A 123,939-nucleotide genomic window follows, 5' to 3' on the forward strand; every position below is an offset into this window, starting at 1 on the left:
GAAAGCCAGCTAGGGGGGGGGGGGGGGGGGGGGGGGGGGGGGGGGGTGAAAGAAGATATGGAAGCCAAAAAAAACCTTGTTGTCCCGAAACGATTTACATTTCAGAAAATTTTCCCACACAAGCAGAAGCCTTTGGCAGCGTTTTGGAGCAGTGTAATAAACAGGCAAGGGGTTTAGCTGAATATACTATCTAAAGTGATGGTATTGCATTACTTAAACAATATTGTTTGAAAGAAAGTTTCTTAATGTCAATATAAAGGATGTGAGTAATATTTCCACCATGATGACATGTGCTTGTGCTGTAAATGAGAGGAGGCGCGTGTGGAGAGGTTAAAGTTGACGCTTCCGGCCGGTGTCTCTCTTCAGCTCTCCGCTTCCCGCAGATAGTCCTTCACTCCGCACAGCCATGGCCAACGTCGCCGATACCAAACTATACGACATTCTCGGGGTCTCCCCCTCGGCCTCCGAAAACGAACTGAAAAAGGTACGGGTTTATTTGTCTTGACTTTAATTTCGGTGCTAGTTCGCGCTGTTTCGGAGTGCGGAGTTGTGTGTGTAAATCAGGAAGAGGGAGAGGAGGATTAGCACTGAGCTAAAGCTCGTCGTGAGTTTGGCCTAGTGTCTATAGTTACCAGTTCGTCAGACTAAACCGACGAGATGGAGTGTTGTTGTGGGGTTTAATCAAGCCCACCCGCTGTCTCTCTATCTATCCGTTTACGTATGTATATGTTTGACTTTTGTCGTGGACTTAAACATTAAACACAGTCAGTGTATATCGTCATGTAGCGGCTTTAAACACAGTTAGCATCAGATCACCGTGTGGCCGGTGTGCAGGCCTTGACTCTGGGTTTTTCCCCTTTAACGTTACATGTGTCATAATGCCAACGAGGTCACATGTACAACTGCTTTATTACAAACCAAATGAGAACTGACACGTATAATTGTCCTGTGGTTATTTTATATTCGTTGTTTATCGCAATTAACGTTAGTCATGCTATGTTTTGACGCAGAGGGATTTCTGCTCCGAGTAGATAAAGAGTAACGTTAGATAAAAACGCCAAACCGACTGTAATGATCTGTTACATGACGAGCGTCAGTAGTTACAGCTCACTAGTTTGTTGTTTTGGATTATGATAATTTGCGCTGTTGAAGGCTGATCGGCTTCATTTAAACGTGACGCACAAACCGAAACTCCGTAGTCGTCGTTCTTGAATCATATGCTAAAATCTCGAGAGATATTTGCTAGGACGTTCAGGCAGGTGTAACTCGTTTTACTTTTCATTCATGTTCCTTTTGCAAAGATATTTGTTTAAATACGGGATGTTGCTTCATTTATGCTTCCTGAAGTGAAACTAACCTTCTGAAACGTTTAATGTATTTCAGGCTTATCGCAAATTAGCAAAGGAATATCACCCTGACAAAAATCCAAATGCTGGAGACAAGGTAAGAATAGTTATATGATATTTTATCATATAACTACCATATAACACTTTTACCCAAAAATAGTGCACATTCATATAAAACGACATGTAGAAAGCTAAAACGCTGTTAAATGAGTTTGTTGTGGAGGGATTGATCATTTTGTACATACATTTGAGGTCAATTGAGAAATGCTGAAATATCATCTTTGTTTATCTTTCAAACACAAATTAAGTTGTCTAGTGAGTGTCTTCTGAAGAAACATTTTGGCTTTAGATGACGAACTGATTGAAATTTTATTAGATTGAAACACTAAGCAGATTGACACGTGAGGGCAAACCTCATTGAACTGCTTGGATATGGATTTCTTTTACAATGTTATGAAGTTTTTGGAGCATCAAGTTTTGGTGGAGTGGACTTTCAACGAAAGGCCAGATATCTTGCATTAAAATGTCTTGTTTCAAAGATGAACAAAAGTCTTGTGGGTTTGGATGGATGAGTAAACTTTTGGGTGAACTATCCATTTAAAGCAGTAATCCACTTAATGCCTTTATTCAAAGGTTTTATCTTTTTTCTTTTCAGTTTAAAGAGATTAGCTTTGCGTATGAAGTACTAACTACCCCAGAGAAGAAGGAATTGTACGACCGTTATGGGGAACAGGGTCTGCGAGAAGGTGGCTGTGGAGGAAGTGGGATGGATGACATCTTTTCCCATATTTTCGGCGGCGGTCTCTTTGGCTTCATGGGTGGACAGGGTCGGAGCAGGAACGGAGGGCGGCGGAGAGGGGAAGATATGGTCCACCCCCTGAAGTAAGTGAAATCACAGGACTTCCACTTTTTAGCGATCCATGTATAAATCCTGCTGTCCTTAAACAGTCACATTGACCTCGTCCATTTCCTCCTCACTGTTGCACATGGCATCTTAAGATGCTTTAAATATGTCATTAAGTTTTTTTGGCGGGTTTCCAATCTCAGTTTTTAAGCTGCTCTTGTAATGTTCTGGAAGAGTTTCTCACCCTTTCCTCCCCCCCATAGGGTGTCTCTTGAAGACTTGTACAATGGAAAAACAACCAAATTACAACTGAGCAAGAATGTTCTGTGTAGCACTTGTAATGGGTGAGTACGTTTTCATTTTATGGGTGTTTTCATGACAATTAGGGAGAAAGATTTGTAATGAGCGTCTCAGTTTTTTTTTTTTTTTATCCCACCACACCCAATCAGTTCAATAAGCTCCTGCATTTTATGAGTCTCATGAGTTACTGGATTTTTAGATCAGTCTGAGCTGTACAGATGACAAAGGCTTTTAAAGAATTTGAAACCTTCCCATAGCTCAGCGTTACTCAAAGTGTGGGGCGCGCCCCACTGGTGGGGAATAGACATGACAGGTGGGGCGCGACAAACTGGGGGAAATGTGGTAATTTTTGAGCCCATCTTTATTACCCTTTTGAGCGGTCCCACATGTGGGATTTTTATTTCGGTGCACATGAGATGTGCTGCGCTGGTGGAAACAACATGAGACCATGACACCGCGACTGTCAAGACGGCTCGCATAGTGTTTAGAGTGGCGCGGGGCTGGCGCTATGCAACGCATCGCCACAAATGAGTAAAGCAAGCCAACACGCAAACGGCCGCAAGTGAAACTGAAAATAGGCTACGTCTTAGATGCTCAAAAACACAATCATCTTAATTAAAACGATTGAGACTAAATGCTCTTACCAGTGCTCAGGTCGCTCTCTCATATTGCGGTCTTTGATCTTGAAAGGAGCTGATATTACGCAGCTCATATCTGTTGCTTTCGTTGACGTGAACTCCGTTAAATGTGCATATAGCTCAGACCGGGAATTGAAGATCGGATTTATAATAATTTTGTTGATGGGTGTAAGGATAGGACAAACAGCATGTTTTTTGTTTGTTTTTTTTAGCCTTTTTTAGGCTAAACGTTTAAATTAACATTGTGATGCTTGAAATGTTTTATATCTATGGATTTTATTATAAGCAAGAGACAAGTCCAGTGTTGATTTGAGAGGCTAAATTAATCAAACATGTGGTTAACTCACTGTTGGCTGCTGGACGCTTGGTCGTTACAAAAAAAAAATAATAATAATTAACTAACAATTAAATGCTTCAAACATTTTTCTAAATTAACTTAATAAAGAAACTAAACGAAATGTAACTACTTTGACATTAAAAACAAAACCGAACTATTTTAATGGCTGCAACAATGTGTAGGCCTAATAGGGAGGATAAAAAATAGAAGAGAAATTAAAACACGGGCTTCAGTCGGACTCGGGCTGAATTTTGATAAGCTGTCGGACACAGGCCGGGCTAGGGCCTCAGTGCTTGATAATAAAAGCACTCGCTCAGTGCTTGATAATAATAATAATAAAAAAACCTACTTTAGCTTTTATTCTAAAGCAAAATGTAGCCTATTTACGATTATCACTAAAGCTTTGAAGCAATCCGTGTTGTAAAAAGCGCTAAATAAAGGTGACTTGACATATCATGCATTGTTTTCAACCACATAATGTTTATTTTAGGTTTCAAACATTTAAATACACATAAGTAGGCCTACTAGTAAAACAATACATTTAGAGTTTGTAAAATAGGCCTACACACTGGTGTCACTAGAAGCAGCAATAACAATCCATTCAAAAATAATTTGCCAACGTTTTATTCATATCAGATACACGTATAGGTAACTAAAAAGTTTACTATATTCTTCTCCCAGTTCACCGGTCACTTACTTGCATGTATTTCGGGAGAAACTGATAAATTCACGCGAATCCGACTGACAGGACTCTCTGAACTGCGATGCAAACAAACATAGGTGCCCATCTCACGTTATAGATCAAAATCAAGATAATTTATGAAGGTTTTTAAATGGCAAAACACACTCACTTGCACATATTTGAGAATTCGATTATTAGATTTGATGACATGGTAAGCAAGTTTGTCAAGTTCGTCTGATAAATCGGCATGTGTGTGTGTATACACACACACACACACACACACAGAAACGCATATAGATTTCCCTTACATTAGTTATTCATGATCCCTCAGCCTCTCTAAAATGTGATAATGCAGTTTAAAAATAAACTTGTTTTATGGTCAAAACAGAACAGAGGAACATAAAAATATATTAAAGTTCTGATAAATAAAATGTATTAACTATAAAACACCAACACTCATAATGTGGTTGAGCGGTGTTTCATCCATTTTTATAATTTTGTCAAATATTAATTTACCGGCCATCATAAATGCTGATACTGATAGTTTGGAAAAACTTTGTTGGGGCGATTGGGGACAGGTGGGGCTCGGAACCCTTCACTACCTCCAGAGTGGGGAATGGCAGAAAAAGTTTGAGAAACACTGCCTTAGCTTAAGTCATGTGTTGAAGTCTTTGTGAAACTGAGGCTGTTTTTTGTCATCTCAGTCAAGGCGGGAAGTCTGGTGCGGTCCAGAAGTGTACAGCCTGCAGGGGGCGTGGTATGCGCATTATGATCAGACAGCTGGCTCCTGGTATGGTGCAACAGATGCAGTCAGTATGCACTGACTGTAATGGTGAAGGTAAGGGAGTCTGAATCTAAACTGACCATTGGTATTACTGAGTTGTGATTGTCCGCCAGCGTGTTCATGAAGACAGAAGGTTTACTAATGGTTTCTTCATGATACAGGTGAGGTGATCAGTGAGAAAGACCGCTGCAAAAAGTGTGAGGGGAAGAAGGTGATTAAAGAAGTGAAGATTCTGGAGGTGCATGTGGATAAAGGTATGAAGCACGGACAGAAGATCACCTTCGGCGGTGAGGCTGACCAGGCACCTGGATTAGAACCTGGAGACATTGTCCTGGTCCTGCAGGAAAAGGAGCATGAGGTATTTCAATGATCTTTCATAAATTTCAGAAACTATTGTTTTTATCTTTTTTTATTTGAGGACAGTGCTAATTCATGTACAGTCAGAAACGGAGTTAGCAGGCTCCTTTTCATCTGCCAGATTTTCAGGTGGCCACCCAAGATTAAAATGTAATTAGTTATCACAAATAACAATCAAAATTGCCCACAGATAATAAAGTGTAATGTAAATAAAACCACACAATTGAAACGCATCCATGATTATGAAAAAAAAAAAAAGAAAATGTAAAAAAACATTTAAATGTCCATCAAGAGCAATAAAATACCACATCAACAGACTGACAATGCGCTGACAGAAACACTCAGCTTTAAAAAAAAAAAAAAAAAAAAAAAAAAATTTAAATTTTCACATTCTGTTTTCAGTTTCAACAAATACACTAATAATTACAAGCATAGATAAATGCAATATTTCAAAATTAATTAAGTACTATAACTGTAGTATTCAGGTACAGAAATGTAGTAATTAGGCCTAAGTGAAAAATAACACTTGTGTTCACAATTTAGCGAGTGTCCGTCCGTGTCCATCAGCCACCACCGAAGACCATTTTTGACCCAGGAAAAATCCTGGTTCTGAGTAAATGATTAAACTGATTCATGGGTTCAGTGTTGGACAGATCAGTCCTTTTAAAGTGATTCGGTTCAAAGGAGTCATTAGGTCGTGAATCGGACATTAGCAGACGCGCTGTGTGGGAATCCCATCTGTTAGAACAAAGATTTGTCAACACACAGAAAACACTTCATGACTGGATAGGATTTGTTTCCCGTTTATTGAAAAAATGGTTTGTCAGCTGGTCAGAGAAGAGTCAACGTTTTTTTTTTTTTTTATTTTTTTAGCGTAATTCACACCCAGCGGTAAAAAATTGTCAGAATGTGCCACGTGCAATATGGATTTGGTCTTCCGACCTTTTGATTTGGATTAATATGTGAAATAAGAGAGAGCTAAGACAGTGCTTATTTTGAAGACCGAGAGAGTGCGTGCGGGGAGGAGCTCTCCTTGTTCTCTTTGTCACTCACATAACAAGTGCAGCAGTCATCTGTTCTACATCACTCATAAATCACAATAACTCATCAAATAAGGCTTTGGCGGGACAATGAATTGTTTTGGCGGCCGCCAAAAAAGTTTCAATGTAGGAAAAACCCTGTGATCGCTTCGGATGTTTTAAAGGGTAACTAAACCCTAAACCAACTTTTTTTAGTTAATGATCTGTAATACTGGGGCTTTATTAATGCTGTTCATTGATTCGAGTAAATGTTTTGACATTTGAGTATAAAGTGTTTTAATTCTATAAAATATGGTGTAAAACCGCCAAAGTGCTGCCCTCTTAAGGTTGAACGGTGGCTACTGCAGTTGAATTTTCCTATTGGACGTTGTGGTACATCGTGACGTAGGATGGTACCTCCAACGGCTCACTATCCGCGCCCCTAGCACGAGCTCACCACGCCCTCAGAAATGTTTCCCCCAATCACATGATGAGAACGGCTTTACTCCAGTATGAACTGTCATATTACATGAAGTAGAAACATTATGAATGAAACTCACTTGACACTTGCTTTAACAATTGAAGAAAATACGGTTAAATAAAGAAGTTGTCAGTACACGTCAGGCTTTTCTTGCGATTTTATTGCCGCCCGTCATGTGTACAGATAATTTTCATGCATGAGACGCGCTTTCAAACCCTGACACGCAAGTGGTTGCCGCGGACGCAGATAGATTAGGTCAGTTCTCTTGCGCGGCTGCTTCACTAGCATCGTCGGCATCGGGAGTTAACGCAGTTTGAGCAGCGGCTCGCATTGATAAGGCTCCGGGTTTATGTCTACAGACAATCCACCCTCCTCCACTTCAGGTGAAGGTAGGAGAAATGACCGCTCTGTTGCAAAGCTGGCGTCACTCCAGTCATTCTCCATCTTTGCGACTCGCGAGTCTGACAGCTGTCAATCAACCCGTCACTGCGGGTCTCAGGTGCACGCCCTCCGCTCAGCCCCGCCCTCGGTTCGTCCCCTCTGTGTCCGCCGGGCTCTGCCCACTTTTCCAGCATTTTTTGAAAATTGCCAGTGGGTGGAGTTAAGCTCTGAGCAGGGGTTTAGTTACCCTTTAAAGGACCACTGAAGTGCTTTAACATGCTGCATTATTCAATGTGTTGATGTAATTCACTGAAACAAGAAGGCAGGGCAGGACATAACAAACCGCTCCTCCCCTCTTTTAAAATGGCCAATAGCGTTACATTTATATCACAGCTTGGCCGTTGAGCTCTTTAAAGCCACAGTTCTTCCATGTCACTTTAAAATGTAGCATTATGTATAGAATTCAAATGGGTCCGACACATTTTCTGGTTAGTGCCGACTCGCACATGATCCGCTCTGTGCTATTGTGTCTCCTTCATTCCATTCCAAACCCACATTACCACTGCCAGAACGGTAGATGGCAGGTTTGATGAAGCTGAATCAAGCTATTAAGAAGACTGCGCGTGCTTCCGTTCTGCCTTTTGATCAGCTTAAAAGATGGACAAACCAAAAACACCACCTTCCACCCCTTCAACTTCAAGTGATCGTGCCGTGGCTGTGAGAGAGCGCGAGAGCGAGAGAGAGCCCTGCGCACGCGCGCATTCACTGTCTTTAAAACAACACGAGCGTCTTGCGCTCAAATTGCTCTCTATTTGTTTACATAGTTAATGTGCACTGTGAAGTAACATATACAATGAACAGCTGTATTTTTATTAACTAAGATTAACAAAAATTAATAAATGCAGTAAAAAATGTATTGATCATGGTTAGTTCATGTTAGTTATTAGTCTAATACATTAACTAATGTAATGTTAACAAATCAAACCATATTATAAAGTGTTACAAACAAATAATTTACTCAGAACACCTCTTAAAATGAGAATATAAGTGTGCTTACCCCATTTTATTTTTAGTAAGAGTGGTTGGTAAGATTTAATCTTAATGAACTATAGTATTTTCAGGTTATTTATATGGCAATGTGTAGAAAAATTACCTACCAACATTGTGATTGTCCTTTAGGTTAATCATTTGAAATAATAAAAACAATAGGATGTTCAAACTTTTGACTACTTTCTTTAATAACTACATAACACAATACTTGTACTTTTACTTTCAGTACTTGAGTAGTACATTTTAAAATAAACTACTTGCAATACTTAAGTACAAAAAATGTTGAATACTTTAGTACTTCTACTTAAGTGTGGTGCTTAAAGAGCACTAACTTCTACTCAAGTCACTTTTTTGATAAGGAACTTGTACTTTTACTCAAGTCTGTGTCTCTAGTACTTTATACATCTCTGGTTTTTAGAGCTAAAACTTTTACATTCGATTTTAATGAAAACGCATCGCAGAGAACGATCTACTCGGTAACCATGTGTTAAATTACCCCTAGGTTCATTTTTCACCTGAGTTTTCCTTTAATAAATGTATTTTGTTGGACAACAGGTTTATGAACACTTCTAATGAATTTGGGGTATTCCAATGTAAAACACACCCAAACCATCTCCATATAAGGGCTTTCCACACAACCTTTCCTTTTACAGCCTTTCGTCGTTCTCTGCAGATGCGCCCTCGCCAGATTCTCGAACAACGCTATTCTCAACCAGTTCAAACACATTTTATACAGACCTCTGATCAGCCTGCTATACATGCGTGTATATCTGTGGCTTTATTCAGAGACACTTCGCAGCTGAAACTATAACTCTGCTTTACTTGCTCTGCGTTTAATGCGACAGTGAGTGAGAGAAGGACGAGTCAGAGAGAATGCGCAACTGATGTTATTGTCTGTGCCGCTGGCAAAAAAAACGGACTGGCTTGGGATCGTAAAAATGTGAGACTGACTGGCCAGTCACCGGTCCAGGCCAAGCATGCAGGTCGATCGGTGCATCACTAGGCTGAACAGAAAAAATGGAATTCTACTGCTCGCCTGCGTATATGCAATCGGCATAATGGTAGTACAAAGGTTTTTAGCAGCCAGAGCCAACTTTTCCAGAGAGCTGGCTTTGGCAAGCTAATTTGAACTCCAAACAAACTTTGTTTTGGCCTGGTTTTGTTCTAAATATCACCAATTCATTCTTCAATTTTGCTTGAAGTATATCAGGGTCTTAAATGCACAAGGGGAATGAACAAGTATATGAGCAATATTCATATTAGGAATGCACAAAATGTGTCTTACTTCTGAGAGCTGTTTTCAAAACGGCTGAAAAAAAGTTGCTTGGGTTGTTTAGAGCTCAAGTAGCCCTAAGGCTCATTAAGTTTAATTATCAGCAAGTCACCACAAACGCATTCTCTAGCGCTGCAGTTCAGCCATACAAATGATCTGGCTTTAGTGCTGCCGGCCTCTTAACTGCTGAATTGCTGAAGGGACGTCAAGCAGATTGCAGTGACAGTGTGTCATGAACATGCTGCTTTACAGCTTCTTATCCACCCTCACATGCCTCAAGTGTGTACAAGGTCTGCTGTGATGGAAGAACCATGTCTGACTTTTGACTAATATGGGATATCACAAGTTTGTTTTTGTTTTTTTACTGACTGAACATATCAGATGGCTAAATCTTTTAAACCTCTTTCAACAGACATACAGAAGAGAGGGTAACGACTTGCACATGACCCATAAGATCGGCCTTGTTGAAGCACTTTGTGGGTTCCATTTCACATTGAAGCACTTAGATGGTAGACAGATTGTTGTGAAATACCCAGCTGGCAAAGTCATTGAGCCAGGTGAGTCCTCTCGAAATGAGTTTTGTAGCATCTGATTTTGAAGTGATTTTAATATTTTGTCTGAAAACTGTACTGTCCTTTTGCAGGTTCAGTCAGAGTTGTTAGAGGAGAGGGTATGCCACAGTACCGTAACCCCTTCGAGAAGGGTGACCTGTTCATCAAGTTTGACGTGCAGTTCCCAGACAACAATTGGCTGAGCCCAGAGAAGCTGACGGTAAGACACAACCTGCATCAAAAACTATATTTTACTGGTCAAAGTTGGGTCAGAAGGATTTTTTTTTTTTTTTTGGAAGGAAATTGAGCAAGGATTATTTAAATAAAAGACAAAATAAGCAGCATGAATGTTTTCAACATTGATAAATGTTTTTTGAGCAGCAAATCACATTAGAAGGATCAAGACTGAAAATGTAGCTTTACACACGATGGGAATAAATAAAATTTTACAATGGAAACCCAAACTCTCAGCATTTGCAGAGATGGAGATTGAGACGTGCTCCGCTCAAATGTATACCCTGTGGGTTTCATATACATATTTAATTGTGAATTCACAATAGCACTATGCGATAGTAAGGTTTTAATACATCATGCGGCTTTAAACAGTCTAATATTGCGGTTCATGGATTCTTGTCAGTGTAAATTACAATTCTTGTAATGTTACACGGGTAAATTTGCAGTCAAGGATCTTTTCAATGGAGTACTCCAATTTAATCGAGGAATTGTGACAGCCCTACAATAAAGGCAGCCTTCAAAAACATGAATCTTACTGAACCCTAACTTTTGAAAATGAGTGCGTTTAAATACAGTTTTCTTACCCCTGATATGTTTCTCCTGTTTTTACAGGAGTTAGAGGACTTGCTGCCTACACGGGCCGACGCGCCAGTCATCTCTGGAGACGCAGAGGAGGTGGACCTGCAGGAGTTCGACATGAGCCAGAGCTCCTCTGGTGGTCACCGCCGTGAAGCGTACAACGACAGCTCCGATGAAGAAGGAGGACATCACGGGCCTGGCGTGCAGTGTGCCCATCAGTAAACCCGACTACAGCAAATAACTTGTTCGGCTCCAACAGTGAGGATTAAAAAAAAAATGTTCTAGTTGCACAATAAACAGGTGTTTATAATCTGATTCGGGGCTGCCTTAAATGACGAGAATTACGTACAGCCATTCCTGACCACCTGATTCCCTTGTAGTAAACGCACAGATGATCCCGCATCTAGTAACCCTTTCTTGCCCCCTCCTCCTCTCCCTGCGGCCCTCTAGAGGCAACCCCACTTCAGAGAGAAAAGGGTAATTGATTCGTACTCCGTGTGTAACTTGCATTTTTTTTGTCATAGTATTCACAAGTTTAAATCAAACCATAAAATGCAGTTTTGGCCCTGGACTTGAGACTTTTGATGGAGAGCCGTGACCTGATGGGAGAGGAGTTGAGAGATCCTAAAACAAACAAAAAAGAAATAGAAATGCCATCATGGGACTTTATCACCAATCCATATTTTTTTTTAGGTTTGTTTGTATCTGTGCGCAATTTTTACCACTTTGTTTTATTTGTAGATTTTTTTTTTTTTTTTTTTTCCTTTCTTTGATATTTTAAGAATTGGAACAAGAGACTATAACATGTATAAAATAAGCGATTGTCATTTAAGCTTTGTATCAGCTGCTGTCAAAATTGAGTGTGTTTTATGTTTTGAAATAGTTGAAATAAAATCAGTTGCCTATTGTCAGCTATCCAGGTGCATGTTGAACATTTTGCTCCTTCACTGATTGAAACGTCTGTCAAGAGAAAGAGACATCATACACAAATGAGTGGAGGAGACGGCACCTTTAGGCTTATCTTCTGTGAAAAAGTTTGAGTTGTTGAATAAAATGTCTTTCAATATCTCCTCAAAATAATCAAAGTCTTTGCTTTATTTGGTGCTTAAATCATTTCCTGGTGTTTGCAGTTACTTTTGACTCGAACTTTAAACTTAACATAGCATTCATGAATTACGTACTCGTGCTACGAAAGACCTGTAGTCTGCAGAAGATGATACACGCCTATTTCTACATCATTGCCTCTTTAGCCCCGCCCACCGACGTGCGCATTATGTTGTAGTAAATACGAGCAACAAAACTATGGAGATGCCTGAGGATTACTAGACGTAGCAACTCATAATGTAGTAATTACATTATTGTTGTAATAAAATGTTCAGAATGTAATTTCCTCAACGTAATCTTATTTACATAAACTCACCAAAACATGTAATATTCATTATTGTAATAGGTTTTAAAACAAAACAAAAAAATATGAATATCCCTTTACAGTCTGATACTGCTACTATTACTACTAGTAGTAGTAGTGTAAAGGTGTAAAAGTTATTTATCTTTTTTTGTTCTTTTGTTTCAAAACCCAACAATTTTGTGTGTTGTACTGAATTTTTCAACACACACATTCCTTGGATATGCAGTTCACGTGGACTCTCCATAGGTGTAATAATTTATACTGTAAAAATCATACTAACAATATAAGTAGGTACACCTCAGGAAACATAATATAAAAATCCACATCATGGGACCTTTAAGACATTTGGTTTACAAGGACATAGAAAGTCTCCTCATAATCCACATACCTACACACACACACACCTCATTGGTATATTGATACGGTTTGTTTTTTTGTTTCGTTTAACAGTAAGTATACTATATGTATACTAGAAGTAGAAATAGTAATAAGAATAGTAGCAGTATCAGTAATATGGTTAGTTATGTAGGCAGGTTAAGACTTGGATTTATATTTATAAAAATGGTAATACTACAATTTTTATGTTTTAAAAGCTATTACGATAATGAAAATATGACACGTTTTGGTGAGTTGATAATGTAATCGTTTTCTGTAAAAAATATAACATTATGAGCTCAAGATTTAATATTTTGAACAAATTATTGCATTATGAACATTTTATTACAATAATAATGTACCGGTAATACTTATTACATTATGAGTTGCTACAGACGTTTTGAAGTGCCAAGTTGTGGGAAAAGTCTTTGCATTGCCTGCCTTGTGATCCTAAGAAAGCTGCTGTTCTTTCCTTTGCTTCGGCATTTATGGGGCTAATGCGTTTAAAGCTGCTTTTGTTATCGTTTTGATCAAAACCATTCGCTGTAATCCTGAATATAATCTTTTCGTTTGTCTAATTAAAAACATGACACTGCAAATGACATTGTATACGTTTTTCTCTTATTAAAAGGGATGAACTATGAATAAACGAACGTGTGTTACAACCAATGGTACTTTCATTCGGCATGTCATCCACCATGTCACGTATAACTGTGCAGTACTTAAAACTTTATTGGCCACAAATTAAAATTATTTAAAAACGCATAAATGTTTCACATCGTTGGCAAATGTTTCAAGTATGTGACGAGATAACGTCGGAAGTTTTCCAAACAATTCCTCACGTGTAATTTTAATATGCAAAACACCCAATTATACAGTTCACAGATTAAAAATGCACAATAAAATATCCAGTGTTTACCAATATTATCAGCACTTCATTATTGGCGTTCATTTGTTCTAACATGATTATGAAAGGCGTTTAAGATGGCAAAGGTGTCTTAAAGGTGTCTCTTACACTGAAATGTGTTGTGTTCATGTGCTTACTGTTGACTGGGCCGCGTGCAAAATAATAAAGTAGAGTACGAGACGACAAGTAACCACTAAAGGTCAATTGTTACTTAGGTGGATTATATCTGAAAGTGACAGTGAAAGCAGAGAAGTTTAGGAAACACCTGTGACCTAGAACTACAGAAAAGATCTCGATTGGCCAGGAATGTCACGTGCTGTGGTTTTCAAACTTCCTGCGGGCTGCAAAGAACACCAGAGGGCAGTAAATCCCAACGTTACACCGTTAACCCTTGTGCATTCTAATGGAAAAAGATTTTTGTGGAATTTGACCATTTCACACCCATTTCCTTCATTAAATCTGTTTTGCACTAGGTAGGCCTACACAAAATAGTTTCACCCTGGACCTTTTGGACAAAAATGTCCCATTTGAAACTCATTAACTGCAATTTTCAATCCCAGTGCCATTTAACTATAGCCTAATTTAACTATAAAATGACGTGATCTTTGTTAATAGGCTTTCATTCTGTTGGCAAGGCTTCACAATTTAAATATTCACCATTTTTAATCAGATGGTGCCATTTTTTCAGATTTGGCCTATAAAGCAAATACTCACATTATTTCTGTTTTCTGCTTATGCATATTATAGAGCCAATTGGATAAATTATGCAGCTATAATTGTGTGGGTGTGTTGGTATGGATGTCCGAGTGTGGTGTGTGTGCTCGCGAGCGAAATATGAAAGAGAAAACTCAACTGCAAATCACAAATCCAACAACCACTGCGTGAAGCTTTGCTGGGATCTAATGTGAAAATTTGGCACTGTGCCTAAACAAAATCTTACTGAAAGCTCTTTGTTTTTATTTATACATGTATGTATATACCTCAAATTTGGAACACAACTTGTTTAGATTTATGGCTTTGATTTTCTAGCAGTTTTCATAAAGTTAAACTTTTATGACTTTTTCCTTCAACACTAATCTGCCATGGGTCTTCTTTAAAATGAGACCGTCTGTGCTCCCCATATTACATTTGAGGGGTTTTTTTTCTTTACATGAACATATTCTTTTTTTTTATTATTATTGATGCACAAGGGTTAATAATGGAGTCATCGTTAAAAGCCGGTCTTTCTGCAGCCATCCCCATCTAAATTGACACGGGAAACTTTAAGTGGTTGTAGGCCTACCTTTTGTTTTTTATGTTCTGACAACTGAAAGCAGTGCTTAAATGAGACAAATAGACTAAAGTGAATAACAGTCTGCATAACTTTAATATTCAATTGAAAATACTATATACACTGTTAACGTTGGGCCAATTTCCAAAAATCTGTAAACAAAAAATACATGAAGAAACAAACAAGCTTTTTTTTTAGAAAATTCAATATTACAAGCTATTAATGCATGTATGTAAACTCATTTCATTAAAAGTTCACAGGCATGAGTAAAAGGCACCTCATATGAAGTGATAAGTTCAAAGAAATGCAAGAGTGCATTAACAATATCCATTCACCATTAATGGTTTTGATATGAAAGATGAGATGTCAGAGAGGGAGAATTTCACCTGATAGTCAAGTTTGGCAGAAGCCTCACTGTTTCAAAGCATGTGATTGGCTGTTCGCTACTGATGTCACGATTTCATGTGCACATGCCATGTTAGTTATTCATGAACTCATCATCTTCAGGCTTTGATTATGATCAGCATCATGGTACAGAATTTTGTTTAGTAGTTTAAAATAACTTGCAACGCAAAAATCAAGAGGAAATAAAATAAAGAATTACAAGCCAGCACTTTCTCCACACATGCTTCCTTCAGTCCATGATTTCAACGGTCACAATCTTCCACAGAAGCTTAACTTGTGACCAGGCTTGTAATTTTCTAAAATAAAATGTTTATGTACATTGCATGGCAATGAGTGCAACTAAAGATGAGGACAACAAAAACATCAAAAGAGTCCCTCCTTGTAAAATTTCCAGAACCATAACACGAATGTGTTAGTCACGTCACATCACAACCCACACCACATCTTCCCCCTTACCAAAGCGAAATGGCTAAATTTGCATCAGGCAAAATAGTTGAGTAGTTCATATAAGGTGCTACAAAAGATTTTCAACTGTGCATGTCAATCTTGTCAAACCTCACATTTCAGTTGTTAATAAATAATATTTGTAACTGAATCTCATGTATGATAGAGGGTGTCTATTAGCCACACACCCTGCTGCAGAATGAATGGTTTAAAAGCACATTTTAAATGGGAAAAAGAAACAATGTTGCTGTATCCCATTTTCTCTAATGGGTTGTAAAAAAATCAACATTCAAACAGTGTTACATGTCTGACTAAACCACAAATAGTTCCCCAAAACTCATCCAGAAACCATTTCCTGAAATTATTAGTACTGGTAAACGAGGCTGTATTTCTACAAACTTCATTAAATCATGTTTAAAATTAGAATGAAAAAAAAAACATTAGCAAGATACTCAGCACTACCTCTACAGTTAAACGAGTAGTTAGCGTGTTAAGTAGTGCTGGAGCGAGCCAGCATATGTTTTCCAAATCAGGACACATCTCATCTCTGTAGTTACTCCAGAGCAGTATACTCTTTCAGGAAACTGATGTGGAAATCTTGCACTTTGCCAAGAAGTACCTTTAGCTTCTCTGTGGATGGCAAGATTGTCATCCTGAAACAAAGACAAGCAGGGAAAACAGTGTTACTGGTATATAAACTATTACAACACAGGTGCCTGCAACTGGAAACAATATCACATTAAAGGGGTGGTAAACCACGATTTCACTATTCTAACTTTAGCTAACGTGTAATGTTGCTGCTTGAGCATAAACAACATCTGCAAAGTTACAACGTTCAAAGTTTAAAGCAAAGGGAGATATTTGCTTTTAAAGAAATCAGTTTCTAAGGACTACAGCAAACGGCCACTAGGGACTACTACACATTCACCCAGGTTTTGCTGACATCACCAGGCCCAATATTTACATAAACCCCTCCTCCGAGAATATGAAATAAGGGGGGCGAGGCAATTTTGTATCGCCGCGGGGAAGCGTTAGTAGGCTGTGTTTTTGCCGCAATGCCGAAGAAACGCTGTTATTTTCATCCGGATTGCAGGTCTGGGGTACTTGCTCTGTTCAGCCTTCCTTGGGAAGGGGGTGCGTTGCAGAGCGTTTAACATACAGCATGTTATATGCACGTGTGTTTAAGTCAGCGGGGAATCAGGCGCGCGCAGGGCTCCCTGCATCCACCGTCTTCGCGATTTCAATGCCAGATTTGCACAACGTCAGCTGCGTGAAAAAAACACTGCCGGTGCGTGGATGCACGACGCGCGCGCTGCACATTTCACGGAGGACAACACAAACTTCCACAAACTTTAATACAGGATATGCACAACGGCTTGTCCTGAAAGCTGGATTTACAAACAGAAGCTGTTTACGGGCCACAACCTGTAAGTCTGATTTATTTTTCATCGATGTGTTTTCCTGTAATAGGTTAATTGTGCGTTGTAGCAAGGAAGTAAACAGATGACAACGCTGTTCTGCAAACCAGTCTGTCAAATGCTCATTCATACTTAACGTTATCCGACGAACACCTACCGTTACAAACACTAACGTTAAAATCTCAACAGCGAACCTGGCATTAGTGTAAATGATTCTTTGATTAGAGCTTTTATGTATTATTTATCTACAGGCATGCTAAACATGGTTCTGTGTGTGATTTGGCTAACTTACTAGTTAAAGCCAGTGCTTAGTGTTCGTTTTGGGTTAGTTCTTGCGACAGATATTTGGCTATAATCGTTCTAAAAAATACAAAAGTTAAAGTGCCATTCAGTAGCGATCATTATAGATCCGCAGCCTTTACTCTTGAGGACTGAACAGGTTCTGCTCGATCATCTTCACTCAAATGTTCTGGGTCTGATTCGGGCGGTAAGGGGCGTGACGTTTCCGACGTGCACTGCGGTTAGCGAATCACAACACACTGGGCCAGCTAACCAATCTGAGCCCACTGCGTATTTTTGAGGGACTGGCTTCATACAACCCGGAAAGCATCAGACCGTTTTACAAGGAGGGACAGAGCAGTGTAGAATAAAGGTCAAATATATGAAAAATAAGGCAATTTTTTTTAAAACGAAGCATGAACACATGTTACAGTGCACCTCACAAACACAATCAAGCCTTCAAAAGAATGTGTTTTACCACCCCTTTAAAGCTGCAAGCAGCAAAGAAAGGGCCCTCGCAACCGTGCCGCCACCACCCGGTGGATTTAGGAAAAGAGGACGCTGGGAAATAAGCATTTAGGTATATAAAAATATGAGGTCTATGTCAGTCATTTGTATTTGCCACACTTCCTGCTACCAGGTGGTGGCGCTATGACTAACTAAATTTTGGCGTGTAGATGTCTCCAGGCCAGGGCACTTTAATGCAGATTGGACATTGCATGCTTGAGTTACAACAACTTCCTGTTTCATGGTGATAATAGCATGCTTTAGCGTGTTGCTGGCATGTTTTAGAATGGTTCTATCATGTTTAGTACTCAATTGCATATTTTAGCATGTTGCTAGTAGTGCACCAGTGTTAAACACGTCACTTCCTGTTGTCAGTGGGTGGTGCTATTACTATAACTGAATATTGTCATGTAGATGTGTTCAGGGCAGGACTCTTCTCAAACAGGGGAACTTTGGGGCAGATCGTATTCATTGTATGCCTGAGTTACAACAACTTCCTGTTTCGTGGCATTAATCAAATATATTAGCACTTAGCCGAGTGTTGCATGATTTAACATGCTTCTAGCATGTTTTGTACTTCATGGCATATTTCAATGTTTTTCAGAGAGTGAATTACAGTGTAAAGCATGCCATTTACTGTTGCCAGCAGGTGGCGCTATGACTAACTAATATTGACATGTAGATGTCTTCAGGCCTGGGGCCGTATTCACAAAACATCTTAAAGCTAAAAGTTATGGAGGACAAAATTACTCGAAATGAGAATGAATTCAATAAAACAATTAAATGTACCAGTTTATTCTGCAATAATTAGATTAAATAAAATAAATAAATGTGAATGAAAACAACACTTACTGTTTGATAGATTTCACAATATCATCTTCATGTTGTGTTTAAAAAGCGATATTTTCATAATTAAATGTGCTTTCTCAAAAAGCCGTTTTTCATAATTAATATGCTGCATTTACGAAGGACGCCTATTTGAAGAATCATGCATTTCCAAAGCACGATTTTCCCAAAGATTTTTTTCATAATAATAGAGGACATTTCACTCCACCCACTGCCTGTTGATTGGCATTTTTGTAATGTGCTCTATTATTACGAAAAAAAATCTTTGAGAAAATCGTGCTTTGGAAAATTTTAAATATCTCACTTCCTGTTGGGCTTTCAGATTGAGCTCCATCTGACTTTTTGTAGGTATTGGGCGGTTACATTTGTGAACCGAATTTCATACTTGTACGTGAAACAGCGCGAGCTGCGTTTAATAAAAATTGTAGGTAGCACTATCGAGCCATTTTGTCACACCTAATTCTGAAATTGGTTGCTTTCAGTTATACTGTAATGTAACGTCGTTAATGTTTCAAAGAGACATTAGTATCAGTGACACTGGCCTTCATTCATAAAAACATGCCATTACAACACATTTAAAATATGCTGTCTTTAAATTGTTTCTTCATTAATTTGGAGAGTAACTGAAATTATTACAATATCAAAATATTAAAAACTCCAATGTTTAATTGCAAATAATCATGATTAATTACAGAATTTTTTTTTTGATTAATTTGTTTTTTTATTTTTTATTATCAATTCACAGCACTAATATTTTGTTGTGACTTGAAGTACTTAGAGTGCAGTGTTATGTTGCATCATGCAGTATTTGTCCTGAAAAGTAAATGTGATGTTTGTTACCTCAATAAATGTAAGGTCATTCCTATTTTATGTTCTATTATATTAACATTAAAAACAAACTCTTTTTACGACTAAAATAACAGTTAAGGGTAAAAAGAACTGAATTCCCAAAAATTAAAACAGAAAAAACTGAATTTGGGAAAAAATAAAACGGATTTCATAGGGCCCTATATAAAAACGGGGGGTGTTATGTCATGATTGACAGCTTCTCTGAGTGAAGTTGTCACTGAGGCACACAGACAGACTTTGTTCGGGATTTTTGGGAGGAGATTGGAGCTTTAGTTTTAATTTCTACATTTCATAACTGTTTATTTAACACCAACATTATAACTTGTTTTGCATCTGTGAGTGTGGGCGGGCTTTTGATAATCGCGCCTCTACTTCCTACTCTCTACTGTGCAACTCCGGTCCCGAGATCACTACTGCACAGACTCTGTCCAAAATCTGCGCAAGATGTCAGTGCCGTGTGCGGGCCTCTGAAAGCTTCAACTCTCGTCAGCGGAAGTCAATGAAGTCGCATCGTCCATATTTTTTTACGGTCTATGAATGATACCTATGTATGGAAGTGCATCGCAGCAAATTTTTAAACGCATGTTTTTTTAATTTATTTGTTTCTAGAAACAAATGTTTCAATATATTAAATTAGATGCTTTAACAGTGCAACGTTTTTGAAAACCATGAACTCTACTTATGTTCTTCTGTTTGCAGTCATGTCACTGCTCAGGAGAGTTGCTAGTGTAAGGTTTGAAACTGTGTGCGTCTGCGTGCCATGAGCCAATCTGAATGAGCTAGACTGAATACTCGCATGACAGGTGAAAATGTGCCTATGACAAAAGATGGCAAATTTCACATGGTGTACTTCCAGGGGGGGTCACGTAAAGAATCAGATAAAAAGTTTGAATCTGTTCGAATAACCTGAGCAAGTTTACCTGAAATGATACGTTCCATCTTTCTGTCCAAAGCCACTGCCAGGAACAACACAGATCCCCTTCTCCTCCAGCAACCTCAGGCAGTACAGCATGTCAGGCTGCATTCCTAGAGCCTGCCGAGCCAAATCAGTCAGATTTTACACATACACTCCCTCAGTAACAGCTAATTCCTTTCATTTCAGACATTTTTCTGAAGTAATTAAAGTTGAGTTACAGAACACAGGTTACTTCTGAGTAGAAGAGTAGCTTCTCGAGTGGAATCAGCAGACACCTAGGACCACGATTCCCAAAGCAATAAAACTCCACCAGAAAGCTCAAGTTCTGCTGAAGTAGGAGCACTTGCCTTGGCTTCCTCCACTGCCTTAGGAGGGATAAAGATGCGAGGAAAGGCATACATGGCCCCCTGGACGGGATTACACTTGATTCCTGGAACTGCATTCAGGATCTGCTCAGTTAGCTTAGCTTTTTCTGCTAAAGCACCCAGCACTGACGATTTCTCCTGTAAGAGATCAGACAAACATGAAAATCACACCCAGTCAACAGAAATGCTTTACGACTGTTTGCATGATAACCGGTTACTGATAATGAAGTTGCAGTCAGTGTCAGCACACAATGTGCTTTACTTCACCAGACCACACGACCGACCTGGTGGAACTGTTTGAACGAGGGCTCGTCTGGTTGTGGAGGGTTGACGATGACATCCATTGCAGCCTGGCCAGCCAGAGGGGGGCACAGTCGAACTGATAAAAGCTTCACCAGCTGGGTCTTGACCTCTGAATCCATGTTGATCACCTCCATATATCCACCCCTGAAGCCACACCTGTGGAAGGACATGGACATGAGTTCTCTGAATTGAAGGACGAGGAAACATCCAAAACATAAATATTTATAGTTATGTCAGAAAAATCACAAGTCATTTAATTCCAGTCAGGCCACATTCAACTTTTAACTCTCAGTTAGAAGAGTGAGTTAACAAATATTACATTTAATGTAATAATGCATTGAACTGCCTTTAAAACTCTACCAGTTCAAGCGGTCCTTACAAATACCAATAACTTGACACTGAAGGTGGTAGATATTTCTACATCGCATCTATTTAAAATAGTAAATTACAAAGCCAGACGATGTCTAAATATATGTTTCAGGAAACTGTGCTTATGTCATGTGAAAGTGTGTGAAGGGTCAGTGAAAGCTGATCATAAGGAGGCCATCTCGAATTAAGGCACATGCTGACCCCTGCAGAGGTTAAAGGATAGGGACACTCACTCTCCCGTGTAGCCTTTGGAAGTGGAATGGAAGGAGGCAAGCTCCACACTGTTGAAATACTCAGGACCCATCTCATATAGCACCTTCTTGAAGGAGTGGAACTGACAGTCAGGAGCGTACACATTTTCCTGATACACCTACCAGCAACAGAACAAGCAAACACGGAGAACACAACGGTCATGTGGCGAAGTCAAACATGTTAAAACAGGATTTAGGTAACTGAGGCACACATACTTTCAAATAGTTTCACACTTAAACGTTTGAAGTCGGTATGAGATTTTTTTTACGGTTTATGAAAGATGTCTCTTATAGTAACTAAGACCGCTTTAATTTGATCAAAAAGACAATGTAATACATTTAAAAATGTAATTTATTCCTGTGATGTAGCAAAATGTAAGTCTTTAGTGTCACATGATCCTCCGGAAATATTATGATGAAACATTTCTTATGATTTCAACATTTTGTGGAAACCATGATATTTTTTTTCTTTGATGAATAAAAAGAAAAGCATTTATTTAAAATAGAATGTTTTTGTAACATTATAAAATGTCTTTACTGTCATTTATGATCAATTTAATGCATCCTTTTTTTATCTTACTGACCCCAAAATTTTAAACAGTAGCAAGTTTAAAGATAATCCACTTCTATCTTAACTAAAAGACTTTCTAATTCAAATAGTGAAAGCAAAAGAGCACAGACTGCAATTACCTCATCTGACATAACAAAGAGATTCTCCTCATAAGCAAAGTGCAAGACTTCTTCAATGCATTTTTTACTCTGGACCTGACCTGTAAAGGGTAAAGCAAAGTACATCATTTGCATCAACATCAAACCTAGCATGACGCATCTTGAAGTAGCATATTTTAATACAGAGTCTCATCAGATTTTGTCTAATTACGTGCTCTGAACCTGAAGTGTGTGACGAGGTGCTAAAGCGGTGTGTGAAATCAGTAAATAGTTCTTTTTTTTTTACATTTACCATTTCCAAAACAGTGAATGGCACAGTGTATAGGGAATGTTTCAGATAAGGTAAATATGCTTTTCATTGGAGCGAAACACCTGGTTTTGCATCAGCATGACATTAAATACACCATACAGTACACCATCACACCAAAGACAGAATAGCACAAGCTGGAGAAAATCACAAATGTATCCGACCCATTTGAATTCTACACAGAATACTCTATATTCCACATGCAAGTTTCTTCTAATTACTGCTTAAATTGGTTTATCTTCATCACACAAAGTAATCAGCTTCAGAAGACATAATATTGCCTGAAATCATATGCATGTAATATTAGATCTCATAAGCATCATCCCCAATCACGAGGGATCATGACTGGAAAAAGGACATGCTCTTCTTTCCAGGGCACATGCTATTGGATCCAAACAACCACAGGGGCATTAGGTTTCCTAGCACACAAGAATAGCTTCTACAATTTACCTACCCGTAGGATTGCCAGGGTTAATGATGCAAATGACGCGGGGCTGGCAGTGCTGTTTGGCAGCCTGATAGGCTCTGTAAAGTTCATTGATGTCTAGGGACCAGCAGTTGTCCTCATCCAAGTAGTAGTTGACCTGTACTGCATCCATCTCGGAGATTGCAGCGGAGTAAAGTGGGTACTGAGGGATTGGGATCATTACACCGGTCCGAGAAGAGTCTTTCCCAGACACCAGTAACCGCAGAATAGTCTTAAAAACAAAGTTTGGGTTTGTTGGTAACACATGCCAAGCAAGCAGTCTAGGTCAAGTCTCTGATTTATTGTAAATGTACAATTACCATAATGCCATCACTAGCTCCAGTGGTGAGGTAAATGTTTTCCCAGTTTGAAGGAAATCCATCTCTGTGCTCTATGTATGCGGCAATGTCTTTGCGGATGTACTCTACACCCTGGCTTGCACTATATGCCCCTGTGACAGAAATGCATGCGTTAGCACTGTAGCACTTACTACTGCAAAACAACACTGAATAGAACAGAATGTTGCAATACTGGTCAATTGTTGCCCAGCTTCCTGAGAACTGCGATAACAAGATATCATGGATGCTTTCCCATCGCTACAGAGCCATGTTGAAAACAGTTTTATATTTTATCTAAAAAATTAATAATAACAAAAAAAAGCATTTGATTCAATGTCACGGTCTTAACCAGTTTCAACAACACGTTCTCAGAGGGGACAAATGCACACACCAAGACTGTATCCCCCGCAGCCCTGCAGGATACGCCGTGCTCTCCATTTCGCATCCTCTGGGAAACTGGGGCTGTCCATCAGCTCAGGGAACGTGCAAAGAGCCACCACCTGCACAAAAGAACAAATACAGATAAAACACTGTTATTTGTCTGTAGTCAGTGAGTTCCATGATGTTATATTGGCACTTAAAGGTGCAGTGTGTAGTATTTATGAGGATCTATTGACAGAAATGCAATATAAAATACATAACTATGTTTTGTATAAAGACCTTACATAATTTACCGTTATGTTTTTATTACCTTAGGATGAGCCACTTCTATCTCTATACACCACGTGTCCCCATACAGTTAAATCGCCATTTTGCTGCGTCATGTTTCTACAGTAGCCCTAAACGGACAAACTTCTCTACAAAGCGTTAGTCGCTCTCTCTGCTCTCTCCGAAGGCGACATTTTCGTCCTGTGTCGGCCCCCGTAGCTTCTACATGTACTTCGAAAGGGAGGGGTGAGCGGTGGGTGACTGCAATTCACAACCTCACCACTAGATGCCGCTAAAATTCACACACTGCACCTTTAAAAATGTATTGTGTTTAGGTGTAAGAGCATAGATCAGTGGCACAGGCACACCTACTGCCAGCGTATTTCTGCTAAACTCTCAATGCTATGAGAGATTCCGATAGAGTATTCTCCCATAGCAAACCTTTTTCTGCAATTCAAATTAAATTTCTATATAGGAAATGTGTTTGTGTGACTTTGTATGCACTAGGCCTGTCGCGATTGGTCGACACAATCGACTGCGTCGACGCTGTTAATTAGTCGACGTCAATATTTTTAGTCGACTGGGTAAGTTGGGTACGATATGAAATTGTATTAGTACCGGTACTTTAAAAATGACAGCACTCTAATAAGAGCAGTCTTAATCTGCATCAATGTGTGACAGCAGGAGTGAGGACGTGTGTGTGTGAGCTCTGCACGAAACAATGGAAGCAGAACAGTCAAATATATGTGCGGCTCAGAAAAAGTAAGCAACAGAAAAGTGCAGTGCAGCCGGGACGTGCTCACTCAGGTCCTGGCGAGTATTCTGGTAAGCGCAGTCGGATATGTCTTTAGTGAACGTATACAGAGTTGAAAGAGAAATCGGGTGTTACAATGAATTTGGTCCGTGCAGCTCTTAAAGGGCCGGACCTAATATTCTGTGTGAAGCAGGGCAGGGCAGGAACATGCCGGCCAAGTGAGTTTTTAGGGGTTTTTTAACCCTAAAACAATGATACAACAATGAATAGTAAGTTCTGTCATATTATTCAATTAATTGTACTGTTTTTTGCCATGGTATGGATTCAGTATCGGTATTGAGGTATTTTAGTCTGGCATCTTATCAAAGTCATAATTTTAGTATCGTGACAACACTATTCTATATAAAAAGTATTTGCTGATATTCTCTTTTTTTTGTTATGTTGGTTTACAAATGTGTACCTTTTTATATTTTTACTCTTTTACACTTTGTCAAGGGCGTGTTTACATTTATACTTTTATAGTACACTACTGAATGCCAATGTTGCAAGTTAAATGAAATGTTTTTAAGTAAAATTGTTGAAAATTGAGATAAATTAGTCGATAGATTAATCGATATAAAAATAGCCGTTAGTGGCAGCCCTAGTATGCACACTGAATTGGAATCAGAATTTTGAGCAGGAACTTTGGGAGGGACTGGGCTCCACCTGCCATCTGGCTTGGATTCAGTTATGCTTGGGAACAAAGTTTCCAAGCCATAATAACTCATACAGGTCAGACAGAGGCAGCTTCCCTTTGGCTCCCTTTTCTGTAATCATATGACCACACTGATAAGAGACTATCGCTGCATCCCAATTCACATACTATCTATCAGACCTAAATAGTATTCAAAATTAGAATTAGTGTGTCCCAAATCGTAGTATGTTGAAATGAGTATTACAAAGATAACCGGATGGTCTACTTTTTCTGGTTAGAATCCAAAGTGCTGGTCTGTGCACACACTAATGGCAAATATTGCCCACAACCCATTGCATGTTGGACAAGGCTCTGATACAATTGGAAATTAAATTACATTAAATTGAATGTGGAGGATTTTAACGGTGACAAAATTATTGAAAGGGCAGTTTAATCGGTGACAGGATGCACGTAACTAATATGTACCAAAGCTTGCCTACTATTCTGCTTCACACTCAAACGCATGTACTTTTTCTTCACAAAAACAGTACTTACTTTTATGGCATAGTATAAGTAGGCGAATTGGTATGCAACATTCGACTATCATGCTAGCATGAAAAGCTGTCTTGTTGGCTCAAAAAAAATATTCACAAGCTGCAGTTCCAGGCCATCACACAAGCTTTTGTTCAGCTCATAATGACAGGCTAGATCAACTCTGACTAAACTAGGCCAATAAAAAGAGACGATAAATCTTCCACTGGAATGTACATTGTGTTCCAAAACTGTGAGTGGTAAACAAAAGCTGCTTTTCCTTCAAGCCACTGGAATCAGACTCCTCATTATCCTGAATAAACCTGTTCAAACTACAAAGGTCTAAGACTTTCACTAATCTTGTTTCTAAGGAAGCTTTCACACTAGTACTTCTGGTGCACACCCGGGTTCAATTGAGGTCAGAGTTTAGATGAGGTGAATGCTTTTTTTCCTGACCTCGTTTTCCTCGCGAACAGTACACGAGTCCTAAAAAGGGTATGGTTTATGCCAACTTCGGTACAGTTAACTGCTGATATGTACGCAATCGTACAAAATTGCAGAAGTGAAACGCTATTGATGAGACATATGATTTGATAAATCTGTGTGTGCATGTTCTCGCTCACTTTCCAGACAAGCGTGATAGACACACTGTAAGCAGAGAGAATGTATATCTAATTTCTGCTCGCCTTCAGCAGAAACGGACTTCAGTCCGTTTCCAATACATTCACGTCAGATAGACGCAAGTGCTGTCATGTGCTGATGCTTAAAAACTTAACGGGATAGTTCACCCAAAAATGAAAATCCTGTCATAATTTCCTCACCCTCAAGTTGTACCAAGCCTGTATGAGTTTCTCTGTTAGTAGGGAAAACAATACTATGGTAGTCAATCTGTTTGGTTACAAACATTCTACAAAATATCTTCTTTTGTGTTCAGCAGAACAAAGAAACTCATACAGGCTTGGGACAACTTGAGGGTGAGTAAATTATGACATTTTCCTTTTTGGGTGAACTATCCCTTTAAGGCTTAAACACCAAAACGTGTATGCTCCTGCGTCGTCCTTACCAAGAAACATGGGAAAACAGCCGCTGCTTTTATGCAAATGCACCGCAGTTCAGACCCAAATAATATAATGAGAATACAAGCCAGCAGAGGGTAAGGGGAGCAATCAAACTGGCGTTCGGACCAGGCAATCAAACAAAGTGTGAAAGCACCCTAAGATACCAATGCTGTTTTTAAAGACTAGAAGAGTCGTGTAGTAGAGAGATATAGTTTAAGAACCATTGCATAGCTAATATTCTGCTACATTTTGGCACAATCAACAGTTCAGGGGGAAAAAATATGCATTTTTCAAAAAAAGTAGCAAATTCCTTAATTTAATGCCAACTTATTTTGAGATGACCCTCTTTAAGACTAGAATGATTTGTGCATTTGCGGTTACCTGTCTGAGGAAGGTGATTGGTTGCTGTCCCATGGCATGTGCGTCACCGATGTTGGCTTTGATGACTTCAGAAAAGGGTTTCGTTCCACCCTATAAGAGAGTAAGAGAGATGCCCATTATATGAACAATGCTTCTAAAATGCCCTAATTCTTGCCCAGAATTCAGGCTGCAAAGCACACACCAAATAAACCTGCCCCCACATGCACCAAACAGCTGTAGGGAAATCATCATGTCTACCAATACTGCAGTGAAAGCAGGTGTTTGTCTGGACACGCATAATTAGTTTTGATAACGAAAAGCAGGCTATGCTACATTTGCAGAAATCTGTGATGTCGTGAAATCAACCTCAATATTATGACCTTCTACAGACATAAATGATCATTTTCCTACGTTACTTTCGATGTCATTGATTGTATGCCACTGTAGTCGTTATTCTGTACCATGTAGTCACATGCTAAGGGCATTACAACAAAGTTTAACAAAGTTTTTAAGGGCATGACAACTGTCAATGAAGGCCACATTATGCCCTTGTCAGAGGTCCAGATAACACCTGTTGATGGGATATAAATAGAGCTCGCTTCCGAAGTGCTCATCTGTCATAGCTGAGCATGCAAGCTCAAACTAACTTCTACATTCTGCAAGGAGGTTAGAAAGTGAGCTGAATGAACAGTTCCATTCAAACTAAGCAGCCCACATGGACACAATAAGAAAGGGAGGGGGGAGGGTTAAAATGAGCAACTACAAAGCATGTAGTAGGGCATTACTTCCAACCACTGAGCACATTTGGTATGTAAAGCAGTATCCCTGAAGGGGTGTCTTCAGATCGATCCAGAAACTAGAGTAGAAGTGATCTTACAGCAGGTTTCCCCCTAAAATGAACATTTAATCCATTTAATTTCAACATAAACATTTGTGAGCAAAATTTGCTTGAAATTGCTATATTTTACATAGTGTTTTAAACAACGAATGAAAGTTTTGAATTTAAGATTTTAAAGATTTTTCAAGATTGCTGGTGTAAATGACAGGCTGCATTTCTCTAAAGCATTGTGAACGAAGATCATTGCATTGGTGAAAATGGTTCAACAATCTACTTGGACTTTCAATGATTTTGGCAAATGCAGCCCAGAGCGGTTTATTCCTTTAAAAAAAGATGAGTCAAATCTCCAGAAATGGAAGCATGTTCAAAACAATATTCAAACAACAAACATATTTGATGATACACATAAGATGTAAAGGCTCTATTATAAATTATTTATGAGGCTGAGAAACCTTAATAATCATATCAGTTACCACTTCATACAAGTAGTCAGTTTGTGACCAATGAGAAAAACAAATAGAACTCAAAATACTGACATAAAATAAAAAATAAAAGATGTATTGAAAACGGGGGGGGGGGGAATTAAACTTTTGTTCACAACTTTCTTTTGGGTTTAACAGGGCAATTTTGACTATTTTGCCAGTGGTTACAATTGTGCACAGGAATGAAACATTTTCACTAACTTTGTTTTCTAACTTGTTAGAAAAAAAATTACATGTAGTTTGTTTTAATCAGGAGGTATCCAAAAGCCACGAACTGGGTAATAATTGTGATTAAATAAGTTAAATGAAGCACATTTATTTATAAAAAAAAAAAAAAAAAAAAAAAAAAAAAAAGCACATTTACAAACATGTAACGTTAGGCTAGCGGTCTCTGGGATGCATGGGAGCAAAATTAGTATTTTAACATCGTCTCACTCTCACCTCCTCCAGGCATCTTTCAATCTCTCCAGCTTTGATGACGATAGGTCCTCTCACGGCGTACTCCACAGCCTTCACCTGCGGGTTCAGAGTGTCCATAGTCAGGGTCTTCCGCATCTTTACGTCCAGACGCCCAGCATCCACTTTAGCCTCGGCGGTGCTGAAGCGCATCTGACCGTACTTCTCCACGGACGGACCTTGAGATTTGTGTCTCACCCCGGTAAGAGATGTCAGTGTTAAGGGAGCACAGTAATCGAGAGCTCCGGCGATCAACGACCGAGCTGCCAGTGACTGCAAGCGAAACATGTCGGCAGAGTGAGGAAGTCGAGTCTGTCTGGTGAACCTTTCAAAAGCTCGAAACAAGGATGCGCGTGAAGGGACGCGACTGCAAAAGATCCTGTAACCGTCGTTCTCGCCGCAAGCTAGGAAAATTAAAGGTTCAAAATGACAAATAAAAAACGAAATCACTTAAGAAAATGTTTCTTCTGTACAAGGCCGATCCGCATTATCAAATGCTTGACTGTATCACGCTCAGAGAGTCGCCTCATCATCGACTACTATCATCCACCCGCCAATCTTTATGCGCTCTCGTTCACTGCGCTCATGTTACTGTTCGCCATGGGGGTTGTAGTTCTCACGCTGCTGCTTGATCCGCCGTCACCATTCAGTGCTCATAAATAAAACTACAATACCCACCGCTGTATGGTTTAGCGCAGCCGGTGGGTGTGTACAAGGGGAGGAGATTTTCCAACTGTCACAGCAGGCCAAAATTTCATCAGAACAGAACACAAGAGTATGCAAAATGCTTTAGCCACCGGTAAATATGTATTGTGTAATATCATATTACACAATATATATTTACCGGTCGCTTGAGGTCAATCATTTTTTAGAATGAAAGACAAAAAAAGAAAGAATCTGTTAAATAATGTTATTTCACCCATTTGATTTAAGAAAAACATTTCCCCTTCTTGTAGTGACAAATTACAATTCCTTGAATAATCAGGAGTGACAGAGATCATATGATTAGCCTACATGGACCAGCCATAAGGTAATAGCATCATACCCCACGCACAGTTGTGGTCAGAATTAATGGCACCCCTGGTAAATATGAACAAAGATGGCTGTAAAAAATATTCTGCATAGTTTATCAAATGAAATCTAACCTTTCATTAAAGTAAAATGATTGAAAGTGTGGGGTAAATAATCACATTATGAAATAAATAGTTTTCTCCAAAACACGTTGGCCACATTGGCACCCTTTAATTAAATACATTTTGCAACCTCCTTTTGCCAAGATAACAGCTCTGGGTATTCTCCTATAATGCCTGATGAGTTTGGAGAACACCTGACAAGAGATCAGAGACCATTCCTCCATACAGAATCTCTCCAGATCCTTCAGATTCCCAGCTCCATGGTGGTGCTGCTTCTCTTCAGTTCACCCCACTCCTTTTCTATAGGGTTCAGGTCAGGGAACTGGGACAGCCATGGCAGAAGCTTCGTTTTGTGCTCAGTGACACATTTCTGTGTTGATTTTGATGTTTGTTTTGTTGTCCTGATGTAAGATCCAACCACGGCGCATTAATATTTTTATTTTTTTATCTGTTGGTATTTGTAGAATCCACACTCTAGAAAATCTGCAATTGGGTTGTTTTAACCCAGCAATTGTGTTGGTTGTGTGACATTTAACCCAACCGCTGGGTTAAAACAACTTCTGCAGTTGTTTTTAACCCAGCATTTTTTAGAGTGCATGATACCATTTATCTGAACAAGATGTCCAGGACCGCCAGCAAACAAAATAGGCCCATATTAAAGATCCAGAGGTAAAATTAACCGGAATGGGGTACTTGTTATCCCTGTTCGCACCAAACTTATTTGGTGGGTTTGCTGCCAAAAGCTTTTTTGTTTTGTTTGTTTCATCTGACCATATATTCCGGTCCCTTTTGAAGTTCCAGTCGTCTCTGACAACTGAATATGCTGGAGTTTGTTACATCTTTAGTTGATTGGAACTTCTTAATTATTGCCCTGATGTTGGAAATGGGAATTTTCAAAGCTTTAGCTATTTCCTTACAGCCACTTTTCATTTTGTGAAGCTCAACAATCTTTTGTGGCACATCAGAATTTGGTTTTACTCATTATGATGAATGTTTAAGAAAATGGCGTTTGTGTTTTCTCATATTTATACTCCTGTGAAACAAGAAGTCATAGACAATTTTTATTTTCCTAGTCACCCTGGCATGTTAAGAAAAATGTAAATATTAATGAGAATATATACTTCAGAGATTACTCACAATGACACTTGCGGCCAACGTGTTTTGGAGAAAAACATTTACCCCCCCCCCCCCCCCCCACCACCACCACCACCACCACCACCACCACCACCACACACACACACACACACACACACACACACACACACACACACACACACACACACACACACACACACACACACACACACACGCACACACACACACACATACATTCAATTATTATACTTAAATGACATTATTATTTTAATGACAGATCAAAAGGATAAACAATGCAGGTTTATTTTTACAGCCATCTTTGCTTATTTACCAATGGTGCCAATAATTCTGACCACAACTGTAGGCCTCAGTGTACTAGAGCAAATTGAGCTTGTTTATAAAGATCATACTGTTTCTTTCACTTTGAACGATAGTACTCTAGTGGTGAATGTCTCATTTAGGCAACATCAATATGAGTTTTACCACAAATTAAAGTCAAATCCTGGAGACGTGAAAATGTATTTGTAGACTGCAATGTAATCTGAATGAAATGCTGCCATCTATTGGAAGCAAATCTCGATAACAGCCTTTATAATGTTTGTTTATTTGTGTTTGTTAAACTAACACTTAAGCATTTTAGAATGCCTACCTCTCACTGCCACACCATTTGTTTGTTAGGTTGCTTTTTTATTATTATGTATAAGTTATTTTTATAAGAGGCAAATATTTGACAAACTGAAGAGTGTTTTCACTTATAATGGCTGGCATGCCAGTGAAAGGTTTTAACATAACAAAAAGAAATAATTCCAGTTAGTTCCTAAACAAGATTGTCTTTCAGTCACATCGAAAACGTCATTAACACCCTATGTACCAGCAGCCTACGTCATCTTATGTGAGGTTAAAAGAGCAGTGTTGTGCTGAACAATGACTTGTTTAGCATATGAAGAGGACATGGGGTTCCCACAGTGCAACCAACAACCACGAAGTCTGCAGAGCCACATATAAAATTCTTTTAAGATTTTCCTTTCTGTTTCAATACGCACTTGACAGGCTTTAGCATTAAATGACCATTTTAAATGATATGGACAAAATACTTTTATGTTGTAATTTCAAAACACCAGGTCTCATGTTTCAAGCAGTGTATGATATGCAGTGTTTGGGTAAATAATAGACTAAAAAAATAGACTGCTAGAGCGATGAAGGAAATGCTTTCCACAAAGGCAGGCTATAGAAAAGCTCCAGATGCTGCAATGACATATTTGCATAGAATGGGAGGATTTTTCATGATACTCAAGATTAGTTTCATTGAGTAATTCGCTTTCAAAATATAAATCAGCTTCTTATATTATAAACTAAAACATATTCTCACACTTTTTCCAGTAATGACTGATTGTATTTTGGAATGATATGATAAATGTATTTTTGTATTTTGATTTGATATTTTGATTTTGTCAACTATAGGATTGTATCCCATGTTGTCAGATGGCAGTGGGGGTGGGGTGGGGTTAAGAGGAGTTTGCAACAACATCAACTGGAGCACAAAAGAAAGCAGAAGACATGTAAGTGTGATTGATATGAAAACATCTGCTAAGAACGTCAATATTATAAATGAGTTGAAGATATTGTCAAAACTATTTAAGAAATTACATAATCTGTTCAACTGAACAAAATCCTATTAAATTCTACAAACATATAGCCTTATCTTCATACCATGAAATTATCCATTATACCAATGAAATGTAATATTTTATATGTATAAAATGGACCGGATTTAAGATATTGACAAGATACTCCTGATATAAGTCCAGATACTCCTGCCAAATGTTTGAATTTTTATAGCTGGGATCAGTTTGCTATGTTGTTCACAGAAATTGTTGTTAAAGAGTAAGATCCTTTCGCAATGATGCTCATCTTGCACAACTCTTACAGCTTATATATTAGGTAAATAAAGTTTGTTATACATATTCCAGTGTAAGTTATGACATTGTGCAAGCACGTTACCTACAAAAAGGACTACAACTGATTGTACAGCATACAGAAAATCATGAAGGTTAACGTCTCAAACAAGCTTGCAATTCAATATGAGGGGAAAATAGGTTAAACAATTTCAGGATAGTGTTTTTGGAATATAGGACAAATTAGGCTAATACAGATTACAAATACAATCTAATGCTAAATTTCCACACAAACATAATAGCCTACGTTATTATATAAAAAAGCTACATTCATCACATGCCATCCATTACAATTATAAACTATTACCCAGATTATTCGTTATGGTAGCATATAAATCGTCATCGAACAGTTGTTTTCATCAAGTCATAATATTAAAAAGTGATGGCAAACAATGCCTCAACCAGCATATCTATTTCACCTACATCAGCACTTATTGTTCTTCACCCATGTGACTGTCGTGCTGTAGTGCGCATGCTCCTGAGAACTGGAGGCAATATCTGGACATATCTGGACATATTATTATTACCATTCGATCTCCTAAAGTTGTTTTTGTGACGAACAGTACTCAACTATAGAGAGTGTAGTCAAAAAATTGCCAAACCTATCTATTTCTTGCTGTGGGTCACGTGACCCGCCAGCCAGGGACCTATCGAATCTCGACAAGGCGCATGCGCAGTGCGTATAGCGCGATTGATGGTTCATCGGACGGTTGGTGTGTGTCTGAGCTCCCTGGAAGCCTGGATCAGCTGCACTTCTCTGTGTGCGTTAGTGCAGCTGGAAGTTTTGCAGTACGATCGCCGAGGTCAAGGGATATTATTGAAGCTCTTCATCATAAATATGTCTACAAACAAAGTGAAGAAAGTGAAGATGGCCACCAAATCATGCCCGGAGTGTGACCAACAGGTGAGGTGTTGTTTGAGAAGAATAATACATATTTGTGTTTTTGCTTAAGTGCTCAGTCTCCGGATTGTTATGCTTCATATGGTGTGTGCTTTAATGAGGCAAAGGTAATCATTAGATGTGTGTGAGTTTTCAAACAACGTTGCTACGTGTTGTAAAATATGTTTTTCACATTTTGTCGATTGTATTGAAGTGAAATTATTGATATTCTGTATATTGTCACATAAGTAGCCGCTGAATTTTGTTTACATTTTAGTGTGGCGATGAAAACGTGCAAGGCTGTTAAATGATTTCCAGCTTGCTGGATTGAAACAATGAAATTTCATAGGTTTCATCTGTGGTCGCCTCGTCAAATATCGCCAAGAAGGCTAATCTCTGCGATTTAACTGCTTAGAAATCTGCATGATATTATTTGAAGACTTCAGCCATTTCTAATGATGATAAGAGGATATATTCACGCTGATTTCGACATTATAAACGATGAATTACCAGTGTTTATGTTGTCCTTGAACAAACAGAACTCGCGTCATTGCAGATCGTTTCATTAGACTGTATTGTATGTCTTTGTGTTGTGTTTTGGCACATCAGTTTAGCAGAAATCAGGTCATTGTTTCCTGTTTACTGTAGTCAGTGTTAGTTTAACCCAGTCAAAGGACACATCATTGGTGTCTTTATTAAGGCACACCATAAACGTATTGACGTGCTCTTCCTGCAGTGTTGTGAAATATTTAGTCATTATACATAACGTTACTGTACTGACCACGGAGCTCTTTCTCTCTTTTCCCAGATTCCTGTGGCTTGTAAATCCTGTCCTTGTGGCTACATCTTCATCAGCCGAAAGCTTCTCAATGCCAAATTAAATGAAAGGTCTCCAGTAATGGGTAAATTGTGCATCTTTTATGTGTTATATACATATAAACCCCCCCATATAGCCACTCCTATATTTTGTTATTGTAAAGTATGTATTGTTAAATTATTTATCAAGTGGCCTTTAATGTGATGTGAATATTGATCTAAAAAGTGACTGCTATGGGAGGAATGTTGAAAACTATTACATTATTGGATATATTGGAATGTAATTCCAGAAATTGATCAGCAAACTTTTCTCTCTTCCTGAAAATTAACACTCATTTAATCTCTAGTATCTGCACGTAGTCCGCTATAGCCCATGTTTTCTGCCTATAGTCAGGCTGATTAAAAAAAAAAAAGCCGTTTTTTTTTTTTTTTTTACTATCGGTATGTTTTGAACTCTGAGCTAGTGAATGGAAATAAATAGCAGGCAAGTTTCCAGTCAGCAGGATGCGTTGAGACTACTGAAATGAGTGGTGCAGTGGTGGCTGTTTGCTTGAGTGAGTAGTACTAAGAGGGATGGGGGAAGGGCAAACTAATTCCTGTCTGAAAAGCTTGTTCCTGCTGCCTCTCTTTCTCTCTTTCCACCCCCTCCCGCCACTGTCTTGTTATTTAGAAACTAGTCTCAATATTTCAGTTGACTCATTTATATGATACTTTAACGGTCTTTTTTTTCTTTTCTTTTTTATCTCTCAAAGATTATTATTTATGCAAAATGGCTTTCTTAAAGCTAAACTACAGGTTTGTTGGTATTTTAATAGGATATCACAATATGATATCACAAAAATGAGGCATGTAGGAAAAAGTTAGCAAAATAAGGAATAAAAGACCAGCTTGGGTTGTGATAAGCTCGGGCATGTGTGGTATTTTAACACAGTTTTTTTGTTTTTTTTTGTAAACATCCCTTTTTGTATCACTAATATCAGGTTTTAGGTCCGTCATGAATATTGTATTGTATATGCTGATAGTCAAGCACGCTGAAGGTTTATGATTTTTATTGTTCAAAGCCCAGCTGGCTTGTGCATTGCGTTGTTTGGGGTTGCAGACTCAATCTGTGATTGTTACATTGAGTTATGACTGGAATGCTCTGCACAAATGTTCTTTGTTTGAATGTTTTACAGCGGTGTGATGTATTTTTTTTCTGTGAGTCACATAAGGAATTAGTTTAATATATGAAGAATGTGAGATCCTGCTTACATGTTAAATGAAGGGTGTAGTCCTAGTTTCTTCTAAGAGAAATGTCTTTTCTCTTGTAACATTAGGTTTCCATTTTAGCAGCAGTATTTATTTAGGGCTTACCCTTCACTCTGCTAAGAATAATGTGCTCAATTTGAAATGGGACAGACTTTATTTAGATTGCCCTGCCTGTCCTTGCTTTGTTTGCTCCTTTTGTAAGGGGACTTGTAATTCAGACGAAATGTTAAATGAAAGACTACTATAGGCGAGCGTATAAAATAAGAATATTTTACAGCCAATCTTTCCGGATATTTTACAATAATATTCACTTCTTTGACTTCATGGTTTTGTCACAGTTGTGGAAAAGTTGCGCAGTGTTAATTAGCTGTAGAACAGGGCTCTTCTTGTTAGTGCAGGTTATTGACAGTGCCTGGATTCCGGAGTTAATGTGCAGTCATACAGCAGGCCTGGAAAGGGAGGGAGCAGAAGCGGATCTTATCACTGCGTTTAGAATCAAATAGCTGCCATGGAAATTTTACATTTATGCATTTGGCAGACGCTTTTATTCAAAGCGACTTACAGTGCCCTTATTACAGGGACAATCTACCTTGATTTACTTGATTATATAAACATTTAAAATATCTGTTGGTGACAGATGGTGTTGTCATAAGAGATTCACAGAATTGAGTTACACCAAGATTATCAAATCCTTCAATTGTTTGATTATGATAAATACACGTGACAAAATATTTTTGAAAAGGTCCTTTGGTGTGACTTTGTCTAACAATATTTAAACAGCATTTTGCTAATCATTTTCTAATTATATTATTCATGCAGTCTTAATTAACTGAGAATTTACATGGAATATATGTAGTAAAATGAATTTGTCACACCATAATAAACAAGGAAAGGAACAAAAAAAGTGAGGAAAATAGTGAAAATATCAAGGAATTAATTGATTTTAGAAGAAGGAAAAAAAACGGCTACACTTTCTCTGGAAATTTTTTACAAATTATTTACATTTAAATATTAATATTTAATATAACTGGCCAAATTCTGTATATCTATTTCACTGCTTTCAATTTTTTTATTCTTACTCTGGGCGTAGTCATTTTCAAAAATTATCTCTCAGATAAGCTCTCTTCACACAGGGTTGCTAGAGTCTGTTACTAATGGCGTTTACTCAAAGACTAAAGAGCCCTATAAATAAACTCCCTCAGAGAGGCGCAGGCCTACTTCCTTTAGTAACAAGCCCTTAATTCTCTGACTGTAGCTCTGCATAGGTTTGTGACTTTCTGCATAATTTGCTGATTGGCATTAGAAGTGACAGACCCCCTTTTTGGCTTTTTAGTCTGTCAATAATGGTTGGGGGATGGGTTTAAAGAACATGTGAGGAAAAAGAGAGCTGCTTTTTGTGTAAAACTGTTTATGAGATGGTTTGGCTAGTTTGTGTATATATAGAATGTGACTGTATCAACCCCCACTATTTTATAATTTATCCTTTCGATTGCGTTTCAGACAATTTGGATGCAAAGAGAAGACGAACAGAAAGAATCAGAAAAGAAAAGATAAACTTAACATCTACCAGTGATATGGAAAATAGGAGGCGATCCCGTTCCAACAGTCAGTCAGATCCAATCCGCAGAGGACGAGGCAGACCGAAAACTGTTGGGCTGAAGAAGCATGAAGAAGAAAAAGGTAACGTGTGCTCCCACGTGTCTGGGGAAAAGTACAAATTGTAGATTTATAGTAACTATAAACATGGACATTAAGAAATGTAGACATCCAGAGTGATTTTATTTGATATTTTATTTTTCCATTTAGTCTTTTACAATGATGTCAAATAATTTAAACGTAATTGTCTACAATAATAATAAACTTGACAATAAACTTTTTTTTCCCTCATTAACTTTTCTTGGAATATTTGTTGAAATATATTCTTGGAATACCGTATATGCCCTTGCTCTAGTGTTTCGTTGCTTTTGTCAGTGTTTTCTGATTTTTCCGAATGAAAGCATTCTCAGTGAGTGTGCATGTGAAGGGTTCTTGTGAATAATGTTTGATTACAGTTTCTCATAATTTATCATCTAAATGCTTCTTGCCTGTTGGGTCAAACGGTAAATGAGCAAAACCTTAAAGATTAACATTTTAGGAGCATTTCAAATATCTTAAGCATTAAGAAATAAGAGAAGAGAGGTTAAGAGGTTAAGAGAAGTTGCAGAAATATTGGGCTACTCTTTGGAAGTGAAAGATTTTGACATGTATTCCCACTTCTGGAGTGACTGGGCAAAAGGAGTTATACAACAATACTGGCAGTGTGTGATGATGCTATTTGTGTCCTCGGGGTCCAGATACAGACCTCTCCCCAAACTGACCTTCACACTGCCCCTAGAGATTTCTTTTTTTTATTTGCATTTAGAATAAAAGCCTCTCATTGGCGTGTCACCACTGATCCCACTGCATCTGTCTTCACTCCCGGCCACACCTAGCTGTAAACCAAATAGTGTCTCCTATTAAATAAAATCCTCTGTTGAGCAACTCAAGTATGTTTTAGATAAAGCACATCAAAATGACATCGGAAGACCATGTCTCCATGGACAGTAGGACAAAAGACATATTCAGGATTCAGGAGCCATCAGGGTGGCATGTGGTGCATTGTACTGTTTCCAAGTGTATGGCTTTCATATTGTGGATTAATGATTTACGCACATGGTTCTTTCTTTACTCTCTGCTGAATAAATCATTGCCAGGTTGGAAGCGTCTATGCATTGTCAGCTCTTCTATGGAGAATCTATGATTTTCAGTTGTCTGCAAATCTGCTATTTTGCAATTGGTTATTTAACAAATTACATTTGTATGAAGTTCTATCCTTGATTCGTATCCTGTACTAAACTGGCACATTTCCCTGTTGATAACAATACTGCGTGGTTGTTTTATTTATTTATTCTCTTTTCTTTTACAGAAAAACAGGAAAAGGAGGTTGACATTTATGCCAACCTCTCTGATGAGAAGGCTTTTGTGTTTTCGGTGGCCTTGGCTGAGATTAACCGCAAAATTCTGGGCCAGAGACTCATCCTGTAACAGACGTTGGAAACAATTGCAGCTGAAACTCAGGACTCTTACTGGGCGGGTGTGCAGATGTCCCATATGTCTATGTAAAAGCGGTTGGGGAAACTCTGACCCGAAGAAGCTTAAACCCCTGCCTGTGTGGCCGAAGCTCAGTGGTGCTGCCGTGTATTGGTGGATTTCGGACACCTGCTCTCTATATCAGGGGGAAAAGGACTGTTATCCTCGACATGAGTGAGAACTGTAGTAATCATTAGCGGTGTAGGATTCTATCTATTTTAATGACAATTTTATGGAATGTATTCAGTGTTCCTACCAGTCGTTTCCTAAACTTTTTAACTGTTTATTGGGGGACAGTGGATTCACCAAAAGAACAATTTATGTGCAAATTATATCTGGTACCAATAATCAGACGTAAGCTGATCAAGTCCATTATTTGTTTATTTGAGCCATATTATTTCACGAGTAACCTAGTGGGAGCTGAACCCAAGAAAATGGCGGATTAATGGTTATTTATTATGCCTCAACCACCTTAATTTAAGTGTGTATTTTATTTTCCCTTTTGTTATTGTTTGATAAATGGTAACAAAATTAATGTGTAATATTCACCCTGTATATGAATATATTAAAATCAATTGCATTTAAACTCCTAGTTTTATTTTCAGGGGAAGTTAATTGCAACCATTCCTTCTACGTCATGTGCCCCTCTTTAGATGGATTTAGAGCAAGAAAAATGCCTATGGCAATTCTCAAAGCGAGCTCATATTTCAGCTGTTCAGCAGTCCTCTACAGCTATACTCAAAACTGAACCCTTTTGTTTCAAGTTCTTTACAGGCAATATTTCACCATGAACAAAAAAACGAACTCAAATGTGTTGAATAAAATGTGTGAGGATTGTCCTTAGATGCCCATGTTTCAAACGATAATTAGGGGCCAAGCACCGAAGGTGCGTAGGCACCACTGGTAGGCACCTATTGAAATCGTTGGCATTCCTATTATTCTTCTTCTTCTTCCGCTCTGGAAGTCTATGGCAGGCCATAGAACCGCTTGCGGTAAAGTTATGAAATTTGGCACACTGATAGAGGACAGTCCACACATTCACCATAGCGAATTTGGAGTCCTCTAGCTTCTGTCCAAAGTCCAAAGTTTCACTCATGTTTATGCTAATAACTTTTGAACCCTAAGGGCTAGAAACTAAATTCCCTCTGATTCCTTGGCTCAAGACGATTCGATTGCAGGATATAATGTCATTTTCTGTCATGAAAATTTTCCCGCCATTTTGAATTTTCCAAAAAAACTATTTTTTCTAACTCCTCCGAGGCCGTTGCTCCACTTTTCACGAAAATTTAACCAGATCATCTTCAGACCATGCTGACATGGAATTCAAGTCGATTCCTCAAACCGTTTTCGAAAAATGGACAAACAAATTTTACGTAGAGCTTGCAAAAATAGACATAAGGCTGTATCTCCACAGCACTGTGTCGTATTCATACCAAACTTGGTACATGTCATCACAAGCATGACCTGAGGCAACCTGCAGTGTTTTGGTGCAGCGCCACCTACTGGTGCGGAGATACGTAAAATGGCTATTTTTGCTTATAACTTCTGAACTGTTTGACCAAAAATCATAAAAGTTAGATTGGGGACGTCATGCAGAGTCGACTGATATCTAATTTTACCATATTGGCCATTTTGAATTATGTGCTAAAATGCTGTATTTTATCAACACATGAATGGATTGTTACGAAACTCTAAATGGGTCATCACCACGATGCCCCGAAGGAGCCTGAGAAGTTTTGAAACAGCGCCACCTAGTGGATAATGTTTTTTCCACATGCTTATAACTTTGGGTGTGGTTGACTATAGTCATCTCCTTATACTCCTGAATTGTTGCTGAGTCCAACGATACCAGACTTGCCAGGTTTCGGCATATGGTTTGTGCAGCGTTGTAATTTAGCGTTAGCTGATATCTTCGAAACCGCTACTCCGATCGAGACGAAACCAGCATCAGAAGTTCGGAAACATAGGTTGATAGATATAAGCGTGTGCTCAAATGTCAAAATATTGATAGTAAGGGGGTAGTAAAATCCAATCAAAGTCAGGTGTCAGTAATTTTTTTACGTGTTTTTTTTTTCATATAAATGTCTATAACTCCAAAACAAAATGAGAAATTTTCACCAAAATTGACACACACATATATGGGCTCACTCCGGAGACAGAAAAAAAATGGTAGGATTGTGCCTCTTGGTGCCGATATAATAGAACGAAACATGAAATTCCCATAGACTACAATGCAGTATTATGATAGAAAATGCTAATGGTATACTTTACGAATGCATTGGTGTATCATTACAAAACTTGGTTTGTGTCATCAGCACCATGCCTTTAAGGTACTTAAAAGGTTCTGAGACAGCACCAGCATGTGGTCCATACTCCTCTTGAGGCTATATCTCTGCAACGACATATTGACACCCTGCTTTGACATATTGACACCAAACTTTGCATTTTGCAACTTTGTCATTGTTCCCTTATTCTGACCACACCACATCAATTTCCTAACTGTGCCACCTATTGGTCGAAAGTGATAAACCATAAAATCATTATTATTGACTGTATTTATAATTTTACAGCTATTTTACCTAAAATGATCTTAATAGGTCTTTAATGGCTCATTGTTGCAGTTGGTCTGACAATCCCAGCCATGCTGGCATGTCTTATTGTCTTCTTTTTGCTTGGCCCTGACAATTGCTGCTTGCAGCTATATTGTTATATTTGGTATTTATGTAACCTAATTTACAAAGAGCCCAGAATATGCTGAACATATTGTATTTATCTAGTTCCACAATCAGTTTGGATTGTGTGCTTCCTTAGGAGAGCAGCTGCTGCAGCCAGTTTTTTTTCCAAAGCTTCGTCACCAAGCAACAAGCTCACCTCAGAGAATCCAGTGTGCTGTGGTTTCCACAGAAATGATGGATCACCAACTATATATTCCCTTTTACATCCGTCGCTGACTTGCCCACAGCAACCTTTGTGATTCTCATATTAATGAATAATTTACAATGTAGAACACGCCTACTTAACAGTACAGTATACCTCTATAGTCAATATATTATACCTTCCTTCAGCCTGTAGTGTGCAGTAAAGAATTTTATGCTGTTTCAGCTCTTTACAAGCAATATTTCACAGTCGACATTACTTGAGAAAAGATGCCATGGCGTTTCCCTTTTGTTAAACGTTTGTAAAGTGTGAAGCATTCTTAGTAAATGGAAAAAATTGAAAAAAATGTAAATGTTACAGAATTACTTTCAAAATGAGTTATGCGTCTGTTTGTGTATTTTCATGTTTTACATGAATTAACATTGACTCTCAAACTGAATAATGGGGGTTACGCTTTGTCTGTTGAACAAGAAAAACAGGGTTACAGATCTGAAGTGCAGTAGTAGGTAGCTCTCGATAAAAATAAGGGGGCTAAGTTGAGAACCCAAGATAATGTGGCCAAAGCAGTTCATAAGAGTTGCCTGAAATAGATCCTATTTGGCAAGTTATGGCCTGTACAATAAAATGTGCTCATCACTGATTATTCAGTGAGGTGTAACAATAAAAATGCAAATACAGAGCAGAAACTCTACAATTGTGTGGCCAATAAAGTAAGACATGTCAAGAGATAAATGCTGCATTTATCTTAATATACATGACACAGGAGTTGTTGAGTTGCACCAGGGGTTTCCCACTTTATGAGTAGCTTTATTTGCATTTGGTTGCCCCCTTCAGTCAAGATTAGAGTGACTGCTGTTAAAGCTTTTGTTCTTGAGCCATCATCTACACAACAACCACCACAATTAATTCACTGCATTTAACAGATTTGTGGAGAATAACTCTTGTGGGGATTTATGCTTTCCTGCGTGAAACTTCTATCTGTGCTTTTGTGGGTTTCAGTGACATGATGTGATGATGAGTCACTGGACAGTTGGTGCTTTTGCTCTGAATGGCTTTAAGGTCAAAGGCAGATAGTGTGTCTCTGTGGTGGAGGTGACAAGGGTCTGATATTGTTTGGCACTTGCTGAAGCTCCCAATGGACATCCTCAGTGTGAATCACTGGCACTTTGCCTGGAGGTTAGGAATAAAACAGATTCCTGCTTTTATGTCTTAGGTTACAGGAAATGGAGAAGTTGAATAATTGCATCCCATCTAGGCTACAGAAAATTAATATTTATGTTCTTGGAAAGTTACTGATGTAATATTTCCCCTGAATATTTCTGTAGATTTAGTCTTTGCTTTTGATGTATCTTGAGTAGTTTGCATATAGTTTATTCAGCATAAAACAAAAAATGTGATAGACTTTTCCTCCCTATTGTTTTGTCCATTTGGAATTGATTGGATCTTTGGATTATTGTTTTTGCTATTACCGTGATCCCATGATGTGAGTGACAGGTTATCCCGCCCTCGAGCCAACACGTCATCAGAGAAGACAACTCTGAAGAAATGGATGATGTGCACAGATAAATCACTTATAAAATATATACTGAAAAAAATTCATAAAAAATAAGAACTTTAAACAACTGTTTAATCAAGCATAGCCCAAGCCTTAGATCATAACACACAAAGCTTCATGAAAGGAGAACCAGCCGGTGACAAAAAAGCTGCTATGTGACTGTGAAGGCGAAAGCCTATTTGCTTCTCACATAAAACCTTTTCAAGCCTGTTGAAAGGTTCATAATGTTCGTTTAATGTGGGAAAGCCTTTTTCATTAACATTAGTGTCATGCAGGCCCAAAACAAAAAAGCCTACAAAAGACATCAATGAATGAACTGAAGAACATCTTTTGCTGTATTTTTTAAGATGTTATTTACTCTGGAATCACTTTGTTCAGATGTTTTGTGAGCCTTGAAAAAATCTCAGGCTCTGGTTTCTTGCCTCCTGAGGGTGTGGAATAAAATAGCCCCCTGCCTTTATATCATGGCTCAATGTCTGTTTTTCTGGCATTTGGATTTTGGTCTTTTTTTTTCTTCAGTTAGCCTGAGTGGCGGTCTCTTTATGAACCACTAGATGGCAGCCAAACTATAGCTACTTACAGTGTGGTAGGCTACCTTAGTTTTCATACATTCAGAACATTTAAAGAACTCGTTGCTTCAGCTCTCAAGCAGATTTAGAAAGAAAATCCGCCAAAATCCCGTACGATAGTATAGCTTCAGGCCTACTGCTCTTTCTTGAGATTAACACAAACTTTCTATAAACATAATCCATCTCTGTGAGTTCGCTTTAAAAACCCACACACGGTGAATACGACAGTAGCTTCCTCCATACGAACACAGTGTCAACTGAAGTGATAATTGTGTGAGAGAAAAAAATTATAAACCGTAGTTCTCGGCCATCTGTCTTGGTTCATCAGAAAGTAAGTCATATAGGCATCTTGGACGGCATGAAAGTAGCTAAATTATGAGAGAATTTTAATTTTTTTGTGTAATTGGCTATCCCTTTAATTTGGTTCTTCTTCAAACAGTGTAAAAGGCTTTCAGAATTTGACAGTGGTAGCTAGTGCTAAAGTACTTTTTTTCTCTCTCTCTCTAGTAGTTTCAACTGTAACCCTAGCTTATGCTTTTTGGTGGTCACCATTGTTTTTCAGAGTGCATACTTGAACAAATACTTCACCCTCTAAGCACATTTTTTGCTTAATTGAATAACTTTTTGTATTTTCATATTCTTTAGCAGGCTGTACTTCACAGAGTGTTTTCAGAAGTTATATCAATGAAGGTCAGAACAAGCAGTGCTGGTGTGGTGCATATTGAGTCATTAAAATCCATGTCATATAGAGCACAGCGATGACAAAAGTGCATGTGAGTCATGTTAGACGCCATACTTGATGCCACCTGTCCCATTACTAACAGGAACAACAGCCCTGTCACAGAATCACATTATTGTTTTAACATTAAAGAGTTGTCAGTGCCATCTGGAGCACCACCCACATAATTTAACATGCCCTTTGAACAAATCATAAGATGAAGATGTTGCCTCTAATAACAAGCTACATTTGGAGGTTTTCAGAACACCCATCATTGTAATAGCGAAGCTGCAGTGAATTAATCCATTGCACTTCTTGGCAGGATACTAGATTTTTTATTTACACATTTTTTAGAACTTGCTTTTAGCATCATATCAACCACTGTAATTGTGTTACATATAAACATCACTGACATGCACCGACATGCACCTCAGTCTTACTGGTATTAGAGGCAATAGTAGCCTGCCATGAAGAGAAACGTTTTCCGACCAGGCACAATGCCACCAATCAGAGATGGATTTTCTTCCATCAGCCTCCTGGCTTACATATCTGCTTCTAAAACCAGAGCCGACAAAACAGCTTGCATGGTGGTCTTATAGTTTGGCCACTTATAGTCTACATCAACATTTGCTCCGACTCTTTAAGATTCCTTATCAGGAAGGATTTAGCCTAGCTACTCAATGCCTACACGTCTGGGCACGACTAATGCATTTGTCCCAAATTGGGTCAGTGCATAAGATCAGATCCCTCACAAGTATAGGCACACACAATCTCTCTTCCTGTTCTCTTAGAACAGCAAAAAGGGAAACTGAAAATTAGTCTGACCCCCAGCATCCTCGTCATATCACCATCCTTCCAACCAACCAACCAACCATCCATCCATCCTGGCTGTGTAGGGAGGAAAACTTCCTGTGGGGACCATCCCCAAAAAAAAGACAAATCTGAGACCTATTAATAAAACAGAACACTCACATTTCCAGCATACTCACACTAATCTCAGGCAGCTGTTATCTCTAAGCAGGAAGTACTTTCTGGGCCTACTGCCGTGCTGACAGGGGCGCGTACCCAGTAAACAGTGATAAGATAGTTAGTGTTTGAGGGGTGATCTGTCTATTGCAGAATGTTACAGAACCCTGAGAGTCCAGGTCTGCGGAATATTCGTAGCTCGTAGCGGCCCATTTTGGGAATGTTGTGAGTCCTACTAACCCAGGATAAGAGGCAATATTTGATGGGGACCTCTCTGTACAGATCAACGCTTCTCAGGACAGGGGGCTTCAGTGTGTCGAACTATATACGCAAATTCACGGTAAGATCCTGATTTCATGCAAAGGGGAAGACAAAATTCAGTTTCTATGGAATATATTTAAAATATATATTTGACAATGTTTCAGCTGAAAATGTAACTGATATATATATATATATATATATATATATATATATATATATATAAACCTATTTTTAATATGCAGTTACTTTTGGGAGACTCCACTTTTAGGTTATTGGAACATTTACCATTAAACTGCTCTTTTTAGTAGCTAAATCAGTCTTTTAAAACTTCAGAGGAGGAGATTGAACTGGTACTAACAAACAAGTCAGGGTTGTTATACTCAAATTAATCTGTAATTACTTTAATTACTTTATTTGCTTACCTTGATCATTTATAAGCTTCTTTCTTGAGCTGTTGTTACAGATGTGTGCATTGCCATTTTTTACTTTTCTTTTTTGTGGCAAATCATCTCAGCATTGTTGCAAAAGGCTGAACACATTTTTGTCAATAGTGCCCTTTGGACGTATGACAAATTGATCATTGTCTGTAACATTTTAAAGATGTTGTACATCAGCACAATTTCATCTCTTTTCTCAGAACAAAGACGAAAAAAGAAAAGGCAAATCTGCTTATGTGGGGGAGTGAAGAAGAGAAACAATTATTCAGAGAAAGCATATTAGTTTGGCCTATTAAAGAGATGACAACTGATTGAATTTTAATTCATCCCGACACTTCACAGCACTCAAAGTGATGTTTTATTGAAAGGTCTGTTTACATCAAATTTACACTCCGTCGCCTTGAGTGCTCTTGTCGAAGACAGATCTGCTCTTTCAACCTTTGATGCTAAGGGTCCCTGCCATGTCAAACATTTATAGGGCACAGAAGGGACTGTAAAACGAGACTACTGTGCAAACATTCCCTTCAGAGAGGGCAAGGATAAACGCCACTGTGCACAACAGCATCCATTAACAAAGCCACATCATTTCTATCAGACTCCACAAGTACATGATGTACCACAAGTACAGCAGACTAGCATTTCTCCTCTTAATGCACACTGTGTACTCAACGTATTTATGTGACATTTGAAAAAAATATCAAAGATCAAAGAGGTTTTAATATATTAAGGAGTGTTAAAGTTATCTCTGCCAGAACAGATATTCTTTCCTAGTGACGTTAGTTATCTTACTGGCCGGAGTTGTTGTGGACTGGAAATTGAGTTGCTCATGTTGTGCCAGCTTGTAACAACAGATACAACCCCCCATACCTCCACCACCTAATAGTCAGCATGGAGCCACATTCCTGTGGCTGTCCTGTCCCTGGCCTCCATCTCTATTGCATAATAAGGTTATACTATATTGTGAGTATTGTGTTTTGGCATTCTAACACTACAGAAAGCCATGCTCTTATAGAAGGATTCAGACAAAAAGCCCCTGGCTTACACATGGGGAATTGACATTACAGACAGCACATCCAGAGATTTCAAGGTTCCCTTACATATTATTGGTATCTTATTTGGTAGGCACTTTTATCCCAAGTGACTCAGAATTGCATTCAAGCTATTCATTTGATCAGTTCACACATTGGGAATAAAACCTATGACCTTGCCGTTGATAGCACTGTATGCTACTATTTTAACTTTAACTTTTTTCTGCATTCAGTTTTTTACAAGTCTAGGTTAATTAATAAATTAATTTATATAACTTATAAATCTAGCTTATTGCTAATGGCAATCTATACAATTTATAATGTTATAAATATAAAGATCAATAAAAAAGTAATTGTTAGTTTATGACTCTAATTGAACCTTATTGTAGAGCATACCTGGTATTTTAAAAAAATGTCATGCATACAGTGATTGAAAAACTTTGTCTTTAAAAGATTTTTATGTTCATGATATGTTTGATAAGATTTATAATTTGTTGTAGCCTTAAGATTCAGCTAATAGAAAGACACAGTATTCACTAGATGAGGTGAGAGAGAGACAGTTGTAGCACATCATTCATCCTCATACCGATGTCCACAGAGGTTTATTTTTACTTAAAATGTCCGCCAATGTCATGTCACGTTCCAAAGATGAGGGTGTTATGGTTGATATAGTTGGCATAGGGTGGATCCAGTGGTTGAATCTTAAAGGAAATGGATTCTACTGTGTAGCAATGAATTAAAAAAGAAAACGTGATAAGAATATGAACAAGGGATGTTTCCTTTTTCTTTTCTCTAACTAATGACTGGCCATTTACAGAGGTCATTCCTTGCGTGCCCACCTGTCAGCAGCATCTGCTGAGGAGAATTTAAATGTTTTTGTGACGTCAAGAGAGCACTGGAACTTTGGCAATCACCAGGGCCCACTATAGGTCATATAAAAGGCCTGTGCCACTGTAGAAGAGAGAGAGCGAGAGAGAGAGCGAAGTGGAGGCAAAATAGAAGTGGAGAGATAAGATACCCAATGGAGGTGTTTATTTAAGTGGTGTCATGTCTCTGGCACGTACCAACAACAGGGTTGTCTAAGCTGTCTGTTTTGTGAGAGGCACACAATACCTCAGACAAGAGTAGAGACCAACGGAGGTACTGATCAGTGGGACTTCCTCTATTTCTACATTTCTTCATTGCACTGAGTGGGACTGGGGCAGCCATGAGTAAACAGGCGACTCTGGCCACATGTATTGCCAAGATGTATGAAGGCAGCAGGCTGGAGAACTCTGGAACTCCATCTGGGACAGTCAAGAAGCCGAGTCCAACTCTGATAGGTAGTCTGAGCAATGTGGAGGTCAAGTTGAACAACCTGGAGGGGAAGGTGGGACAGATTGAACAAACCCAGACAGAGGTGCTTCACAAGCTGAACTTATTGTGTCAAGGGATGGAAGCACTTGAAAGGAGCCTTATGCAGCACAAGCAGGGTGCTCAAGAATCAAACGTGATCAATGGCCAGCGAGAGAGCAAGCTCCCTTTGCTGACTGAGGTCAGATCGCTTTGTGGGGAAACTGTGGATCTGCTTCATAATCTCAAGCATGAGAGTCAGGAGCAGAGAAAGAAGATTGAATGTATGGAAAGTTCTTTGTCCACTCTGGAAAAAGTAATAGGGTATGTGGGAAATGCATTCCGTAACTCAAAAATAGTGGAGTTTATCCTCAATGGAGTGGTGCCATGGAGAAGACAAGGCCTTCTGGACACTGTAGAGGAAGAGGTCAGTAAGATCCTGGTCATCCAAGATCTCTGCTGCAAAAAAAGATAAACAGAAAAGCACACAAATATTCTGAATAGAGCTGACCCTGAAAATGAGGACAAATTCAAAACAGCCTTCTTTGTGAAATAATATCTACTCTGCTCAAGATGTTGTTTGTTTTGATTGATAAAAAGAGCATAAGGACTGAACATACTGCATATACCTCAATTTGTTCTCAGTTTGTATTTTTCCTTTTTTATTGAATTAGGTCCTTAGTAATTATGTACATTATGCACAGCATCTCAGTGTGTAGCTGTCAGGTCAACAGATGACTAAATATAATTTAGTGTAGCATGACAAAGTAAGACATACCCTAGTTCACAGTAATGCATTTACAATTGTCAAAATAGATGAAGCTAAAATCCCTTTTTTATTCTTAGATAATTGATAACTTTTCAATTACTGTATATATTGACAGCTGAACTAGAAATGTCCCTGTAAATTTATCCACCATTTACTCTGTTGGCTGATCTATTCTTGCTAGTGAGCATGTTAAGTTTACAGCCAATCTAACCTTTTACCAAGGTTGCTATTTTATCTATGATGAGGCTGAACGGGCCTCGTGTTTCAAATTCCTAGGCTGGATATGTGACTGAGCTGATGGTGGTGACTGAGTATATGTGAACCCAGTTTTGCAACAGCAAAACCACAGCTTAAATCCAAACCTTTATCACACATCCTTTAAGCACAGTGTATAGAAATGTTAATTATCCTCTTAAAATGCTCTCAGAACAGCTTGTCAGATGACATATTCCATTTATTTTTTACTGGAGTGGCTGTACAGAGAGATGCTATATTGTTAATTGAGAACTGCATCTCTTTTTTTTTAAATAAATAAAGAAGTGCTTTTGGATCCAAGTAAATGATGCAATAGTTGGCTTAGGTTTAGAAAATGGAACCTCCACACTGTGTGTAATTATCAGATATGTTTGTCAAACAGTGTAATTATACCAAGCATTTCATGCAGCAACAGACAAAAACCACAAAATGGAATGTTTTGCCACAAATGCCCTCTGAGTCGTGTGGTGAACATGATGCTGCGTAAGTGCTATCCTGTAAACAGATTGACTATTATAATGATGCTCCACCATGATCAGCACCATCATGTAGGCTATTCTTATAATTCACACAGCCACTTCATGTTTAAATATATAATGATGCTGTTACTCATTGAAGTATCTAACTTTGGCAAATGCATGAAATTAAATCCGTAAAAACATCCATTTAAATATCCAAGTGAATATTGAATAGGCTCTCTAAATTCTGTTCTGTTATTACAAATCAACAAAATGTACACTTCTGTTTCAAGACTTAAAAGAAAGCTGGCAAAGATAAATACAAGTTTTAATCAATCAGTATATGGCATAACACAACACAAAGTGTGATAGATCTGCATTTGTTTTTACAGAAAAACAAACCAGATGACAACAGCATTAAACCAAATGACAGTTACTGCCACCAGAGCACACAGACTTCAGAGGAGGTTAAAGAAGTGATTCCAGGTATGAATAAAATATATTTTCAGCAAACAGCTTGTGAAGTGATATGTCAGAGCCTTTTTTCCTCTATGCATGTCAATGTACGGTTCTTCAAAACATGACTCTGTGATTATCCACAGCTGAGACTGAGCTGCAGCAGCCAGAGGTCACTGTTCCCACTGATCCCAGCAGCCTACCTTCTCCAGAAGCCCTTAGAGGAGCAAGTGAACCTCTGATACCTGTTAGTACAGGAGAAAGCTCCAAACCCTTACGAAAGGCCAAGGAGGTCACACTGAAGAGCAGAGCACCTGCGCAGGTCCAGACATTTGCTCCTGAAGTCCAGCTGGAGGCTGAGGATATTGACGTATATTATGTATCCAAGCAAGAGACAGATAGCTCGACCGCCACAACAGCTAATGCTAAATCTGTCACTGTGACAACAACTAAAGTGGAAAAAAAATGGTCTCTTCAGCAAGAAAGGTGACAAATTACAAATTGCTGCCATTTAAGCAAAATGCTGTAAAATGTGCTCATTTTCCTTCAGCCTTGAATTTTAAAAGATATGTTGTCAATGATATGTTAGTTTTGACTGCAGAAAGTGTCAAAAACTATATATGGGCTGAAAAGAAACCGGGTTATAACGGAAGACCGAACATTGTCTTTGGCCACCTTTGGAGATAATTACATAGCAGCTGATGCCAGTGAAGATGCCACTAATACTGGATTCTTTTACCCTTTTCTACACCAGATAAGAACTATACAGAATATTAGAGACCTCTCATTTACAGAGCATTGTAATTAACCCTGCTAAAGTGGCCGGAACAATCATCACAGAAGTCGAGATATAAAATAACACTTATGAAAAATATAATTTGATCATTTTCAGTGAATAATGCTCTTAATAACATCTCTGAACAGAGCAGAAAAGAAACATCACAGTCATCTAGAACAGCTCCTTCTAAATCCTATAAAGCATAATCATACAGCCGTGCCTTTCTCTTCTGTCGTATGAGTTTTACAAGGCAGAGTGCTGATAGTGCTCTGTATTTTTAATGTTAGCTGTACTGAGGCACAAAAGACTGAAATTATAGGCTGTGTTGTGCATGCTGAAAAGTATAATTCATTAGACTAATGGCCAAGGTCTTGAGATTACACTATGCGGTAGCCTATTGTAACTAGTGACTGAATGCATGTTGCTAGCCTGCCAGGCATTATGAGTTTTAGGCCATTTCGTTTTATACAAAACATTCCCCTTAAGGACCTTGTTATGCTATTGGGTTTGCTGTTGTTCATAGTAGCCTCTCACATGCAGCCACATAATATTTCATAGACAACACATCCATTATAAAGCCACTTAAATTTCCCACTATGCTGCATTTGCTGATTTCCATTACATATTTTTCAACTGATATCAAGGTTTCACATGAAAAATTTTTTTTACAGAGGGCACATCAAATGTTGTTCTTTTGATTATTTACAGGACACTTGAACAGGCAGATGCTTCACAGGATTGCGACAAGGCTTCACTCGAGTCAATAGTTGATGGACAACAAGAGGAGCCGAAGGTTGAGGTTCCCCAAAAACAGACAGAGGATTCACAGGTTGGGGACAAGGCCCTTTTGAAACCATTAGTTCTTGGACAACAACAACAACAACTGGAGGAGAAGGTGGATGTTCCTCTCAAACCTCAGCTCTGCACCAAAGATCCTTTCAACAAGGATGCAGAGGTTAAGTCACAACATAAAGACACTGTGGAGATGGTAACACCTGTGCCAAAACATGATGAGAGAAAGACAGGATCTGAACCAGCTATCAAGAAAAATGAAAATAAAACTGCTGAGAAGATTTTGGAATCTGACCCAATAAAGAACTGTGCAATTACTAGTCCACAAAACACAACCCTCGTTGAGGAAGAAAAAGAAAAATCAGCACTTCTGAGAAAATCGGAGTCAAGCCTACTGATCATCGGTGAGTAATTCATTCCTTGAAGTGAAACTGTGTTGATATACACTCACTTATAGCTAAGGATGGGAATCTTGAAATAAATATGTATGATTCTGGGTCTTTAAAATCACCAAGAAATCTAAATTGATTCTTGTATTTTTTATGGAATATTGGAGTTTTTATTATGAGTGATTTCTGTGCACATCATATATATATTTTTTCATTCATGTGCCCTCGTAATCTTTTATCAAAATAGCTCCTCTCCCCCACTTCAGCAATATCTATTCTCTTCTCTGATGACTCATGTAGCTCGACTACACAAAAACCTGCTATATAGCTTGATAACTGTGCATGTAAAAATACTTATTCCTTTGAAAGTCGGTGCAGTGTGTGAATGATCTACTAAAAGATTCATCATGAGTCATGTTTGGGAGTCAGATTACACCGTGATGTAAGATTTTGATTCACTAAAAGATCCGTCTCATGAGTAAATAGATTGGGAGTCGTCTCATAAAAGTAATTCGTTCGGGAGTCAGACACTAGTTATGCTGTATGAGCTGGTTGCACTTTTTTGATGAACTAAAAACAGCTGGCTGTAATAGGCTGTAAAACGTGGCTAAGAAATAAGAACCAATTCTTGGTTCTCAACCCTGCTCTTTACCTCAGTACACTGAAACAGGCATTGACAGCAATGTATGCATGTCATAAGCAGTCATGCTATACCTGAGCAAATTTGTTTAATAAGATGACACCAGCAAACAGTGGACAGCATGTAATTAACAATGACACAAGCAACCATGTGACAAAAATGATCAGCCTACAACGCCTAGAAAGTGAATTATGTTTGTAAATCAAATTAATATCAAATCCATCATTTGTAATTAGAGCTATACAGCTTGTAGTTTGTCACAGACCTTAAATTAAGCGTGAAAGCGTTCGCAAAATCAACATGCTGATATTTGTTTTCTAGATGACTGCCCATCTCTTCCAGCCCCGTTTGAGCATCGCATCGTCAGTGCCAAGCAGGTTCCCATGAACTCATATTACGCAGTCAACCCCAATGATGTGCTGGGCGGGTGAGTCCATGTGCTAAGGGATAAACACGTTAGTTTACACAAAAAGGACAGTTCTGTCATCATTTACTCATGTTGTTCTAAACCTGTATGGCTTGCTTTCTTCTGTGGAACATAAGAAAATATTTTGAAGAATGTTGGGAACCAAACTTTTACGTTACAGAAAAGAAAGAATATCATACATGAAGGTGAGTAAATAATGACAGAATTTTCGTATTTTGTTGAATTATCACTTTAATACTACTTGCTTAGTTTAACCTGTGTGTAGTCAAATCAAGTCGCACCATTAGTTTTATAGCACTTTATACAGTATAGATGGTTTCAAAGCAGCTTATGTGATCAACAGGAAAATAATGATCCAATAATGCAAACTGAATTCAGTTCTGCTGTAAAGCAGTTCTAAAAAGACAATAGTAAACGGTCATTATTCAGTTGAAATCAGTGTTGATTCAGTTTGATTCAACAACTGTGTAACTCTCATCAATTATGGAATGAGTTAAATTCAGCTTAAAGGATACGGTCTGGATACGGACCAGATCCGGTTGACTACGGAAAACTTGGGGTAAGAATGAGACAGACAGACTAATGTTAGCATACCATTCCTCTTGCGATGTAACAAGTACATCAGATGTTTTGAATCATAGAAATGTGATAATGTGTTTTGTTTATGCCAGGTTGAAGAGATGGGTCTTTGATCTAGATTTAAACTGAGTGTGACTGTCTCCCGAACAACGCTAGGAAGACTGTTCCAGATTTTGGATGCTAAATAGGGAAAGAATCTACTGGCCACACTCTATTTTGATAATCTAGGTATTATCAACTGGCCAGAGTTCTGAGACCGCAATAGATGTGAAGGACTATAATGCGTTGAGAGCGCGGTCATGTACTGAGGAGCTAAACAATTTAGAGCTTTATAAGTAATCAGCAAGATTGTAAAATGTATGTAATGTTTAATAGTGAGCCAATGCAGTGTTAACAGAACCGGGCTAATATGGTCATACTTCCTGGTTCTATAAGAAGGAGCTGCTGCATCTGGGCAACCACCCAGTAGAGCATTACATAGCCTTGAGGTTATTAATGTATGAACTAACTTTTCTGCATTCGTCGTTGAGAGAATATGTCGTAATTAAGATATATTTTTAAGATGGAAAAGTGCAGTTTTATAAATGCTAGAAATGAAAGACTGCTATTAAATAAAGTTTTTGAGTCAATTTTTTTTTTTGCAAAGTTTTTGGTCCATTCATTAAAACCTCTATTTTTTCAGAATTTACTTGTAGGAAATTACTAGTCATCCATTTAAAAAAAAAAAAAACGATTGAGTTAGTTTATATATATATATATATATATATATATATATATATATATATATATATATATATATATATATATATATATATATATATATATATATATATATATATATATATATATATATATATATATATATATATATATATATATATATATATATACAGTATATATACACCGATTAGGCATAATTTTATGACCACCTTCCTAATATTGTGTTGGTCCCCCTTTTGCTGACCCATTGAGGCATGGACTCCACTAGACCCCCAAAGATGTGGTATCTGGCACCAAGATGTTAGCAGCAGATCCTTTAAGTCCTGTAAGTTGTGAGGTGGTGCCTCTATGGATCAGACTTGTTTATACAGCACATCCCACAGATGCTCGATTGGATTTAGATCTGGGGAATTTGGAGGCCAAGTCAACACCTCAAACTCGTTGTGCTCCTTAAACCATTCCTGAACCATTTTTGCTTTGTGGCAGGGCGCATTATCCTGCTGAAAGAGGCAACAGCCATCAGGGAATACCATTTCCATGAAAGGTTCTTGTTCTCATGTTCTTTCCTTGGGCCACTTTTGATAGATACTGACCACTGCAGACCGGGAACACCCCAAAAGAGCTGCAGTTTTGGAGATGCTCTGACCCAGTCGTCTAGCCATCACAATTTGGCCCTTGTCAAACTTGCTCAAATCCTTACGCTTGCCCATTTTTCCTGCTTCCTACACATAAACTTTGAGGACAAAATGTTCACTTGCTGCCTAATATATCCCACCCACTAACAGGTACCGTGATGAAGAGATAATCATGTTATGCACTTCACCTAATGTTATGCCTGATCGGTGTAAATATGTATATATATATATATATATATATATATATATATATATATATATATATATATATATATATATATATATATATATATATATATATATATATATATATATATATATATATATATTGTACAAATTATTTATATTTTTCTTGTTTCTAATAGCATGAGTTGAGACAAAAAAGGTTCATGCTTGAAATAGGGGAAATTTGTCAAATGAGACAAAAATATTTTCAAAATATATAAGATGCATTTAATATTATGTTCCCTGAAAATCAGCTTTAATCTATACATAAAATTATTTTGATAGTATAACTGAAACTGTAAAAAATAAATCCTCTTGGCGATATCTGTATACTGTTTCTTCCCTTCACATGCTGACATTAGTGCAGCAGATAAGAGTGTGGGGTGCTGGGGACACTTTCTCCAGGACTGGCAGATGGAATATATAGCACGAGTTGAATGACTGGTACAAACACACAAGGGTTCATTTGCACCCCCTCTCCTCTCTTGTTCCACATACACCACAAATAAGTAAGCACTGGCTTGTTTTTGACCCATCATCGGCAGAGTTTATTTTGGGCAGGTGTTGAGCTGGTCTGTTTGCATGGAAATTATTTTCAGCCACAGCATGGAAACACAGTTCCAAGTAAATGTGCAGCACAGTAAGTGCACAGTGAGAAGAACAGCAGCAGATAGTGAGATAACTTTCACAAGGGTTGAAGTGATGTCCATAATCCATAAATTGAAATCTGTTTTTATGTGTGTTATTGCAGAGGCCGTTTTGGACAGGTACACAAGTGTGCAGAGTTGTCGTCTGGTCTTATGCTTGCTGCTAAGATTATAAAGGTCCGGGGAATGAAAGAGAGGGTAAGTACAAAACATGCATAAACCATTAGCATTTCAAAAATGTTCACCCCCCCCTGCTCTCTCTCTCTCTCTCTTTCTCTCTCCTCCCACTCCAATCTGTCCATCACTCTGTTCCTGTTAGGATGCTTTATGAGAACATTTCCTTGACAATCGCTGACAGTTCTGCACATATGAGCATATGAAAAAATAAGCACACATTCACACACACACACACTTGCAGTCTCTCAAATAACATAATAACACCCATAGTCCCTCAAGGATATGGAAGCGCATGTTGTTTCTAGTATCTGCATTAAAAACAAAAGCAGAAAAGAACACAATATTTATACGGTGAACTTCATTCACATTCAGTGCAACATGTTCCTAAATCAGCATCTTCCAATCAACCAATCAGATTTGAGGGACACGTTTACAGTTTATGTCAAGTTTAGGCTTACAACCGGGGTTAGGTGCTCCAGTGTTATTCAACTATCAATTCCCTCTGATTTTAGGGATGACATAGGGGTTAGGTTTAGGGGTACAGATAGGATTCGGACTACATTTCTGGACAGGTATGTTGTTCCAGGATAAACAAAATCTGCTGATCCAGGAACATGTCTTACAGCACTTCAAACATTGAGCTGTTTTCATATAATATGAAATATAAATCTTTTCTTTGCACAGAATAACATGTACTTTCATCTGTTCGCTACATTCTCCATGCTTCAGCAAGTGCTGATAATTACATTTAATGATGGCACTTCTATCATAAGCACTTGCCCTCAATGCAATGCCATTCTCTGCCCTCTGATCTGCCTGTTGCCACCATTAGAGAGCAATCAGACAGGCAAATGCAGATCATTTTCACTCTCTCATGTTTTAATTCCTGCCACTTGACACAATTGTCAAAGGAGTAAAAGAATTCAACAACACAGTCTCACACAGTGTACTCAATCTCTCTAAGCGTCATTCCTAGAAACATTTGCATTTTGAAATGCTCCTTCTTAGTGACAACATGATGTGCCATTCCTGCTCCATGTGCCGTCTGCTCCAATGTATGCCAGAGAGAGAGAGAGAGAGGGAGAGAGAGAGAGAGAGAGAGAGAGAGAGAGAGAGAGAGAGAGAGAGAGAGAGAGAGAGAGAGAGAGAGAGAGAGAAGCTTCTATGGGATAATTGAATGCTTTTCCTGGGTCAGAGAATGGAGGACAGGAAGAGCCAGAGTAACTAGGGCAGACAATTACAGGGTTGGCAAATGCTGTCAAGCCCCCATTTCGGAAACGCTTGTTTTTGTTATACCCCATGCAATCATTGCAAATTTACTTCAAGCTTTAACTGTGCAATTTGATTTCTGAAATAGCTTATCTCTTGTTAATGACTTAATTTTGAACACTGCTGCTGTCCTCCTTTTGCGAGTATAACAACACCATTTCAAAATCTTTTAGAGCTGTTTGAAAAAGAAATGCATGCACTGCATGATGAGTATTTATTTGCTTTGGAATTATTTATTTATTTGTGCTTTCATTCCAGGATGAAGTGAAAAATGAGATTGGAGTTATGAACCAGTTAAACCATGTGAATCTGATTCAGCTGTATGATGCTTTCGAGTCTCGGACTAACCTCACACTCATTATGGAATAGTAAGTAGACCACAGAGTGTTCTTAGTTCAAATCAGAATGATTGTTTCCAAGTAGGTTCGATTAAATGCGTAGCTCTAATTATAAAATAAACGAGTTTTGCAAGAAATGAACATTTCATAACTATTGTTAAATTATGATTATATTGCTCTAACTGTTAATTAGTGGCTACTTTGGACAGTATTCATCAGGACATTTGATCATTTGCAAAGCAAATTTTTTCTCCTGGCCTGATCCTCACATCCTGTCACAAGAACATAGAGCTCCCACACACATGCCACTTTGGTGTGTCATCTTCCGGCCTTGTCCACAGATTTAATTCTCTTTTGGTATTGAATTGACAAAAAAGCTTTTAATTGTATGATATAGCGAATATCAATATCTGTAGTACAAGACTACCCTAAATGATGACAATTTTTGGAAGATGGATATTTTTTTATGAAGGTACCACAAAAAGGAAAGAGCTTTGCTTTAGCATTAAAAAATACTGGCACCCACATGGCTTAAGCCACTTAATGTCAATATGCATGTCCAAGACTGAAATAAAAGAGAGGAGTTTATTTGTGATGATTTGTTATTTCAGTGTGGAAGGTGGTGAATTGTTTGACCGAATCATTGATGAGAATTACCAGCTGACGGAGCTGGATGCCATCGTGTTTACCAGGCAGATTTGTGAGGGGGTTCAGTACCTTCACCAGCAGTACATTCTCCATTTAGATCTTAAGGTAAACCCCACACACTGCACTGAATGTTATAATGTGATACTGACGGGATTAGCAGTGCATATAGTGTCGGGTATCTCTGTGGAAAAAGCCACCAATGAATCACCCATGTATGTCAACATAAGCAGTCTGAATGTCGTTTGAATTAGCGTACTGGACTTGTGCCCCGTGTTGTTGTTAACATGTCATCTATAGGAATATGGAATGCATACAATATTGATGTTAACCCCGTTAACAATAAATCGTTTTAAATACTACAATTTTTTGTATATATTGTTGCTGTTTCAGTATTAATAATCAGTTTCAATTTATTTTTAATCTCAATCTTTTTTCTTTCTAATGTTCATTTTTATTTTCTGCAATATAGCCAGAAAATATCTTATGTGTGAACAGCACAGGGAATCAGATCAAGATCATTGACTTTGGACTCGCCAGAAAGTAAGTAAGCAGACCTCATTCAATTATCTTGTTATTAAATAGTAGGCTTGTCAATGCTAACATGACATTTCATATTTTTTAAGTGTACAAAAGAAGCACTTTTCTCAGTCTTGGGTAATTATGTCCCTAATTTCACACATAATAAAACAAAGTTGTTAGCTGGCATCATGTGTTCTGATTCACACCACTGTGCTGTCACCATGACTACAGTCACATTCCTTCATGAGTAAAAATTGCTTGAGAGCTTTGTTTACTTTGAGCTTTAAAGCTTAAATCCATTAAAACAATCGGTTACACTTATTTTAAGGTGACGTAGTTACACTGTACTTACTCAAATAAGTACTGAGTAATATTAATGAACTACATGTGCTTACTATAGAGTTACGGTTAGGGTTTAGTTTAGGGTTATGCATCATTTACTGTTATTACTATAGTAAGTCACCTTAAAATAAAGTGTTACCAAACAATCCGAGTCTTTACAAAGTCATCGAAATGTACTGTACCTTGTAACTGCTGTTAGTAACTGGCATAACTTTTAAGTTAAGATTTTTTGTGTGCGAGTAAAGAACTGGTGTGGCACATTTTTTCAAAGAAATGAGAAACACTACAACAAAAGCAATACATACTACTGAGAAGTGGCACAATTACAAAGTACCAGACTTTAAGGACAAAAGAAAATTACAGAGTAAAATAAAAGTACAGAGTCATGTCCTCAAAGGGGAATTGTGTGTTTTCTGAAAGTGGAGAGTTTTGGTGGAGTTGGGAAGATCATTCTATCTCTGAGGTACATTGAATGTGAAGATTAGGGAAAGTGATTTTGAGCCTCTTTGTGTTGTCACCAAGGGATACCACTTACATAGGCACCTCAGATTTCTGGAGGAAACACAATTTTGCAGACGCGTGTGGAGGTAGAGGGTACAGATCCAGTGACTATTCTGATACAAACATTGTTGCGTTGAGCCATGGATGTGGGCTGCAACTGCTTTTTTCTGATTTCCTATTGTAGAGTGCAAAAATGCATAAATGAACGGTCTTTTTTACGTGGTCTTTGATGCTCAGCTAATTTAAAAGTACTTCTAGGTCCTTAGCTGACTTGGTGTTTTCATTGACAAGGTTTTGTTCAATCGGTTTGGGTTGTGAGTTACTGAGTAAATGTGTTTGCCCCTCCCACCAGGTATAGACCCAGAGAAAAGCTGAAGGTCAACTTTGGAACCCCAGAGTTCCTGGCACCAGAAGTTGTCAACTATGACTTTGTGTCATTTCCTACAGACATGTGGAGTGTTGGTGTCATCACATACATGCTGTGAGTACACAACTAGGCAATAAAGCAGATCTATGAATGCAGAATTTCCGAATGCTGATTTCCAAAGATCAGGATCAACGTTCATAAACTATGAATTATTATTTGATGCTTTTTGCATTATAGAAAGAAAAGTTCCCCTTTCTTCATGCAATGAATTGCACAGTGGCATAGACTCCTGAGTGAAATATCAGAGATCAAAAGCCAAATGCAAATGCAACGCCCATGAAAGCTTTAGAGGGCTCATCTAAGAGCATTCAATTGAGCCCTGATAAAAGGGCACCAGTAGCTCAGAAAGCATGTTACTAGCCCTGCTGCTCTCGTGCAGTCAAAAAAAAATAAAAATAAAGTACACACAAACAAACACAATGTCCCATGTCTGATCCTGTGCACTCATCACTCTGCTCTCCATGAGCAGTACTGGCCAATAGCGGTCAAGCCTCAATGATTGAATCAATGCTAATTACCTGACAGCTGTTAGTGGAGATTTAGGGCTTGCCCGTCCAGAGAATATGTGTTTCACCTATTTCACACTTCTCTGAGAAAGTCTTCAGCATTCATTGTATAAATTTAATTATGGGTTTTTATCTAACAGCTGTCATTACTGTTTTTGTCCTCATTTTAAAGTGTTTAGATACCGTTTTGGCATTAGGGTTGCATATTCATTTATATGTAGAATTGTTTTATTTTCATATTTGTTCACTAACACTTTACAAGTATGTTAACCTTAGTTTGTGCATTAAGTATCAATTGTTAATCCATGTTCATTCATAATAGATGAAATAATTTATATGTGAAATGTTGAAAATGCATCTTTGTTAGTTCATGATACCTAGTGCATAATGTTAACAAATAGAACCTTAAATGTCACCATTTATTCATTAAGTGGATGATTTAAACCAAAGCATACTAATGAGAACAACTACAATTGATTAATCATGAGAAGACAATCATATTTGCAGTGCTGCAATATGAACATTATACAACTACCAGAATGGTACAGAGGTATAAATGCTAAAAGCTAAAAGGGAAAACTGATTTTTTTGAGTTATTCACACTCCCTATGATTTCTTTTTTCAGTTTGAGTGGCCTTTCTCCATTCATGGGTGACAACGACACAGAAACAATGAACAACATTCTGCATGCCAAATGGGACTTTGACGCAGAAGCATTTGAGAATGTGTCAGAAGAAGCCAAAGACTTCATTTCCAGCCTCCTTGTGCCCGCTAAATGGTATCTATCCATCATTATTCCGCTAATGCAAAACCTCAGAATACACCGCAAATCACACTTTCTATCCCGCATACTTCAATACAGCCTCTCTTCTATTATTTCTTCGCCTTTCTGGCCTCTTGTCTTGTGGATTTAAGAGCCTCACTTTTCTCTTCCATCTCAGTCATTGCCCTATACTTTGACCTGATCAAGTTCCTTTAATGCATCCTGACATCAAAACTGAAACCTCTGAAAATGCAGTGCTGTACAGCAAAAATTGGCACAAATTACATATAATTGGCTGGTGATGTAACATGGCCTGGTGCAGTTTAGAGCATTTGGAGCTCACCCTCACATTGCTCTGACCCAGGGTTGTACTGCTCAGCTGGCATGAGATAATAGCAGGCTTGCGCAGCAGGTTGCCATGAGAGGGCACATTGTCTTTTGCCCACCATCTTACTACGGTCTACGCAATAAAAGTGATAGTTAATGATCCAGTGTGCTTCGACAAGGTGCATTTAGAAGCAGCATGACACCCACCCTGGCCTTCCTCCCTTCTCTTTATCTGTGGTGACAATTTTGTCTAATGACCTCATCACAACCCCCACGGCCCGATGAATACGGCCGATGAATAATAATGGATTATTGGCATGGTGATAATGTAGTATAAACAGCTGGATTATATCTTTCTTACTGGTAAAAATGCACTTGCACACAATTTGCAAATTTTACGCTGTCTTTCAGTGCGGTTGACTTATTAAGGACATTCCTTTCAGTCATTTTCACTGTGCCATTTTTTGGCCACTTGACAGTGAGTAATGCCAAAGTTCAGTGCCCTATCATTAATACTGTTTATTTTAAAGTACAAAGTATTGAAAATCAAAATGTCTAAATAATGCTCTGTAAAAAAAAAACATTTTTAGCGTTGCACTCGTGTTCTGTTTTCCGTTTTGTATTGTAATCCACTTCACCAGATACTCTTCAACAGCTATGCTATAGGAATACAGAGCTACCGCAAAAACAGTTCAAAGACAAAATTCTAAAGATGGCTGCATGCTTGTTTCTCTGGCACATATAAGTGTGTCCCATTGGGTAATCAAAAGTTCTACACATACTTGCAGTCTTCACGCCCTCTTGAACACTTGGGCTGCGTCCGAAACTTGGAAAATGCTGCCTTTGGAGGACACATTTCAAGGCAGGAAGGCATCAAGGCACATCCGAATCTAATGTTAGCTTCACTTCCTGTCTCCAGAGATACCTTCATCTGATCGATTTTTGAAGGCAGCATATTTGTATCCTTCGCTGCCTTTGATATCCCACAATCCTGTGCTTTCTATTCTGTGACAGTTGAGCTGAAAAAAAAGATGACGTCCGAAAGTTGCATTTGCTGGTCAGTTTGAGTGTAAATGTACAGCCGTGGGCCAAATACCGGAAATCGTCATGCAAATAGACAAGTGGTCAAGTACAAAGATTGCAAGTTTTGTTTTGAACTAATCACTGAATATATATAATATATAATATTATATATAATGTATAATAAAGTGAACCTAGATCTACTAACGTTTGTTGACATCTCTTAGGTCTATAAATTGAAAGTGCCTGATCAATGACCAAAACAAATCTCTGTCTAAGGCTTGAAAACAATACATGATTCATATAGTCATTACACAGAAGAGCTTGAATTGTATACTGCATCTTATGGTACTGTTTGCTTCTTTGTGCGCCGGATGTTTTTAATGATGATGTTTTTAAGACCTTAATGTTTCTGTGTGTTTGTGTGTTTCTATGGCAGCAGCCGTCTGAGTGCATCAGGGTGCATGAAGCATAGTTGGCTAAATAACCTGGAGGACAAGGCCAAGATGTACAAAGTTCGGCTCAAGTCTCAAATGAGGCTTCAGCGTTACCTTGCTGCTCACCGTCAGTGGAAGGTATGGAATAATGACTTCATCGATTTTTAAAGGGATTTAAATGGTGTTGAATAATTGTACCACTTACCAGCATAACACATGATCCTGCTCTGATGGTCACTCTTTGTTTTTACAGAAACATTTCTATGCGGTTGCTGCAGCAAACAGGTTGAAGAGGTTTCAGCAGAGCAGATCAGTTAGTATGCCAATTTAGTTATTAACCTGGAGGACAGTGTCAGTAGCTTTAGAGGACATCACAACGTAAACATGTCTCAATTTGTTAAATGATATGAAATGGTTTTGTAGAAAATGTTTAATGCTCTTGCCTTGTTTATAGCCAGCGTAATAATATCTTGTTAAAAAGTGTCACTTTTTTTAATGTACCTTGCAACACTATTGCATTTAATTTACACTTCATCATGCTTTCACACCAGGAGTGTACGGCATGGATCGCAGGGTGTGCTTTTGAACCACATGAAAAAGCTGTTGTCCCTTCTGTGAAGGTGTTTATCTTGGGCACTACTGCCTTATCCTATTATTTGAAAGGAAGTGTTTTTGGTTCTCATGGTTCAGTATTTTATTTTAGTAATAAAAACATAGCATGAAAATTTGACACTGTATATTATACACTGTGTATAGAAATCCTATATTTTTGTTTAGCTCACTGATTAGAACTGGAAACTAAATCTGAATAAGAGACTCAACTGGCATGGACTGTTTTTATTTTTTAATTCTCATTTAAAACCTTTTCATTGGTTTTTCAAAAACATTTGAATGTTTATATTGTGACTTGAGACAGCGTTCTATGAATTTATTACATTTGCGGTTGAACATATTCATATGGTAACAGCATAACAGCACAAATACATGCACAAAGGTGGTTCTGCTCTAGATATGGCAACAGGCATTGAAATTAGCATAGAATTATAGGGCAGTTCTGTTTTGTATTGGGTATTTTTAAACAATATTGTCACAAATTGTAGAAAATTAGTGTTTAATCAAAACATTAGAAAAATAAATTGTCATGAATACACATTTTATTCACATTAAAATCAAACCGAAAACAGATGAGCCATGTATTATTGAAACAAATTGATAAAACACGTCTAGATTCTCTTGAATGCATTATACACCTCCTATGAGATTTTAAAGTGATTCAGAGCAATACCACAGAACACTGAGAAATTAAGTCATTGTCACCAGACATAATCATCCAAACCATGACGAACTAAACTAAACACAAATTCACTCAAACTAAATGCATTTGCAATACATTATCTAAATGAGGAACTTAACAATTGGCAAGTCTTTGCACAATATCTAAAATAACTATCTTTGACCTGGCAAATGGCAATAAAACAAAACCATAATAAAAAGTGCCTCAATTCCTTTGGAAATGTCTGTATGTGGATGAAACGATTTCACACAAGAGGCCAGAGGGGGGCAGGCAACTTCTCTTGGTAGAGTATTAAATCCAACTCAAAGTTCATGTTTACATTATGCAGAACCATAATTAAATACATTGGAAACTTATAACATTCAAGAATCTACAGCCTTTGCTTTTAATGCATTTTCTAGGATTTTTCTTTTCCACGCCTCATAAATTTGTGTCTCTTCTTCCTCAGTCTTTTCGACTCGCTCTTGCTTAGGAGATGTTGCAAGCTTCCCATCTGGACAAAAAACCCAGAAAGACAATTACTTTTATCATCAATCATGACATATGTTATGTCTTATTAGATATGACATCTAGAAGTATTCATTATAAGTCTTTTTGCTCTAAGAAAATTATCCCCCCCCCCCCCTCACAGGTTGAAGAACAGAAAAAGGTTACATAGATAATCATCCACTGCACATAATGGCAGCTGATGGGTAGAATTAATACTTTCCCATTATTAGTTATTGTGACAAGCAGGTGGATTTCTTACCATCTTCGTCCGTTTCTAGCATTTCAGTGAGAGTCTTCTGCCTCTTTTGAGCAGTTTTGACTGGTTTCTCCAAAGATGAAGCCTCATCTATGGGTACAGAGAGAGCGAGTGAATCAGTCTGCTTAATATCACAACTTCAATAAGTACTCGAGAATAAAAACATGCTGATCTTTGATGTTACTACACACAAAAAAAATATACATTGTCTAATTGTGATATGCCTGTAGCCATGGTAACCAGTGAAAATGTCTGTTTCTTCATGACAGATCTCTTTGAAGTAATGTTTTCTTTGATAATAAAAAAAACAAGATTAAAAAGTTGTGCACCTTCAATTACATCTTTGTTACATGAAAGTCAGACCAATACCTCCCAGAAAAATGTCTTTGTGCATTTATTCACTTTAATTAGGCTGTGTCATTTTCTAATAAGCTTTAGTTTGAAGGAGTCACACTTACTGCAGATCTCCTGTCCAAATTTCTGAAATTGTGTGCACAGCCGGTCAAAGATGCCCTTCTTTGCTCCAGATGAAGAGGCTAATTTCCTGTCCGTTCTGATTTTCATGCACCTTCAAACAGGAAGGACAGAACCAATTTATTTGTTCTATTTTCAATAATTAAATGTAAACCAGGTGCAGTTAGATTTGGAGATTCATGTGGCTTGTTGACAAGCATAAAATCCTTTTGACCCACCTGGGAGCTTGAGTTTATTATTATACAGTAACAGATTTTGGGTGGAAAACAATAACCCAACACAGTCGCACAATGGTTGGATTCCTTGTATGAGCACTCACTTTCATAGAGTCTAACGCCCGTTTCACACATACTCGGTTTACAGTGCGTATTTTTTTCCGTACCCATGTAAACGGATTACAGCTTTCACACTGCATGCGGATGCTGTCCGTCAATCCGTTCCAGGAGAGGTGTGTCTGCCGCAGTGTGGTGATCGTTTCCGTACCGAGTCAATTTTTTGTTGTGCTACACTGCTGAATTAAAGTGACAGCATATTGTTTGCATTAATATAAACATGTATTGACGCGAAAATGTAGTGACTTTCACCACAGACGCATATAATTAAAGTCTACTCTGTTTCAAAGTCAACGCATGGCTTTTTCCGGTAAAGCAAGAAAAACGTCACCTTTACCTGGCATTTAGGTAAAAAAGGTGACGTAATGGATAGCATTTGTCCTTTCTTGGAAGTGGAAAAACTAATTTCGTTATGACCTGCTCCTGCATCGCATACGCACGCAGACGGAGTATGTGTGAAACGGGCATAATACGCAGATAACCTAGTTATAAGGACAAGGAACAAACACGTGATGGGCAATCTAAGATTTGACCTTTCCAAATTTAAATTAAACTCCAAATTAATTTATATGTCATACACTTCTCATACCCTCATTTTAAACTACTTATGGCCTCACCGTACTTCGACCACACCAGCACTGTGAAGAGCTTAAAGGGTTAGTTCACCCAAAAATGAAAATTCTGTCATTAATTACTTACCCTCATGTCGTTTGACACCCGTAAGACCTCCGTTCATCTTCGGAACACAAAGGAAGATATTTTAGTTGAAATCCGATCGCTCAGAAATGCCTCCATTGGCACAATGTACTTTTACACTCTCAAGACCCATAAAAGGTACTAAAGGCGTTGTTACAAAGTCCATCTCATTACAGTGGTTCTACAATAACTTTATAAAGCAACGAGAATAGTTTTTGTGCGCAAAAAAAACCTAAATAACGACTTATGTAGTGATGACCGATTTCAAAATAATGCATCATGAAGCTTCAAAGCGTTCATCATGATTCGGATCGTGTGTCAAACCGCCAAACTGCTGAAATCACGTAACTTTGGCGATTCAAACCGCTTCATGACATCATCAAAGCTTCATGATGCCTTGTTTTGAAATCGATCATCATGATAGAAGTCGTTATTTAGGGTTTTTTTGCGAACAAAAACTATTCTTGTCACTTTATAAAGTTATTGTAGAACCACTGTAATGAGATGGACTTTGTAACGACGTCTTTAGTACCTTTTATGGGTCTTGAGAGTGTAAAGTGCATTGTGCCAATGGAGGCCTTTCTGAGCCATCGGATTTCAACTAAAATATCTTCATTTGTGTTCCGAATATGGCAGTTTTTTGGTTTGTATAAGTCTGACCGTAGTCAGACCAATGTCGTCTGCAAATTATGCAAGACTGTCGTCCCCACCAAGACTGTTAATACCACAAACTTGTTTTACCTGCCTTGTTTATACTTTCGTCTGGCTCCGCAGCATGAGCCTCCGCTGACAGCGCGCGTGCGCCTCGTTCGTTTGGGGACGTGTTTATACTCGACGCGCTCGCCGTTGTGCTATTCTTAACTTTGGCTGATTCCGAAATCCCCCCCTAAACCCTTAATCACTATTCCCTACTTTAGTCCACTAATACAGTTCACTTGAAGGAGTGAATGAAAACAAGTGAGCGCTGTGTGTATATCGGCTTTACACTCGTCATTGCGGTGCAAAGTGGGATAGAATGAGTGCACTCAAAGTCCACAATGGTTTCCAGTGTTTCCCACACATAGACTAATTTGTGGCGGTGCGCTACAGAATTAACACCGGCCGCCACATATTGCGCGTCATTATTCAATTTTTTTTTATTTTAGGGTGCTTTCACACTTGGTTCGATTGCCTGGACCGAACCAGAGTTCGATTGCTCCCCCTCCCCGTGCCCCCGCTGGACTGTGTTCATATTATATTATTTGGTTCCAAACCGGGGTGCGTTTGCGTCAAAGCAGCAGCTGTTTAACCGGTTGCTTAGTAACGACAGCGAGCGTGAAGGCGGTGAAATGCATAGTGTTGCTCACCTCACTTTTATATTTTAGTTTTTTAACTGTTGGTTTTGTTTCTAAAGCTTCAGTACGTAATGGCACTTGCGTCTATATGCCGCAAATGTACTGCAAATGCTCTTAAAAACGCTGAAGACGAGCAGAAATGAGATTTACAGCTCTCTGCTTGCAGTATGTCAGTCATGCTCGTCAGGAAAATGAGTGAAACACACACAAACACACATTTTTATCAAATCATACGTCATTAATAGCGGTTCACTTCCGCGATTTAGTACGATTGCGTTCACATCAGCAGCGAACCGTACCGGAGTTCACATGAACTGTACCCCAGACCACCCTTTTTAAGCGGACTCTGGTACGGTTCGCGGGTGCGCACCCGAGTTCGGAAGACCGCGTTCACATCATACAAATGTAGCGAACTCTGACATCAATCGAACCCGGGTGCGCACCAAAACTGCTAGTGTGAAAGCACCCTTAATTACGCTATTTAAAACACGCGTATTCCTTCAGCTGCATTTCCTTTCCCTGCTCTCTCGCTGTCACTCACGCACGTCTCTCGCTCTCAAATGGCCAAACCTGCTTTTGATATGAAACAAAGTCTCAGCTTTTAAAATGTTTAAAGTTTTAGTACGAAATTCAAACAATAAATAGCGTTTTGGCGCTAATGAAGCAATTAAAGCCAGAGGCGTTGAAAAACAGTTGCGACATGCTCTCATCTCCCGGCGGCGCGCGCTGTCATGTGGTTCACGGAGCGCTCAATAGTTCCAAACAAACCCGCGCTGTCAATACATTTGAATGGATAGACGATAGTTTCACTATACAGGTATTTGCAGCATTTTTTGGTAAACAGTACAGCATAGTGTGCATTGATTATTACGTCAGCTATTTACAGTATCATTTTATTATGGAGAGTGATGGTGATGCAACATTGTTAACATTAATGTTAATAGTTCTCTTGTATTTAGCCCTTGGGTATTCCCTACTAATTGCTCACACTCATACTCATTGGTGGTCAAATGTGACCATACACCTTAACTATTTTTCAATTAAATAAATGTTCTATATTTTAGTTTAATAATATTTATTGAATATTTTGAGGAGATCTTTTGGTACTAAATAGGCCTACTATTTGTGCAATAATTATGGTCCATTAATGACCATTTAATTAATTAAAATATTTTTCTTATTTATATTACAATTAGTGTAATTAAGGTTAAAATAGAGAATTCCAATGCAAAGAGGCAAATTAGAGTCATTTTGTGGCTGGAAAAATAATACATTTAATTTGTAATGCCATGGTTTACCCACTATAGGTGCCTGTATGGCTCTTTAATAAATATACATGTATCTAGTTGCTCAAAAATGTATTGCAGATCATAACTGCTTACTTATTTTTAGGTTTTGCATTTGAATACATATTTAGTCATGATCAAACACTAGATTTCTTTAAATGTGAAATTTTAAAACGTTAATAACTTACATCCTAATATTTTTTAATGATACTTATATAAGCACACACACACACACACACACACACACACACACACACACACACACACACACACACACACACACACACACACACACGTGAATATTAATGAATGCGAGCAAATATAATTTAACCCAAGAAAGGTTTAAAATAGTGCTGAAAAGGCAAACTTATTTTTCCCTATATGTACAGTAGGCTATATGAATTGATACTGAATCAAGATCGAAATCGATATTTGTGCCAATCACCAACCCCCAAATCAACCCCCACCAACCCCCGCCCCCACCACCACAAATTGGTTTCTAATCTGTGGGTAACACTGGTTTCGGACACCACTATTTGCGGATTCAGCCTTTGAAACGACATGGAGAGGTAATGTTACTCCGCATCAGTGCCTTATGACAAAGCATCTAAACGGTAACAGTTACAAAGAAATAACGGCGGCACTGAACCTTAATGTTAAAAGATAATTGTTAAGTGATCATTGTGATTTTAGACTTTTGTTTATATTTTAATTATTTGAGTGTTTTCCATGGTTGTGTTGACATTTCTGCCTTTATAACTGAGGTGATTATAATCAGAGGAAGGTTACGTTTAAAATAAAAATGTTTAAATGTAAACAATTTTTCTCCTGGTCCTTATTTTAAATAGGTTATAAAAATATCAATAATTATCAATATCGACCGATATGAAACACTTATATCGTGATACAGTTTTCAGCCATATCGCACCCAGCACTACTATTCGTACAGAATTAGTATTACCTAAGATAATTTTTACGGACCTTTTTACATAAGGAACCGAACGAATCATTGTTATATAGCTCAACACAGTTAGACTTATAGTTTAAACCGCGTTTTCTTGATTTACGCGAGTACTATATTTTACCATGCCTAATATCGATCTAGCTTACTGCAGTGTGCATCTCATAGTAGCCGTCAAGTGAACGCACAGCGAGTAGCATTATAACATAACTTTCAACACACTCAAATGTATCTAATATGATAAAACAGCGCTGCATAACCCCACAGACGCATGACCGGAAGAAGTGGAAGCGGTCGCCTGCAGCAATACCTCCCAGAAAAAAAAGCTCTGTGAAATCAAGGCGTCATCAAGCTACGTCTTTGTTTTGAATTAGCGACCAATAGCGGCGAAAAATTACATATTGTGGCTTAAACCAGTTTTCAAGACAATTGCACACCCATCAATATTTATATCTAATGTGAGTGCCAAACACCTAAACATCCATTAACAAGTATTTTTGAACCACTCATTATTTTAGTGTCATTACAGCAGATTTCAGGGCTTCCAAATACTCACTTGCATGCTGCATATAGAGCTGCTGTGGTAAAGAGAGATTTAGACAAGTCAAGGTCTTGTTGCTGAGCGGCGGGTAAACTGGTCTCATACCTTAAATAAATACACATAGTTTAAATTATGTCATTCAGAATCAATTCAAGCTGATTGCACTGATGCAATGTGAAGTCTCACCGTTGAAGGATCTGAGAGGCCACTTTAACTGCTTCCAAACACCCATACTGCACTGCAAGATCTCTGAGACCCAGGTTTGACTGCAGGCCCAGCATGCACTCCATAGCCTTCAAATTGCTGGAGTAAACCTTTGGACTCAGTCCAGATAGTTTGATGGCATACTCCTATCCAGCAGAAAGTTGAAAGAATATTAATTTGTAGATTTATTGCAAGAACACATGTTTATGTTACCCAACATACTGTGTAAACCATTCAAAGTTTATTGTGCAAAACATTTCTATAGATTGTTTTCCAAAAATGATTGCTGTCTCAGTTTCCACTTAATTTCCACCACACACTGAAAAAAAGTGTGTTGGATTTACATGATTTAATCTTGTACATGGGTTCCGCATATATCAATTAAGTTAAACAAGCATAATTTGTTCATGTAATTTCTAAATAATGGAATGAAGTCATTTTAAGTATCCCAATTAAGTAGTCTATAAATTAATTTAATATGGTTACCTAACAAGATTAATTCATTTATTCAAATTTCTTATATTTTTGCATAACATAACTAAATGATAAGACTGTACTAGCTAGCTTCCAGACTATTAGCTATAGCATTAATTTATTCAAATTTCTTATATTTTTGCATAACATAACTAAATGATAAGACTGTACTAGCTAGCTTCCAGACTATTAGCTATAGCACATTTAAGCATGTTAAATACTAAGCATAAAATTGCTCTATGAGCAAAGCAGTAATATTGCGTCACAACGAAACAGAATATTGCCTGTCCACCTATTGCACGTGCACGCCGCACAGAGACCAGGGAAACCTCAAACACTGCAGCAGATACTGGATAGCATCATGTGGAGAAGACGCAACGTGTTTATTGTGTAAGTATCTGGCTAAACGGCTAACTCAAGTTATTACTGTCTAACTGAAATACTACTATAAATCAGCTGTGGGCTGCAGTATTACCAACAATTGTGTCTATTAAAGGAATAGTTCACCCAAAAATGAAAATCAGCCCATGATTTACTCACCCTCAAGTCATGCGAGGTGTACATGACATTCTTCTTTCAGACGAATAAAATCTCAGTTGTTATATTAAAAATGTTCTGGCTAATCCAAGCATTATAATAGCAGTAATAGTTGCTCTGTTTTTGAAGTCCATAAAAAAATGCATCTGTCCATCAAATAACGTGCTCCACGCGGCTCCGGGGTGTTAATAAAGGCCTTCTGAAGCGAATCGATGCATTTGTGTAAGCAAAATATCCATACTTAAAAATGCATTTCATTTTTTTCTATGGCTCTGCATCAGCCGTCCCCGCGCCATCACCTCCGGCGAATAAGGTCAAAATACCAGCGCGATCATAGATATATAAATAGATTCCTCATTAGTGCCTGCGCGGATCGGTCGAATGAGGCATCTAAGTGTATGTATAATATATATATATATATATATATATATATATATATATATATATATATATATATATATATCTTTGATCGCACTAGTATTTTGACCTTATTCGCCGGAAGTTATGGTGCTGGGAAAACTAGATTACATTTGTTTGATAAGAGGTAAAAAAATAACATAAATACTGTTCGGTTTCTTGCAGAAACCGATCGTTTCGTGTCTTAAGACATCAATGTGTCGCCACGAGCCGCATGGTTTAATAAGGATTCGTATGTCTATGTGTTTTTACTCTCATTGCTCTCATACTCTTAAATATCCCCATTGACATGCATTATACGACTATCACACTGCAACGATTGGACATCTTAATTTGTGTTCTACTGAAGAAACAAAGACGCCTACAGCTTGGATGCCCTGGGGGTAAGCAGATAAACATAAAGATTTCGTTTTTGGGTGAATTATCCCTTTAAAAGGTGGGGTAGGTAAGAATGATCTAAAACACTTTTGTCCAAATTTGTTTAAACTTTCTTTATATGTCAATACATAATTAAAATTTAAGTACTCTGAAAAAGAGAGTATAAAAATCGAGTGACTCTAGACTTTTTAATCTGCAATAAACACCACTCATTATTTTCGTTCGGGCCGAAACAAGTGATTGGCTTGGGCGACTGTCACTCTCTCTCGCTACCATGGCTACCGCCGCTTTTGCTCAGGATCTGCCCACATGCGCGCGCCCCAGTATTGCCAAGTCGGGCTACTTCAAACACTGTTGTAGGGGGCTGTTTTTCATGTCCGCGGGTTGAAGCGACCCCAATTATGTGATATTTTGCCCCGGGATTTGCGAATTTTAGCAGGCAGCCCTACCAGAAAGACACATATTTTACCCCCCAAATGCGATTTTTTTACCGGAGAAACACGATTGGGCTTGTTTTGGGCTAGTTTTGAGTAGCAATTGGGCGGATTTTGTTGTGAAAACCTGGCAACCCTGGCGCACCCGTTTGAGTTCAAGAGGCTGTATTTCTGCTGGACAGGTAATCTTTCATTTTGATTATACATTTTTTTGGTTTATGTTTTCATGAAGCATGTCTCACTAGCACACGTAGCTGCCTAATATAGCTAACATAACATTACTTAGCATAAAGTTACAATGTTATACACCTAGCAAGCCATTAGTAGAGAAGATAAATACTCAATATGCCTAGCTCAAGTTGATCGCTGTTGTGTTGAATTTCGCAAAATGTAACTTTAGATAACGAAATACATGTGTAAAAGCTAGTACACCGCATTCAGGAACTTTTTTTAGAACTAAGTTAGCTTTAGCTACTACCCTCTGTCTAAACTCTTTTACCATGTTCACCGGGAACTTTACCAGCACGTTTATTTCGGCCCTTGGTTTGTTTTTATATACTCTACCAATGTTTATGTTGATGTTTTTATCTTGTATCTGTGTGTGTCGTAGACACTGTGTTGTGTGTGTATTTTAAACTTTACCAGTATCGTTATTCTAGCTTGATAGTAAGTACTAAAAGACATCTTATTTGTTTATATTCATAATGATAAAGTTAGATTTTTTATTACATGTGATTCTGACATGATGTCACTACATGCACTTCTTCTCCGCTCGCCTCAGGTAAATAATGCGTCGGCGTAGCGCGTTCATGTGTTTTGGGGGCGTGGCTTTGGAAAGAGCCCAGAAGGGAGAAGGTGGAGTGAATGGAAATAATGAGCTGTCTTTAAAACAGTCGTGAGAGGTCTACAGACACTCAATTTTTATACTTTCTTTTTCTGAGTACTTACATTTTAATTATGTATTGATATATAAAGGCGTTTGTGTTCCGAAATATGCGGTGTATGCGGTAGACCAATTACAACAGACTGGGCCATCTGACCAATCAGAGCAGAGTAGGCACATGGAAAGGTTGCAAAGCATGCTGGGTAATACAGTTTGAGCAAAAATCATTTGAGTACTTGGTTGGTTCACATTCGCTAAATAAATAATTAATTAAACGAATGCTTTAATCTAGTAGATTGCACATTTTAGAGAACTACATTAATCAAAAGCAAAGAAATCAAGTTTAGAAAGGAAATCACAAATAATATGATTGAGTAAATTGGACAATATGCGTTCCTGTTTTTTTCAGTGCACTTAACTATTTTACCCCTAATATTTTTTTTTCTTCATATTACATGAGACGTGATGCAGGAAGAAAACTTAATATTTCTATTCATTGCCAACCGAGCTGTCTAAATGATGCAAAATGTGTTTAAATATTATTTGTGTGCATTTAAGATTATAATTTCGATGCAGAAAGCAGTAACACTTTAAAATGAGGTTTTATTTTTTAACATTAGTTAATGCATTAACTAACATGAACTAACCATCAGCAATACATTTGTTCATCTTTGTTAACAAAAATTACAGTTGTTCATTGTTTGTTCATGTTAGTTCACAGTGCATTGACTAATGTTAACATCTACAACTTTTGATTTTAATAATGTATTAGTAAATGTTAAAATTGACATTAACAGAGATGAATAAATGCTGTAGAAGTGCAGTTCATTATTAGTTCATGTTAACTATTGAAACCTTATTGTAAAGTGTTGTAAAGTGTACAATTTTCCGGTGATGGAATTTCCCCTATTGGACAGTGTTAGTAGATAAACATAATGAATAGACAAATGAGTGAGAAAGCGAAAAAAACTCTACTGGACTTAATATTCACGCATAAGTGCGTATGCATGTCTGTACATAAATAACTTACATATGTGTATGCTTATGTTACACATCATACCAACACACACACAAAGGGAAAATAATCTTGCCTTGTCAACAGGAAATTTCATTGAAGTCGCTGCCAACTCAAGGCAAATAAGGGCCTTGCTGGTCGCGGTCACAGAACCCAGTGCAACACATTTCACTTGGGATAATCGCATGTACTCTTCTGCTTGACTGAAAATGAATAAGAATGAGTTCTGTTGTTATATTGACACGTTCACTACTAAATGAACCAAAACAAGCGAGTGGTTACTACATTGGAGCACTTACCTCAATACTTTAACAGCTGTTATGCCGATCTTCGAAGCAAGCTTACGAAATAACTCTTTATCCATTTGTAAAGTTGTTCTATCCTCTCACCACCGAAACAGAGCAGAATCCTTCAGAAGACTCCGCGAAGAGACAGAGGCTGATTTCGCGGGAAAACAAACACGTGTCACACGAGAAATAAACGTTCTGAATGGCCATTGGTGGATCAAGAAAATGGGCGTGGACAGTGTCGTCCGGGTAAAATACGGATAAACTCTAACTAGTTTTAATTATTCGACAAATTATACAATATATGTCCAAACGAACTATACCATATATGTTTTCAACATTAAGTACAAATTTAATGTTGTTTAGAGAACTTTGTTTGTCTTAACACTTTCCTTCAGTTGTGTATGACACAGCCCAGCTAATAATTTTATTGCAAATAAATGTGTTTTAATTCTCAATGTTGTTTCTACAGAGTTTTCTAGATGAATAATACAGCTGTCAGGGCTTGTTGTGTTGTGTGCGGGCAGTGCTCGTCATGAGGCGGAACCGCAGCAGCAGCAGCAGCAGCAGCAGCAGTCACATGACACGACACATTCACAGGGGGGTCATCCAGTGTTTCCTCTAACATACCTGATAATCATGGTAAGATATTAGGATCATCGTATGCATATACTGTATGCTGGATACTTTATATGCGCCGTTAAGTTGTTTATAGCGGCGATAGTGTCAGAGTGGCACTGAGATCTCTTGATTGGCTGTTTTGCGTCTGTGAAGATAGCCGTTAGCATTAGCGTTGGAGATGCGGAGGCCTACATGCACCTAATTATTCTCGTTTATTTATTCTGTCTTGTTTTATCATACCAGCGATTTAACATTCGGCCTGCATGTCTTGTAAACTTGCAGCCATTATGCTTTGCTGTCATTACAGTCCACAGGCTTTCTGCTAAATGAGCTAATATGAGCTGCTAATTCTGCTAGCAATTAGCCTTGTTACTTCTTAACAGCTATGTATATATAGACATTTTATATTTATTGTTGTCAGTTATCAAATATACGTTTATATGCAGATCTATTCGTTCATGTGCATTACATATATTTGAATAGTATAAATGGTTTTAGTGTGCATAACATGAGCTTCAGTTTATGTTGTTTGGTCACGGGTTCATTCATTCAGTTCATACCAGATCATGATCTCTTATGCTGACTGTTAATCATAACTCTTTTAAAACTGATATTTATGTGAAGTGTAACAGTCTGTTACTATCACTAACGATGGGTCGTTTGGACTTAAAAGGAAATAGAGAGGTGGTCATAGATTGCCATTACTGTCACCCCCAGCCCACAGACCACTGACACTTCAATTATGTAGCTTCTATATTATCCACTGATAATCTAATTTACTGAAATATTAGACACATTATTTTTTAGACACATGAGATTAATATAGTGTCAATAGGGAGATTAATGTAGTGTTGTTTCAATTCTTGTTATAAGTTATACAGTTACTTTCTGAACTTTTATTAGCAAAAAAATGTGTCGCATGACAATTTATTATCTGTAAAAGGGTATTAGGCATGACACTAACAGTAACATCCATTTTCTGGCTATAATTGTTATAATTCATGTACTTCATTTTTAAACATTATTATTATAATGCATTTTCAATCAGGCTTTATGACTATTTCTAGAATATTTGTACTTTTAAAAATATGTTTGTCATGCCGCAGGACAAATTCATTGAAGTATACATGGCTAAAATGTGATTAAACATCACCTAAAATGACCTGTTATAGCACTTGAAATTAAGAATTTGAACACTTGTATATGTGTAAGTGTCCTTGTATAGACATATACACTACTGTTCAAAATGTGTGGGTCAGTAAGGTTTTTTTTCAGCATTCAACAAGGACACATTAAATTGATCAAAAGTGACTGAATTTAATTGAAACAACAATTTAAACAACAGCATTTAATTGAAACAGAAATCTTTTATAAAACATGTATTTACATGTTTTATAAAAGATTTCTGTTTCAATTAAATGCTGTTGTTTTGACATTTCTATCCTTCAAAGAATCTTGAAAAAAAATATTAAGCAGCACAATCATTTTCAACATTGATAATAGGAAATGTTGGTCACACTTTATATTAAGTGTCTTGAACTGCTATGTACTAATTTATATTAATAATTTGATACAATTATCTTATTGTGTACATGATTTGACATTGTGCTCAAAAAAAAAAAATACCTGCATGTAATTACAGCTGCAAAAAAAAAAAAAATGTAATTACATCTATAATTACACTGTTAATCCACCCTTAAACCTATCCATACCACCAAACCTGTCCCTAACCTTAACCACATCCCACCTCAATAGCAGCAAACGGGTTCTGGAATATAACATGAACACAATAAGTACACTGTACCTTTTTTGTTTTTGTTTTTTTTTTTCTTCATTGAAGTACATAGAAGTTAAAGACGCCTAATATAAAGTGTGACCGAAATGATAATTAAGCACCAAATCATCATATTAGAATGATTTCTGAAGGGTCATGTGACACTGAAAATTCAGCTTTGCCATCACAGAAATTAATTGCATTTTAAATATATATTAAAACAGTTATTTTAAATTGTAATAATATTTCTTACCAATATGTTCAACTTTAGAACAGAAAGATGTAGATAGGGGTACTCATTTTGTATCCAAGCTTTTGACTGGAGAGACATACAAATGTTGCAAAAAATGTTGATGTTGGAAAACAAAACCCTCAAACCTTTTTTAACAATTTAAAATTTGGTGACATCATATCCTATTTTGATTGTTTGGCTTGCTGCACCTGTTTATTCCAGCCTACCACACAGCAGTCGCCCCAGGATGAGCAGGAGAAGCTGTTGGATGAAGCTGTGCAGGCTGTCAAGGTTCAGTCATTTCAAATGAAGCGCTGTCTGGTGAGTACATGCAAGTTTACAACACGCTGCTAACCTGCATCCCAAGTCCTGTTCATTTTCTTAGCAGTGTGATGTCTCTTGATTTGATCAAATTGGAAAATAAAAAATGATTTTATTTATAGGCACTTTAACCCCTAGGAGTCTGAGCTGTTTTGGGGCCCTATAGAAGTTTTGACATGCTCTTACATCTGTGCTTTTTTCAGTTGCTTATAAACACATGAATGGCAAAAGTGTAATTACACTGTATTCAGCACAACCTGGGCTACCATAATATGTGAGCAACATGTATGTACATGCTTGTATTTTTGAGAGAAAAATGGTTATGCATGATTTTTGAAAAAACAAAAAAATGTGCTTTAAAATTAAGGCCTCAAAATACACAATAGATACTATGTGTCCTCAAGACTTTTGAATAATGGGTGTTGTTGCCAAGAGTTTTTGCTTCAAACTGATTTGATCAAATTTGTAAGACAGTTTTTCTTCGCAAAGCCAGTATGGGAGGAGGCGTGATATCTAATGAATAATGATGAGTATCACCTGAGAGGACAAAAGACTTCAAGACAGAAGAGCTTCATACCTGACTGAGAGAGCAAAAAAATGCTCTTCTTATTTAGTTGAAATTGTACTTATCTAGTAAATGCATCTTGATTTAAGAATGTTTAAATATTTAGACTAGAAACAAGACAAAAATTGTCCATTTTTTTTTACTATTTTTTATGCTTTTAAAAGTAGTCTCATGCTAAAAAATGTTTATAATAAATAATTACAATTGAGATACAATTTATACAAAACGAAATTCACTTTAAAGAAAGCAATTATCTTTCTACAAAACAAAAAATCACTTTCTACAAAACAAAACTCCAGAATAATTTCTGACAAACTTTGATATTAAATAAAAAAAAATACCATTAGGCTATAATATTTAAACATCAATATGAAGCAAAATACGTTTGACTGGTACTATTTTTATAGCATCTGAGCAGACATTTGCGAATAAAAGATCTGACACTAGGCTCTATTACAATAAACACATTATAATCTGTCGAAAACAAGCCAAATAAATTAGAGCCCTGCATTTCTGCCCGAGCCCGACGGGCCCCGACTTTTTTATGCCCCTAGAGCCGGGCTTCGGGCCAATTTTCCCGTCATACCTCAAACGCGGGCCGGGCTTCGGGCCTTTTTAGGCTTCTCCTTCATTTTATATTTTAGACATTCAATAATTAAAAGAAACAATGAGATGTGCTGCGCTGCTGGAAACAACATGAGAGCATGATATCGCGAGTCCGCAACTGTCAAGACCTGCTCGCACAGTGTTTAGAGGATGGCGCTATGCAACACGCATCGCCACAAATGAGTAAAGCAAGCCAACACGCAAACTGCCGCAAGTGAAACTGAAAATAAGCTAAGTCTTAGATGCTCAAAAACACAACCATCTTCATTAAAACTAATGAGACTAAAGGCTCTTACCTGTGTTTAGGTCGCTCGTTCTCATAATTAGACCTGTCACGATTATAAAAATAATCGTTTGATCGCGATTAATTGGTCTAATCGCGGTCATTACAGGTGATCGTTATTATTGCCCACTATTAGAAGACACAAGGGGGCCCTGTAGTTAGTAGCGGGAAGTTCGGATCATTTTACAGACTCGGATCTTTGAATCTCGTTCAGCAAAATGAAAAAAAAAAAAAAAATGGAGTCATTTCAGCATAACAGGAAGAACGAAAGACTCGGACCCGGCGGAACGTCGAAAGATGAACTAATAATTTCTCTTTCCGGTTCTGACAGCATTGTCTACTATAGGACTGACAGGAAGAACGAAAGACTCAACCCGAACTCGAGGGATGAACTAACATTTTCTGTTTCATGTACAGAACCTATGGGATTTTGCGCACACGCGCGGCCAACAAAATGAACGGATCACTCTCTGAGACAACTCGGTAGTCCCGAGTCATATTAAAGAATCATTCGTTCATGAACGACGTACCTGCAGCACTCTACTTCTACCGGTCTCCCTCTGAATTCATTACGCTGAGCATTACGTTCAAATTATATTGCCCTGTTGATTTCTCCATCCTGAGTTAGTGCAGCCCAGTTATTCAACAAAGATGGATTTAGTTTCAAAGCCGAAAACGACAACGCCAATCAACATGACATCATGGCTTTGCTTAACTTTCTAAAGCCAAATGGCGTGTTATCTGTACGCATTTTGAGCTATCCGCGTGTATGTCTACGCTGTGTGATTCCGCGTGTATGTGTACGCCGAAACAAACCATCATCTCCACGTGTATGTCTACGCTGTGTGATTCCGCGTGTATGTGTACGCCGAAACAAACCATAATCTCCACGTGTATGTCTACGCTGTGTGATTCCGCTTGTATGTGTACGCCGAAACGAACCATAATCTCCACGTGTATGTCTACGCTGTGTGATTCCGCTTGTATGTGTACGCCGAAACAAACCATAATCTCCACGTGTATGTCTACGCTGTGTGATTCCGCTTGTATGTGTACGCCGAAACAAACCATAATCTCCACGTGTATGTCTACGCTGTGTGATTCCGCTTGTATGTGTACGCCGAAACAAACCATCATCTCCGCGTCTATGTCTATACCGTGTGATTCCGCGTGAATGTAAATGGATTTATAAACATACTAAATTATGTTTTTTTTTTGAAAATGTAAAAATGCAGAATGTTTCTTGTGATGGGTAGGTTTAGGGGCAGTGTGTGTGTGTGTGTGTGTGTGTGTGTGTGTGTGTGTGTGTGTGTGTGTGTGTGTGTGTGTGTGTGATGGGTAGGGGCAGTGTAGGGGGATAGATTGAAACGGCGTTGATAAACACGTTAAAAAGCGATTATGCGTCTTGATAGCACTCCAAAATGGCATAGCGAATTGACGTGTCATACATAGGTTTCCTTTAATTTCCAAGTTGGCGAGAAAGTAGCCTACATGTGCATATGTGCAACAAGTACTGCTTCTGAAAGAATCTTCAGTACAGCTGGCAACATTGTCACCCCAGTTAGATGCTGTCTTAAGCCAGAAAAAGTCAACATGCTAGTGTTTCTTTCCCGTAATCTACCAAGCCATTAAGGAGCATGATTGTTTTTATTTCAGAATTTGATTTTTATGGCCCGTTCTGTTATGGTCATAGTTTATATTTGTGATTCATTGTTTCTGTTATTTACAGAATTTTCAAAGTTGTAAAATATATTTATATTTTACTTTAGTTTGGAATGAGATATTGACAGTCCTTTATGTGTTATGGTAACTTTATGGTGATTGTTTCTATTATTTATACTTTCATATACATTTACATTGTTTCTTTAAATGTACACATTTCTGAAAGATACATATTTTTCATTGATTAAATTACTTTAATATTTAAAGGCTTTAAGTGTATTAATGTGTTATTGCAAGTGACAACTTACAAGGGATTCAATTAAATAATCACAACAATTTGTATGACAATTAATCGCCAAAGCCCTAAAACAGACAATTAATCGTCATAATCGCAATTATTTATTGGACAATTAATCGTCAGCCAAATTTCATAATCGTGACAGCCCTACTCATAATGCGGTCTTTGATGTTGAAATGAGCTGATGAATAAAATGCTCATATCGGTTGCCTTCGTTGACACGAACTCCGTTAAATGTGCATATAGCACGGGAATTGAAGATCGGATTTATATTAATTTCGCAGAGAGGTAGGTAAGACAACCAGCATGTTTTTTATTTTTTTATTTGTTTAGATTGTGTAGCCCGTTTCGTTTGTGCGCGCCGTTGCGATCTGCCTGCCTCATCTTGTCAAAAATGCCTTTTTACTGTGATGGTGGTGATAGTAGGCTAAACGTTTAAACGATACTTTTAGTGTTTTATATGGATTTTATAAGCAAGACAAGTCAAGTGTTGATTTGAGAGGCTAAAGCATTGGGTTAACTCACTGTCGGCCGCTGGCCGCTTGGTCATCACTTTAAATAACAACTTTAATTTAACAAGCAACAAAATGCTTCAAACATTTGTCTAAATTAACTTAACAAAGAAACTAAACAAAATATAGCCTAACTACTTTGACAAGTGTTGATTTGAGAGGCTAAAGCGTTGGGTTAACTCACTGTCGGCCGCTGGCCGCTTGGTCATCACTTTAAATAACAACTTTAATTTAACAAGCAACAAAATGCTTCTAAATTAACTTAATAAAGAAACAAAACGAAATATAACTGCTTTGACATAAAAAAAAAAACTGAACTATTTTAATGGCTGCAACTAATGTGTAATAGGGAGGATAAAAAAAAAACACGGGCTCAGTCGGACTCGTGCTGATTATTTTGATGAGCTGTCGGACACGGGCCAGGCTAGGGCCTCAGCGTCTCGGGCCAGGGCCGGGCTAGGGCCTAGTTTTGAGGCCCGTGCAGGACTCTAAAATAAGTCTTGTCTGAACAGTCTTACGTGTATGTCATTTAATGTTGCAACAGAATTCATATTTAAGCTGTCTTTTTGCATTTAATATTCACAGATGCTAACAGAATAAACTGACCTTACAATCAGCGGCGGAATCCTTTGCTCTTAGAAATGAACAGCTTTTCATGAGCAGAATAAATCCAGGATTATTCCTCAACGTCTCAAAACTATGTAGCTGAAGTAACGTTACAGCGATTCTCTAGATGTTTGTATGAGTTGATGTGTGGGCGTCGACTCTGGATCGTCAGTATTTGAATCTGAAAGAGCGCATGCTCCGTGGGCGTGGTCTCATTAGTGGATAATGAAGTAGCTCGCGGGTGACTGACATGTATCGCTTTTCGAACAGATTACATAAACACAGAATATTTGTTTTCGATTTGGTTTACATTGTTTAAAACCCTGACATTTCACCTTTCTTAAGACAAATGTCTCATGTTTGTGAGACAAGTATTCACAAAGCTAGAGTTCCTTTTCTGAAGACTATCTGAATGAACGTCTTTATTTTGCAAAAAACAAAACATTTCGTTTTTATTGTGACTGTACAAAAAAAAAAAGAAACTTAACTGATTATAGTGATGTATAACACTTGCCTGAATGCTAAAACACGACAGAGTTATTTGAGTCTCTTGGGCACTGATAAGAAAAAAAGAGAGCCGATCGCACCAGCGCGACCGCCGACTCCAGGGGGTTAAGGTGTTTCTCAAGACAGTGACAAAGCTTCACCTTAATCTCTGTTTATGAGCATTTTATATTCCTTCATTCAGGACAAGAACAAGCTGATGGATGCACTGAAACATGCCTCAAATATGTTGGGAGAGTTGAGGACTTCAATGCTTTCTCCCAAGAGCTACTACGAACTCTGTATGTGTTTAAATTGCATTATGTTCTTAAATAGAACAGAACACATTTGCACCCTTAAGGCCCGTTCACACCAAGAGCGATTAATAACTATAAAGATAAAGATGGTTCTAAATATCGTTCTCAATATTAAAGAATAGCAGAGTTCACACCACAGCTATAATGATAATGATATAGAGAAACGATATTGTTGGAATCACATTCAGAACGATTTTATCCAGCTGATGAATGATAAAAACATTGTCAGCCAATCAGAATCAGTCCTGCTGTAACAAACTCGATCATTTAAAGCAGCAGAAAAGCACGTGCGAAGAATAAACGGAACAATATCGTCTGCTGGTGTGGATGCTGATATAATTATCTTTAGAGTTATCGTTCTTGGTATGAGTGGGCCTTTAAGTTTAACAGTATGAATTTGAAATGGTGTTCTGTATTGTAATGTCAATTTAACAGCTGCTATACACTATATGTCATCTGTCAAGGTTTCATTTGATTGTTCTACTTGTAGACATGGCCATCTCGGATGAGCTGCATTACCTGGAGGTCTATTTGACAGATGAGTTTGCCAAAGGCCGCAAGGTTGCTGACCTCTATGAGCTTGTTCAATATGCAGGGAACATCATCCCTAGACTGTGAGTATATTAGTAAATCTCCCTAAATAGTGTGATTGTAAAACATTTTCAAGATTTTGCCATTTTAGTCACATTGTAACAATAAAATAAAATTGACTGACTGCATTTGGTGATCTTATTAAGATCAAGAATTTATAAATGAAAAATTTAATGAGTACACTTTTTCTTGAGGCACTGCTAATTCTATATTCTCCCGCAGAGTCTCCCTTGTTCTCTCTTTCCTGCACTCTCTCCCTTTTAGCTAGTCCAATTGTACCACCAGCTGTTTATCAGTGCCTTCACTTGTTGAGTTAGTAGCAAGTCAATACCTAATCTAACATCTTAACTCTCTTAATTCGTTCTATTACACAGAGTCAATTTTCATTAACAGCAAATGTGCCCTGGGCAACATTTGTGTTCTTTCTTGATAGCACAAAAAGCTTATGCAGGTGCTGGTCATATAATTTGAATATCATCAAAAAGTTGATTTATTTCACTAATTCCGTTCAAAAATATTATATTCATTCATTACACACAGACTGATATAATTAAAATGTTTATTTCTTTTAATTTTGAGAATTTTGATTATAACTGACAACTAAGGAAAATCCCAAATTCAGTATCTCAGAAAATTAGAATATTGTGAAAAGGTTCAATATTGAAGACACCTGGTGCCACACTCTAATCAGCTAATTAACTCAAAACACCTGCAAAGGCCTTTAAATGGTCTCTCAGTCTAGTTCTGTAGGCTACACAATCATGGGGAAGACTGCTGACTTGACAGTTGTCCAAAAGATGCAAGACACAAAAGGTCATTGCAAAAGAGGCTGGCTGTTCACAGAGCTCTGTGTCCAAGCACATTAATAGAGAGGTGAAGAGAAGGAAAATATGTGGTAGAAAAAAGTGTACAGGCAATAGGGATAACCACACCCTGGAGAGGATTGTGAAACAAAAACCATTCAAAAATGTGGGGGAGATTCAAAAAGAGTGGACTGCAGCTGGAGTCAGTGCTTCAAGAACCACTACGCACAGACGTATGCAAGACATGGGTTTCAGCTGTCGCATTCCTTGTGTCAAGCCACTCTTGAACAACAGTCAGCGTCAGAAGCGTCTCGCCTGGGCTAAAGACAAAAAGGTCTGGACTGCTGCTGAGTGGTCCAAAGTTATGTTCTCTGAGGAAAGTAAATTTTGCATTTCCTTTGGAAATCAGGGTCCCAGAGTCTGGAGGAAGAGAGGAGAGGCACACATTCCACGTTGCTTAAGGTCCAGTGTAAAGTTTCCACAGTCAGTGATGGTTTGGGGTGCCATGTCATCTACTGGTGTTGGTCCACTGTGTTTTCTGAGGTCCAAGGTCAACACAGCCGTATACCAGGAAGTTTTAGAGCACTTCATGCTTCCTGCTGCTGACCAACTTTATGGAGATGCAGATTTCATTTTCCGAAAGGACTTGGCACCTGCACACAGTGCCAAAGCAACCAGTACCTGGTTTAAGGACCATGGTATCCCTGTTCTTAATTGGCCAGCAAACTCGCCTGACTTTAACGCCTGAAGAAAATCTATGGGGTATTGTGAAGAGGAAGATGCGATATGCCAGACCCAACAATGCAGAAGAGCTGAAGGCCACTATCAGAGCAACCTGGGCTCTCATAACACCTGAGCAGTGCCACAGACTGATCGACTCCATGCCACGCCACATTGCTGCAGTAATTCAGGCAAAACTAAGTATTGCGTGCTGTACATGCTCATACTTTTCATGTTCATACTTTTCAGTTGGCCAAGATTTCTAAAAATCCTTTCTTTGTATTGGTCTTAAGTAATATTCTAATTTTCTGAGATACTGAAATTGGGAATTTACTTAGTTGTCAATTATAATCATCAAAATTAAAATAATTAAACATTTGAAATATATTAGTCTGTGTGTAATGAATGAATATAATATGCAAGTTTCACTTTTTGAATGGAATTAGTGAAATAAATCAACTTTTTGATCTAGCACCTGTAGATTTGCATGCGATACTGATTAATTTATTGTAAAGGAAGGGGAAATTATTCATAATATTATAGTCTTATAATGCTTTAGTTACGATTATAACATGTTGAGGACGGACTGTAAATGAATGAGTGAATGGTGTTTTCTAAACCTTCTATATTATTGGTAATGACAAGTGCCGTTAATAATGTTATAAATGTTCATGAGTGTGTAAGTATTGTATTGCATAATCTTGCCGTTTTTAAAGACTCAAAGTAGGATTGCTTACACTGCACCTGCCTCTGCTGACTAATAAAAGGAGAGACGTCTTGTAAAACATCATGTAATCGGGGAAACCCATTAATGATGTGCTCAGTTCAATCAATCTAGTTAGATTTAATCTAGATTTAAAGAAATAGGATTTAGTGTTGTCATGATACTGGAATTTCTTCTGGAACTTTGATACAATACATTGAAAAATATACTATTTTAGAAAGATAATTAAATTTACTCTTGAGCATAGATTCATAAGTGTTAATTATTTTTCTTTACACTGCAGTAGTTAATTGAGCTTTGTAAATTAGTATCGACTGAACGTGAGCTTTGTGGATGGGAGAGAGAAAAATAAGAGGAGGATGCGAGTGAGAGCACAGTTGGAAAGATGTTTGATTTTTGTAGAGCTCCTTCTTTGACCTGTTATCTTTATTGAGGAAGTATGTGCTGAAACAGATTGGTTGAGTGCATCTGTTTGAAGAAAAAACAGAAACCTTTTGAATAAGGCTCATTTTAAACCGCATAGACAAACAATGCTTAAGCGAAGCAAGCCGTTTGCCTGAAATGGCATCTGAATTGTTTTAGTTTTAGTCAACTAAATATCATTCGAATTGAGTTCTCTTGCACGTCATCTTGCACTTGAATAGTTTAAAATTGATTTATGTAAATTGGCAAAACACATGCAAATGCATGATAAACTTTTTGTCAATTCCTTCAACTGTCCTGGCCTGGGCCATGTCGACCCCTGTATTACACTGTTAATTTTTTGTTTTTTTTCTGAGATTGTCACTCCACACAGTTTACAAATGGCGTTGTTTTCATTGAAATGTGAAATGTATCCATATGTCTGTTCTTCTCTTTCTCACAGATGTTTCTCACTTTTTTTAAACGTTTTATAAGCCATGCAGCCAGTGTATGCTATTAACCCACTGGGTAGATCAGTATGTTGCATTCATATATGCGCATATAACCCCCCTACAGTGCTTAAGGCTTACATTTCTTTAAAATATTTAGGAGCACAGTCAAAAATTTAGGAGCACCTTCTGATCAAGACAGAAATGAACCATCCCATTACAGGGCAATACTTGACTCTTTAAAATGATTTCTTGGGTCTTTTTAACCTTTATACGGTCAGAAACTTTGCATGCATGCAGCAAACTTTGAAGCATTGCAACAAGTCTAGTTTAAACACATCTGATCGGCCATTGCGTTCAAGAAATCTGGTGCTCCTGAATATTTTTTTCACATTCGCACGCAGTGATTTTCAGTCGCATTGTAGAGCCCTTCTCCCTACTAGGGAAAAAGATTAATTCTGGTCTCTCCCTAGCATTTTCGCCTCCTCTTCCGCTTCTTATTTTTGGATGAAAAGGGTCAATAGATTTTTGTCTATGACAAATTATACATCAGCAAAATTAACACTGAAAGCAAATACAGCCACCAACAGTGTTTTTGCCAAATAAAAACTGATTTTATACAGTAAACTAGATACAAAATAATAATAAAAAAACCTGCAGAAAAGTGATTGCTGGCTTGCTCCACTTGAGTGTCTAACTGCCAAAAGTTATAAAATGGTTATCAGGAGTTGGCCATCATTGGTATAGGCAGCATCCTTTTGGGCAGCATATGGCGCTCACACTCACGTTCAGTGAAATGTGCACTCCAGTTCTGACTCAACTGCAGCCTTTTCATGGCATTGTGCCCGCTATCCGTTCTACCCACGCCTCTCATTGAAGGAATTGTGATCTAGTTGATAACTTATACTTGAGCAGCTTCCAGTGGTGCTTTGCCTCCTCTCATTTCACTTGCTATCTTTCTATATGGACTGCATCATTGAAGTGGTTTCTCTCTTAAATAAGTATCTTAATCTGCTAGAAGCCAATACAGTTGATCTATTAAAAAAAGTCAAACCGTAAAAACCAGGATAACAGAAATGGTCTGAATGTTTATGGGGTCTTGAATTCATTGATGAAGGACATTTGCACTCTACCAGGTTAATTAGGTCCTGAGGTAAACGGGCTAAATGTATGTAAATTACATCATTCCATCAGTGGCACTTTGTCATTGTCATTCAGAGCTCGTTTTTGTCGGGTGGGCACAAGAATCGATAATCAACTTTTGAGCGTGTGCCATTTCACGGTATATGCTCTGATTCAGATTCTGTTTTGCCATTGCTATAGACTAGGATTGGGAGTCCAAGTTACAGTGTAGCCCATCCATATGGTTCAGTGGGTGTTTTTAATGTTTGCGTGCACAGTTTTACAGCTGTGTGAGCTGATGGGGATAATCAAACATTCTCTGCTAATCTGACATTCTAAAAGGTCTGAAAATCACGTTCATTCTAGGAAATCGGTTCAGCCTAAATAGCTCACCCTCTGAAATGTAACATTGGAAAGCCTGATTACTTTTTATTTAATAGGTTTGTTTGTGTAAATTATTTATTAAATATAGTTTTTATTAATATGCATTACTTGTTAATTTTATGTAATTCAATATTATTCATCTGTGAAGTAATTTAATGAAAACCTCTATGCAAGAAACATAATTATTTGTCATTTTTTCTGCATTTTTTTGTTATTTTATTTCCTGCATTGAACATTTCTAACGGACATCGCAACAGCTGCGGTTTGTTAATGGCTTAATCACTTTAATGAGCCTTCTGAGAATATAAAAAATCATCAAAAGAAAATCATAAAAATGCAAATGTAAAAATGTAAGATTTTAAAAGAAAACCTTGCCCCGCCTTAATCACCATTCATTCAGTTGATCTGAATGTAATGATGTAGTATTAAATGTTTTTTTTTTTTAAATTTGCATTAAAATGTCTTCGATTTCCTTCCCTCTAAACATGCAGATACCTTGTTTAAGAATTATTACAAACATACTACATCCAACTGGTAATTATTCTACACAGACAGAATTCAAAGACCAGAGTGTTGCTAAATAAACTGCTTAAATCATCTGAATTCAGTCAGACTCACAGAAAAAAGTGTTTGCGTGCTTGTTACTGTGGAGCTTGGCAGATGTCTTTTTATTTCATTTGACTTGCTTGTGTTGCAAAAGACTGTTCTGATAAATGCTGTATTCAGTGTGAAACGCACATCTTTATGTGTATATGCTTTATGAGTACATCCATCATTTTATTTTGAGGCTCAATATTATTTGTTTTGACGTTCTCTGATCTGGGGTCCGTTCTTCGTACGTCGCTAACTCAGTTAGCTGGATTTGATCGTTGACGATTTGGCATGATCTTGGATTGTTTGGTTCTTTGAAGCTCACCCTGGTCTTGCTGTCATAGCAACAGGTCCGTAAGCTTAAACCTGCTTGTGAGCTGCTTATTTCATGTAAACAGGGGTATCTTGAGGTGATACTTAAAAATGTGTCCCAGCCACTGCTACTTTATTACAAGAGTTCCTTACTGAACCAGGGGCAATAATAATTTTAAATAATAATAATAATATAAAAATGTATTTGAAAATAATATATTATGTTCTGTATAATACTATAGACACAGCCACTTGATTGAGAGATTTATTTGTGATGAAATAATTACTTTATAATTTTATTGGAGTTTTACACACATGCTGTACAGTTACTCTGAGCCGTGCATTAATTTAAGTGATGACGGATATTATGGGAGTGGCTTGATGCAGTGCAACAGACGCAGATAACTTTATCTTGACCCTTTAGAAACTTTAATTAATGCGGCCACGTAACAAATCTGCTTCAAATTTAATAAAAAATAATTGCTAATTACAACATTTAAATAAAAATGTAAAGGGTGTGCAAATACTATAAAATCGTGAATATAAATAATTGGGAATAATGTTTTTAAAAAAACATTTATCATTCATCTACTATAACTTTTATGTTGGTTTGGTCATTTGGCTGTTTCCTTATAAAGGTTCAGAAATTCGTGAGTTTTTTTGTGTAATTTGTCAAGTTTTTTTGCCAGGTGGCTTTTTTTAATTATATGATGTCATTACATCATTACGAGTATCGATGCATCTGCCCTCTTCAGGGAACACAAGAACGTGCAGTAATCTTAGATAACTTAATCCAGATATTTTAATCCAATCCGCAAATTCGTTTGAAGAACCAAATTAGCCAGAGATCAGTTATCACGATTAAAAGATCTGGGATCTGTATGACATCTCAGATGTATTAAGCGAGGTACGAAGAACGGACCCCTGGCCTCAAGTACTTTTGTTATCTACTTTTTGTAGTCAGGGAATCGTATTGCCTATTAACTTCTTGTCCAATCTCTCTCTGACTTCTCAGGTACCTGTTGATAACTGTCGGAGTGGTGTACGTTCGATCTTTCCCCCAATCCCGCAAAGATATACTGAAGGACCTGGTGGAAATGTGTCGTGGGGTGCAGCATCCACTCCGGGGCTTGTTCCTCAGAAACTACCTGCTGCAGTGCACGCGCAACATCCTGCCTGATGATGGAGAGCAGGCTGAGTACGACACTCCGTATCTAATGGCTGTGATTTGCACCTCAAGTACCTCTGAGTGTTGTGACTCACACTGAGCAATTTAAATGATACCGTAGCATAATCCTACGTACTAAATTACAATTTAATCCATTGCAAGAAAAGGTTTATTTTCCCACATTCAGTGCTAACAGAGCACTTAGACAGCTTTTGACACAATGAATCACTACAAAATCTCATTATCTGCCAAGGATTGAATGGATAACCAATGTGGTTTCCTGTTTGATTTAGGGAAGAGATGACCGGAGACATTAATGACTCCATTGACTTTGTCCTGCTGAATTTTGCCGAGATGAATAAACTGTGGGTGCGGATGCAGCATCAGGGACACAGTAGGGACCGAGAAAAGAGAGAGAAGGAGAGGCAAGAGCTGCGTATCCTTGTAGGGACCAATCTGGTCCGACTGAGCCAGCTGGAAGGCGTCAATGTGGAAAAGTACAAACAGGTATGTTTCAGTGCTGAAGTGCAGATTAATGATCTTTCTGCAAAGCCCATAGGGCTCTTTTAAAGGTTTAAAAGGGTGCATTGAAATTAGATTTGACCTTGATTTACCTGTTTATTTGTGGCTAACATTGGGAACCTCAAGCTAGCACTTAGCATAATCACTGGGTAAAAGAGCCATTGATGACGTGACAACTGCGTAAGAGGTTACAGCATCTTTTGATGGCCCTTTGAAAGCTGTTTGTTAAAGCTCTCTACATTCACGTTCATGAATTAACAATGTGATGTACTCAATATGGTCTCATTTGATTTTTAAATTCAAGCACTCATACATATGCATCACATTGTGTCTGCAAAGCAGTTTGTTAGATGTACTTTAAGCTTTTTATTCTGAGGTAAATGAAAATGTTTAGCTTGATATAGCTAAATTAAAAATCTGTATTTCACCTTCATACTTATAGCTAATGGCTTACAGATTAATGTAGCTGGGTCACATGGCTTGCCAGTTGTCTCACCCTTTACTAGCATATGTTCATACAAACTTGGACACATCACTAGAGATCAGGGGCCGTATTCACAAAACATTTTATCTTAGCACTAAGAGTACTCCTAAATAGCAGTAAAAGGTCTTGGCTAAGAGTTTTCTCTTAACCTATTCACAAAGCTGCTGAGAGCAACTTTTACTAAGGAACAGAAAGAAGTCTTAAGCTAAGAGAAAGGGCAGGGTTGAGCTTGTTGCTATGGATGATGTCATCTCGCTTACTAACTATGCCCACAGAGATTGGCTGATGGGGGAGGAGTAAAATATTATAGAACATATCATATTGCCATATTCAAATAGAAAAAAAAAAAAAAAAAAAAGAATGTTGCCATATTCAAATAAAGATTTTAACAAGTAGGCTAAATGTCACTAATATACTGTATATGTTCAGCTAATTGTCAGCTTTGTTTTAAAAACAAAGTTCGGGAGGAGCACTATCTAAGTTAATCAGCTTGAGAGGATACAGTATACACAACCGAATCACCTAGTTACCTCCACAGCTTTCTGCATCCCTCCACCACCTCGACTACCCACTCTCTGCCCAGCCGGGGATTCAGGATTGTGTATGAAGTGCTGTGCGCAACACCAATCAATGGCAAACCACTTGCTTTTCTATGCCTACGTTCACACCGTTTGGAAATGTACTTTTAAACCGCATTTACTTACAGATCTTATTCTCTAAATGTTCTGCTCACACAGCAGCTTACAGTAGTGGCTTTAATACTTAAACATCCCAAAATCCCAAACCTGAATTCTATTCCCGTGCTTGAGTCCTCTTGACTACTCCTAACGTTTCACAGATTTAGGAGCTGATTTTAGTGCTAAAATGCTTTGTGATATACTATTAGAGCAAAAATGTAGGAGTCCTAAAATTAGGACTGACACGGCCATTATTTTTAAGAGTTTCTCCTAAATCGGCAAGTTAGGAGCTACTTTTAGCCTTAAGATGTTTTGTGAATACTGCCCCAGTTTCCTGCAGAAAGCGCAAAGTCAATTTCCATTCCTTTGTTGTACAGCCTACCGACGTTATTAAAATTAGACAAATTTACAATAATATTTCAAGCCATTTCAATTTGTGTATGTAGTGCTGTGCGCAACACCAATCAATGGCAAACCACTTGCTTTTCTATGCCTACGCTCACACCGTTTGGAAATGTACTTTTAAACCGCATTTACTTACAGATCTGATTCTCTAAATTTTCTGCTCACACAGCAGCTTACAGTAGTGGCTTTAATACTTAAAAATCCCAAACCCGTATTCTATTCCCGTGCTTGACATGAATATCTGTAAAGTAGTATCATAGTAAAGTAAATATCAAAGACGTCTCTAAAACTACTATAAATTATACACATATAATATACAAATTATAAACATTGCTCAAATCTTAATTAACTGTGACAACAGCTTTTATAAATGCATTTTTAAATGATTGTTCCACAAAAATATTAAACCGCACACCTGCTTTCAACATTGATAATATAACGAAATGGTAAAAAAAGTAAAGAAACAGAAAACAAATCAGCATAAAAGAATGATTTCTGAAGGATCATGTGACACTGAAGACTAGAGTAATGATGCTAAAAATTTAGCTTTGTCATCACGGGAATAAATTACATTTTATAATATAAAATATTTAGAGAGAGGAGTTTTTTTTAAATTGTAATATTTCACAATATTCCGATATTATTTTTCACAATATTTTTTATCAAATACATGTGGTCTTGGTGAGTATAAGAGACTTATGGAAAATAAAATGGAGAAACCAAATACAATTCTTTTTTGTATTTTTAAATTAACTATGTAATAATTATTCATTATTACATAATAGTTCTACTTAATAGTTATTCATTAAAACCAAGTGTAAATCTCATCAAGTTAGTTTAAGCATTTTTAAATTTATTCCAAAATAATAACTAAAGGCACAATTTAAACAATTTATTTTATTTGTGAACTGATGTTCAGCTGTTAATAGTCAACTTATTTTCATCAGTTTAAACACTGATAGCAGATGGAGATTTGTTTTAATTTCACCAACCCACGCCACTGGTATATGGTATACTGCAGATGTAGAATCCCCACCGACAAGAACTTTTCAACATTTAGTGGCTTTAAAGCAGCATAATGCTGTAAACTGTAGGCAGACATTTGTAGACTTGTGCTGTGATTTGCAGTTGTCTTGTTTGGATTTGCAAAAGGATTTGGCAGCACTAACCAGGCATACAGTAAATATGTGTCGACTCCACACAGATCGTGCTGTCTGGGATCTTGGAGCAGGTGGTGAACTGTAGAGACCCTCTAGCACAGGAATACCTCATGGAGTGCATCATACAGGTACAGAAATACCAGACCATCACTCATCATCTTGTTGTACTCGACTGTAGGAGTCTTTCTTTGAACATGCATTCCATGTCTTCAAGTAGTAACGCACTCACAATTTTGTCTGCACTTTATTTTTCTGCAGGTCTTTCCAGATGAGTTCCACCTACAGACTTTGAACCCTTTCCTTCGCTCCTGTGCCGAACTGCACCAAAACGTGAACGTCAAGAACATCATTATTGCTCTTATTGACAGGTGGCTTGTTGTTCCACTCATGGACTTGACGGATGCCTATTATTGCCATACATTATCTGTTCTTTCAAATAAATGCCACTTGGTTTGTTATACAATCCAAAGAAAAAGCGTGGCTAAATTTTACAAACATGTTTTTAGCCCTCCGTATATAGTATCTAATTGGACTGTTGTCTCATCCCACAGGTTGGCCTTGTTTGCTCACAGAGAAGATGGACCTGGAATCCCTGCTGAAATCAAGCTGTTTGATATCTTCTCACAGCAAGTGGCAACTGTCATACAGGTATGCGGTGGCTTCATTCAAATATTGGGTAATTTAGTAAAATCTCTAGCTCAAATATAAATGTTTAATGTTGCCCCCCCCCCCCCCCCCCCCCCCCCATCAGTCTCGTCAGGACATGCCATCTGAAGATGTTGTTTCACTCCAAGTGTCTCTCATCAATCTGGCCATGAAGTGCTATCCTGATCGTGTGGACTATGTGGATAAAGTGTTGGAAAGTACTGTGGAGATTTTCAACAAACTCAACCTGGAACAGTGAGTATTAGTTACACTGTTTTTCTCACACCATTTGGCAGATCAGCACATGATACAAGTAACACCCACTCTCTCTTTATCACAGCTAGTGTGTTGCTGGATGATTGTAGTGCTTGATTTCTGTATTTAATGTTATTTTGCTACTAAGGAACAGTTACTTGGGAACATGTCTGTGAGACCTAACTTTGCTGATACTTTATTTATATTTCAGCATAGTCACTGTGTAGGTGGCAATAAATGAAAAAATATATGCAAGGAAGATAGAACCAATTGAAAATATTGCAATTACATTTTTGGTTACTGTTTTTATATTTAGATTACTTTTTGACCATTAAATCAAAGCCATCTCATGTTTCTGGACTATTATTTCAATCATATTTCTATCAATACTAACATTAAAATAATAATATTAATCATAAAATAAATACATTGTTTTCCAGTGGATTTCCATAGGATAAATCAGTATTCACCCATTTTCTCTTGAGTTAGTGAAAGGAACAGTCTGTGTTAGTGATGCATGATAAACCAGTACTAGAATGGTATTGCTATACCCTGCTATTAAAAACAGTGTGGTTCCACATTTTATCAGTACCAGTACTTTATTTTGTGTTTCATGTTTTGTGTCAATGTGTGACAGCGGCACGTGTGTGCAGAGCACTGCTTCCACTCCCAGCAGGGAGTAAAATATATCCGTGCAGCACATGAGAAAATAAAGCGTGGGGTGTGTTTGATGTTTAAAAGAGTTGTCAATAAGCCTTAAAAAAAGCTCAAAGCGCTACTCGCGCTGCTAGGGGGGCGCCAGAGTTCGCAGGGGGGTTTGCAGTGTTTATTGCTTTTAGGTCAAACATGGATACGAAAAACCTTTCCGTATAATTACTAGGAATGCTCCAAATGATCTGCCACTTATCCGAAAATGTGCGGTGGGGGTGGGGTGGGGGGTTAGTCCTCAGAGTTTCTTATAAGTGCGGTGGGGAGGGGGGGGGGGTTCATGGACAAAAGGTTGGGACTACTTGACTGAATAACTTTAATCCATGTATTAAGAATCAGTGTAAACCAATTTATAGGGCGAGGATTTGGGATTTTCTCAAAAAACAAGCACTGTGATTAGCTAAAGTTCATGATACTTAAACATTTTGTCAATCAAGATAATTATCACAGATGATAATTATCTGTGATAATTATCACACAATTATCACAGATTTATTTCAAAAAACATCTAAAGACGCATCTCTTCCAGCAGCACCTGACCAATCAAGAATAGCACTTAACATTCTATTCATTTTTCTGTCTGTCTAATTTATTTATTAAAAAAAAAAAAAAAAAAAATCCTGTGTGTTCTGTTAGATTAACTGAGACTTGTTACAGCACTTGCATACTGTAGCCTCTGACTGTTGTAGTTGCTTCTATTGCTCTCATTTGTAAGTCGCTTTGGATAAAAGCGTCTGCTAAATGACTAAATGTAATGTAAATGTAGATGAACACAACGTTTATGAATTTTGAAGCCTACAGGCAGTCACCAGAAGAAAAAAGTGAACTACACCACGGTCCCACAACTTTAACGTCATCATCATTAAGCTTCCTCAGTTAACAACTTTCTCAGTTATCTAAAAACAGTGTTCGCACAAGGTGCTTAAAGTGCTTGAAGTACTTGACTTTTAGAAATTGAAGTCCTGGAAAACCTTGAAAACAGCCATAATTTTAAAAAAGAGCTTGAATTATTGAAAGGCAATTTCAGGAGTGTCCGAAATGCTAGCGTGAGACTCTTGGGCCAGTTGACGGAACTGTCTCGTGCCTGCTCGGGCCAGTGCTGCATCTTCGCGGATTTCCCACATCTCTCAGTACACGCGCAGAGCAGCAACACGCAAATACTCTTTCACATTCTCAGCTTGTACGGTCATATTCACACAAAAATGTCAAAATGCCTGTCTTGTTGAGTGTCATCGTAAACATAGTCGGTTATGTCTTAAGTGAACGTAACATGAAATTTGTCAGTCACCGCCAGTGTATTTGGTCATTTTCACAAGTTTCATGGCCCACAGAATATCTTTTGTGAATATCTGAACATGTAAGAACAGACCCTCTGTTTTATTCTAGCTTCATGCATTCTTTTTTTATCAACACTTAAATGTGATAAGTTTTATGAAAAAAAAAAACGGCAAAAAAAAAAACATTTTGAGTAGAAAGCTGAGAAAATCGCGTTTTTGAGACTCGTCTGGTTCAGATTCAGAACAATGACCAAAACTTACATGGAGTAGATCGAGTCCATCAACACCCCTAATGCATGCTCAGTCCTATAGCTCGTCCTGGGTCAACATTTCATTTAGTAACATTAGGCAGTTTTGATTTATATACTGTTGATAATCGCGTTATTTTTCATATACATCTGCTTAAATGAGATCGCTCGTTTCTGCTTCTTCTTCGCCTGTGTTTTGATCAGGAGATTATGTACTCGTTCAGGAGATGCGTAATAGCGCCCCTTACCGTATAACAGTGGAAACACGGAAATCTCGTCAATCAATGTCAGGGAAGCGTTCTGTAAAAAAATGGTTTTCTCATCAAAGACAAGATAACAAAAGAACGAGAAAAATCACTCGCTGTTCTTGACTGAATAACTGTAAAAAGGCTTAATCTATATTTTTACAGTTAAGACTATGAAGTTATATTTTATATTTGATTATTGTTTCTGTACCTGACAATCTAGTTTAGAGCTACATGAAAAACCTGAAAAGCACTGTTTATTTCATTTGTATGTTTGTTCTGTTGTATTTATTTGTGTTATTGCTCGGAATTGTATTATTTGTTCATCTTTTATTACTGAATGTCTTTAACAATATTTCAAATTTAAATGAGTTAGGCTAGTAGTTTTGGGAGTCATAACCTTATGTATTAAGGTTACATGGATCAAAAACAACTAAAATAGTAACTAGGCCTATTTTATTTTATTTATTACTTTTTTTGTGGTGGGGCCAGTTAAAGTTTTGGCAGGGCAAGTAAAAATTTGAATCACTGGCCTAACATTACTTGCCCACGTTTTAAGGGTGTGAACCTACACTGGTCTCACGGTTCGGTTCGATTACGATTATCATGCCTTCGATTCGGTTCAATATCGCGATGCATCACATACATGAGGATGCAGTGCATTGTCAATGCATTATAATTTTGTCAGTCAGTTATATGAACTGAACCTTTAATTTTACCTGCTTAAAGAAAACCCACTTCTTGAATGTATCAAACAAAACTCTGGCCACAGAAGACAACAGGAGCATTTAGAACAAATACACAATATACTAAAAGCCACTTCAGGAGGTGGTCTGGACCACATTACAGTAAAAGCTAAAGTCTAAATGCATCTAGTTGTTGAAACATTTTACTCCTCCCAACAATGCTAAAAAATACACGTGTGAGATTGTTATGGGCTAGCCTATATGACATGTTATAGCCAGATATGACAGCACTACTGAAGCACACAGCGCTACTGAATCACGCATCGCTGCAGACGAGCAGGCTTTTTAAGAACTCTAACGTTGATATAATTTGATCCATTTTTGGCTGAGCTGGGTCCACCTTGGCACTGACAGCTCACAATGAAAAAGGCTGACGTGTTTTATCAAGTTAAGTGGTATTATTACCCCTCGCACATTTGATTTGTGCGTGACATGATTTGCACAGCGCGTGTGTCCTCCAGGTCGTGCTTACCAGGTTGTTCATAAAAGCCGAAATGTGCCCAGATGTCGGCTTTTAAAGTAGTTGGAGCATTTTGAATTACTCTCACTCACGTCTCGCCTCCCTCTGCCATTGTATGCTACCGCTATAAAGCACGTACGAGACAAATGACGGCAGAAAAGAATCAGTACATTATAATCGGGTATGGTCTATTACTGAACCGATACCGAATCGTCCTCATCTGCATCGCGATGCATCGAAGAAACAATTTATTTCGACACCACGTTTCATTGTAGACAAGGTGCAAATCATTTTACGCAAGTCAAAATACTTAATGTATAAAGCTTACAAAACCAAAATGTAGCATACCTAAGAATGAAAGTTTATGCATTACAAAGATTAAATGGGGTCTGTGCACTGTTTTTCTCGCAGAAATAATTGCAGCAGTTTAATATTAGGGTTTTGAGGAATATTAATATTATACAATAACACACTATTGTACACACTCGGTGTACCCCCGGAAGAGCTAGAGGAGGTGTCTAGGGAGAGGGAAGTCTGGGCATCTCTGCTTAGACTGCTGCCCCCGCGACCCGGCCCTGGATAAAGCGGAAGAAGATGGATGGATGGATGGAATAACACACTATTACAGTGAACAGTTCAGGGTTTTTTCCTAAAAGGTCATGGACAGCAGTTAAAGCACCTTGATTAAAGAAGAACATGCAGATACTACATTTAAATGTCCCTATAAAATGTAGTTTCTTCTCTGTCTTTGTTTGCATTTTTTGTGGTAATTATGTTCCACGTTTCTGATGTCATGCCTCAAATCTCCCTAATTAAGTTCTGTAAATGCTGGATTTGTTCTCTTCAACATCTTGGTGTAATTTTAGCACACACCAGTAGCTACTCTATGTTGCCTTGATTATACAGGCCTAGGTATGTTTTTTTATTTATTTAACAAAACACCTGCCTTTAAAAATACAGATGGCCACAGTAGTTAGTGAAGTAAACTTAATAAAGTTTCTCCGTCAGTGTACCTGCTTCTGTTTGTGACTGTTTGATGTCTTTCATGTCTTTTTGTGCAGCATTGCCACCAGCAGCGCGGTGTCTAAAGAGCTGACCAGGCTCCTAAAGATCCCCGTGGACACGTACAATAACATCCTCACTGTGCTCCAGCTTAAGCACTTTCCACCGCTCTTCGAGTACTTCGATTATGAGTCACGCAAAAGCATGAGCTGCTACGTGCTGAGCAACATTCTGGAATACAACACCACCATAGTGGCCCAAGATCAGGTTTATATCACATTCTTTTACTTTTAGCAGACATGGCTGTTGGCTGATATTTCAAACAAAATCCCTATACAGTGATACTAGAAAGTTTGTGAGCCCTGCTAAGAATGTTTTGTATCTTTGCCCACAGTAAATTACATCGACTTACATTGCCGTACAAACGTTTGGGGTCTGTAAGAATTATTATTTTTATTTAAAAGAAGTCTCATGCTTACCAAGAATGCATTTGTTTGATCAAAAACACAGTAAAAAGAGAAATATTGTGACTGAACTTTCTGACCCCAAAGTTTTGAATAGTTGTGTACTTTGAGATCCTCATCTAAGTCCTTTCACAACATTTCTGTTGGGTTAATGTTGTTTAGTTTTTGCCCCATTTGTAGCACTTCTCCAATCATTTAATCAACTCAAAGTCTGGCACTTTAAACTCCACCTTTGAGTGCAATGGCCGCATTTCAAAATCCAATCAACAACACTGTTACACTCGGATGCATGCCACAATGCAGAAAAAAAGATATGTCGCTACTTCTGTTTCATCGCAACTATAAAACTTTTCCAGCTTGGTAAGCATTAATAACATCATTAATACAAATGACTAAGGCATGGCTTAACCAGAGTTTGATAGAGGAGATCGAGGTTTATGTTCTTTCAGTAGGACAGGCCTGCTAAACTCGCATCTGATATGTATCTCATTAGTTGAAACACTTGAGTTCAATTATGTCTTTAACAGATAATACTTAATTCTGTACTTCTCCAACAAAGATATTTACTCTTGGTTCTTTTTTATCTGTAAATAAGTGGAGAGAATACAATAATTTGTGTATGATCATCAGATTCCCTTTGTCTTAGATGAAGTTCTAGATGTCAGTCAAATGTATGCAGATATACAGGAAATTCTTAAGGGTTCACAAACTTTCTAATGCCATTTTGTCTGTCCTTTTTGAGAATATGAATATGTAACTGATATTTGAGTCATTTGCTCCTCTAATAGTAAGTGACTGACAGGTTCAAAGTATTTATTCTCGGTTTCCGCTATTGTTATTACGCTGTGAACCGTGGGTTTAGAGCACTGGAAAGGTTTTTGATTGCTTTTGACTTTTAATACCGTTTCATGCTAGCCCAGGGGGTTTCTCCACCTGTTTTTCAAAGGAGCATTGTTAATTCTCCCTAAAATCTGTGACTCCTGAGGGAAAGGTCAGCAATGACTCAGACCGGTCTGGCCATAGTGCCGAGGGAGGATTACATTGATATTTCTGTATTGGAGAATGTTGGAGCTGTTCTGGCCTTTTCTGGGGACAGTGCTAAAAAGCACATTATTTTCACCCACTAATTTGGTGAAAAGAGAGCACAAATTTAAATGGCTTCAAGTGGTTATGTAGTCAGTTTGATTTGGAACACAAAATTGCAAAAAATAATGACTGGATGAAGCCAAACATTGAATTATCCAGGTCTGTTCAAAATTGAGAGTGGTAGGATTTCAGTCGGACTACATCTACATTTACTTGATATTTAAAAAAAAAAGGTGCACTAAGTGTTTGCACTTTACAAGGTCAGTAGCTTTCTTATCTTTGCACATTAATATGGATAAGAGAAAGTATTTTAAAAATCAAAAAATATTCTTGCCCTATAATGCATCTAGACTTATTTACATACAGTACCTGAATTTAGATCTCTCTCTAAATTCCAGTCACTTTTGGTGTGTTTTAGGTCCACAGAATAGCATTCTGTTGTACACTGCTCATGGGGTTAAACAATTTGCATTTGAGGCATAATATCATGGCTCTTTCCTTACAGGTTGATGCAATCCTGAGCCTGGTGGCTACGCTGATCCAGGACCAGCCAGATCAGCCTGCTGAGGATCCTGACCCAGAGGACTTTGCAGAGGAACAGAGTTTAGTGGGCCGCTTCATTCATCTGCTGCATTCAGATGACCCTGACCAGCAGTATCTGGTACATGGTCTTTCCCCTCTTCCCCTCTCCTTTCATCATATGACAGAGAAGAGCGTTGTTAGGCTCCATTCAAAGAAGTCTAAAAATGCACTGCTGTCAAGTACTCCTTATTTGTGGGAAAAGTACAGCGTGCTTCTTTGATAATTTCACCAGTGCTGGATCCTCACAAGATATAATCCCCTTGATGGAACATCATAAGTAAATGACTGACAATGTCATAATTGTTTGACATCAGCCAGAACTGGTCTAATTAGCTCCCAGTGAAAGTTGTTTCAATCTGCATTCAGTCAGTTGATGTGGTCACCATGCTGCTTAATGAATTATTCAAATCGATTCATCTACTCTTTCTTTCGTTCCTCCCACAGATTTTAAACACTGCCAGGAAACACTTTGGCGCTGGGGGGAACCAGAGAATCCGACACACTCTTCCCCCGCTGGTGTTCGCTGCTTATCATCTGGCCTTCCGTTACAAAGAGAACTCCTCCTCGGTATGTCCCACATTCAACCACGGAGCATCCCATTCTGCCATGACAATACCTTTCTTCTGGCTACATAGCAACCTTTAGAGGCATCAAGACACTTTTATATTATATTAATATAACAATATTAACCATGATAAGAACACAAAAAGTAATTAAGAGAATGTACTGTGATTCAATCGAATGAAATGGCTATGATTAATGTCATGATTTCTGACCGTAAAAAAGTATAAATACGGTATTATTTTAATTTTTTTTGCATTAAACATATTAAACTAATATCTCTAATATAAACTAACAGCTCTAAGAAATGCATTTTGTAAATCTTTTCTGTGGTCCCCCAAGCATACTCTTTTGGGTCCCTGGACCTCAGTTTGAAATATTTTAGTGTTAGCATGTGGTGCATTTGGTTCTTTTTTGTACTTCGCTGTGGGGTAAAATGAAGTTTGAAATCCGCGAGTAGTGATAAGCTGTTAGCAAACATCAGATGCCGCCCACTCTGCTGAGAGCGACATTTAGATCAATATCTAAATATGTGCTGCTCGCTTTCCTTTTAATAAAATAAAGGCACAACAAAAATGACAGCGATAAGAAACCAGTGAAGAAAGCATCTGATCATATCAATGTGGATGTTTGCACAAGCTCTGCAATTCGGCACTCCAGTAAAGTCACTTTTTGTTTACAGTGGGGCAAAAAAGTATTTAGTCAGCCACCAATTGTGCAAGTTCTCCCACTTAAAAAGATGAGAGAGGCCTGTCATTTTCATCATAGGTACACTTCAACTAAGAGAGACAGAATGAGGAAAAAAAATCCAGAAAATCACATTGTCTGATTTTTAAAGCTACACTGTGTAACTTTTTTAGTTTATTCTTAACTAAAAACACTTAGTTCTTTCAAAAATAAATGTGCTCATTAATGTATATTTACTTATTTCAAGTAATAAAGTATTCCCGTAAGTTTATAATATGCCATTGAAAATTCATACGGTAATGGGTTCGAATGCGGGTCGCCATGTTGCCCCTCCATCTTGAAAGTACATCAGCCAAAGAAGGACATACCCGTGAATTCAAGCTTCGCTTTTCGCGTTTTAACACTCGATGGCACCGTGTCGAATGTGGACGAGGTCGAACTGGAAGCCATATTAATCTTGGACTAAATCGGCCACTGTAGGAGTTAAAACTAAATCGGAATTGAGAAGAAGAGAAACTAATTCACTGGATGGTCATATACCTTTTAACCGCTAGATGGGGGAAAATATCACACAGTGTAGCTTTAAAGAATTTATTTGCAAATTATGGTGGAAAATAAGTATTTGGTCAATAACAGAAGTTAATCTCAATTCTTTGTTATACCCTTTGTTGGCAATGACAGAGGTCAAAAGTTTTCCACAAGGTTTTTACACACTGTTGCTGGTAGTTTGGCCCATTCATCCATGCAGATCTCCTCTAGAGCAGTGATGTTTTGGGGCTGTCGCTGGGCAACACAGATTTTCAACTCCCTCCAAAGATTTTCTATGGGGTTGAGATCTGGAGACTGGCTAGGCCACTCCAGGACCTTGAAATGCTTCTTACGAAGCCACTCCTTCGTTGCCTGGACGGTGTGTTTGGGATCATTGTCATGCTGAAAGACCCAGCCACGTTTCATCTTCAATGCCCTTGCTGATGGAAGTTTTGAGTTTTCACTCAAAATCTCACGATACATGGCCCCATTCATTCTTTCCTTTACACGGATCGGTCGTCCTGGTCCCTTTGCATAAAAACAGCCCCAAAGCATGATGTTTCAACCCCCATGCTTCACAGTAGATATGGTGTTCTTTGGATGCAACTCAGTATTCTTTCTCCTCCAAACACGACAAGTTGTGTTTTTACCAAAAAAGTTCTATTTTGGTTTCATCTGACCATATGACATTCTCCCAATCCTCTTCTGGATCATCCAAATGCTCTCTAGCAAACTTCAGACGGGCCCGGACTGGCTTAAGCAGGGGGACACGTCTGGCACTGCAGGATTTGAGTCCCTGGCGGCGTAGTGTGTTACTGATGGTAGCATTCACTAGGTCCCCCTGTGTGGTTCTTGGATTTTTGCTCACCGTTCTTGTGATCATTTTGACCCCACAGGGTGAGATCTTGCGTGGAGCCCCAGATCGAGGGAGATTATCAGTGGTCTTGTATGTCTTCCATTTTCTAATAATTGCTCCCACAGTTGATTTCTTCACACCAAGCTGCTTACCGATTGCAGATTCAGTCTTCCCAGCCTGGTGCAGGTCTACAATTTTGTTTCTGGTGTCCTTTGACAGCTCTTTGGTCTTGGCCATAGTGGAGTTTGGAGTCTGACTGTTTGAGGTTGTGGACAGGTGTCTTTTATAGTGATAACGAGTTCAAACAGGTGCCATTAATACAGGTAACGAGTGGAGGACAGAGGAGCCTCTTAAAGAAGAAGTTACAGGTCTGTGAGAGCCAGAAATCTTGCTCTTTTGTAGGTGACCAAATACTTATTTCCCACCATAATTTGCAAATAAACTCTTTAAAAATCACACTTTCTGAATTTTTTTTTCTCTTTCTGTCTCTCATAGTTGAAGTGTACCTATAATGAAAATTACAGGCCTCTCTCATCTTGTTAAGTGGGAGAACTTGCACAATTGGTGGCTGACTAAATACTTTTTTGCCCCACTGTATATACCACTTTATACAAAAGATTGTTTTAAAGCAAGCAGCTTTACAGTATACACGTTTACTGTACACATACAATATACAGTATGAACATGAAATCTTTCACTTAGAATTACAACTTCATTTTCTACAACAAAGGGGCACTGGTGTTTTCATGTTTTTACTCACGGACGTCTGACCTTGAGGGACTGAACAGAAGAAGCCAGAACAGATTTGCATGTCAAAGAAAGTGGAGCCTCAGAGTACACCTACCTTTTATTTAATTCTGGAAAGTTTGCTGGTCCGAACTCCCGAAACAAACACAAAATGAACTTCGTTTTGGCCTGATTTTGTTCGAAATTAGGTCACACAAGTTCGTTCTTCAATTTCGCTTGAAGTATATATCAGGTCCTTCGCTCTTATAGAAAAAATGAACAGTAGTTCACTTTTGATTGGATGGGAATATTTTTTTATCAATATGACATTTCGTTTTTCTGTTTTTAGCTTATTTTTGTGCTCAGGTCAGCAGCTGACCAGATTTGGTAACAAAGCCACTGTATAAAACAGAGAGGAGAATTTGAGAGATTTTTTTTTTCTTCCATAAATTAAATGCTTTAATCCACACGGGGACTAATGAAATAATAATTATCATTAAATGAATGAACTATAAATGAATGAACTATAAATTGACTGTAATGACTGTAATTTATGGAAACTGACAAGCACCTTCTTACATTTTTGAAAAACAAGAAATCATAAAGTCATTTAAGATATATGAAGACAATCCAGTTTAATTGTCTTAAATTGAAAGCCTTTAAAGGATTGCATTTGGCCTCCATAGTGAGGAAATGAAATGAAATTTCCTTTCTCATGGAAGTATGGTTACACAAGCCTCATCTGTCATATTTTCACACTTAATGAAATGCACTCGCATTTGAATCACAGTTTATAATAGAAGATATTTTTTATATACATGTCAAATCTTTCTCCTCCACAGGATGATAAATGGGAAAAGAAATGTCAGAAGATTTTTTCATTCGCCCATCAGACCATCAGCGCTCTGATCAAAGCAGAGCTGGCAGAGTTACCCCTGAGGCTCTTTCTCCAGGGGGCTCTGGCGGCTGGAGAGATCGGCTTCGAGAACCACGAAACCGTTGCCTACGAGTTCATGTCTCAGGTAGAGAAGCATTTTGATTAAATGCCTGATCACTATCAAGATGGTTAACATGCATAGATTCTTTGTCCTTCCCTCTCATGTTCATTACCATTCACAATGATACAGTAATAACCTGAGAGACGAGATGAGAGACTAGATTAAAAAAAAATATTGCTTTGCACCAACTCAGACCCCAAAGCATTATTTCTAGAAAAGTGACTTTTCATTTTTGCGTGTGTGTCCCAAGGCGTTCTCTCTGTATGAAGACGAGATCAGCGACTCAAAGGCTCAGCTGGCCGCCATCACTCTGATCATTGGCACGTTTGAGCGTACGCGGTGCTTCAGCGAAGAGAACCACGAGCCCCTGCGTACCCAGTGCGCTCTGGCTGCCTCCAAACTGCTGAAGAAACCCGACCAGTGCCGTGCAGTCAGCATTTGTGCCCACCTTTTCTGGTCAGGACGCAACACTGACAAAGGTGGAGAAGAGGTTGGTCTACGTCTTCCACATTTTAAAGGGCCAGTGAAATCTGGTGTTCAGAAATTTTCATTTCTAATATTAGCAATTATTTTGTGACTGTGAATTAAACTGACCTTAAGTTGTAATTGGATTGCAGGTTATGCAAGTCTCATTGAATAGTCTTGAACAAAGTTATGATGTCACTACAAATTGGCACATAATGTTCACACGCTTGTTTTTTTTCCAATGGTGCCATAATCGTGGCTGTAGTCAGTGTCTGGTCACGAAAAAGGTTATTCTTACATAACCTGTTAGATTTTTTTTCAATTCACATTTATTTGTATAGCGCTTTTCACAATTCATATCGTTTCAAAGCAGCTTTAAAGAAAATGCATGTGTCTACATTACAATTTACAGTGATCTGTTATCAGAGGTGACCGTGTCAAGTTATGTATTTTAGAAATGTACATATACAAATCACATAGTTAGCTAACAATGTATAAATTTAAAGGCAGAAACAGTGAGCTCACTGAAGTAATGAATAAATGTTGTTAACAAATGATTAGGATATTTAGAAAATTTGCATTGGTGCATGTTGATTCAGAGTTTGCATTATCTGAAGTCCTGGCAGGAGTTGGAGTCCTCTTGAGTCATCTCTTCACAGGCTTTGGGTCATCTGAAGTCTGCATAAGAGGCTGGATACAAACTGGAGCTGAAGTAAATGGAAAATAATTATCGTAGTGCAGTTCATAACATTAAGCAAAGATAATCGTGGATCTGATAAATTGGAGTACAAGGTTATGAGTTGCATTTTGTGAATGCTTGGCTAAAGAGACGTGTCTTTAATCTAGATTTAAACTGGGAGAGTGAGGCTGAGCCCCGAACATTATCAGGAAGGCTATTTCAGAGTTTAGTAGCCAAATGCGAAAACGCCCTTCCTCCTTTAGTGGACTTCAATATCGTAGGTACTACCAAAAGCCCAGAGTTTTGTGACCTTAAAGAGCGTGATGGATTGTAGGGCGATAGAAGATCAGTTAAATACACAGGAGCTAAACCGTTTATGACCTTATAGGTCAGTAGCAATACTAAGACTGATACAGGACTTAAAGGAACACTCCACTTTTTTTGAAAATAGGCTCATTTTACAAGTCCCCTAGAGTTAAATAGTTGAGTTTTACATTTTTTGAATACATTCAGCCGATCTTTGTATCTGGCGGTAGCACTTTTAGCATAGCTTAGCATACATCATTGATTCTAAACAGTCCATTAGCATCTCGTTCAAAAAAATGACCAAAGACACTTTCAATATTTTTCCTATTTAAAACTTGACTCTTCTACAGTTAAATCGTGTGCTAAGACAAACTGAAAATTAAAAGTTGCGATTTTCTACACCTATATGGCTAGGAACTACTTTCTCATTCCTGCGTAATAGTCGCGGATCTTTGCGGCCGTACCATGGCTGCAGCGGCGCATTGATTCGTTGGTATTCTGTGAAACATGGTGGTAGTATACACCTTCGACTTACTATCACAGCCCTTTACAACACACAGAACCATGGCTAATCACACAGGTAAATCCACAACACAATTTGTCGGCTGCAAGCCTGAAACTTTCTCTGCAACTACACAAACTTAGTGCCGGTCACATTGAAAGTTACCTAGCTGGGGGCTACTTTCAGGCGCTGTAATATCATTGTGCTGCTGCTGCCATGGTACGGCCGCGAAGATCCGCGACTATTACGCAGGAATGAGAAAGTAGTTCCTAGCCATATAGGTGTAGAAAATCGCAACTTTTCATTTTCAGTTGGTCTTAGCACACGATGTAACTGTAGAAGAGTCAAGTTTTAAATAGGAAAAATATTGAAAGTGTCTTTGGTCATTTTTTGAATGAGATGCTAATGGACTGATCAGAATCAATAATGTATGCTAAGCTTAGGGCTGGGCAATTTTATCGATTCTGCGATATAAATCAATATTTTTCTCCCAAGAAAGTATCGATTTTTAAGCCGCGAGTATCGATACATAAGTCCCATTCAAATCCCCGTGTTTACCCCCATTTGCGTTGCAGGAAGAGCGATTTGGTCAGCCAGCCGCTAGTACCGCTGTAGAGCAAGTTACCCGTACTACTAACTTTACAAAAACGCCAACGTCTACCTCTTCTTGTTACGGAGTCAGAGCGAGGAGATTCAAAAAAATGGCGGCGAATATAAATCCAGCGCCTTCATGCTTAAAAGCAGATGTGTGGGAGCACTTTGGGTTTAAAAAGAAAGAAAGCGACGACTTCGACTCAGGGGTCAACAACATGAGTCGCCCGCAAGGACCACAGGAGTTGCCCGTGGGTCTGTTCTAAAAATAGCTCACCATAGCAGCTGCGTTCAGTCGCTTCCGTGTTCATTTAAGCGCAGGGCTCCAGACTGAAGCTGAATATATACTAGTGTCTGTAAATAATAAACTGCAAAATACTATTTAAATATTTCTCCTGCATGTTCTGCGTCTGTGTGGATGACGAGCGCCGCGCACACTCGCTCTTGTAGTCTCTGCCGACACGAACGCATAAACCTCACTTCATGAGAATTTACCGTTTCATTTGAGAAAACTGGGTGCGTCTCAATCTGCTCCTGGTTCAGTAGTCAGGGCACTGATCAGGACATGAGTCAATGGGCTGATCCCTGATCAGTGCCCTGACTAAACTAGGGAGCTGAATGACTGAGACGCGCACCCACTGTCATATCATCATGAACACAGACACTGGTAATCACGGCAACCCGTCAAAATAAAAGTTCGGTTTAACGTGAAGAGATTGACTACAGATTGTAGCCTACAGTAAATTTAGCTACGTCTCTATGTAATAATAATACGTCTCAACTAATAATAATAATTATGAAATAAATAATACTAATTATATAATTATTAATGGTTGCTTATTTTTCACTTGATCTTTCATTTATGAACAATGTTTACTTTTAAACAGCATACAGCCTTTACATGTTTATGTATTATTTACTTATGATTATCATCATATATAATAAAACATTTATTTAAAAAAAAAAAAGTGGTATTGTACCAACTACTGGAACTACTACTATACTCTTTCAGGTGTAAAACAGTTTGGATAGTTATTAATATGAGAATTATGATGCATTATTTAAGAGTTTTAAGTATTATATAACATGAGTAGCTCTCTTTGACTTTCTTTTTTAAAAAGTAGCTCTCAAATGAAAAAAGGTTGGAGACCTTTGACTTAGACAAAGCATCGCGATTGGTTTGCAAGCTTTGACACAAATGTGAAATACTCTGGAAATACCACCAAATGTCAGTGTCAAGCTAAAAAAGCTGTCAAAGAAACTGTTCAGAACAGGCCACTTGCTGCAATTTTTAAAACTCCATTGTTAATGGCAATACTGCACTTTATTTACTTTTCAAAGGCTTGTAAGCTACAGTTTGCACTGTTTCAATAAATGAAACTAATTTTCTCAACACCTCTTTGATTCTTTTTGTCCAGCATTTGCAAGCTGTAGACTCTCTGTCCCGTCAGAGACATATATTGTGTAATTGATGATTTTAGTTTTCAGTTCAGTTAATTCAATCCAAGTAAATGAAACCCTCACAAGATGTCACCAAAATCACTCTGTCCCCTTTAAATCTTTCAGAAAATGATGTAAGTGTATCGAATTATATCGAATCGTATCGCTGGCTGAATATCGTGATGTATATCGTATAGTGAGCTGAATATCGTGTATCGTATCGTATCGTGAGATTAGTGTATCGCTACAGCCCTAGCTAAGCTATGCTAAAAGTGCTACCGCCAGATACAAAGATCGGCTGAATGGATTCAAAAACTGTAAAACTCAACTATTTAACTCTAGGGGACTTGTAAAATGAGCCTATTTTCAAAAAAAGTGGAGTGTTCCTTTAATGGGTAACGAGTGTAGGGATGATAAAATTGGTGTTGTATGATCCTATTTTCTTGACCTGGCAGCTAGCAGCTGCATTTTGAACTAATTGTAGCTTGTTTATTGAGTAATCCAGTTTAGAGGTCATGTATGAACTAACTTTTCTGCATCATATAGCTATAGCTTAGCAATGTTCGGAATGAGGTGGAAGAAGGCTGTTTTTGTAGTTGCTGTCTAATAAAACATTTGGATCAGTCAGAATGATCATGTCTTGATGCGTCTCGACAGGTGTCGTTTGCACTTTTTGAAGCGTCTTTCCGTGCGATCTCTAAGTTATTGTGGGTGTTTTGACAATGAAATGTGCTATTTTATGTATGAAAATGACAGTGTGCTTTGGATTGGATATTTTTGTGTATTTGCTGTCATTTCTGAAGCTTGACGCTTTTCTAGAGGGTTTTTTTCATTTTCAAGACTGTAGGTGGAAGATGTTCTTCTGAGTCATTTGTATTGAGATGATAATTAAGGGTAAATTGCTCACAACTGTAAATGAATCTGTCATGGATTTTAGTGAAACTCAGTGATTCATTGTAGACGCAGCATTTTGTGTAGGCTGTACACAGTTGGTTCAGAATGTGACGTCATATCTGCCTGTGCATCTTGACCCCTCTTATACAAGTGGGAATTTTTCTGTATTTCAGCTCACTCTCAAAATCTCAAATCTCTGAAAATGTAAGGTTGTCTGTTTAGTTATAGAAGATTGTCATTCCTGTTAATACCCAAACTGTGTGACTGTTCAACATATTTATTCAACCTGGTCTCATAAGAAAACGTTCAGAAAATTCAGACACCAATTGGCCAAAATGTAAAAAACAAACAAAACAAAAACAATTACGAATCGTCTTGAAAGTGTCTAATCACTCTAAAACAGGACTGATAATTATTCTCTGCTGCTGTGTGAATGTAGCCAGTTGTTTCACAGTGAATGAATGTCGCAAACTTTACTATTCCTCTTAGCGATGTCAAATGTTCTGTGGATCCTTGTGTGTGGGCTGCTATGGGCATTTTTCCTTTTTTCATGACATTCTCATTCTGTTTATATTCATTCAATGTGTATTAATGTCTGCTCATGCTCACTTAATGGAGCAATACAGTATGTAGCATTGACAACAAGCATTTAAAATGGGTACTGCAGTGTAAATGTAAAATATGAGATGTTTCCTCCTTCACTCCTTCGTCCCCAGACTCTAATCTAACATAGCTTGCCAGTTTGTGGATATGCAACATAAACGAGTGCACTTGACTGTGGCCAACAACAAACCAATGAGGTCAGATACTGAGGATTGTTAGGTTGGGTAGAATCTGCCATCTCTGATCCAGTTTGTTTGCTGCTTTCCATGGCTGCCGCACACTGTGTTTGCCCGCCATCTGGCAACCCTGGGTGTCGAACTAGAGAGATAATTGGCAGTGTATACAGGATCTCACAGGCCAAAATAAAAACAGAAATTCCGGGCCGGTACGGACATTGTTTATTAGAATATACGGGTAGTAGCATTGGTTTTGGATAAGCCATTTCAAGCCAGTATTTCAACTTGGCATATTTTCTAAATCTCTGAAAACATATTATGTTTTTTTTTTTTTTTTTTTTTTTTTTTTTTTTTTTTTTTTTTTTTTACTTTCACTCCTTTAAAGCAGCTACAGTGTTTAGTTACTCCTGTTACTCAGGATTTGTGTATGGCTGTAAATAAAACATTGCGGCTTTTGTATCTCACTGCACACCATAATTTATCTCATGCTACTAGTTTAGCAACAGGGCAGTCTATTCCACTAATAGCACACAACATTCTTGGATTCAATCCTAATGATTTTTTTGTGTGCGTGTGTGGTGTGATTCATGCTGATACGTGACTAACTCCTGCATTGCACCAGTGTGCTGTTTTGCAGTGCATTGCAGTGGCTGTGATTTGATCATTGATCTTTATACTTTGCAGTATATATCCTCCATTTAAAGTTACCCTCTTATGCTATTTTAAAGGTTCATAATTTTGGTCTGGAGGTCTCCTTCAATAGGTTTACATGCATCCAAGGTCAAAACCACTTTAATTTTCACATAATATACATTGCAGTATCACCTTCTTTCTTAGTGTCTGAAACGGTTAGTTCAAAGATTCAGTCTCTCTAACCCCTCCTTTCCGAGAGCCTACTCTGCTCTGATTGGACAGATGGCTCAGTATGTTGTGATTTGGTTTACTGCTTACAGCGTGTCAGAAACAAAACAGCCATTACCATATCTCAATTTCAGCTTTCTTCAGCACTTGGTACACAATGAGATAAACGGTAACAGTGGCGTCGGTTTTGCGTGGGTATTCATCCTTTTGGAAGTGCATGTAAAGTGGATTTGCTTTCGCAGCACAGAAAACAGCATCTTCTCGACATGTCAAAAACATGAACCAAAGTCTTCCAGACCTCAGCTACAACTACAGTGTTTGAGGGCAGGTCAAATTAGACGCTCATTGCGGGCAGCCAATGAAGACCATAGGCTGGTACTATGCAGATGTGTTACGTAGTTATCGTGCAGGAAGTAAGACTGGAATTACTGACAACTTGTTTTAAGGCAGTTCAGAATCGGTTCTTTATTTTGGGAGATAATAACTACATTTATTGTGCACTTTGATCTTTGAAACTGGAATCCGAGAGCTTTCTGACCCACCTATAGACAGCAACGTTAATACCATTTTCAAGGCCCAGAAAGGTTGTAAAGGCATTGTTAAAATAGTCCATGTGACTACAGTGGTTCAAACTTAAAGGTGTCATGAACAGTTTTTTTATTTTATTTTATACTGTTGTCTGAGGTCAACTTATGACGTTTGCATGGTTTTTACATTCTAAAACATCATAATGAATAAGTAATAGGCTATTTTCTACCCTGGTTTTGAGGCTCTCTCCTGCAGGCTCTGATTTTATGGATGTGCCACACTGAAGACTTGGAAATAAACGCCCACGGCTAGAATAAGCTAAGATTTGCATATTTAAGGAGCTTCGGCTCCCCGCGAGTACACCGTGAGGGATTGTTTTGAAGCATGTGGGAAAACGGCAACCGGAATGATTCGTCCCACAGGGCTCGCATCTTTATCAAAGTTTATTTATTTAGTCTTTATCAAACAAACACAATGATTTATCTCTCATCCACCCGCGATTGATTGGAATGTTCTTTTTTTTACTTCGCCCGCCCGATCGGTGGGTGTAAGCGCAAACCGTACACACACGCGCGCCAAGTACGTTGCAGACTGCATGATCAAAACTTCCGCGATTTGTATTCTTCCTTCAAATATCAATTCAAGAGAGTGAAAAACGCACCTCGAGAACCACAAATAAAGGATTCTTCAGCCTTTGACAGCGTGCTACGGTATGTTAGACATGTACACAATCAATAGATCTATATCAAACGATCTGTAACAATGCAATAATATCACATATAATAAACATGTTTTACTCACATTAGTGTGTTGCTTCATTCATTCATGTAATCTCATCCTGTCTGCAAATCCAGTCTTGTTTACAAACAAATCCGTGATCAGAAATGAAGGAACAAACGCGCAAAGTCTATCTCCACGTGAGCTGGATATCCATTCAAAATAGTTCATCCATGCATTTATAATATTGGAATCCGAATGAAGCTTATGTGGTATGTTTAGAAATTCGATGCGGTTTAGCTCTCTCTGTAGGCTGTATCATGTTAGTGGCACGAGTCGGTGGGCGGGGCTACAGAATCAGGCGTTGTTCTTCTTCTGTTGAGGCGGTGCTTCACTACACTCTCACGTCATAGCCTGGCACATTCTGAGATCGATCGTTTGCTGGGCTGGTGTCAATAAAATTACCTTTTATATATCAAAAGCTCAAGGGAAAGTTGATTTCTCAATTCATCACCCCTTTAATGTTATGAAGAGATGAGAATACTTTTTGTGCTAAAAAAAAAATTGAAGGATATATTTTACTATTTCTCTTTGACGGATTTCTCTATCCGTCATCGTGTTAAACCCGCCAATAGCGCGCCAGGTGGATAAGCCAGTCTGTGATTGGTTCCGGCAAAAGTGTAACTGAAGCAGTAGAAATTAATCTACATGTTTCCAGACTGAGTTGCAGGGCGAAATCAAATCGCCGGCAGATCAGGCTGGGTTTACCCAGTCTACTTAAAAACTATAATTTCGTTATTTTACTAACCCAACTAATGACTCATCCGCACTTTCCAATAGGCACGCACTTTTCACAATCCGTTATGGAACTATTCAATTTTGATTTTGCATAGCCTATTGTTTTTTAAACGTTCATTCATGTAGTTCATATGACCACTTTGCAATATTTCAATAACATAATTTATTTTGTAGTCTATGCTATGCTTTGCACGACAAAACGTGAACTATGCTGATAATTATAAGTGAAATGTAAGTGTTTTTCCCATTTTCTTGTTCTTGATTTGTTGTTCTTTTGTGTTTTAATAAATGTGTTATCAGAATCACCTTCATTCTTTCATTTGATTTGACATTATGGCCAAGGCAAATTGTCTTTAAAGTATTAACCAGACAAAAGTTATTTGACATTTGCTGAAGTCTGGGTTTATCTTAAACTGCCGCTTCAGTGCAGTAGCCACAGAACAGCTGTGACAATGAGCAAGATTTCCTGAGACACTACAATAGGCTGCTAATAATTCATTAATAAGGACTGTTTTCTTGTACAAAATTAAATATTTTAATTTAAACGTACAGTGTAAGACATGTAAAAAAGACAAGTGGCTAACAATGTCCAGATCAATATTTGTGTAGCCTGCCTGACAGGGTATTTTCACAGACTAACACACGTCTGTGGCATAGACTACAGTAGCCTATTTAAAATAGCATATATGCATTAGTTATATTCTCAATTTAATTTACAGAGCAATCCCTGCAACGTTTTTAGGTTAACAATAGAAGAGACTGATTAGTGTGTGTCACAATCGCAAGACTCGCAAACGGGGGGCATGGCATCACGATGGTGGCAATATATCGGGCTTAACGATATATAGGTTGACGACTTTTCAACATAGCTTTACACATGAGGGTGCGTTGTATGCATCGTTTTTTTTTATGCAAAAAAATTACAATTTAATTTATGTTCTTGAGGGACAACATTCTCTGAGTGTAATTAAATGCAACATAAAATATATTTTACTTTGTAGAGAGGTAACAAAGTTAAGACTGAATCTGAATGTTTGTAACACTTTGCACCTTTATGCAAACCAATGTTTAAAATAAAAGCGCCTTTTGAATGACACCTTTCACCTCCCCATGACTTGCTCTGGTGTATATTATGAAGGTATGACATATGCAGGCTGTCAAGTGTATATTGTGAAAGTTCAGTGTATAGTGCAATATAACTGACATTATTCTTCCTGCAGTGATCAGTAATAATACATCAGCCCCCCTTGAAAAGATGCTTAATGCAGGGAACCTGATGTGGCAGTTGTGCTTATTTTCTTTTAGTAGATCAATTTTATTTTAGATCAATAGAAAATGTTAGTGTGACTCATAAATGCATGTGAAGAGAGAGGATCATGCTGTTTTCCCTCTCTCTCAACTCCGCAGCATGTTGTTGGGAGGTATGTGTTGCCCCTAACAACAGAGCTTCCCAAACCAATTTGTAACCCCATATGCTGAAGCATGGTGCTTTTGTCAAGATAAAATGGAATAATTTAAGGCTGTTCACCGCAGTCAGTACTGAAATCTTTTTTTTTTTCTTCTGTTGTCAGATCCGTGATGGGCGGAGGGTGATGGAATGCTTGAAGAAGGCTCTGAAAATCGCTAACCAGTGCATGGACCCGTCCTTGCAAGTTCAGCTCTTCATCGAGATCCTCAACAGATACATCTGCTTCTATGAGCGAGAGAATGATGCGGTATGACCAGAGATGCCCTTTCACACTTGATCATTCTTCTTACCTCTTATTACTTGCTGTCTTTAAACCTGTTGCCTTTGCTCCGTCTCTCAGTCTCTCACTCATTCGCACTTTCCCTCTCCGTGCTCCACATTTTTGTCTGGCGCAAGCAGCGCTAGATTATACCTAACTCTCAGTCATCTGAGAGGAAGCATCTGTATCCATGTTCAATTTGGGGAGATTGAGTCAGGACTTGCAGGAGCACATCGGGGGCACAGGGCAGCTAGGGCTAAGAGGAAGCACAATCAAACACGCACGCAGTTAAAGTCAAGGTGTGCCTATCAGACAGCAGACTTATTACCGAGGTCGCTCTTGACATCTGAGCTTTGTCCAAGGACAAGGGCCTCTTTAAATGTGGAAATAAATGGGAGAGACAAAACAAAAACACATTCCCACGCTGCATTTCATTGACACATTACCTGTAAATGTTTGTTCCATCATTATTGTGTATAATGGAGAACAGCATTGGGTACGGTTAAATGATCGTTACATGTGTTTGTGTGATAATGTACAACCGGGCATCAGAAATCAAATGCTTCCTATAAATCCATAGAGGTTGACACCAAAGTTATTTTTGTGTGTTTATGTGTCTCTCTCTGGCTGAATTTACCTGAGATACTTGTCTTGGTAAATTGCTCTCAGTGCTTACAGTAAGTGCTTTAGTGCTTGGCACAGCTTTTACAACATGTCTGCGCTGAGAGCTAGCTCGCTCGCATTTATAGAATCAAGAAATGCATGGCCATTATAATCAATAGGACTGTCTATACTGCAAATTCTGTTTTTGTCCTCCAATTTTCTATAGATCTATCTATATACACTACCATAAGTAAGATTTTTGAAAGAAATGTCGTGTTCCCCGAGGCTGCATTTATTTAATCAAAATTACTGTAAAAACAGTAATACTTTTGTTTAAATACATACAGCCTTGGTGAACATAAGAAACGACTTATACAATATATTTTCAAATCGACTTTATTCCTGTGATGGCAAAGCTGAATTTTCAGCAGCCATTACTCCAGCAGCCATTACGCTGAGTTTTGTTGGTGGCCATGATGTTGTGGCCCTCCTCCCCAGGGGTTCAGGAAAAGTTTGATTTTCCAGCTCGCTCCGTTAGTGGTGAAGGAGTTGGCTGAAGCCCCGGTAAGTTCATTGTTTCTTGTGAGGTCGGAAGGTATTGTCATCATTTACAGGGGCTAGTCAGTGATTGTATTGTCGTCCATCTCCCACCACCCGTGTAAAAATCCCCGGCCGAATTACCTACTGTTTTAGACAAACACCAAGGTCTTGTGATACTTTAATTGCTGTCCGAATCCACATCTCTGAGTTTTCAAGAATATATCACTTCAAAATTCACTGTTTATATTCTTTTTGACCACTGCAGAGCACCGTGCGGTTGAGCTTCGCTGTAATTTGGATGCATTTTTAGACTTATATTGCTCTTGCAAATTCTTGCCAGCATTTAAAGAAATACATTTCATCACCGCTCAAAAAATAAAAAGAAGAAAAGCACGTAAACATTTGAATTGGGCCGTATTTGAATTACGGCAGCATTTATTCTTATCATACCAAGCATATGACATTTTATTTACAGCATACTATCATGTCACGGACCACGTGAGCAGCGTGTTCCCGATCACAAAACTTACAAAACCCTCCACTGTGAATAAATCACAATCCGAATGCACAAGTTTTAGGTTTTTTCTCTGAGGTGGCGTGCACAATCTGCACAGTTATTTTTACGGACTTCCATGTGAGAAACAGAGGCGAATGGCCAGACGTTAGCGATTGGTTATGGCAGATCCAGAGTGTCTCTGGGCAGATTCAATAGTTCAGAGTACCCGCCTTCAAGGAAGTAAACGCTTGTCAATGGAGAGTGGCCAGACTCTCTGTACAAATGAAATGTACGAGAGTCTGGTAAGGCCAGGCTAGTGTTGATGGACTCAATCTACTACTCCATCTATGTTTTTTTTTTCTCAGCTTTTTGCTCAAAATGTCTTTTTTTTTCAAATTAAACTTACTTACAATGAATGCATTAAGCCTCTATAGTATTAGTGTGTATAGAGGGTTTTTTTTTAAGCACATGGTCTGTTCTTTCTTTTGATATATTGCATGTTCAGATATTCATACAGCAACATATTCTGGGGGCCATGACAATTTTGTGAAAATGATCAAAAACACAATGACTGGTAACTTCAAAAAATACATAAAAAACGCTGGCGGGGAAAGAGTTAAGATCTCACACTTTGTTTCTAAGAAAAACTCTTCACACTGTCTTTGTTCATTACTTTCTGTCTCTGTGATTTTTGTCTGCATAAATCCAGATCAGCCTGGATTTACACAGTCTGTTTGTGTCTGTGGGTTTGTCTTACAGGTGACAGTCCAAGTCCTGAATCAGCTGATCCAGAAGATCCGTGAGGATCTCCCAAACCTGGAGGCCAGCGAGGAGACTGAGCAGATTAACAAACACTTCCACAATACACTGGAGCACCTGCGTCTGCAGAGAGAGTCGCCCGAGTCCGAAGGACCTGCTTATGAAGGGCTGGTTCTGTAGGAGCCTCACACATCTACATTTATATTTGTGTACACATGCATAGAGAGATATATGTATATGCCCACATGTGCACACCAGGGTATTCCAGCCAGGGGAAAAACAAAGCCAAACCCACCTGCCTCTCTTACCCATTCCTCTTACTGCTCATACTTTCTGTCTGTTGTTTTTGTCCTCTGCCTGTCTTATTCTCTCTCTCCCTCCTTCCTCTTTCTCATTTCATGAGGCGTTTTCTTGTGAATTCCTTAGAGAACAGTGTATGCACTGCACTCCTACTCTGCGCTTCCTTCAGACTACCATTCCCTCTTGATACTATTGTTGCCATACAAATGAGCAAGAATAAAAACTATATTTAAGAGAGAGAGAGTGAAAAAAACAACTTTTAATGTTGCTACACCTCTTCCGTGCCCCGCCGGCCAAACTGGAGAAAAAAAGGCAGAGCTTTGAGCCATGCATTGTTACGGTCTTTGTTTAGAGGACCTACACTTGATTCTACTTCGTTTTTTCAGCATTAATATTTTAAACGCCATGCTGAATTTAAAGACATTTGTATAACTAATGAATAGTCTTGTTTCTCACCCTTTTACTTTACAGCAGACACTTTGGCGGAGTGGGACAGTGTGTTGACTAATACGTGGAATGGGTGAACATGTGTATAGACTCTATTAATGAATGAGTAGCTGTGGCTGTGAATCGAAACAAAGTCAGAAGCCTTCTCTTGCATCTTGTCTACTTTTTTTGAATTATGATTCCCCCTCCCTACATATATTGTATGTATAATCTAATTGTAAATCAGTTGCAACAAAATATCATTGATTTCATGGCATTTGCACAAATAAAAAATGATATTAACCCCACAGGCCTGTAGAAGTACTATTTCATATAATTAAAGTCACTTTGACAGCAGAAATAGCTGCCGATGTTTTCATATTTTGACATATCCGAATATAACGGAATTTCGATGGATGTTGCACTCAAAAATGAATGCAGGCTTCTAGTTGATTGTGGAAAGGCAGTTTTTAAGTGGACTAAATTATTAGATAAGTCCACCATACGTCACCAGATAGAAGTCTGTCGATTTAAAGTCTGGTGAAAATCAAGTTTTTAATGTTGTTTATATGTCTATGCTGTGTTTTAAATATGCTTTAAAAGAACACGCCACTATTTTTGAAAATAGGCTCATTTTCCAACTCCCCTAGAGCAGGGTTCCCACGCTTCTTGAAAGTCCTTGAATTTCAGACACATGGATTCAAGGCCTGGAAAGTACTTGAAAACAAACATGGGTCCTTGAAAGTGCTTGAATTAAGCCTGAACTACATTTTGTTAGAGTAGCATGGTGCTATTACAAAAATTGGCCTTTATGCGCTGCCAAAGCGAGAAAAAAACAGCGCTACTGATTTGGGAGGAAGCGGGAAAAACTTGAAAAAATGCTGTGTGAGCGGATGGATCGTGATCACATGCGGGCCGCTCTGCATAATGAGCACATAACATGGAGCTTTTAGTGCCAGGGAAGTGCAAATTCAGTGATGCTTGGCTCAGTGTTGAGCTACATAAAAATTGGTTTATCAAAGTTCCAATGAATAACGCTTAATAAAGTAGTGTTTATAAGCAGCACTCCTTTGTTTACAGAGGTTACCGGGGAAACCAATATATTTCTGCTGTTCCATAAGCTCCATTTACTGTCAAAGAGTGAAATTGCATTATCAGACTAATGCATATTAACCCATATTTTTACACCGCTTACACACAGAGTTGTAAATGTTAACTGGTGGATCGATGAGAAGCTAATGTGCTTTTAAAAAATTTAGAATAATAATATATCGAGAATATCACCCTGTGCAGGTCTTAAAAGCCTTAAAATAGATTTTTTTAAAAGGTACAATGAACAGGTGATTAATAAATAATTTTGCATATTTTTAATGCCTAACAATTAACGTGTCCATATCTTTTCATTTAATTGGAAAATTCATGTATACAATATTATCTCTATATTTTGATGTTTTAATTAAGGAATGATTTATATTTAAAAAAAACTAACTAAAACCAGTGTGAAATAAATGTTAAAAGCAGGAATAAGAGCGCTGCAAACTGCATCTCTCGTTAAAACTCGCTCCCTCTCTTGTACACTCTACCAGCCTTTTTCCTCATTGGATTTTAAAAGTCACATGCCCCTATTTAGTTGTCAGTATATGCCTTAGCGTTACTAAAGCATGGTAATGATAGACACCGGTACAGTAGGTAGTTGATATACCAGTAACACGCCCACCTTTATCGTATTTATTTATGCTTGATTTAAAATAAAAGGTGCTTTAAAAAGTCCTTGAATCTGGTGTTCATGAAAGAGTGGGAACCCTGCCCTAGAGTTAAAACAGTTGAGTTTTTCGGATACATTCAGCCGATCTCCGGGTCTGGTGGTAGCACTTTTAGCATAGCTTAGCATAGATCATTGAATCTGATTAGACCGTTAGTATCTCATTTTAAAAAAATTACCAGAGTTTCGATATTTTTCGTATTTAAAACTTGACTCTTCTGTAGTTATGTAATGTATGAAGACCAACTGAAAATGAAAAGTTGCGATTTTCTAGGCCAATATGGCTAGGAAATATACTCTCATTCCTGCGTAATAATCAAGGAACTTTGTACCGTACCATGGGTGCAGCGGCGCAATGATATTACACAGTGCCTGAAAATAGGCTTACTTCCGTCAACATAACCGTGACAACCTGCTTGCACAGGGAGCATGCCTTGTAACCATGGAGACATTTGTGAGAGATGATTCAGATGATATTTACTTTGGTGCAGATCCATATCTATTTGAACTGGAATAAACTGAAGATGAGCTTTTGGAACGTGAAAGGCAAGAAAGTGTGGCTGAACAGACTGGGGCAGAAGGGAGGAGGAGAGCAGATTCGAACCTTTACAATGCACAGAACCATGGCTTATCGCACTGGTAAATACACTACCTAATTTGCCGGCTGCAACTACACAAACTTGGGCTGAATCCGAAATCGCCCCCTAAACCCTCATTCACTATTCCCTACGTTAGTCCACAAATAGAGTTCACTTGAAGGAGTGAATGAAAACGAGCGAGTGAATACGGACAGCCGCTGTGTGTACATCGGCTGTACACTCGTTATTGCGGTGCAATGTGGGATTGAATGAGTACACTCGATAACGTCAACTGTGGTTTTGGACACCACCTTCAAATAATGCCCTATTTGAGGGTATAGGGGGCGATTTTGGATTCAGCCTTAGTGCCAGTCATGTTGAAGTTACCTAGCTGGGGACTATTTTCAGGCGCTGCGTAATATCATTGCACCTGCTTCACCCATGGTATGTCAGCAAAGTTCCTTGATTATTATGCAGTAATGAGAGAATAGTTCCTAGCAGTATCGGCCTAGAAAATCGCAACTTTTCATTTTCTGTTGGTCTAATGCTGCGTTCCAGGCAGGTTTTTGAGCCCGTAATTTACAACTGGCAAAGTCACGCCAAACTGCCTGAGCGCAAGGAATCGTGTGGTAGCTAGATGTAAACAAAGCATGGCGGA

General features: G+C 38.1%; 6 protein-coding genes across 11 annotated transcripts in view; 4 read left to right on the top strand and 2 right to left on the bottom strand.

The window, feature by feature from the left end:
• Positions 1–12,241, top strand: part of dnaja2a (DnaJ heat shock protein family (Hsp40) member A2a) — a 13,618-nt gene extending 1,377 nt beyond the window's left edge. Inside the window, exons 1-10 of one of the 2 annotated variants that reach the window (XM_079810943.1) lie at positions 39–164; positions 367–484; positions 1,384–1,443; positions 2,002–2,228; positions 2,454–2,534; positions 4,852–4,985; positions 5,093–5,289; positions 9,905–10,049; positions 10,136–10,263; positions 10,890–12,241. In XM_079810943.1, the coding sequence (XP_079667069.1) occupies positions 58–164; positions 367–484; positions 1,384–1,443; positions 2,002–2,228; positions 2,454–2,534; positions 4,852–4,985; positions 5,093–5,289; positions 9,905–10,049; positions 10,136–10,263; positions 10,890–11,078 (1,386 nt within the window). In that variant the 5' untranslated portion in view covers positions 39–57 and the 3' untranslated portion in view covers positions 11,079–12,241. Of the gene's footprint in view, positions 1–38; positions 165–366; positions 485–1,383; positions 1,444–2,001; positions 2,229–2,453; positions 2,535–4,851; positions 4,986–5,092; positions 5,290–9,904; positions 10,050–10,135; positions 10,264–10,889 lie in introns of those variants that run through there. The other variant, XM_079810944.1, reaches the window with a different exon arrangement.
• A 2,652-nt stretch (positions 12,242–14,893) lies between these two features.
• On the bottom strand, positions 14,894–29,983 carry gpt2 (glutamic pyruvate transaminase (alanine aminotransferase) 2). Of its 2 annotated transcripts, XM_079837597.1 has the most exons (12): positions 29,547–29,885; positions 29,334–29,408; positions 27,594–27,683; positions 23,940–24,048; positions 23,531–23,661; positions 23,199–23,442; positions 22,459–22,538; positions 21,751–21,887; positions 21,130–21,304; positions 20,828–20,983; positions 20,485–20,597; positions 14,894–16,318 (listed from the first exon to the last, which is right to left on the bottom strand). In XM_079837597.1, the coding sequence occupies exons 1-12, from the start codon at positions 29,634–29,636 to the stop codon at positions 16,219–16,221; spliced, it is 1,500 nt and encodes a 499-aa protein (XP_079693723.1). In that variant the 5' UTR covers positions 29,637–29,885; the 3' UTR covers positions 14,894–16,218. The 2 variants fall into 2 exon arrangements, with proteins under 2 accessions (XP_079693723.1, XP_079693722.1); XM_079837596.1 differs by having other exon boundaries at positions 29,334–29,983.
• Positions 29,984–34,210: 4,227 nt separating this feature from the next.
• cUnh16orf87 (chromosome Un C16orf87 homolog) lies at positions 34,211–40,174 on the top strand. Its single transcript, XM_079810901.1, has 4 exons — positions 34,211–34,435; positions 35,220–35,313; positions 37,976–38,155; positions 39,420–40,174. The coding sequence occupies exons 1-4, from the start codon at positions 34,226–34,228 to the stop codon at positions 39,536–39,538; spliced, it is 603 nt and encodes a 200-aa protein (XP_079667027.1). The 5' UTR covers positions 34,211–34,225; the 3' UTR covers positions 39,539–40,174.
• A 6,126-nt stretch (positions 40,175–46,300) lies between these two features.
• On the top strand, positions 46,301–65,191 carry mylk3 (myosin light chain kinase 3). 3 transcript variants are annotated; one of them, XM_079846060.1, is made up of 13 exons: positions 46,301–46,608; positions 51,201–51,294; positions 51,411–51,750; positions 52,751–53,238; positions 54,185–54,290; positions 57,201–57,294; positions 58,801–58,910; positions 59,492–59,633; positions 59,998–60,068; positions 61,243–61,371; positions 62,449–62,601; positions 64,373–64,508; positions 64,624–65,191. In XM_079846060.1, exons 1-13 carry the CDS (start codon positions 46,531–46,533, stop codon positions 64,699–64,701), a joined length of 2,019 nt encoding a protein of 672 aa, XP_079702186.1. In that variant the 5' UTR covers positions 46,301–46,530; the 3' UTR covers positions 64,702–65,191. The 3 variants fall into 3 exon arrangements, with proteins under 3 accessions (XP_079702186.1, XP_079702184.1, XP_079702185.1); XM_079846058.1 differs by lacking the exon at positions 46,301–46,608 and adding an exon at positions 47,957–49,753; XM_079846059.1 differs by lacking the exon at positions 46,301–46,608 and adding an exon at positions 47,957–49,753 and having other exon boundaries at positions 64,376–64,508.
• Positions 65,192–65,193: 2 nt separating this feature from the next.
• Positions 65,194–76,846, bottom strand: orc6 (origin recognition complex, subunit 6). The gene is made up of 7 exons (XM_079846083.1): positions 76,675–76,846; positions 76,452–76,578; positions 72,220–72,383; positions 72,049–72,138; positions 66,868–66,977; positions 66,413–66,499; positions 65,194–66,157 (listed from the first exon to the last, which is right to left on the bottom strand). The coding sequence occupies exons 1-7, from the start codon at positions 76,737–76,739 to the stop codon at positions 66,027–66,029; spliced, it is 774 nt and encodes a 257-aa protein (XP_079702209.1). The 5' UTR covers positions 76,740–76,846; the 3' UTR covers positions 65,194–66,026.
• Positions 76,847–77,210: 364 nt separating this feature from the next.
• vps35 (VPS35 retromer complex component) lies at positions 77,211–121,299 on the top strand. Of its 2 annotated transcripts, XR_013816103.1 has the most exons (18): positions 77,222–77,304; positions 79,512–79,610; positions 84,831–84,927; positions 85,433–85,556; positions 92,056–92,238; positions 92,502–92,715; positions 95,501–95,584; positions 95,715–95,824; positions 96,008–96,104; positions 96,208–96,356; positions 101,102–101,309; positions 103,098–103,253; positions 103,619–103,741; positions 107,375–107,554; positions 107,781–108,020; positions 117,662–117,805; positions 120,216–120,649; positions 121,012–121,248. XR_013816103.1 is itself a non-coding variant. In XM_079811144.1 (17 exons), exons 1-17 carry the CDS (start codon positions 77,302–77,304, stop codon positions 120,393–120,395), a joined length of 2,391 nt encoding a protein of 796 aa, XP_079667270.1. In that variant the 5' UTR covers positions 77,211–77,301; the 3' UTR covers positions 120,396–121,299. The 2 variants fall into 2 exon arrangements, 1 of the variants encoding a protein (XP_079667270.1); XM_079811144.1 differs by having other exon boundaries at positions 77,211–77,304; positions 120,216–121,299.
• Positions 121,300–123,939: the final 2,640 nt, after the last annotated feature.

The sequence above is a fragment of the Gobio gobio genome (genome assembly GCF_949357685.1).
Source record: "Gobio gobio genome assembly, chromosome: 2".
Lineage (NCBI taxonomy): Eukaryota > Metazoa > Chordata > Actinopteri > Cypriniformes > Gobionidae > Gobio > Gobio gobio.

What these genes read in the sequence shown, in the direction of transcription:
- gpt2 (XM_079837596.1), bottom strand. Translation starts at nt 29,636, where the DNA reads ATGTTTCGCTTGCAGTCACTGGCAGCTCGGTCGTTGATCGCCGGAGCT. An exon ending in TTGAAAGATGCCTGGAGGAG is followed by an intron (nt 27,684 to 29,333) that starts GTGAGAGTGAGA and finishes ACTCTCTTATAG; the next exon opens with GGTGGAACGAAACCCTTTTC. An exon ending in CTGCGGGGGATACAGTCTTG is followed by an intron (nt 23,662 to 23,939) that starts GTGTGTGCATTT and finishes TTTCTGTCACAG; the next exon opens with GGGCATATAGTGCAAGCCAG.
- vps35 (XM_079811144.1), top strand. An exon ending in CCATAGTGGCCCAAGATCAG is followed by an intron (nt 101,310 to 103,097) that starts GTTTATATCACA and finishes CTTTCCTTACAG; the next exon opens with GTTGATGCAATCCTGAGCCT. An exon ending in ATGAGCGAGAGAATGATGCG is followed by an intron (nt 117,806 to 120,215) that starts GTATGACCAGAG and finishes TTTGTCTTACAG; the next exon opens with GTGACAGTCCAAGTCCTGAA.
- mylk3 (XM_079846058.1), top strand. Translation starts at nt 49,202, where the DNA reads ATGAGTAAACAGGCGACTCTGGCCACATGTATTGCCAAGATGTATGAA. An exon ending in TCCGGGGAATGAAAGAGAGG is followed by an intron (nt 57,295 to 58,800) that starts GTAAGTACAAAA and finishes CTTTCATTCCAG; the next exon opens with GATGAAGTGAAAAATGAGAT. An exon ending in CTCCTTGTGCCCGCTAAATG is followed by an intron (nt 62,602 to 64,372) that starts GTATCTATCCAT and finishes TTTCTATGGCAG; the next exon opens with CAGCCGTCTGAGTGCATCAG.
- orc6 (XM_079846083.1), bottom strand. Translation starts at nt 76,739, where the DNA reads ATGGATAAAGAGTTATTTCGTAAGCTTGCTTCGAAGATCGGCATAACA. An exon ending in TGAAATTTCCTGTTGACAAG is followed by an intron (nt 72,384 to 76,451) that starts GCAAGATTATTT and finishes TCTGCTGGATAG; the next exon opens with GAGTATGCCATCAAACTATC. An exon ending in GCTAGAAACGGACGAAGATG is followed by an intron (nt 66,158 to 66,412) that starts GTAAGAAATCCA and finishes TTTTTTGTCCAG; the next exon opens with ATGGGAAGCTTGCAACATCT.
- cUnh16orf87 (XM_079810901.1), top strand. Translation starts at nt 34,226, where the DNA reads ATGGTTCATCGGACGGTTGGTGTGTGTCTGAGCTCCCTGGAAGCCTGG. An exon ending in TGAAAGGTCTCCAGTAATGG is followed by an intron (nt 35,314 to 37,975) that starts GTAAATTGTGCA and finishes ATTGCGTTTCAG; the next exon opens with ACAATTTGGATGCAAAGAGA. An exon ending in GAAGCATGAAGAAGAAAAAG is followed by an intron (nt 38,156 to 39,419) that starts GTAACGTGTGCT and finishes TTTCTTTTACAG; the next exon opens with AAAAACAGGAAAAGGAGGTT.